General features: G+C 35.6%; 2 protein-coding genes across 2 annotated transcripts; one reads left to right on the forward strand and one right to left on the reverse strand.

Annotated features, from left to right (window-relative positions):
* The first annotated feature begins 600 nt into the window (after positions 1 to 600).
* On the forward strand, positions 601 to 73,988 carry LOC129238733 (uncharacterized). Its single transcript, XM_054873885.1, has 7 exons — positions 601 to 1,971; positions 24,552 to 24,673; positions 64,348 to 64,546; positions 64,608 to 64,693; positions 68,130 to 68,385; positions 68,456 to 70,458; positions 70,604 to 73,988. Exons 1-7 carry the CDS (start codon positions 601 to 603, stop codon positions 71,637 to 71,639), a joined length of 5,073 nt encoding a protein of 1,690 aa, XP_054729860.1. The 3' UTR covers positions 71,640 to 73,988.
* Positions 73,989 to 94,591: 20,603 nt separating this feature from the next.
* On the reverse strand, positions 94,592 to 99,803 carry LOC129241777 (mucin-2). Its single transcript, XM_054878287.1, has 2 exons — positions 97,512 to 99,803; positions 94,592 to 97,453 (listed from the first exon to the last, which is right to left on the reverse strand). Exons 1-2 carry the CDS (start codon positions 99,801 to 99,803, stop codon positions 95,276 to 95,278), a joined length of 4,470 nt encoding a protein of 1,489 aa, XP_054734262.1. The 3' UTR covers positions 94,592 to 95,275.
* Between the last annotated feature and the right edge of the window lie 44,376 nt (positions 99,804 to 144,179).

Here is a 144,179-nt window from a genome sequence, read left to right on the forward strand (position 1 = left end):
GAGCTTGCCAGGATGGGGCGGACTGAATTGCTTTCAGAGGTCTCTTACCCGGCCATCGGCATCCTCCTAATTATTGTTAAAGGAGAATCCAATAACTTATTTTTTAGGAAAGCGCTGAAAAGATGGAGCTTCATTTTTTTGTGTGGAATTTCGTAAATCCCATGGCCCTAATACAATAAAGGTAGGTCGCAGACACTCCTGGCGACTCCACGCCATTAAATTTACAAACTCGTAGCTATGTTTACCATTGGACGATCGATAATTTTTGGGGTTAAGTGCTTGTTCTCATATGTATGAGTCTTTCTTAGGACTGACTATGACTACTATGAGGACGACACAGGGCGTAGATATGCGCAATACAGAAGGTTATTCCAACCCCATAGCCTCTACTAAGCCAAGACCGTTAGTGCGTGATGAAGAATCATATCCTGCGCGAGGTAACCCTGCTACTTAACTCACTGAGATCCCTTGCTGTCGGATGATAAATAGAGTGATTACTGAGTTAAAACAGAACACTACGGATCTAGACTTGAACTGTCGATAACGGGTTCCTCTTCAACAGTGGCTCGCTCGAAGAGTATTAATAGGGCCGCCACATAAATGGAAATGAGTTCAAACCAGGACTACTCTGCACGGGGTACCCACACTTGTGGCAATCCTCCCGCTGGTCCTCCAGCGGCTTGGGCATCGGATGTGCAGGCCCAAAACTCATTCATCACCAAGACGACCAGGGCTGAAAATCAGGGCCCTGGAGGAAGCAAGCTACTGGTTGAGGATGGACACCTATTGGACGGTGTATCCTCGTCAGGCTCTATACGTAGCTCTATAGAGAGCCTGTTACTGGGCGAAAATGAGCTTGGCTCAGTGGAACCAGCGAAAGCAATGGAGATGCAGGCGACCCCTGCAAACCCTTTAGCTGATCCTGGGAGGAAGGCTGCGCCAACTCATTTACGTCTCAGTGCTCTGACGTTTCCCTCTGCGGACGGAAGTAATGTGGTTAATTTGGATGCAAATCCGAAAAGTACCACTGCACTAACGGCTACAAAGAATGCGTCTGATTCGGGAGTCAGTTTGGAGGACGCGCGCGTGGTTATGACGCAGGTAACCCCTGCCTGTCATGTGACCACGACTGACAAAACCAAATTGGTTCCTATCCTGGCACCAGTTTCGGCGACTGTTGGGGCTATGGTTAATCCGAGTTCACGCTCAGAAAGTACCAGCGCACCAATGGCCAAGGAACAGATGCCAGCTTCAGGAGAAAATCTGTCTAATAGGCAGAAGAAGCGGCAAAGGCAGAGGAACGCGAAGAAGGCAAGAGAAACAGTAGGTATGACTACGGCTAACGTAGCTATGCCAACTGCCACTCGAGCCGGAGTTGCGGCTCATCTGTCTTCGTCCACTCCTGTCGCCGAATCTGGCAAGAGGAACAGATCTGATGATGACCCATCTGATCTGGCCGCCTTGACAGATGAAGCGACGGTGAGCGCACCAGTTGGTACGAGGAAGAAGAAACGGAGGAAGGGTAATAAACCGGAATCCGAAGTAAGCAACCTTAGACCACAGGTTGTAGTGACTGCAGGAGGAGCCTCTTGCAGCAATCAAGTACCTGGTAGTAGTACCAACGAATCCGGTGGAACGAATGCCGCGGATAAGAGCGCAGTAGCGAGCGCGAAACCGGGTCCGCCTAGTGCAGCAGCCAGGGGCATGATGGTGGAGATCTATGGCGATGGGCATATCCAATTGTCCCAAAAACAATTGGATTTTGTCGACAGTCAAGTCTGGGAGGCGATAGGGAAATCGAAAGATGTACCTAGATTCGAGCGAATGAGAGTTGAGCAAGGTATCTTGAAGGTACAATGCTCAAACACTCAATCGCTCGAATGGCTGACCAAAACTGTGGCTGCGATGCCAGCGTTTGAAGGATGTAAGTTTGTCATTCGGCAAACGAACGAAATTCAAAAACTGGTTAGGGTGAGCATGCTGATCCCTGGGCCTCCAAGGGAGCCGCATGCGATCATCTCTAGGCTCCATGCCCAGAACGAGGGACTTGATACGAAGCACTGGATATCATACCACTATACCAAAGCGGGGACGGATCCTAACTATGGAAACTGTTCCCACTTGGATCTTGGTGTGGATCCAGAATCGTTGAAGGTCATACGGTCGAGGTATGGAATGCGCCTATATTTGAATCTGGGACGGATACTAGTTACCGTCCTCGACTCAGATATAGGAAAAGTGTAAGATTGGAATTATAGCTGTCCATATGACATCAAATATTTCATTTACGCAAATTAACTTGCAGCATAGCATATCGGCTACGGCTCTTTTATGCCGCAGTCAAGCGAAACTGCACACAAATCCTCACATAATATTAATTCAATAACTATGGGTGTCTAATGGAACAAATACAGGGCTTGGGAGATATAAAGTGGTCTATTCTTTATGAAGGGGAAGAGTGCTGACTGAATGCTTGGACTTGTCCAACCCCCACAAATCTAATCTAATCTAATCTTGCCATTGGGCGATCGACACTCACGTAGAACAGCTGGGTTTACCTTTTAATCCCCATTGCAGAAGCTGTGCGGACCTCTCAGAGAAGGAGACTATTGAGCACTTTTTCTGTAAATGTCCAGGCTTGCCAGGCAGACGATTGAGGTCACTGAGTGCTTCTTTCTTGGGCAGATCTGGGGCAGATATCGAACCTAAATCCCATCAACCTTCTGCATTGGCTGTAGATATTTGCCCGTTTGAGGTCTCATAATGATATCAAAACGGCGCCTTAGTGCTACTTGGGGATTGCCAGTATGGTACTTCAACTATTTCACCTACCTCTAGAAAACGCGGCTTTCACAATTAGTCTGAAATTTTAAGAATGCTCTAAATGTAGTCTATTTCCAAATAAGTCTAGCTTTATTTGGGTGAAAGAAGTTCCAATAGATGCGGTTTAGAAGTAGAGGAAACATCGTCTAGAATCTCTACAGCTCTTGCGCCCTCCAAAGACTGATTGGAGTGTAAGTTATTCTGCTGACGTGGAAGATGAAGTTACCCTCACAATTTTGCTTCGGATGGCCAAATCTTGTAATCTATAGTATGATCTTTATTTCTCTGTCATTTCACATAACCAAAGCTCTTCCCCTCTTTTGGTTATGTAAATTTTCTTAATAGGGTTTTACTTTTTTCTTTTCAGTTTGCTTTATATTTTGGTTTTACTTGAACTGCATTTCATTTATCTAAACAACTTTTATTTTGTATTTGTTATTCCCTGAAGCATTGAAAGCAATTTAAAATAAGTGTCACGACGCGCCTGAAAATGCAATAACCGTCACAATGAAGACGCCATCGCCACCGGGAAAAAGTGCATCGTCATTTCCAAAGCAAAGAAAAGAAACAAACAACACTTCTTCTTACTGACCAATATGAGAATTAAAAAGAAGCATGAAAAAAGCAACGTAGTAGCACGCGGTAAAAGTCTTTGCCCCGCCACTTCGTGCAGGCATTAAGTTCTGATACTAGGTTTTTTTCCAAGCTTAGACGCATTGAAATGCATTACCCGCTGAAAGGTAAGGTAATAAATGTTGGCATAATGCAATTCCAATTAATAGAATGGGTGCTAACACTAACGGAATTTAAAATGTCATTGTGTCTGCGGACAATCATAAAAGGTCTTGTTAATCGTTATTGTATTGTCGCCGATAAAGAATTTTTTTGCGCGTGCGCCCGCTCGCTCGCCCTTTATTATGTGACGATGTGCATTGAATCCGATGGTTGTGAAGTCTGTGTTATTTAATTATGAACTTATTGTTGAGCTTCGACTGGCTGTTGCATGTTGCATGCGTTTTGCGTGTTCATGCGTAGGTAATTAATGTTTTTTATGTTATTTTTATGTTTGTCACGTGAGCGTGATTAATGGGGTGCAGACTTCTGGTTTATGTTCTTTTATATTGCTGTTTGCTTTGTTTTTCTCTTTACTCGGATTGATTTCAATAGCTTTTTAAATTTGTATCTAAATTTATTCGAATTTGATTGATTTATTTTTATCAGAAGTTAGTTGTTAATTTTATAGGAATTGAATGAGGAATGCAGGGCTACCAATAGGAGGGAATGAAAGCATTCAAAGGTAATAGAAAGCAACATTAATGGTAAAATAATAAATTCAATATATTATTTTACTACTTTTTTATATAACAATGTATCTTTGTTACTTGGAGAAAATACGCAACATCGTCAAGGGGGGAAAATGATTAAAAATCAACGAAAATTTTGAGCAGTTTAGATTTGCTCTTTTTTAAAATAAAATTTAATGGGCTATAAAACTGTGTACCCAAAATTTTTGTTTTAATTAAGATAATTTTGTCTAGTTTTTATAAATTGTCTGAAATTTTAAAGTTTGCATCTTTGATTTATGTGATTGACATGTGTCGCAAAATGAGCTAAATTTTTATAAAAATTTATTAAAATTAAAAAAAAAAATTAGTCAAAACATCGCAATTCTATTATTTTGTCGATAAGTGTACTTAAATACCGAAAATGATGAGAGGAGTGGATTCAGCCATGTCTGCCTCACGGTCTATGTGCGCGATAACTTTAGCAAAAATGAATATATTTTAATGAACCTTGGTACTCGTTACTCTTTATCCAAGATATCAAAAGGAAAACAAAAGGAATATAAACATAATTTAAGAAAAAAAAAACAATTACGAACGTTTCTTAAAAATTTAACATATTAAAAAAAAAAACGAAAAAAAGAAGAAGAAAAAAAGAAAGAAAAAAAAGAAAAAAAGAAAGAAAAAAAAGAAAAAAAGAAAGAAAAAAAAGAAAAGAAGAAGAAAAAAACAATGGACTGTGCATCTCGCTAAAGACTTCATAAAACGTTGCCTGCCCCCTCATTTTAAATTCGACTCAGTCCGCACCAAATTTAGCCTTCCTTGTTGTTTGTATATGCAAATGGATTCAGCAGGTGAAGAGTTCTTCTTTGAGATACCGTTACGATATTACAAAAAAATAATAAACTCAATATTTTATATAACCAGGAAAGGCTTCTTAAGAAATGAAAATGTTGAGATGGGCAACATGGGTCACAAAGCTGGACAAAGTACAGTAGGTTCTGTTTTTATGCGGTAGATACGTTCCGCAAGAAACAGCATAAAAAAAACAGCATAGAAAAAGCTACTAGTTCTATAGTAAAACTATAGATACGTTTCAAAAGTGCTAAAACCGCATAAATCTGAAATAATGTAATAAAATCGCATATTATAGCTATAGATACGTTCCATAGACCGCATGAATCTGAAATAATTAAATAAAATCGCATAAACAAAATATTGTATTTTTGAAAATTATATATTTATTTAAGAAACGTCAGAATCGAAAAATAAACTTAAGTCAGAAATAAAATCAGACAATACCCACATGTTGCGCGTTCGATTAGGATTTGGCGTAAAATCTCTTTCGTCACTTGAGGAAATGTACACGTCTGATCTAGATAGTTATGCAGGCGGTTCCATACTTGTAGGGTTAGCATTTCTGATGTAATCTGTGATGAGTTTTTGCTTAGCTGGCTTAGAATCTTGTTTATATGTACAATTCCCGATAGGTCGACATGCATTTTGTAATTTAAAAAAAAAACCGCACTATTTCAAAACCGCATAAAAAAAGCCGCATAAAAACAGAACCTACTGTACTAAACTCATAGCCTTAAAATCGCGTCGATCGGCAAAAAATACAAGAGAGCCGTCTTGGTTGGTATGTTGATGTCCAGAGGAACCCTGAATCCGATTTGACAAAGAAAGTTCTAGACATCGTTACGGCGCCGAGGAAGCCAGGACGTTTCGAACATACTTGGAAGAAGTAGATCGAAAGCGACATGAAACGTGCGATATTAAACACCGAGGCGAGCCAAGATCGAAAAATCTGACGATTACGAACTAGGCGAGTTGACGCTAAGTGGAACGGAACAGATAACCTCAAATATAGCGAAAAAAGGACTTTAAACCTGACGAAAAGATGGTGTGCTGGGGTGGGTCTGAATATCAACCCGTCCAAAACGGTCGTCAATCCTTTCAACGGGAAAACAGTCTTACCAGGAATAAGGGAGATTGGGATGTATTGGATTTGTCAGCGAAGTGAAGTATCTTGGCCTTGTCCCAAGCACCAAAGTCTGTTATGATCTGCACACGTCTGCACTAGTACAAAGATGGCTCGTATACACCAGTAGGCATAGGCGCTGGAATATGACCCCAGAGTCAAGCATTCTGTGTCGATTGGTAGGTTTCCCAGCATCTTTCAAGCGGAGGTGTATGCCATCTATCTATATGCAGAGATACATTTATACAGGGGTCTCCGAAATAAGCGAATTGCCATTCGAGCGACAGTCAAGCGGCACTGTCATCCTGTCAGGTTAAGTCCTCACTGGTCCCTGAGTGTATCGAGAAACTGAATTTGTTGTGAACGCGCAATCGCATCCATCTCATTTGGGTACCACGACACAGGCTTATAACTGGGAACGAAGTAGCGGACGCATTGGCAAGGGAGGCTGCTGCCTCGTTATTAATAGGACCCGAGCCTTATCTTGCTGTGGTATAACACACCATCAAGGAAAAGCTAAAGAGTGAAGAGCTAAGCGTAAGGGAGGTTAGCTGGCTCCAAACTATGGGGCTAAGCCAGGCGAAATCCTTACGGGCTGCGAGTACAGATATTTAAAAATCTTATAACTTTCACCAAGGATAAACTGGAAATGCTCGTGGGCATTCTCACAGGTCATTGCAGATTGGGCAGCCATCTGCACAGGATTGAGATATGGTCCACCGACTCTTGTCGTTTCTTCGACTAATCCCCGGAGACTCCAATCCGCCTTCTCTTTGAATGGCGTGGAGAAGGCTGAGACATCTCGGCAAATTGCGGTCAGAAGGAAGGCAGATACTCCCAGTACAACCCGGCTCTATATTAATGAGAGATTTGAGTTTGGATGAGGTGCTGTGATGAGTAGAGGGCACAACAGATCATGACAACGAGGTGCAAACAATCAAATCTATCTTTCTATCTGTCTAACTTCAGATTTGGATTCAGTCAAATTCAGTTCAATTTCATATCCGACAGCGTATTTCAGCGAATCGGGCTAATCTGCACTTTACTGGATATTTTATTACTAAATATTATTACCGTTTTTAATAACTTTTAAAAAGGCGCATAAGCAGGCAGTACTGTAAGCAGCGTGAAATACACCCCAGGGTGTGGTGAAAATCCTTTGCCACATACCAATGCCTAATCTGAGCCCAAATGCTGATGTTGCATGTTTCAGGGAGCGCCGGTGCTTGGGTAAATTTTGGAATGTCTTTGCTTTTGCGAAACGAGCCACAAACAAAGCTTGAAGTTTTGTATTTGAAACTTGGCATTGATGCAGTAATAACTCTTTCGATTTAGGTAAAAACCAAGTATGCTTAATTTTTCAGAGACGGTCTTTAATTTTTATTTCCAAAAAATAATTAAACATCTATTTACTGCTTTATTATCACCTCAGATAGCGGCAATTAAATACCCGGTCGACAATGGCGACGCAGCTTATGAAAAGTGTGTACAAATAGCCAGATATTTTATTTGCTGGCAACAAATTATTTGGAAAATAGTTAACGAGCTTCTGTTATTGAAAAAAAAATGTCATTTAATATTTAAAATTCCGCAGCATTTCTAAGTGCGTTCAATGTCATATTTTTATAAACTCGCTTACGCCATTGTCCGCACTTGAAAAATCAAGCTTTGTTTTTAAAATTTTTTTCTTTTTTGGTTTTTGTTGTTCTTTTGTTTTTTTTTTGTTTTTATTTGCTTTGCATATTTTTGTTTTGCATTCAACGCACATTTTTGATTCATTAATCCAGAATAAGCAGATAAGTTTTGATGTTGTTTTCACAGTTCACGGCATTGCCCACTTTTGTTGGCGGTTAACCAAAATGAAGGCCACATTTGTTTACGTTTAAATTTAATTCAAATTCATATAAAGTATTATTATTTAATTCTGCACTGCTGAATGTGTGCGAAAATGAACTCATCAATGAGTAACTCAGCATTTGCGGTAAAATTTGTTTAATAAAGGCAATCGCATAAGTACATTTGTATGACTATGTGTGCACGTATGTGTGTGTGTGTGTATGTATAAATGTATGTATGTTTGTTTGTATGTATGAATGGGCATTCGTAGTTTCTCAATCGCGCGCTCATATAGTCGATGGCCCTGCAGGAAAAAATGCTAGTTGTCAACTTCAGTGCTACCAGTTCACTTTTCTGTTGTGTTCTATTTTTCATGATATGATAGCAAAAGGTATTTTTCACAAGGCGTTGTGCTACAAAATTTCAATTGTTCGATCATAATCCAGTAAAATATCAGTTAAAATTTCTGTTCATACTAGTCCAATATGTTCCTAAAATAAACAGCGTTAGACCAGTTAAGAAATTAAAAAACCTAAAATATGTGCAGTTGCCTACAAAATAATAGGAGTGCCGGTATTGAGAAATATTCAATTAACAAAGCGCGCCAGTCGTTTCTTTCTCGTGCTAACCGGCGCCAGTTGGACACACCAAGTAAAGCCAAGTCCTTCTCCACCTGATATTTCCAACGCAAAGGAGACCTTCCTCTTCCTCTGCTACCACCAGCTGATACAGCATCGAATACTTTCAAAGCCGGAGCGTTTGTATCCATTCGGACGACATGACCCAGCCAACGTAGCCGCTGGATCTTTATTTGCTGCACTATGTCTGTGTCGTCGTAAAGCCCATACAGCTCATCGTTCCATCGCCTACGATATTCGCCGTTGCCAACGTGCAAAGGTCCAAAAATCTTACGCAGAATCTTTCTCTCAAACACCCCAAGCGTCGCTTCATCGGATGTTGTCATCGTCCACGGTTCTGCGCCATACGTTAGGACGGGCATGATGAGAGCCTTGTAGAGTGTTAGTTTTGTTCGTCGAGAGAGAACTTTACTGCTCAGTTGCCTACTCAGTCTAATGTAGCACTTGTTGGCAAGAGAGATTCTACGTTGGATTTCCAGGCTGACATTGTTATCGGTGTTAATGCTGGTTCGAAGTCTTTTGCAAATCATAACTGTCAAAAGTGACGTGGGTGCCGATACGCGAGTGCGCCGACTGTTTGTTTGAAGACAGGCGGTACTTCGTTTTGTCCTCGTTCATCACCAAACCCATTCGCTTTGCCTCTTTATCCAGTTTGGAGATGGCAGAACTAACAGCGCGGTTGTTAAGGCCGATGATGTCAATATCATCGGCATACGCCAACAATTGTACGCTCTTATAAAAAATTGTGCCCGAGCGATTAAGTTCTGCGGCTCGTACGATCCTCTCCAACATCAGGGTAAAGAAGTCACATGGCAACGAGGCATCCTGTCTGAAACCTCGTTTGGTATCAAATGGCTCGGAGAGGTCCTTCCCAATTCTGACGGCACTGCTGGCGTTGAGCAACGTCATCTTGCAAAGAGTATTAGTTTTGTGGGGATACCAAATTGAGACATCGCGGCATACAGATAACTCCTTTTCGTACCCAGATCATGCCTCTTCTACTACCTTCTATAAATCTCTAGAATTAGTTGCTGTCCGTTCAACAACACTTTTTTTATGTCAATCCAAAAGTGTTTTAGGGGCCCTGAACCATTCTGTTGTTGTTTTTATTGTTGTAGCAGTATACTTTGCCTTGTCAGTGTAGTGTATATCCCCTGTCGTCTTCATCTAGCTCACAAAAAATAATAAAGAAAAGCCGCAAAAATTAATAAAGAAATGAAATTTAAGTATTCACTTCAGGAACATAAATAAATATATTTATATTTGTTAAACTTTTCCCTACAGGGAATGTACTCACACAAACAATCACACACGTATCCCTGCGAATGTATGATTCACACCGCTAAATTCTGTTTTATTCTTATCTTTTTTTGTTATTTCTATCTGATTTGATACATCATTTTCCATTGTTGCAGCTCTTGACACATTTTTTGCAATTACGGCTATTGTTAAATTTTATTTATTTTTTTATTTTTTTTTTATTTACTGATTTTGCGCTCATTCATCAGTTTCTGCAAGTACCTACATAAATGGCTGTTTCCTATTCGATGGCAGAAGTTGCTGAATTTGAATTTTTTAACCTTATTGTTTGATGGTAATTCTACAAAATTAAGAAGTATTGTTTGTTGTATGAATTTTTAAATTTGCACCAGAACTATTTATGTATGTATGTAGTTATGTGCCAAATGCAGTTGTTTGAGTGCTGACCTGGGAGATTCGTGCCTTGAGAATTTCTTTAAAAAATAGGCAAAAGTTGCTCATCGAACATTAAAAAAAAAACTTCAGAATCTCAGGTTGATGTTTACAGAAACAAATTTTTCCATTAATATTTTTCAACCTTTGCGAATAACCTCCTCAAATACGTTTCCGTCCAATCCATCAGCAAATTTACTCTAATCAAAAAAAGCGCTCTATTATAGATAGTGCATGAGAAACAATCGATAATAACGTAAAAAAAATCGCTACATCGATAGTTTGCCAGCTCTCATTTCATTTCGCTTTCCGTTTGAAATCTCGTTGATCGCAAAGTTACTCACTTATTTTGTGTGTAGTTCACTTTTGCTTTCTAGCGCTTAAATTTCTTTATGAATTGTGTGCCTTGTTTTTTTGCTTTTCGATTTGTCTTGACTCTTATTTTTATTGAATGTGCCGTCCATTTAAATTTTTTTGTGTAATTTTTTCTGGTGAGTTTTTTGAGCCGCCACGTAATTATTGAGTGTTTTGCCGAAATTTTCGCCTTACCAATGCCAATTGCGTAAAAGCGTGTAAAGAATTGCGGGTTGGGTCGCGATCGACATAAAATTTATTGACAGCGTCTGTTGACTGTAACTTCATGACAACATGGTTTTAAATTTAGCAATGAAGTGTTTGTGTTAATGAAAAAGGGTTGCATGAAGAAAATGGCAAGGAAAGGGATGGGTTAGTTTTGAATCTGCATAAATGTACATATTTAGATATGTATTGTATTGTATTTCTTACTTATTTATTTATTATTTTATTTTATTATTTGTTTTTTTTTTTATAAAATTACTAGCATTTCCCAGTGGGCTTCGCACCACCATACATAAAATGTTTTTTTTTTATATCGCAAGAAATTTTTCATATTAAGTTTCTTTATAGAACTCGTAAAATGTTTAAACAGTTGAATTAGTTGATTTTTTTTATTCAACATACTTTCTAAAGATGTCACAATAGCTTTTCCTGTACTTTTTTAAAATTTGATTGTGGTGGTCACCTATATACAGGTAAGGGGAAAGAGCCGATAAAAACTTGTAATTAAACTTTGATTCTTTAATTTCCATTTCAATTTTTTACGCTAAATAAATTATGCTAAAATAAATAAAGTTAAAAATGTTTTTCCAGTTCCTTGAATGCTCCAGTTTTTATTATATTTTCGTCCAAAATTAATATTAACATAGTACACTTACAACCACAACAGTACAACAAAAACGCTTTTTCCCATACAGGCATTTCGTATGAGAGGAAACCATTACTCACATAAAATGTCATAACTCAGGAACGGCTGCACCGATTTCAATCAAACTTCACACAAACCACCTCCTCAAAGATAGAAAAGAACTCTGAAATTTTTGTGTTAATCGGTTCGACGGTTCTTGAGTTATAAGATTACCAAGGAAATGTAACTTCTTTTTATATATATAGATTTTTATTTTTGTTTTTTTTTTGTAGAATTATTATTTTTTTTGTTATAAAATTATGTTTTTTTTTTTATAAAACTGTTTTTAATTTTTTTATAAAATTATTTTTATTTGTTTTTTTTGAACTATTGTTTTTATACATTTTGTTTTTAATTAATTGTTTGTATATTAATTTTTTAATTTTTTATTTATACCCTTTTTTACAATTTTTTTCTTATTTTTGTTGTACATTTTTTTTATAATATTTTATAATTTTATTTTTATTTTTTTTATTTTTTTTTATAATTTTTTCTTTTAAAATTTTTATTTATAAAACTTTTTTTTTTTGTTTATAAATTTTTTTTATAAATTTGTTTTTTTTTTATAAATTTTGTTTTTTTTTTATAAATTTTGTTTTTTTTTTTATAAAACTGTTTTTTATTTTTTTATAAAATTTTGTTCATTTTTTTTATTAGATTGTTTTAAAAAATTTATTGTATATTTTTTATAAATGTTTTTTTTTTTTAATTTTTTTTATTCAAAGTTTTTCTTTTTAAATTTCTGTAATTAATATTTTTTTTATTTAGATATTTTTCTTCCTCTTGTTTTTTATTTTTCCTCGTACCCGAAAAACTTTTGTGCTGCGTTTTTTTTCTTTTTTTTAAATTATTATTTATTTTTTAAATACTTAATATGCAATTTCTAAATCGAACTACACTTCCGTTTTCAACTAAGTGCCGATCACGAATATCCAGCGAAGCCACCAAACAACAATCCAACAACCACCAAACGCAACAACAAAGCCAATTAAGCAACAACACGCAGTGACTTGCAACCACAAACTGTCTGCCGTCAACTTGTTAATCATGGCACAGAGAAAAAACTCTAGCCACCAATTCAGGTGTGGGTATGTATTAATGGCTTTGGGTGGCGGAAGGTGGCGAGAAGTTTAAGTGGCAGCACGCAACTTCAGCTATAACTGCAACTGCAATAACATTGAGAACAACAACAAATACAAAAGCTCCACGCCAGTCAGGGCATTAGACGCAACAACAAGCGCTGAATAGGCGGCAAACTTCAATTTGACATGCCACCACACAGCCACACGTCCATGCATATATAAATACATACATATGCACACATGGGCATACATACGAATGACTTTGACTCTGCTTGTAACAATTGCAATGCGTCTCGACTGCCAATTTTTCAAGTGCAAGTTCAATACGAAACCGTTGAATGAGTCAATGAGGCGTGTGTGTGTGTGTTATTTTTTTATTTGAATAGGTGTGAGACCGCAGATGAAATCCTCTCGAAATGCAGTTTAATTTCCTGTTTGGCTGTGCTGCAAATTCAGTTGGGCAGGCTTGCTTTGGCTTGTTTTTGTGGCGAACTGCGTTAGAAGAGGCGAAATAAGTAGTGTGAATAGGTAGAGAAAATAGGAAGATAAAGACCAGTGTACAGACTGCTAGACGGGCACTTAGCACGGCAAAGAGCACTTATGTCTATGGCCATATATTAGGCAATTACAGCTTTGGCTGTTCAATTAAGGTGACGGCCTTTCAATAAGAACGCGGCTAATAAATTATAGACTTTAATAAAACAAATCAACTGCTTGTGCACTTTTAATAAAATAGATGGTGCAGTTTTGCTGTGATAAGATATATTTAAAATAGCTGATTCTAGCACATGAATTTAAAATATGTGATAATGGTAAGAAAGCCATGACAATGGAAGGCTTATTTTCGCCACTATAATAATCCATAAATTAAAATTCATGTGAATCAGAGCAATAAATCGAATAGAGTTTGCTTCAATATCGCTCTAAAATCTATATCCTGTGTATAGAGTTCGAAAACACGAGTTCAAATATTGGTTAGCGTTAGTGAGAGTGGAGGAACCGAGTTTTGAGTGAGTGTTACTTGAGCTTCTGGATGAGCTCCTTTACAAGTTTACTTATTGCGCTTGTTAGCTGACCAGGTTTGCTAGTGTACAATTGTTTTATACCTTACGATAACACAATGGAGCGAATAATAAGGTGGTTAACAAGTTCCAGATTTTGATAAAAATTTTGATTTTTTTTTTAATTTTGGGAAAAAGAAATTATATTATTTGATATTTTTTTTTAATGTTTTTTTATTTTTTGTTTGTTTTGTTTTTGGTTAAGTCGTATGAGTTATATTCATTAATCCATTGATTTAAACGGCTCTTGGTGGCTCTGTGTATGCAAATTAACGTCTCTACTTTAGTTTAATAAATTAATTTTTGTTTGATTTTATATAGTTTACTTTTCATTTTTTTTTAATTAAAACAAAATTTCCTTTTATTTGCTTCAATTAATTTTTTTTGTCAAAAATAATAAAAAATTAACGTCTCTGTTTTAGTTCAATAAATTAACTTTTAGTTTATTTTTATATTTATTTTATTTTCTTAAATTTATTTTATTTTGTTTCAATTTTAATTCTTTTGTTAATATTTTTCTGTTTTTTTTTATTTTTTTATTTTAATTTTTTTCTTTTATTATTTGTATTATTATTTATGTATTTTTTTTTTCAGAATAAGAAAAAATTAATTTTTTTTGTCAAAAATAATAAAAAATTAACGTCTCTGTTTTAGTTCAATAAATTAACTTTTAGTTTATTTTTATATTTATTTTATTTTCTTATATTTATTTTATTTTGTTTAAATTTTAATTCTTTTGTTAATATTTTTCTGTTATTTTTTATTTTTTTACTTTAATTTTTTTCTTTTATTATTTGTATTATTATTTATGTATTTTTTTTTTCAGAATAAGAAAAAATGGCGTCTATGTTTTAGTTTATTAAATAAATTATTTGTATTGCCACTTATTCTTTTTAACATTTTTTGATTTGTTCGATTTTATTTTCTTGATTTAATTTTTTTGTCCAAATAATAAAAAAGTAACTCCTCTGTTTTTAGTGCAATAAATTAATTTTTATTTTATTATAATATTTCTTTTTATATATTTTTTTTTAATGTTTTTTTCTTATTTTTTATGTTCGTTTATTTATTGTAATAAATTTATTTTTATTTTATTTTATTTCATTTTTTTAACTTTTAAATGTTTTTTATATATTTTTATATTTTTTATATTTTATTTTATTTATTTATTTTTTTTATTTTATTTATTTATTTTTTTTTATTTTTATTTATATTTTTTTTCTTTTTTTTCTTTTTTATTTGTGTTTTATTTTGTCCAAACTAATAAAATATTAACGTCTCTTTAGTTCAATAAACATTTTTTTATTTAATATTTACTTTTTTTATATATTTTCTTTCGATTATTTCGTTTATTTTCTTTATTATTTTGTATTTTTTGTTTGTTTTTTACCTCTATTTTTGTATTTCAAATATTGTTTATATTTTCGTTTCCATTATTTTTTAATTTTGTTTTAGTTCAATAAACACATTTTTTATTTATTTTTTTCATTTTTTTATTAGATTTTTGTTTGTTTACTTTTCTATTATTTTGTATTTCGTTTGTTTTTTATTTCTATTTTTGTATTTTTATTTGCCATTTCTAGTTTTCTACTGTTTTTTGTTTCTATTACTTTTAATTTTGTTTTTCTATTATTTCAACATTGTTTTCAGAATAAGATAGAATTAATTGTCCAACATAGTAAAAAAATTAATGTTTCTGTTTTACTTTAATAAATTAGTTTTTATGTTGTTTTTATTTTTTCTGTTGTTTTTAATCAGAAAAACCTAACTCCTCGAGTTTAGCCCAAAAAAAAGTACAACAGCTCACATAGCTATTTAACTTTGTAGAAATCCAATTTAACATGCAATAACACATTCCCATACATTCTAATTTGTACCACTAAGCTTCTTAATTCGTTACTAAAGCTTCAATGTCTAGTGTTAAAGGCGCTAGATTATTCCACTGAGGTCATCTGCTCTTGGCAGTCAAGGTCTAAGTGTACCGACGCTATTGCGATGAGTTTCGTAATTTGGATTTTAATTCACTTTTCCAAGAGAACAAAAGTAAAAGTAAAGCATTTACGAGATATTTAAATTCAAAAGTGGTTGAGAAATTACCTGCACGTTTCTACCAGACTACAATACAAACACACATATACACATGTGTGTGTTAACTAAATAAAGTCGTTTATGCAATTTTTTTTACTAAATTTTTTTTTCGTAATTCTTTGTATGCTGGCGCAAATACCGCACCTCTCAATGAGGGTATAAAAAGTAAGCAATTCAGTTGAAGAGTTGGTACGAAAATTTAAAGGCTCCATATCGATTAGGTATTGGTGTATGTAGTAGCCATTATATCAACACCCGATTGACCTTCGAATCCGCAGGTGGATTAAACTTATCAGCAGCCATATCTGAGACTTAGATAGCAGCAACCTTAGGAAACTTATCAAAATTCGCATACGTTTTAATTAAAAAATTATGCCTGCATTCTGTATATAACTGGGTTCAAAATGATAGGAGAATCTTTTGATATTTAATTTTGTATGTTTTTATAAAAGTATATTGTTAAACTAATTAAATATTAACACTATAATAAATATTATTAATATTATTAAATATTGATTTGAATGATTTTTGTAATAATTACAAGATTTTCAATGAAAAAATTAAACGTAAAAAATCGCTCGTATATTATTAATAAATTAAAAGAAAAAAAAATCGCCAGTGTTCAGAAGTTAAGTTTTAAATTTCAAGCTACTTCAACTACGGATTCTTGCTTCAATTTAAAGTTTTAAGTACTGAGTACAGATCAATAAAACGCACGAAAGTGACGCCTTACGTGTTTTTCCCATGCTTAAAACTTTGCCACGCAATTTTCAAGGTAATAAAATACTATTTAAAGTAAACAAAAAAAAAAAAAACAGTGCATGTAGCGTACACATAACAGAAGTGAAACTTTCAAGGCAGACAAAGAAAGAGGGAGAGACCCGAGAGAGAATGAGATAGAGAGAAAGAATATATATCTAAATAAATTCACAACATTTGCAGAGAATACAAATAGACAAAATTTACAGAGAACTGAGAAGGGTCGACCGGTGTAGGTAAACGCCGGACACAAACCGTTGCAACAACGCGCACTACTCTGAGTGTTTATCGCCCGCACAAACGCAGCGATTCCAGGGCCGCAGCAATGGCACAAAATACCGCAAGGCAATACCAATAAATCCGACGCCGGAATGGATAGCACTTTATAGTACGCACAAGCACCAGCCAGGAAACGGAAATAAGCGCCAAAAAGTAGGTACCCAAAAAAAAAACGCCAAAAAAATTGGGACCAAAAACGCCCCAAACAGTAGGCACCAAGGAAATATAACGCCAAAAAGTAGGCTCCAAAAATATATTTCCTACAAGTTTGCACCAAAAAACAAGCGCCAAAAAGTAGGCAGTGTTATTTCTAACTAGAAATTAGCAACCACAAAGAAAAACTCAGGAAAAATAGCCTAAAGTGAAATGTAGCCTAAGATACATATATATAAGGTATAGCTCTCTCTCTCCTTTTCTTCTACATTATATCTTTTTTCTCTCTCGCGGAACAAAAATGCCCAAGACGTTGCATGACCTTGAAATTTTACTCTATTCTCGCTCGTCCATCGACGCCTAAGGAGTTTCACTTCAAAAATTGATTTTCCTGAAATTTCTCCTCATTTACTTGCAAGGAAAGCACTTTGCATATATTTTTTGAAGTCTGAAATAAAACTAATTTATATGGCAATAAAAACCCACAAACATTTCCCATTTACTACTACTATTTAATATATTTAATATGTAAGTGGTTTCGCCTCATCAATAGAAAGAAAACCACCAAATGAAGTGCGCATAATTTTTTACATTTATAATAACTTCCGAAAATGCTACGACCATATTTGTTGCTATCATCATCGCGGTGATGCCTACTCTCGTACCTACATTGCAGTTACATACATACATACGCAGTACACAGTGAAAATGTTGTTGTGCAGAAACCGCTGTTAGGCAGCGCAGGATGGTCAACAGCGCTTTTCTTCGCACAACACTTCCGCGAATATGCGCATATTTGTTTCCTATGTCCAAACTTCAGCCGAAATTTTTAAATGCATACCATAGCAACAACAACAGCAAACGCAGAAATAATATCTACATGCAAGTAATATCTAATGACTGCCTGTAAATTGCTGCAGTTTTTGGTTTTATTGCCGTGGTTTTCAGGTTTGTAGTTATTGTAGTTATTTTTTGTTTTTGCTTTTGCCTTTTAGTTTTATTTGTAAATATTAAAATTCATTTGCGATGCAGCTGCGTCTACGCTTGAGGTGATAGTGTAATTGATGGTGCAAAGAAATGGTGGTCAGTAGTTGGCTGTAAATTGCCGTAAATTGTTGTGAATTTATTTAGCAGCAATGTCGAACAGAGTTCGCAACTACAAGTACACCGTGTACTTGTATGCATATAAAGTTACTGTTAACATTACACAGTTCGCTTACAAGCGTGTTTAAATGCTGTTAATTTGCAGTAGGGGAACATGAAAAGGCTTTCAATTGAATACCAATGTGGTATTCTCGTGTATTTTCATATTTGCTGTTCGAATATATTCCGGGTATTAAATTTATTTAAATATTCATGGCGATTCAATTCACTATGAAAAAAGAAATACTAAGCGAATAGTAAACAATAATTGAATTATTTCAACACACGAACGCATATTAATGTCTCTGTTTCTATTTTCGAATATTTTTAGTAAAAGTAACACTAACATTTCCACTAAGGGGCTTCCTCCTCCCATGCGACTTTATGTACGGCAGAATAAGTAATATTTCTCATTTTAAGCATACTGCAGTTTACAGAAAAACAACAAAAACTAACAACGATCTGTTGAAATATTTGAAATATTTGTTGAAATTCCACTTCTCATGCTATTAAAGTTTTATTTGTCTTAAAGAGATATAGAATGTAAAAATTTAGTTTTTTTATTTGAAAAAAAAAAAAAAATTAAAAAAAAAAAAATAAATAAATAAATAAAAAAAAAAAAAAAATAATAAAAACGTTAAAAATGTCGGCTTTATCATCACCATTGTCTATATTGTCTTTTGTCCAAAATAATAAAAAATTAACATCTCTGCTCAATAAACTAATTTTTATTTTATATTTACTTTTTTATTTAAATTTTATTTATTTATTATTGTTCTATTTTTTTATTTTTAGAAGAACAATAAATTAAAGTATCTTTTTTAATTTAATAATTGAATTTTTATTTTTATTTCTTGATGTCCAAAATAATAAAAAAATTAACTATTAAATAAATATAAAAATGTGGAAATCGTTTATTTCAGTATAAATGAGTTGGAGATGTTTTTAAAATCTATTGATGTAGCTTACCGTTATTGTTGTTGTAACATCATAAAACTTTCTTCACACATTTTTGGGGAATACTGTTGAGTTCACAGTGCTTGGCCTGATAAATCCGGATCGATCCGGTAACGAAGAACTGACTGTCGTCGAATAGAGCAGTGAAATGTAATGTAATGTAATCATCCTGATGACACAAAGTCACATGCCACTCGAGGTCAGCATGCAAATAGGCGACACCTCCCTAGTGGCCCAAAAAGTAGTGAAATACTTAGGTATTCAACCCGACTGCAGACCTCATGGTCCGGGAATGAATGGATGCGTGGGACTCCAAGAAGAAACACGTCATCACTAGCGTCGTTGAACGGAGATGCCAAATCATGCGGAGGTGCACAGATAGAGACATAAAAAGACGAGCATATAGCCTGAAAGCTGGCACAAATACGGTGGACCCAGACGTGGGTGAAAAGAATTCTTCCTTTATGGATGCCGTTCTGGGCCCTCCTGAAGTAAAGTAGAATGTTGTCCCGGGAAGAGAGTCTTCCCAGAGGAGAAAGAGGGATCCACTCGACGCAGTAGACGACGGCCGCTGTAAGCAAGGAATTTGAATAACGAATTATGGTACAAAAATATGCAATATTTCACCTGGCGTTTATCGAATTACTTGGCATTATTAGAAATCTTTAGTTTTGGTCAATTTATATATACATTTAATTTGCATTTTTTTTATGTATTTCCCCTCTGTATTTTTACTTGAAGATTAAAGAAAAAATCTTACAATCGCCACCAGATTTTCAATTTCTGCTTTAGTAATTGAAAGCATTAGTGAAGAGGTATCATTTAAAGCAACAGGTTTGAAAAATTTTAAAGCAAACATACACACATACACGCATACATACATATACACAAGCACACACTAACGAAATGCTGCAACAATTGTCGTTGCCATGCTTGGCGTTGCTTACAGATGAGGCTGTGATGCAGCAGCAGCAATGGAGCGTGCGCGCATGCGTTTTACAACTCTCATACCGACATATTTGCATCCTTGTGCACAAACACAAACACATACACGCGCGTGTACATTCATTTGAACTATCGAATATAAAAATTTAAACTTTTCCACTTTCGAGTTATTAAATTCATATTCGCTTGCTATTGAAAGCTAAGGTGCTGAGCTGTCACACAACAACTGCGTTTGTTGGTTCGTTAACATAAAAGTTTTCCTTCGTTTGTTGTGCTGAGAAATAGCAGCTGGCATAAGTTTGCAATCCTGCTCACCTCTGGTGAAGGTCGATGCTTGTAAGATCATAGCTGGGACGCGATGATGGCAGTGCAATTTTCATAGCATTTTGGATGCGTCATATAATTTTTATTATTTTCATATTATATTGGGCTGGTAAAATTTATTTTTAGGCATGCGAAGGTAAAAGTTGAAAGTGCTCTTAAATAATAAATTTTTATTGAAAAAGCAAAAGTTGATGGTTTCCAATGTAAGCAATAAAAACATAAAAATAAGGTTGCGTTGCAAATACTGGTTGCTTACTTTTTTACTGCTTGATTGTGGCCGATAAGAATAAATATAATTCTTATACTTTTAAATATGACTTTACTGTACAAATCTGAGTTTTGAAACCATATTTCAAATTTTCCAAATACCCCCAAAATCTTTATTTATACTAAAAAAAATACTTGTTTTCGGTCTATACTGCATTTAAAAGTTGATAACTGCGCTATTTTATCATCGTTTTAAGTTTTTGAGACAGCTTGGCTTTCAAAACATATACAAGGTGGCGCAAAATTAATCACCCTATAGGAAGATTTTATTTCGGTTATGGCGTCGTACCTCTTTTGTATGTGACGTTTGTGAACCAGAGAGCTGCAGTATGCAAACAGACAAGCAATGGATCGAGTTTTTGTTTTGCTATCTCGAGTTCTTTAGTTGGTTCCTAGTTACAATCGTAAAAACTTTACCTTCATAGTAATTTTTAAAGAAAATTTGTAATAAATAATCTTCAAAGTGCAAAAAATGTGGAAATGGCAACATTTCGAGTTTTTAATAAAGTGCGATTTAACAATCGAATCGCGGAAATTGATTTATAAAAGTCGCAGAACACTTCGGCCACATTTCTGTGCGTGCGATCACTTTATATTCATGTCGATTTATCTCTACGTTCAACTTTATGGGCAAAGCTCCAACAGTACGATTTCGCACTGTTCGATCCAACGACGTCACTGTCGTTCCAGGCCAGGTTGTGAATATAACCGTAGTCCAAACTTTTTCGCCAAACTTTTCAACTACATCTATTACGTAGAGGATCTTGAGAAAAGATCATAGCCTACACCAGGCGAGTAAGTAAAAACATCTCAAAAAAAAACAAAAAAATTAAAAAATTTGATTTGGGCTCAACGCCTGTTTTCAACAAAGTTTTCTGAAATTCTCTCCAATTCCGTCTTGATACATATAAAGTTTTGACGCCGCTCGTGTAATATCGTATTTCTCCCTCTCACATGATTTTGTCCAAAAATATTCATTTTGCGTTAGAGCCGTCAAAAACAAAAAAAAAAAAAAAAAAAATTGAAAAAATTTAGGGTTTCAATAATTTAATTATGCTCTAGGATATGCTTTTACCTGGGCAATAGATAATTTTTGATTCACTTGATTATGTCTACAGACCAAAATGTTAAAAATAAGAAATGTTTGGTTGTCAACTGTTATTTAATTTAATTAATAATGTGTCTGACCATCATTCCTCAGAGTCTTAGAGTTATTTAAGATAATTTAAAAACATCTTCTTATTGATTGGCGCGGCAACTACTTAAGCGATTTTGGTCGAGTTTAACAAAATCGTTTCTTTATCGTGCTAATCGGTGTCAGTTGGAAGTGAAGCCAAGTTCTTCTCCACCTGATCTTCCCACCGAAGAGGAGGCTTTCCCCCTTATCTGCTACCACCAGCTGGTGTCGCATCAAATACTTTCAGAGCCGGACTGTTTGTATCCATTCGGACGACATGACCCAGCCAACGTAGCCGCTGGATCTTTATTCGTTGCGCTATGGCTATGTTGTAGTAAAGCTCATACAGCTCATCGTTCCATCGTCTGCGATATTCGCCGTTGCCAACGTGCAAAGGTCCAAAAATCTTCCGCAAAATCTTGTTTTCAGACATTCCAAGGAACGTCTCATCGTCCAAAGTTCTGCGCCATACGTTAAGACGGGCATGATGAAAGCCTTGTAGAGTGTTAGTTTTGTTCGTCAAGAGAGGATTTTACTATTCAATTGTCCACTTAGTCCGAAGTAGTTGGTGTTAATGCTGATTTCTTAATAAACGAAATATCTTACAACTGCAAAATCATAATTGTCAACAGTGACATGTCTGTCGATACGCCATTGCGCCGACTGAACGAAGAAATGAAACTCCATCTCTTCTGCGCTTTACTGAGAAATAAGTTGTGCAATTCCGATTTAAAACAGTCAGGGGGGTACCGAGGACCGGGTAAGAGATCTCTGAGACCAAAATAGTCGACCCCTTTCTGGTAAGCTCATCAGAAATTTCATTTCCTTCAATCCTGGAACACAGATGAGAGAAAAGCTACATGACATCCAAGAGTTTCAGTTTGGATCTCCATCAAGGCGTCGCAGAGTCTTTACCGCAGCTTGGCTATGAAAAAAAATGTTAAAATCTCTCTCGCTCCCACATTCCCTAAGCATTTTGCAAAGACTTCTGCCTATATTCGGAAGTTTTAAGGAAATAGATAAATTGGCTGATTTAGAGAAAACTCCTGCTCCGACTTCCGATCCCATCTTGGAGCCGTCAGTGAAGGCAGAGGTACCATGTGATTGAAACTTATGTATCTTTTTTGATTTTTTACTAATAAAATTTTTGGATTTTTGAATTTTTAAAACAGTAATTGCTTGTTTGTTACTTGAGCCCTTGAACCTTAAAATAGTTCGACAATGAATATGAAAACTTGCCTTTTCTTCTCACTTCGAATTTCAATTTTATTTGAGTATAGAATTTGGTCAAAAATTGAAAAATACCCTAAAATTTTTGTAAAACAGTGTTCGCACAAAAATCTAAAATATTTTATTCGATTCAGTTTTACTTAAAATTAAACGTGCACATTTTGTACACAGCAAAAACACAAAATCTTTGCCTCTTGCGAGTGCACTAAATTTTTGAAAATACAATTTAGATATTATGAATCCATCGATACTCTTACGCACACATACATATTTACGAACGTAATAAATAAAAAATTGTTTACATGCGCATGCATCCAATATTACATTTCTCCGAGTATATGTGTATGTGTGTGTGTACATACGTATTTTACATGCACGCGACTTCATAATACGTAACTGTTGGTTGATGCTAATGTCGCGGAACCTGTCTGCCCGGTTCAAGCGCCGCATCGCAACATTCGCGCAACAACGCCTTTTACTGCATTTCCAACATTTTTTTGTTTTATCAATTCAATTTTACTTCCAGTTTTGTTTTTCCGTTTCGACATGGCTATTTAAATTTTTGGGAAAACCACATGCATACACACGCTTACACGCATATATGTATGTGTGTGCCTGTACATTTTTCTGTTACAGCAAACCTGCGATTGACACAAGCAAAAGAAAAAAGAAGAAAAAAGGAAAAAAATGTCAGAAGAACCGGTTGAATTATGTGGCACCTGTCACCTGCCGCCAAAACCGTTGCGCAGACGCCAGTTAGCTGCGCTGAGCTTTTATCTGTTTCTTTTTTTCTGTTTTGCTAAAAAATGCGACAATTCGTCAATGGCAATGCACTGCATTTCGATTATTTACAGTTGGCAGATGCCAATATTTCGCTGCCTTTTCCAGTTTGTAAGGCTGATGCCCAATGCTTTTATTCGACTTCTTGTTTCACAGTCCTATGCCTGCTTTAAATGGACTTTAGTTATTTCATTATTTCATTATTATTTATTATAAACTCTGATTGTACCTATGTACGTGTGTATAATTGGAACATTCACATTATGTTGAGTAGCCTACTTACTGCGCAACATGTTGCTGCAACTTTTTTTTATTTTCACTGCCTGTCACCCAGCCTATTTTTTGAGGTCGCGTCAACAAACACAACTGGGTTGGGAAGTGAATGTGTCCATGCCTGCTGTGCGATCGTTTCAAAGGCCATTGTCGAGTGAAATGTGGAGACAACAGTTGCTCTATGCTGTGCAACTTGAACTCGAAATGTGGTTTCTAGCTGGTAATACAGCTGTCGCATAGGGAGTACTTGCACTGTGGCGAAATTGCCACACAAAAATTAACCCAATTCAGCATTGTTGACTAACGCCAACACATGCCTGTTTTTTGTTGTTGTTTATACAAATACATACTCGTATATAAGACGTGACTGGTTAATTGCTTTGTAAGAAAATTTAACTTTTCTGGTTATTTGTTCTGTAAGCAAAAAAAAAAAAAACAAATACTAGAAATGTATGTAGTTTGGAAACTATTTGAGGGCATCGATATTAAAAATTTATTTTGCTTTTCTACTTTTAGGTCACTCATCGTACAACTGGTGAGGTTATGGTGCTGAAGATGAATCAGTTACGTGCAAATCGACCAAATATGCTCAGGGAGGTGCAGCTGCTAAACAAACTATCCCACCCGAATATATTAAGGTAAGTCTGAATTGGGTAGAAAAAATAAAGTAGATAATAAATAAAAAATAATAATAGAGAGGCAAGGAAGTTTTGAGCCTCTCAACGATTACGACTTTATACTTTTTGAAGTGAAAACTTCTTTAGAATCGTTGGGAGTGATTTGAGACTCGATGAAACGAAAAAGCGACACTACGAAGCGTTATATGTTGATATACGTATATGTGTGTGGCTGCGTACTGCTGAGCCACGCTAGTATAGTGAGTATTGCAGTATGTATACTACACTGCCTATTACTTGCTTTGGTGTTTAGTTCAAGCGTCATACGTATGTATGTTTGTATGTATGCTAGTACGTATGTGTGCGCGCCTGCGTATTACGGAGCCACGGTGAGCGAGAAGGCATTATGTATACCTATACTACACTAACTAATACTTGCTTAGACCAAGCGTCCTACGAATGTTTGTGTGTATGTTAGTACGTCTGTGTAATATACGCGTTACGGCGCTCATAATAGCAACCGCGTGTGCTGTATTGCGTCCGTATTTTTATATTCGTAAATATTTTCATTTTTAAATATTTACCGCAATTGCAGGCGGTGTTGCAATATACCACAATCAAAATGACGGTGCTCGTATTGTAACTCCACAGATAGATCTGAATGCACAGCAACTAGAATCACTGTCTGTTCAGCTCTCTAAAGTGGGAGAAATATGTGCATGCGAAACCAGAGTGAGCAATGTGGCAATTTATATTTGACCGAATCAATCAATAAATAGCATCACGGAATTCATTCACGAAAATTTAATAAAGTATGCACCAGAAGTATTGCGGATACTTAGAAAAGATTATGATAAAGTTCCAATGATTTTAAGTGTCGATTTTAACGTAAATTTTGCATTGGACACAGCGGTTCCTTTAATTGACTCTCTCAATACAACATTCAATTTAAAAATGTGTAACAATCGCACTGAATCGACAACACGATCAAAAACAACAATTGACGCGGTATTTCAAAGACATGTTGACAACATCGAAACCAAAGCATTTGTATCATATTTTAGCTATCATAAGCCACTCGTATCATTTGATGAAATTGAAAACATTGAGGATGAATAATAATAAAATGAAGAAAATAAAATATGAACTTTATAGCAATATTATACTGAACCTATAATTATCCCGCTCCTAATGCTGCTTTCGTCTCATTCTCTCTCATTTGTTTTACGGAAGGTTTCACTTCTATCGCGTTTAACCGTTAGACTGGTATTTTTTTCTTAAATGTCTTACTGACGAGTCTCACATGCGAGTACGCCGTAGTTTATGCAATGTTTTCAAAGTTTACTACTTTCGTTAATTTATTATGAAACTAAAACAAAATTTACGCGAAAATAAAAAACAGAAAAAATTTAAATAAAGGAAATAATAAATAAATAAAAATAAAATTAGAAAAAGTAAACTTAAAACAAAAAAATAAAATTAAAAAAAATTTACATTAAAAAAAAAAATCGAATTAAAAAACATTAAACAAAAAAAATGTAATTAAAAAAAATTAAAATTAACCAAAAAACCAAAACAAAATATTAAAATTCAAGTAAAAAAAAAGTTTTTAAAAATAAAAAAATTTAACTAATTTAAAATCAATTGATAAAATTAAAAAAAAAAAAAACTAATATATAAAAAAAATGAAATAAACTTAATATAAAAACAACAGAAAAAAATAAATAGAAAAAGGAAAGAAATAAAAAAAAAATTAAAATAAAAATAATTGAAATAAACTTAAAACAAAAATAAAAAAAAATTGAAATAAACTTACAACAAAAATAAAAAAAAATGAAATAAACTTAAAAAAAAAAGAAAAATAAAAAAAAGAAATTTAAAAAAGAATTAGAAAAAAAAAATTGAGTAAAACAAAGATACAAAAAACAGTAATCACATTTTTATGATATATTTTGGGGCACGCAATTTTATATATATTTTATTTTTCAATTATAGTGCAATATGGTAAAAGTGTGCATTAGTCCATAGACCGTTTTTAAACAATTCTTATTTCTGAGCTGGAAATGCACAGGTTGTTGGCAAAATACTAAACGGAGGTCCTTCACAGTTCAAGTTTTCTAAAGTATTAATACTGTTTTTTTTTTGTTTTTTTTTGGAAGGAGGTTAAAATCAAAATACCATAAGCATCATCACTGGCGCCATCGCCACAGCGGTATGTGGGGTGTGCTCTCACTGATACTATAACATCTCTCCCGCTTAGCTAGTCTTCACCGGTTGACCTCTACTAGGTTGGGATCGCCGTGAACTTTTTACTAAGGTGGAGCTGCGATTGTATCTATTAACACAACCGGGTCTCTCTCTTGTGGACGTATGAAGATTTTGCGCCAGCGATATTATCCATTGCACTGTTTAACTGGTTCTGGAGAAAATGGAACATCGGAAAATTTGCGATAGCGTAGTATTTACGAGCTCTCGTCTTGTCTTCTGTCCGATGTTATTGTGAGTTATTGACTAAAACGTCAGCGTTTGCCGTGATCCTGTTCAGAAACACTTCATCGCCATGTCGTACTTATATTATAATTGTAGCTATTGCTGCTGGGCATTGCGCTCCCATTCAATGTACCTGTATGTATACATACGAGGGTCGTTTGAAAAATCCGCGCAGAAATAAGAATTACTTATTTGTTTGGAGTAAACTTTTTCTTTTTTTCGCCCCCATTAGCAAAGTAGGGATTCTTTATTAAAGAATAATGCGATTAGTTTCAAATAGTTAAAAAAAATTGGTTTCGTGCGAAATAAAAAATGTGTCATTGGCCGGCCATGTCATGGCTCAAGAAAACTAATACAAAAAAAAAAAAAATAAAAAAAAAAAATATTTAAAAATAATTACCTTTTCAATGTAGATGGATTAGTTAAAAAATTAAGGTTTCCATATTTGTCGAAAACCAAAAATTAGCTAAAAATAGTTTGAAATGGGATTTTTGCCTTGCCTTTCTTGATATCCAAGGGATTAGAAAGTTATTTGACCTCCTTGTGATCTTTGAGTATAGTCGTTACACAGATCACAGTTGAGAAATATGTATAAATGATGCATGATGATGTTATTGGTATATGGTACAAACATACATACATATGTATGTAGTTGGGATCTCAAGTACAAATTTCCTAATTTTTAGAATTTTTTTTGTACCATTAAGTTGCTTTTCCTGTAATTCGATATTAACTTCTCAAACATTTACTTATTTTTGTTTTAATATCTTTGCGCTATTTTAAATTCTATCTCACTCAGATCAAATGGCATTCTGACATGGTAGAATTCACTAAGTAGTGGCTGAAATGAATTTGCCATATTTGCTGCAAAATCTGTGCTATGAGCAGCCTCTCTCAACTTGATTTCTTTTTGAATCAACATCTCACTTGGTATAAAAAATTCTCATCATTAACAAGTATACAGTCGGATAACCTAAAAAAAAAGTAAGTGATGAGCCAACAACAAAAAAGAGACGACTCATTAATTACTGCTTACATGCAATAGCAGGCAATGCAATGAAAACTAACTTAAACTCATTCAAACATACGCGTAGAATAAAAGCCGGTGTAAAGTAGACAGAAAATCGCTACTGTTGTGCTGGCAAGAGCGCCCGGTTCTTTTGCCGGTGCATTAATGGGGGAGAGGGAATTGTAAATTGAAAGCAGCACAATTTCTCGGTGGCTTGTTAGTGGTCGGGTACTCGTGCTTATGCTTTATGTATACACACATACATACAAACATACAACGTTCGCATGCTCGCCTGACGACAATCCAATCTCACCACTCACTTAGCCGCTTCTGCTTGAACAGTTAGAACTCATTGCACAAGTGTGTAAGCACACTAGTTGTTGTTGGTTTTTGATGTGGAAACGATACATTCCTGGCTGGCAGGTGAGTGCCACTGCTGCATTCCTTCAAATCTAATTGTAATAATTCCTCTTTGACAACTATTTTCTAATAGTCATTGTTGCTTCTCATGCACTATCAAATTCATTTTGATTTATTTGCATGTTTTAATTAATTGTTGGAATTGTAAAATATGCGAAGAAAAATTTACTAGAGTCAAAGAAATTGTTGGGTTGTTTATTTATTGTTTTCTTTTATGGTGTAACTTTTTATTTAATTAATTTTTTTATATATGTATTGATATTTATTTTGTTATATTTTTTTATTTTGTTTAATTTAATTTATTTTACTTTGTTTTATTTTTAAATTTATTCTATTTTGTTGCATTTTATTTATTTTATTGCTTATTACCTAATTAATTTGGAATGCAATTATAATTAACTTGTTTTTGTTACATTTAAGTTTTTGGTATTTTATATTGTAATAAAAAAACTAAATATTTCATTAATAAAAATATTATTTTATTAATTTTTCACATAAATTAAAAAATTCTAAATTAAATTGTATTTTTTTTGTTTTATTTAAATTTTTTAATTTAATTTTATTGTTACTTTATTTTAAACTAGCTTATACCCGTGGGTTTCCCCCCACATTTCTATCAAAAAGTATGCAATGTAAATAAAACAACTTTAACTTTTTTAAGTCAGTTTAGGTATTATTTAAAACGATCAGATATACGACATTTTTTTGTTATATTATTTTGAGTATAAATAAAAAGGTTTTTCGGTGCGCCAACTCTGGAGCAGGCTACATATAATTGGCCATGGGTAAAACATGAGTTGGTTAGATTGACTCCTGCTACAGCTAATGATTGTCCCTGAGCTATATTTATGGACATTGCGAAAGCCAGTCTAATAGGAAATTGGAGGCGTTTAAAATTGAAAGGTATATCCATCGGTTTTCAAAATTTCCTGATAAAACCATAGCTTCTATAACATTCGGTAAAAGTTTCGTGATGATTAGCCTTGTGCCATTGCATACACGTGGAGGATCCAAATTACGCAGCATAATTATCATGGCCCCCTTTCTAAAAGCTTTTTGCGAATATAGATATTACAATGGAATGCATCAGCTGTTTTTTGTTTACATATTTACAGTGATGGCGATTAAACGATGATTTTATAACTTGTGGTGTACACTGTCAATATTTTCCGCTAGTTAAATTTGCACTTCAATGTGATGTGTGTGGTTTGCTATTTTATTAATTTGGATTATTTCATATTTAATTTCAAAATAAAACTATTTTAGCTTACATACGTAATCATATAGCTTTGAGTGTAATATTTATGTAATATAGCTAAACCGGCATTATTATCTAGGCATGACGTAGTTTTTAAAGCTTTTTTTAAATAAAATTGATATTTCGCTTAGATTGCTGGACTGTTTACTTACCGATAAAGCTTTACCAATAAGAGAATGCATTCAATTCAGCAATACCTCTATCGTTGATAATATAAATTCGTTTCTATATCAAATGGTCTAACCCCCATTTTTCTCTAAGCTCATATTTTTTCTAGGGGTACTAAATACTAACTTCATTAAACTTTTTACCAATTTTTGGTATTCCACCATAAATTGCGTTCAGTGATATGCAGTATGAAAAATACCATTTGTATAGGAGGTGTCACGCCCCATTTCTAGCTATCACCAGTTGTCATGCAGGTGTTAGGTATTAACCTTATATAATCTCTTACCAAATTTCAGTTGTCTATCCCAAATACCTCCGGAGATATGGACAATGAAAAATTGCATTTATATGGGAGGTGCCAAGCCCCCTTTTTCGTTTTTCTCAGTTTTCTTGGAGGTGTTAGGGATTAACCTCATATAACCCCTTCCCAAATTTCATTGGTCTAGCCTAAATACTTCCAGATATATGGACTATAAAAAATTCCAGTTGTATGGGAGGTGCCATGCCCCCTTTTTCGTTATACGCAGTTTTTCTGGATGTGGTAAGGATTAATGTCATATAACCCCTTACCAAATTTCAGTAGTCTAACGTAAATACTTCCAGAAATACGGACTGTTAAAAATTCCAGTTGTATGGGAGGTGCCACGACCCCTTTTTCGTTATACGCAGTTTTTCTGGATGTGGTAAGGATTAATGTCATATAACCCCTTACCAAATTTCAGTAGTCTAACGTAAATACTTCCAGAAATACGAACTGTTAAAAACTCCATTTGTATGGGAGGTGCCACGCCCCCTATATATATCAAAATATTTATTAGCCTATGACCATCCCGGTAAGGTATCCAGTTCGTGTTTCAAATTTGGTTACGATCGGTTTATGCGTTTAGGACGCAAGTCGATCTATAGATACATACATAATTTGAATTTTATATATATAGATAATTTTTAATTATTTCACAATTTTTTTCATTTAATTATAATTTATTTTAGTTTGGTTTGTATCGCTTTATTTTGTAGTGGATTTTTGTTTTAATTTATTTTATTTTTACTTACTTTATTCAACATTGTTTTTTTTTTTAGTTTATTGTTGTATCATTTTATTTCAAATAATTATAATTAAATTTGTTTGTTATAATTAAATTTTTATTATTATTTCTTTATCATTTAATTAATTTTTTATATAATTTATTTAATTAATATTTTGTATATTTAATTTTATTTGTTTAAGTGCGATTAATTTAATTTTGTTTGGTTAATTTTACTATTTTACTTCGTTTTAATTATATTATTTTATATTTGTTTTGTGTTATTATTTTATTTTATTTCATTTTATTTATTTTAATTTTTTTAATTTAATTTTATTTTTTCATTTAAATTTTTTAAATTTTATTTTTTTATTTTAATTTTTTTTATTGAAACGTATTTTTTGTTCGTTTTTGTTTTATTTAATTTTTTTGTTTTATTAAAGTTTTTTGTTATATTGATTTTTGTATATTTATTTCGGTATTGTGTTCTGTTTCATAATCTTGGTTGGTTGGTTGGTTTAAGGGTGACCCCGCATCGGAGTACCACATAGACCGCAAGTTGGGTCCGTTGTGTTGCCCTAGAGCTCATTATTTTAAATGATTTCCCCACCTAACCGAGATTTTTATTGTGGATTTTGATCAAAGATATTAATTCGTTTCGAAAATTTGATGAGAGATTCGATTTTCAGGTCCGAGAGTACTGAAAGATTGTCAATTGTTGGAGAGCCTAGAAGAGCGAGTCGACTTCTGGCTAGACCCGGACAACTGCACAGCAAATGTCTGTTCGATACTTCCTCATCTTCGTCCTCGCAGTATCTGCACAGGTCGTTTTGAGGAACCCCGAGCCGACGTGCGTGAGTGCCCAAAAGGCAGTGGCCGGTGATAAGAGATGTTATATGCCTTAGCTCGTGTTTCGAAAGACTTATAAGGGTTTTTGTCTGTTTCAGATTGTAGGATGGCCAGATTTGTCTGGTCGTAACGCAAGTAGTTTCCACTCGCCACCTCCGATCAGCAATGATGTGAAATTCTCGATCGATGAGCATTTTACATGTTGCGAGCGGAATGTGGATTGTGGGTAAGTCACTAACATTTGATTGCGCAGCCCCAGCTCTTGCGAGCTCATCAGCTTTGCAGTTACCTTCGAATCCACTGTGACCCGGTATCCAGATAACTTGGACGGAATTCTGAACACTTATCTCGTTAAGAGATAAGAGACAGGATCGAACCACATCTGAGTGGGTATAAGAGGAGCTGAGTGCTCGAACGGCCGCTTGACTGTCGGTGAAAAAGCGGATATCCTCTAGTGATATTCTATTTTCTAAGAGAGTTTTCGCAGCATACCAGATAGCGCATACTTCCGCTTGGAATACGCTGCAGTAGTCGGGTAATCTAAATGATAGATTGATGTGAGGGGATTTGGAAAAGATTCCAAATCCCACTTTGCCGTTTTGTTTTGAACCATCTGTATATATAATCAGAGGGCCATCGATTTCGGTTAGATTTGTCTTCCATTCTTCCCTAGTTGGGAGTGAACAGCAGAATAGCAAGGGTGGTGATGGAATACTTATATTACATGATAGTCTATGTCGAAAGAGATAACAGTGTTGCTGTTCAGTATGGCCGAATGGCCAAGATACTTATTCCATTGAATGCTATCATGCGTGTCTCTGCTTTCGCTGCAATCGCTTTGCCAGCCAGATCGATAGGGAACAAGTGAAGCAACGTATTTAGAGCCTTAGTAGGTGTTGTACTTAAGCATCCTGTTATCAGGAGGCAGGCTGTTCTTTGGACTCGATCAATTGTGGCTACTCTACACCGTTTTTCGAGTGCTGTCCACCAAACAACCACACCGTAGAAGAGTATCGGTTTGATGATCGAGGTATATATCCAATAAATGATCCGAGGTGAAAAACCCCAGGTTTTGCCTATAGCTTTCTTACAAGTATAGAGAGCTATAAAAGCTTTTTTACATCTGTTTTCGATGTTCAATTTCCAACTCAACTTCCTATCTAGAATAACTCCTAGATATTTAGCTGAATCAGATAGGAGTAATGATTCCCCTTTTAAAGTTATTGTTTGCAGTGGAGGAGATTGTTGTTTCCTATTGAAGAGAACAAGATGTGTCTTTGCTGGATTCGCATTTAGTCCGCTTTCGGTGCACCATTTTGACAGAATATTGATTGAGCGTTGCATGAGCTCAGTGAGGGTATTCAGGTGTTTGCCTGACACGCAGAGTGCAATATCATCTGCATAGGCTACAACCTTGCAGCCTGCTTTTTCGAGATTTCGAAGCAAACTGTTTACAGCGAGATTCCAGAGAAGGGGTGAAAGTACTCCGCCTTGAGGAGTGCCTTTGACGGCGTACATTCTCATGCGGCGTAACCCAAGCTCTGAAGTGATTATTCTATTTTGGAGCATTTGTTCGATCATCTTTCGGATGGAGTAATTGATACCCAATTTGGCAATTTCAGACAAAATAGCGTTGGGTTCAATATTATTAAAAGCACCTTCTATGTCCATAAATGCGACAAGAGAGTACTCCTTATTGTGAAGGGAAGTTTCCACTGTTTGCACCGTTTCAGTCGATTTCCCTTTAGTGTAGGCATGTTGGGCCTCAGAGATCAACTTAGTATCAAGTTGGGTTTTGATTTGCTCATCTAAGACTTTTTCAAAAGCCTTTAAGCAAAAAGAGGTTAGGCTAATGGGCCTGAAGTCGTTTGGTTTGCAGTGTGAAGGCTTCCCCGTTTTCGGAATGAATACTACCTTCGATTTCTTCCAAATTGTCGGGAGGTAAGAGAGGTTTAAACACTTGTTAAAGATCCTTGTTAACCAAGGCAGTAGAACTTCCAGTCCTTCTTGAAGTTCTGCTGGAATGATGTTGTCAGGACCTGGTGATTTAAATTTTTTAAAGCTTAGTATTGCTGTAGAGATGCTATTAGAGCTGATTAGATCTGATCTATTCCCATAATTACTCTGAAGAGTACTGGGAAGTGCAGGTAAGTTGGCAACACAGCCTGGAAAGTGAGATTCTAGAAGTATTCTAAGAGTGTGGTCAGTTGAAGTAGTCCAAGTTTCATCTTGAGTCATGATAAAACTGGGAGAGACTGGGTTTGAAGCAAGAATCTTGCGTAGCCTGCTTACTTCTGAAGTGTTCTCTAATTCTTGAGTGTATGATCGCCAGGATGTGCGTTTTGCACTTCTGACGGCTTTCTTAAAGTCTTTGAGACATTGTCGATATTCTTCCCATTCGTCTGTTATTTTAGATTGGTTAAAGAGTTTTCGAGTTCGATTGCGAAGTTCTGAGATTTCTGGAGTCCACCAAAAAGGTTTATGCTTACCTCCTGTTTTCGTCAGGGGGCAAGATTGTCGTGCTGCGCTTTGACACGTCTTCGTTATCATGTTGACAGCGTTTTCGATATCGTTTTTATTTGCCATTTCAAACTGCCTGATATCAGGAAGTCCATTGGCAAGATGTTCTTTATATTTGATCCAATTCATACGTTTTTTGTTAAGGTACTTCACGGGTTTTGCCGTTTCGGCTTTTAAAGTGAATGTTATATATTGGTGGTCGGAAAAAGAGTGCTGTTTATCAACGCTCCAGTCCTGCACCAGTTGTGTACATGATTCGCTAGCAAGAGTAATATCGAGTACCTCTCTTCTAGACGAGTTAAGAAACGTAGGGACATCACCTCTATTACATATATCAAGCTTATTCGCTAGAATGTAGTCAAAGAGTTGCTCACCTCGTGTGTTGTTGTTTGTACTACCCCAAACAATATGATGGGCATTAGCGTCTGCTCCAATGATGATGCGTTTCTGCTTCAGATGCGCCGTATTGACGAGCCTTCTCACTGCTTCAGGAGGAGGCGCCTCCGCTGCGTCGTAAGGCATGTAAGCCGACACAATCCAGATCGGGCCGTGGACAGCTTCAACCTCTATGGCAGTGGTGTCAGCGTTGCTAAAGGGAAGAAGAAAAGCATTAATATGTTTTCGAATGAGAATACAAGAGCGCGATCTAACGTTAGCCTCACCTTGAAACAAGGTGTAGTGCCTATCTTTCAGGCCGCATATCTTGTTGCTTGATATCCAAGGTTCTTGGATGAGAATGATGTCTTCTCTGAGGTCAGAGAGACGAAGAATGAGGGCTGCCGAGGCAGCCTTAGAGTGGTGCAGATTAATCTGCAGCACTTTTAGACGCAAATTCAATGACTGTGTCGTTCGCGTCATCACTGCTATCTAGAAGTCTATCCTCGTCCCCGAGTTGAATGTTAAATAAGTGTCCCACAAGTTCGCTGTTCGATTCCGAGTCGGACTCAATCGTCGAAGCTTGTGAGAGAGGCTTATCGACATCCATCTTGGGGACCGCCGTACTCTCTTCGCTGGGTGCGAGGAGATTTTTCGGCTGATAGGTCCAAATGGTAGTGGTGATGAACCCGAACGCCACAATCCCCTTGCGGTCGTCCAGTGCTTTAACGCTTTCCTGGTCCAGGAGCAGCGTGATATGCCTGGAGTTTCCTGAAGGCTCTTCCACCTTAACTACCCTCCAGTTTTCGGTGGGTAGGTTCGGGTTTCCGATCTTCAGTAGCTCCAGAATAGTTTCCGGATCGGATGGCTCTAGAGGTACTCTTGCTCTGCCGCGTGGTTGGTTTGGTATTTCGCTCTTATTGACGAGCTTAAGATTCGCCCCGGGCCATACCTCGCCGAGTCGGTCGAGGGCCATGCCGTACAGGTTGACAGAACGTTGATCCGAGCACGCGATCAACTTGACCCTTGCCTGGAACCATCCCGCGTCAGAGCAGAAAGGAGGAGGCCCTGGGTTCTGTTTCAGAACGTCCAGGTATCCCAACTGAAGTTTTCTCTCCACAATCTTCCAGTTTGATGGAGAGATGAAACCGTCAGGGTGGCTCTTATCCACCACCGCCATGACCAGACTATCTCTGGCAACTTCGCAGAACTTGCGTATTTTGACCTCAGAGGAAGCTTTGTGCTTCTTGGGGTCGTTGGAGCTATGAGGATCCTCTGAAGACCGCTGCCGCTTAGCTGCACTCGGTTTTTCTTTGGACGCCTCATGCTTCCGAAGGAATTCCCGGGCCCAATCGAGAGTTGGTCGGACAGCTCCTCCTCAGGGGTTTTGCCGAGCTTTTCCATAAGGAAAGTGGCGCGTCTTTTGTCTCTGTATCGACGAAGATGAGGAGGGACAGGTTTTTTGGAGACTTCTGTCCGATTAGTTTTCCCAGTTTCTGGCAAAACAGTTTTGGTTGTTGTTTGTAATCTTACTATACTTTATTTTATTCATAATATTTTATTTTAGTGTTTTTTTATTAATTTGTTTTGCTTACTTTTTATTTTGTAAAATGTTTTTTTTTTCATGTTTTCATTATTTTGTTTTCATGTTTTATTATTTGGTTTTATGTTTATTATTATTATTATTTTTTTATTATTATTATTTTTTTTTTTATTATTTTGTTTTATGTTTTTTATTATTATTATTTTTTTATTATTTGGGTTTTTTGTTAGTATTATTATTATTTTCCATTATTATTTTTTAAAATTTCATTCGCAATTCTTTGTTTTATGTATTATAATTTTTTTTTATATTCTTTTTATTTCATTTTATTATTTTGTTTCTATGTTAGTGTTTTTTTATTGTTTTTTTTTATTTTATTTTTTTTTTTTTTTATTTTTTTATTTTTTTTTTTTTAAATTAGATTTGAGCTTTTTTATTTTATTTGAATTTTCTTTATAAAAATGATTTTCTTTTATTTCCATCTTCTCTAAGAGTTCCGCACATTAACTGGGCTTGTGTCTTTGGCGCATCATTGCTGTCAATCATGCCACTCTTGCGTTAGAAGGAAATTAAAGGAAAAAATATAAACAATTCGTTCTGGTACGGGCCAATTAGTTTTATATATCAAAGAAATGCAAAAAATAAATCACAACAAAAGTCCCATCACCAATCTAGCACTCGTAAAGCCGTTTAACTCAGCGAAACACAAAGGTTCATAGCCGCTCGAGAGGTATTTCGCTTTGTTTGACGCCTTCAGTGCCTAAAAGCTTTTTTTTTCGCTGAAGATACTTCCGTGAAGTGCGCGATTTACGTTGCCGCCTTACACCGTTGTCTGTCATCCTTTAGTCATTTTATTTATTGTATTTTTTTTATTTAAGCATGAATGTGTGATTGTGTCCGAATGTGTGCGTGTGCCAGAAGAATGTTTCTACCATAGGTAGGCGGATAGCTCAAGGCGAAGTGAAAAGAGGAAAAAATTATTGGATTCCTTGTGATAGTAACATCTACAGAGTTTGTATTGTGGGTGCAGGGAGTTTGTATTTCTCATTCAATATTTTATCTATACACAAACAAGTAAAATACTTTAGCTACCATCTCAGGCCTGTAAAGCCACTGCCACCAGCGCAGGGAGTTGTATCTAATCTTATTTTTTCAAGCCATAGTTCCCATTTTTGGACTCCTGTTTGCTGGTTTCTTATCAGGTGCATGTATGGAATTCCATTAAGTCTTTGGTTAAAATTTATGAATCTGTTTTCATTCGTAAGCTCTTTGTACTGTTTCGCGCCACGCGAAGAATTTTTCGCACTGCGAACTTAAAAAGGCGGTGCCTTGATTGATATCGCCAAGCACATGATTTCCAATGCTGAACTTTCATCAAACGCGTCATTGCTGGAGACGAGAAGTGAGTTTATGAGTATGACACGCAATCCAGACATGAGGCGAGTGAGTGGAGAGTTCCGAAGGAACCAAGACCAAATAAACCACGTCGTTTTGAGTCAAAAAAGAAAGTGATGCTCACAGTTTTTATGGATTATAACGCTATTGTACAGCGCGAATATTTGCCAGCAGGTCAGTCAGGACTATTAATTAGGCGTTATGAGACATTTACGTGAAGCAATGCATCAAAAAAACTGGAGTGCGCAAAAATGTTGGCGGTAATTTTTAATGTTCTCGAAACATTGCTATTTCGCCACCAAAAAATGCTTTGATTGGCATTGTTGTAACATTGCCAGATTATAAAAAAATTAAACAAATTGTTTTTTTTAGTGAAAAAAAAATATCGAAACTTACATGAATCCACTTATTTCTTTGCTATTTAAGAATTATGCGGAAATGCCATTGAACAAAGAAATTCCTATCCATGTGAAAATAAGAAATATACCGTTAATAAAAATATAAAAACCATAAATCCGCAGATTAACAAGAAAGCGATTTACATTCAAATTTATGAGCGCATAAATTTAATTTTCTACTGCAATTAAAATCCACATCTGAGAAGTAAGATTTTTGTACTTCGATAGGGCAATGGCATGAAAAAAATGAATAAAAATGATTTGCCTATTAAATTTAATTACTTTTACAAAGAACAAATACATAAATATCACTCAGACGTCCAAGGTGCACCCGGAAGACGGAGGTTAATGCAGTTATAAAAAACCGTAATTTATAAAATCTAGCATCAGTTATTGAGTGAAGATATAAATTATGATTCTTAGTAAGCATCTACATACTTTTCTTCGCAACTTGGAATACACCTCGTTGCATAATTATAAGCACACAGTAATTTTACTTATTCCATTCTATTTTTTATTGTGTTGTAGAGAGCATATTTTTACAGTATCTGGCCATTGAATACATAAACGTTAAAAATATTTATTTGAAAGTAAGATTTCGTTGCTCTTCCCCTCACTTTTAAGACGGCCGCAATTCGTTGAGGCATACTGGCTACGCACTGTGTTATCTTCATCTTAAGATTTTGGTCATTATTCCACACATCTTCGATGTTTTCCTTAAGCTCTTGTATTGTGGAACTATTCCGCTGGTATACTGCCGATTTGAGGTATGCCCAACAATTTTCGATGGGGTTAAAGTTCGGTGAAGTGCCAGGCAATGGCAAAACCAATATTTCCATTGAATTCAGACAATTCATGCTCATCTTGGATGTGTGACATGGAGCTCCATCTTGCATAAAGGTGTACTCGTCTCTCGGGCACTTCAGGGTTTCTAAATATGGCAGCAAAAAGTTTTCCAGCACGTCCCCGAACTGGACAGCGCGCAACAACAAAATATAGCGGACCTGGTCCCTCTGAGGTTATACAGCAACAAACCATAACACTGTGGGGATGTGTTTGATCCTTGGAAGCACACGAGCTTCAGAATATCCTTCTCCAGCTCTTCTGCGAACACAATTTGCTGGTTTTGTGACCGCTTCCAATCGGCATTCATCGTTGAAGATGATTTGTAAGAAGAAAAACAAAACCCCTAAAAAGTGTGAATATTCACATCTTCTTACTGCTATTTGACAAAGGGAAAAAATATTTTTTTTAAGCTTCCTTTTTTCCAATATTCCGCGTCGAAGTCTCTGTAAAGTTGTGCCCAAAGTTTCCGCCGATTTCGCATTCGATTTGCTGGTCGTCTGCAAAAAAGTCCATTTTCGTATAAGCGTCGTTGTGGCGTTCTTTCCGAAATATTTACTCCACCTCTCTTGAAATCATCCGACTTGAGCGTTTCTGTTCCAGAGAACTGTTTTTACGATTTTGCGATCCTGTCTGGTTGAGGTGATGCGTTCTCGGCGACAATTTTGGCGATTGTTTGAAGTTACCGCTAAAACATTTTTGGTATTTTTCTACTTTTTGGCAACATTTACCACAGATGCCTTGGATATTCCAAAGGTTCTTGCTATGTCTGCATAGCTCAGATTCTTGGCTTTTGAAAGCACTGCAATTTGTTGCTTTTGTCCCGATGTCAAATCCGTCTTTCGGTCCATTTTCCTAAAAAAACTGGTTAAATTGAAAAAAAAAAGAAAACAAAATGAAAATCCAAATAAACTAAACTCAAAAGATATGAATATTTTGTACTTACTGTTTTTTTATATTAGACATATGAATATTCACCATTCAACTCTTTAACTTTTCAGACGATCTCAATTAGTTTTTTTATGCTCTTCACACAAGATCGAATTAATTCGCACTGGCACTTGCATACTTAACTTTTCACTTATAAGCAAAAAAACTGATCCTTTTCTAATCAACGCAGGCCAATTGATGGAAAATTCTTAAAAACACCTAAGAACAGGTTAAAAACCCCGTAACACCCTTTTTCATTTGGAAAAGCCCAAATTAGATTGAAGATTTTACCTGATATTTGAAGTTTAATGTAATGCCATCGGTCATAATTCAATGGCCAGGTACTGTACATTACAAGCAAAATACAAAATCATTTCTATTAGGCAAGAAGACAACAGACAAATATGTATGTATGTATGTATGTATGTATGTATGTATGTATGAGTCATGCACATATGTGCCAATTATGATTCACGTTGTCTAATGAAGTCATTAAATTAAATGCAAAGTGATGCCTTAAATGTCTCTACTTCGACACTCCTCAAATATTATTAGCATTTATGTAACACCCAAATTGAGACATACTGGCACTACTCATACTGACATCTTATCGAACGCAACCAGCCTACATTCTTAAATATTCATATAAGTAATAATAAATTCTTTCCTTTTTTTGGCTCTTTAATGTAAGTCTAAAAATTCGTTTAAGCCATTAGTGACATTCACACCCTTAAAAAGTGTTTAGTGTATATTTTAACAATTACGAGCAAACATACATACATTTACTCATACATTCATAAATTCCAACCTGAAAAACTATGAACGTAATTTGAATCATGACCAACCGCAAGCAATCACCTGAGGAGGCGCACACAACCACAAAAAGGTAATAAAAAACAAGTAACGACAAATTCATTACTTCATCGGTTGATGTGGATGACAACTTCATAGTATTTGATAGCGGCGTGAATACAGGGCAGAGCCACAGGGGCCAAGTGAGCAATACCGCTGAATAGGAATAGAAATACTTAAGCGAGAAAAAAAAGCACAGCGGAGCTATCAAGCAACAGAAAGCAACAAAGTGTTGTCAGTGTCAGTGACGACCTCACCTTTTTTTCCTTAACAACGTCAATAGCAACCATTGCCACCTCTTGCCTCTGGTTGTTGTTGGGGTTTTTCTTGTCGGCAGTTTTCGGACCGCTGCAACATGTCAGTCAACATCAAAGCGTTCACTATTCTTTACAAACAACTCGCATCATTTTCTTTTTTGTTTATGTAGATAAATATGAAAGGTAGACAAAGTGGCGGTTGGGTGGGTGATGGGCTGATGGGCTGTGGAATGATGGTGAGGTGTAAGTGATAAATAAAAAGAACAAGGTAGAAGCATTCTATTTACAAGATTGTGGTGTAGGGTAGGATATTCAGTCGATTGATGGCTTAATAAATGCATTCTCACATACGAGTTTATATGCATATGGAAGTGTGGGTATGTAAATATGTATGTGAGTATGTAGACATGTACATGCTGTGTTCTAACATTCAATCCTTAATTCGAGGCCATAAGTTGAAATGATTTAATCAAATACACACAAAAAGTACGACACAATGAAGATATCGAAGCGAGAAAACCAGTTTAATAACAAAGTGTTTTCAAATAGGTTTATAACAAATTTATACAGGGTCCGGCACTCGAAGTGTAACCAATTAAAAAGGCCATGAATTTAATTTGGAAAATTACTTTTATTCAGTTCAATCTGATTAAAAATGTGTGAAAATAATACAAAATTAAGAATCAATTTACTTTTGCTCGATATGACCTCCTTTTGCCTTGATTATGGCCTTGAGACGGTGCAGAAACGAACGCAAGCTGCCCGAATGTGACTTGCAGGTATTTTGGCCTACTCGCGAACAATGGCCTTTTTCAGCACCTCGAGACTGGTGAGTCTTTTAGTTCGGATCTTGCTCTCCAAAATCGCCCAAAGAGAATAATCCATCGCATTCATGTCTGGTGAATTTGAGAGTCAATGTTTACACGTTATGAAGTTCTGAACGTTGTTTTTTAGCCATTTTTGGTTCACCCCAGCTTTGTGAGACGGTGCCGAGTCCTGTTGAAGCGTCCATGGTCTGCTACCGAAATGTTTGTCTGCCCACGGCTTCAAAGCAACCTCCAGAATACTTTCCCGATAATATTTCGCATTTACCTTGACGCCATGCTTGATGAAAACGACTGGAAAGCGCCAATTTGCGGTTACAGCGGGCCAAAACATTATATGTGGTGGGTGCTGCCTTCTGGTGGCCAATCAATGACTTAAATTCTCGTATGAACGGTCGGTCAAATAAACCCTATCGTTTTGGGAGTTTACGAATAGCTCAATTAGAAAAATTTTCTCGTCAGAAAATCGGCCAAGCGAAGCAACTCCTCAAATCTGACTTGTTGCTGCTTTGGTGTGAGATCAACCGCCTTTTGGATCTTCCAAGGTTTGACTTTGAGATCATCCTTCAGAATGCGGCGGATGCTACGGTCAGATACTTTCAGTTCTTTCGCCATTTGATTGGCAGTTTGTCGAGGATTTCTCTCAAGTCACTTCTTCACTTTTTGAACCATTTCATGTGGCATTGCAGTCTTTTGATGACCACCTCCATGACGTGTCACGATGCTACCAGTATCATTGTAATGAGTAATGGTACGATGAACAAAAACTTTATTTACTTTAAGATGCTCGAGCTCACGAACAATCGCTGGTTGTGATTTCCCAGCCAAATATAATGCAATCACACTAAAACGTTTAAAATCCATTACTGATTTTCTTTCTTCGCGTTTACTCTCGGTTTACTTTCGTGCGCTTGTAACCAAATCTCTGGACTGTCATTTAGTTAACTAACAGACAGTTGATGCCCGTGCATCAGCTGCGCGAACAGCCTGAAGTTGGTTACTCTTCGAGTGCCGGACCCTGTATTTATATAAAGCATTGAGTAATTGAGGTAAAGGATGTTTTTGAGCTTAAATGGAAATAAAGCATAGAAAATTATTCTTAATATTATATGTATGAAACTGGCTTTATTTGACTACAGGCAACTGCCACAACTGGGGCGTATATTACATAATATATAGGGCCAATTGTGGCTTAGTATTTAACATTTATCCCAAAAGCGGTTGCCTATCTTGTTACATAAAATATGTTTTTTTTCTGTTTTCCTAGGTAATACTATGGTATAAGTTTTCGACAACCTAAAAAAAACGGACGCTCTTCTTAATGCGTCATGATTACTGGAGCCGAGTGTCTGGCAATTTATTTTCCAACTGAAAAATGTGATTGGAGAATCAGATTTGGAAACAAAGTTTAAAAGGAAATATCAATTACGGAACCCATTTCTAACCGAAACTACTAATCGCAATGGCGAAATTGTCCGATTTTTCTACTTTTAAATCAGAAATTTGTCTCACTGTGCAAGATCCAAAAAGTATCCCCAATCCATCTAATATTTATTTCACACCTCAAAGCAAAGTTCATTAATTAAATTAAAACTTTAAACTTTGCACTTGGCTCTTGACAGTTTGGCATTAAAATAACAGCAAAGATAGTTGCACTCACTGAGTTACTTGCCAAGCCATTCTATTAGCAACAAATCGCGGGGTCAGTGGCGCATGCCATAAACTGATATCCTTTCAAATAAGGCGGCATGTTTATGGCTACTCTCTTGATGAGGATACCATCCTGGCATGTCAGAATATAAATTGTTTTTGGCATGCAATCAAGTAAGTAAAACATAAACTTCAAGTGCATGCAAAGTTATAACTTCGCAGGATAGTACAGAGTGAAACGCTCGCGTGTGAGTGTGTGTGGATGTGGGTGTGTGTGTGCGGGTGGGAGGACACGCCTCTGTCTGGGCACATATTGCGCACACTATTAGGTTTCCTTGAATGCTCTTTGTTGCACTTGTGGCACCCACTAATGCCATGCATTAAAGTTTCCTTCTAAGTATTTTATTAGTGGGTATTTGAGTGCGACGAAGGGAAGGGGGGGAAGGGTGTGATGGCGTTGAGTGAATAAATAAATATGTAAATGATATGAAATTAGGGAAGATGATGGTTTGATGGTTTGATAAGATGGTAAATTAACTCTCATTGTCAGGGTGTAAGTTCAGTGGAGCTATTTTGGGTGATTCATTGCAAAGGTCACAGAGAGTGATATTAGTTTTATACTCAGAAAAAAAACAATCATTTATTTGTTTGATGAAAGGTGCCCATACACTAAAGCATAGTACTAAGTTCGTGTTTCACGTGAATTGGCTGTCAAAATCCACAAAAGTTGCATAGACGTGAAATATCCGTAAAATTTCTTGCAGAATTAGGGAATAAGTAGAAGGAAAGAAGAAGAAGGAAAAAAAGAAGACGAATAAGAAGAAGAAGAAGAGAAAGAGGAAGAAGAAAAAGAGGAAAAGAAGAAGAAAAGGAGGAAGAAGAAGAAGAAAAAGAGGAAAAGAAGAAGAAAAAGAGGAAAAGAAGAAGAAAAAGAGGAAGAAGAGGAAGAAACGAGGAAGTAGAAGAGGAAGAGTAAGAAGAAAACGAGGAAGAAGAGGAAGAAGAAGAAAAAGAGGAAGAAGAAAGATAAAAGGAGGATTAAGAAGAAGTAGATGATGAAAAAGAAGAGGAAAAAGAATAAAAAGAAGAGGAAAAAGAAAAAAAAGAACAGGAAAAAGAAAAAAAGAAGAGAAAAAGGAACAAAGAAGAGTAAGAAGAAAAAAGAAGAGGAAGAAGATGGAGAGGAACAAGGAGAAAAGGAGGAGGAAGGAGAAGTAAATAATGAAAAAGAAGAAGAGGAAAAAGAAATAAGAAGAGGAAGAACATGAAAAGGAAGAAAAAGAGGAGAAGATGAAAAAGAAGAAAGGAAAATATAAGAAGAGCAAGAAGGTGAAAACGAAGAAAAAGAAGAAGAAGAATTTCCAATAAATTTTCAATTTCTTCTCGGTTTTAGAGAGAAGTAATTTGGACCTTCGAAAACCTAAGACTCATACATACATAGGTGTATTTTCGTTTTCATTTTTAGCAAAGTTTATACTACTTTTTATAAAAAAGCTATACTAACTAGTTCTGAATTGATACAAAAATTACTTACAAACGGAAAACGAATTTTTATTTTGAAAAATACTATTTTTTGATATACAACTCAAAACTGCGGGAAAAAATTGGTTGATAAATTACTAAGTTGCCGGCTTATAATTACGTACAGGTAAGTCAAGATTTTGAGAATGTTGGGTAAATTTATTTTTTTTTTTACTAGAGAAGAACAAAACAAAAATTGGCGCTTACACTTCTTTTAGGTGTTTGGCTGAGCTTCTCCTTCTATTTGTGGCGTGCATTTGGATGTTGTTCCACAAATGGAGAGATCTACAGTTTTAAACCGACTCCGAACGGTAGATGGATTATTATGAGGAGCTTTTTCATGGCAGAAATACACCCGGCAGTTTGCCATTGCTTGTCGAGGGGCGACCGTTATTAGAAAAAATTTTTTCAACCTACGTCTTCCAAATTGTAGTCACGCACCAATCCATTCGGGTACGGCGGTCCATTCGACAAGAAATACGAGAAAAATAGCATCACTTGTTCCAGGTATTTTCGAGTGCGGCGCCGTGTTATGAATGCTTTAGTCAACATTTGAAAATCGCATTCTGATTACAATTTCCATTTTTACCTTTTTTTAGCTTTTTAAATGCACAGCTTTTGTCATAAGAATCCACTTAAAAAGAAAGAACAAAACATTTCCTATCGACTGCCACTTCTTCCCACCAAAAGTTCATAAATCCAATTAACAATCACTGACATTTGCGCATAAATTGCTTTCTGTTCTTACTTTATCCACTTGGGAGCCGCTTAATTCTATGCATAAATATTTATGTGCGTATTAACTTGTTTATGAGTTTCCCATTTGTGTAAAATTCTGATTTAAATCTAACACCTCACGTCCGCCCCTAATTCCTCTATTTTGTTGTGGTTTACGAGCCATCGCTCCCACGCAGATTTATTTGTTTGTGCTGTTGTCAATATTTATTATTTTCAGTAAGTCGTTTATATCGTCCGTTGCCAACATATCATTTTTCACAACAACAATTGAACCTTTTAATCGCACACTCCTACGCAGTGTAGGCCAGACAAGAGGCAATAGCAGACACAAGGAGTGTGGCCGCAAAAAAAATAATAAATGAAATTGTCGCATTTGCTTTATGTTCTTTGAATGTCCTTTGCCATTTAAAATGCGCAATGTACAAAACAAGTAAGGAAGTGTCTGAAAGTGTTTGACAGGAACAACCGGAGAACATCCGGCGTATGTTTTTAGTGAAATTTGTAGTCAGACTGGGGATATCACCGACAGCTTTGCGCTGTGGATGAGCTGGCAAAAAAGGGTCCGAACTGCTGTTGTTGTTGTTTTAACAGTAATAGAAGCCCGGTCAGTGTAGGTTACATTACCGGTCGTCTTCGTCTGGCTCATCTAAAGGTAGGCCCAGGAAACATGCTGTTTCGACGGGTTGGGTCCAATGGGAGAGGGGTGTTAGATGAGTAGGTTTTAGAGGGCATGTGAAAAGTTGGTTAGTGTCGTGCGGGGTATCTTCACATGCCGGACATAGGTTTGATATGTCGGGGTCAATTCTGGATAAGTAGGAGGTTAACCTGCTACAGTATCCAGAACGTAGTTGTGCCAGTGTTACGCGGGTCTCACGGCCAAGCTGCAGCTCTTCATCTGCAATAGGTGGTGGTTGGTTTCCTATTACGACATTCTGTAGGCGGGAGCTTATGAAGGGGGTAACAGTCTCCCGGTGACTGTCGTTTATTGACTGTCTGGCCCAGTAGGTTTCTGTCAGTTTTGTCCTAGATCTCGTCGGCATAGTTTAAAAGGTGTCTCCTGACATGTCTAGGGGGTGTCTGCAAGGATGAAATCTACGGTAACACCCCAGCAGTTTCTGCTTGCTGAGCAGTTTATTGTGCTCTATTACAGGGAGCATTTGTGCCTCACTGTGAAGGTGTTGAATAGGGGACATCAGAAGGCAACCGGTCGCTGCCCGAATGGCAGTATTTTGGCATGTCTGTAGCTTTATCCACTGCGTGTCACTAGTTCCAGGCGACCAGACAAGCGCAGCATAGTTTATGTAGAACCGGCCGACCAATTGCCTTAAATGTCGATAGCAACAGTTCTTTGACTGAGCTGCTCTTGATGAACTCTGTTCATTATGCGGGCATTTCACATCCTTTTTGCAAAGCAGGCGCGCTTTCTGTGCAATAGCAAATCTGACTACAGATGTCGCTACCCGGAAATGAGTAGCGAAATGGCTCCCAATCGTATTAGTTCTGTGCCTGAAATTAGTTTCACTGGTTTAAATTTAGATAGAATATATTTCAATTTGACTTTTTTATGAAGAATGACGAATTAAAATCAATTTAGGCCACAAATCGAACGTTCATCGTCATTTTGGAAGTCAACAGTTCAACCATTTTCAGTCATTACACCTCTTAACCACCACCCTTTATTACTACCTTTTCTTTCATTGCAGCAAAAGACCTTTTTTCTCTTCTCCACATTGCAAATTACCTTTCAATTTCCTAAAATTATGATTTTGTGACTCGACTGTTTTGTACTGTCTGGATCGCTAACCAAACTGCCCCTATCATCATGACTTGCTTGGCTTTTTGCTCTGGTCTTCCGCGGCGTGGCCACCGTCAAGCGCGGCTATGACATGTTGCATGCTGGAAGTTGAGTGATGGCATTGACAGTTAAAGGAAGACACATGTGGCCAGCAACGAGCAGTTAGTCGGTCAGACTGAATTGATTTTTTTCCGCTTGTTAATATGCAGTTGCATTTAATTTGGAATTTCGCCTTTGTTTTTTCTGTCGCCAGCAGTCCGTATGTAAATATATTCAATAAGTGGGATGCCATTGGTGCATATTTACGGGAGACGCATCAACTACCGCTTCATTGCATTGTGGGGTGCCTGTGACATGGATGATGATAGAGGGCTTGCGGTTGTGTCAGAAAGTGAAAGCGACCATTCGTGCTTAAGTGCAATTGTTTCTGTTGCTTCCTTAAAATTGCTTGTGAGATATTTTCTTATGGTAATATTTAAGTCAAAAACTGAAATCAATTAACAGGAATATTGTTTAAGGTGGCATACACATGAATAAATACAGTTAATTGAGTGAATGTGAAAATCAAGGTGGTTAATATCAAAAAATTGCAATCACAGCGAGAAACAAACAAAAAAAAATATATAGGGAGATGTCATTATTGGCATGCGGTGCAAAAATTTTATACTAAAATATGCAGGAGCAGGAAAGCTCTTACATTACAGACCGCAAAGTTGCAATACAAAAATCGGATCAAACAACTTGTGCAGGGTCGCATTTGTACCTTAAAAATATACTTCGGGCTCACTGTTGTATACTTTGGAAAGTATAGAGATATTTTTTTGTTTGTATTATTCTTGTGCTATGTATGGTTGGCAAAATTCTGCAATTCGTGGCGTCCCTGCATCATTTTTCCGTTAAATTTTCCGTTAATAGAAAGAGGAAACCAGAATAAAGTTAGGTCAGTTTGGGTGATTGAATAAAAAATATGTGACTGATCTTGCGTAGACTGAGAAACAAAAAAGGGGGAAAACACAAAAAAGGACAAAAACGAAAAAAGTAACAAAAGGCACCAAAACCAGCGACAAAACACAAAAACAGAAAAGAGCAAACAAAAAGAAAAAAAAGAGAAAAAAAAAACAAATTAGAAAAAAATAAACAAAAAGAGAAAAAAGTAAAAAAAACCGCAAAAATACACGAAGAAACAAAAATAATAAAAAACAACAACAAAAATAATAAAAAGACAAAAACAAAAATAAATTACCTGAACAAATTCAAAATACGAGGTATGATAGTGAAGTTCCGGAAATTTGCTAATAAAATAGAAGCACATGAAGTAATGCTCCCATGACAGTCGGTTGTACATTACCGGAACGACCCATATTTATATCCAGCCAAGGACTGTCACTTAATGTAAATGTTTGATATACGCAACTATATTACAACAACAACATATAATTAACTTTTTTACACAACGGTTTCAATGGTGCTCCCAGGTTTGGTAGCGCCCTTAGCAATCCTCTGAACCTAAACCGTTGAGCTCTGCAGTAACAGCTTCGGTAACTTCCTGCATCCCACACTATGAGGAGTTCCATTGCGTTAGGATTCATCTTGATAAACAGGAACAAGACGAAAAGAAAGGGATTATATGGCTGGTGTGATAACTCTGTAACGCCTTTTTTTGCCAAAAAGTCTTTTATAATGAACGAGGACCGAGCCGGCACCTTGTTGTTATATTAGCTGTCGGTGAGTTTGAGGAGCATAAAGAAAATGCTTATCCGCAACGTTTCGCTCGGTAAAAACTTATTCAGGAGGAACAAGCCTCGAAAAAAATAACATCTTCAGTTGGCGGCCGCCGTAGCCGAATGGGTTGGTGCGTGACTACCATTTCAAAGTGCAAATGTTAGAAACCTCGTGCACGAAACTTCAATTGATAGCAAACATTTTTTCTAAAGCTGGTCACACAATTCGACAGACAGTGACAAACCTCCGAGTGTATTTTTCTTCATGAAAAAGTTTCTCATTAAAAACCATCTGCCGTTCCGAGGCGGTCCCTTAATTTGTGTTAAAAAGTAAGACGCACGCCACAAACAGGGGGAGGAGCTAGCTTAGCAAAATACCTAAAAAGGGACTACAGGGTTGCCCATATTCGACGGACCCGACGGATTTCGATGACTCTTTGGGCCCATTCCAATCGACGAGGCTTGCCCGCAGGCAACAATCTTTGCGTCAATTGAATCTTATAGGGGAATAAATGCAAATCAATGCGGATAATTCGTTGTAAAGTGGTCCGAGCAATGCCCAACTGCTGAGAACGGCGATTTTGGGATGTCCTTGGCGACGCCTTGGTCGGTTTTGATTTGGCCTCTTTGGATTAGAAAGAGCATCACCAGTCAAAAACCTTTCCTACAAACGTTTAATTCTGTTCTTAGAAGGCGCACTTTTCACATTATTTAATTTTTTATACGCACGTTGAGTTTTCACAATTGACTTTTGTTTTTGTTTTTGTTGAATGTAAATTTCAACAATTTGGGAGCGCTCGCGTGGCGTGTACTGTTCCATGGTAAAAATCTGCTTGGACTGACGCTTCCAACGCGGTATGTCATTAAGCGATCTGACGTCTCTGTCAAAAGATACAGGGTTGCCAGATGGATCCGTCGAATATTGGCAACCCTGTATATACATATGTATCACCTTCAGTTTCGACTTGAGCATCTTTGTTTTCCTTGGCCGCTCTTCTTCCACTCCTGACTTTGTTTGTGGCTCTCGGAGTCAAAGCTCATCTCCAGTGATTAGCCGACTCATAAAATCTGCGGCGATGACTCTGAATGCAGGACTAAAAATCTTTGCAGATCGATTTTCGCCCTAATTTTCAGATAGTATTAAGAGCGGTTCTTTCGAAAAACCCGAATAAAGTACAAACCAAAGGTGCTGCCAACTTCAAACTTAGACTGAAAGTAAAGAATGATTCTGTCTTTCAATTTACATATATGCTTAGAAATAATTATCTAAATTTCCAGAAGTTAACTGACACAGCTAGTATAAAAGATATAGGGGTGAAATCTTCCAAAAAAAATTAATTATTCTTCGATAAAGCGCAAAAAAAGATCGAATTAATCTTTCTTGCATAAAGTTAAGGGAATGTAAAATTTACAGTGACAATATATTTTGGTGCTTGAGAAATATGATATTTAAAAACACTACATTTTTAGGCAATTAACTTGCCGCCAAAAGAGCAGTCTTCCCAAGTAGAGTTTTTTTTTCAATCACGGCATTGCACCAGCTCACGCCTCAGTAATTGTAATCGCAAAGTTAAAAGAATTAGGGTTCCAACTCGTTTCAAATCTCCTCTCGACTCCAGACTTAGCTCTCTCGGATCCCTCGGTCTCCCATTTGTTCACCAATTTGATTAAATAGCTGACGGGGCGGAGTTTTCAAACTACCCTCGTACGCTCTTCTTTTAGAACAGCGTCAGTCAATTTCTAATTTAATAGCCACTCCTATTATTCTCAAGCGGACAAAATTTTTACGTCCTCTGATACAAATTTTCTGTGGGCTTACGCAAAGAAAAGATGCCGAAATATAATTTTTATAATTTCATTCCATCTTTTATCTTTTATTTAATTATCTTCTATATCGAAATAGTCGCATCTGAAGTGCAAAAATAATACGGAAGTCGCGTGCAAATTACCCACAAATCATTACCAACACATAAGCCCTTCGTTGACTGCCGCCTGAACTTAAACTTGCTTCTTGCATCATGCACCATGCATCTTGCTACTTGCAACTTGAAACACACGTCACATAACGGTTCGTTTTTGTTTATATGATATCCTTGTTGTTGTCACATGAAGTGAAATATTTGCACTCTGCTCTCATCGCGCCGCTGCCTGTCTGCGTGGAATGTTAATGCGTAAGGTTAATCTCGGCTGACTGTACTAAAAAAATGTTAAGTCACTGCATTAAAAAAAGTGGGCTAAGAAGCTACAGCTGCATGCTGTCAACTAATGCCACCAAACATTCAACCAGACAACTAGCACTGGGGTCTGCAGTTGTTGTAGACTTTTTACTCAGTTTCATAATTCAAATATCTAAATTATGTATGTGCATTGCCCTTTTCGCTGGAACAACAGAAGCGCGAGCAGAAGGGAAACAATAACAGAATTGTGTTGTTTACATTCTCTTAGTCTTGCAGATTTCTATCGCAACAACAGACTGGTACAGATTACATATGTAACTGAGCGTGTGTGTATGCTGCATGTGTATTAGTTAGTTCATTTGTTATACCTGAGTGTCAATTCGCGCCAACAGCAAAGGCACTAACCTTTGCAGTTTGAGCAGCGGCGTCGCTCACGTCTTGAGTGTGGTTATGTGAGATTTTGCACTCGACTGCTTCTTGTTGATGGTGGTTGGCTGTGTGTTCTATAGTATGTGTCCACTCTTGTTTTACATATCATTTGGTTGAAGTGTTTGTGCTGTTTGTTATTGCTTTTGTTAGTTCATTTTGCCACACACACAGAGATCTCTTGTCTATTCTATTTGTGCAAGTATCTTTGCTTAGATGCGCTCTGATTTCAATTGTGGCATTTGCATTTTGTTATCTTTTAATTTCTCCAGTGTTCGCTGACTGCCTGCTGCCTGGCTATTGTTTTGTGAATGTGGTTGTTGTTGCCAATGGATCTAATGCACAATGGAGTTGTTGTCAATATCGCATTTCCAATTCTGTTTACAGAATATCTCCCCGCTTTTTTTGCTTCAAGCGCAATGATGGGCATTACAGTTCTTAGAAAAGTTAATTAGAATTCAACGCTTTATTCTTCGTGATGAGTGGGGGTACAAAGCGTGTGGGGCTTTACTGTTAAAAGTTCATTGAGTTATCGAATATATAGAATTCCTTCAATAGAAACGCTATTTACATATTTATGTCTGTGGATATAATCAATAATATTTATATTGTCCGCTTGAATGATACGTAAATATGTGTAGAGCTGACACAATTCTTATTAAATCTCTTTTGACGTTGGCTCTTTTGTTGTGTTGTGTTAAAGCATTTCTTTTCAAGTGCTTTCGACTGCCACAATAGTTTGAGTGGACCGTCGACCACTTACAATAACGCCACGATACGTTTAGAGTGAAACACTCGCACGTACCGGAAGGGGTAGAGAGGAAAATATTCTATTACCAATTAATTCATTCATTCTTATGCACTGAATTTTGAACATAATTTCTTTACATATTTGGTCATCTTTAATCATACAAATCGTATCGTTTCAATAATATTTAATTAGGGGCCTGCTCCGCGTTTGGTGTTTCCATTCACGCGCGTTTACACAAACAAATACGCTTACCGCAAGCTCGTCATGTGATAGAATGAAATGTTCTAAAGGGTGTTCTCCTTGAAAGGAAAACAATGTTTTTTTTTTTTAAGGAAAAACTACGTTTCTATATGCATACCTGTGTAAATATGTGACCTGCCTTCTCATAGGCCTATCTTTTCAAGTCAGAGAAAGGAAAGCACAAACCTAATACAAGTATAATGGCCGGCCACTGGGTATGGTAAGAATAAATCCAAAAATAGAGTAAAAAAAAGAAAAAAAAAATTAAAAAAAGAAGTTAAAAGAGAGAAAAAAAAATTAAAAGAAAGAAAAAAAATTAAAAGAAAGAAAAAAATTAAAAGAAAGAAAAAAAAAATTAAAAGAAAAAAAAAATTAAAAGAAAAAAAATTAAAAGAAAGAAAAAATAAAAAATATAAAAAAAGAATTAAACACAATAAATAAAAAAAATATAAAAAAAAATAAAAAATAAAAATAAAAATAAAAAAAAATAAAAAAATAAAATTAAAAAAAAAAAATTTTTTTTAAATTAAAAAAAATAAATAAAATATAAATTAAAAAAAAAAAAATTACAAAAATTAAAAAAAAATTTAAAAAAAAAATTAAAAAAATGAATTTTATTTAATTTCTTTAATTTATTTAATTAAACTCTTTTTGTTAAGCCAAACTTGTCAACGTGTGCTGCACCTTTCTTTTTTCGCTGCAGCCTGTGTGAGGTGTACGTCGTTTGTTGTTTGTTTGGCTGAGGTTCTCCTCCAATTTGTGGTGTCCAGCTTCACGTTGCTCCGGAGTGACTTATAATTTTATGACGCCTCCAAAAGGCTAACGGTATTTTATGACAAGTTTTTTCATGGCAGAAATACACTCAGACCTTTGCCGTGGTCTGCCGAGGATCGATCGCTGTTAGAAAGAACTTTTTCTACCATTTGGTGTTTCATGCAGGAAGATTCGAATCTGTGCACTTTCGAATGATAGTCACGCACCAATCATTCAGCTACGGCTAATATAAAATAGAAATATTGAAAAGCAACGAGATTTTTCATTCATTATAATACTTTTATAAAAAAAAAATGCGCATTCGAGCAAAAAATAAAAGTAGTCAAACTGATAAAAATGTAGGTACATTAGAACATGCCGAAAAATAGTTCGCCGTACCGTACCTCCCAGTCTGAAGTAGTTAAGCAAGGTAATTTCGAAATTTGTTTTTTTTTTCTATTATATAAAGTCTTCATTTACAGTCCGTTCTTAAGGTATAACGTATCGATGTTTTTGTGTCAAGGATACCAGTTTTTAGTTCCAATTTTCCGTGGCCTCAAGTATCCCGTACTAGTACTTGCCCTCTAGATCTCAGTATTACACTAATACTAGTAATGTTTTAGCTTTTGCCAAGAAAATTTCCGATTGGAAAACAATTTAGATTTATTTTTGGTTGAACGTAGGGATCGTCATTTTACATTTTTATGGTGGGTAAGTACTTGACGGCATTCACAGAGAGAACGTAGGTTCGAATCTCCGAGAAACACCAAAATTAAGAACACGTTTTACTAATAGCGTTCGCCCCTCGGCAGGCAAAGGCAAACCTCCGAGTGTATTTCGGCCATGAAAAAGCTCCTCATAAAAATATCTGCCGTTCGGAGTCGGGTTAAAACTTTAGGTCCCTATCATACTACAAATGCCGACGATATGACGGCAAATGCAAAAAGGCAAATTCTTTTTTAATCTCTCTTTAAATATTTGGCCAAAAATTAAATTTTGTTTTTGAAGTTTCTTTGCAAAAACTCGAACATGTACGAAATAAATAAACTAAATAAAAAATATTTTGAAAAAGTATTAATTTTATTCATAAAAAAATTCTCGATTTTTTTAAAGTATTTTCAAATCGGTACAGCTCTTAATCTTAGTATTTTTTCGAAATATTTGGCGGAAATCTTATAAAATTTTATAAATCTTTTGATTCTGGTAGAAAAATAGCAACTTTTTTGCAACTTTAATGAGGCACCCTACTCTACACATATCATGTGAATTTTGCTTAATTGTACTTCCGTTTGAATTTTTAACTTGAGAACCGAGGAAAATACTGTTAGGCACTTAATTCAATATTCCATAGCAAAAGCTTCACTGATTGCCGATCCAGATGATATCGCTAATTTCCTTCAATAATTTCATAACTCAAAAAACCCAAAAATTCTAGGAAAACAGCCAAATAAAAGTAAAGACTATTCCTCGTTATTGGCTTTCGCTCTCCCAAAAATTTCCGCTTCAACTTCAACGATGTGGTTCAGTTTATATTTGAATGATTGCCTTTTCGATAAATAGTCCCAAGTGGCACAAACTGATAGTTTTTATCATAAAAGTGCCAATAAATCGCAAGTCTTGAAAAAGCAATAGCATGGAAATATTTGCTGTGATTTGTTGCTGTAATGACTAGCATAACACAATCTTGCATCTATTTAAATAAAAAGTACCACTTAGAAAATACTCGCTTTGCAAGAATACTTCTAAGACTCTCTGTATGTAGACTGTGGGGTTTGCAGATTTTGGATATTGGTAAATATTTTGTCGTTGCTTTTTTCAATTTTTATCGCTTACGATTGCGTACGAGTACCAATATCGGTGGTCATTGATATTTGTCAGTATTATTATTTTTAAAACTTGACAATTTTGACAATTTTTGGCGAGTTTCCGCTCTCTGCTGAATGAGCATACATACACATTAACACAAAACGACTGTCAATTAAAAGTTTGAGTACCTTAAATAATTTAAATTTGCGCATGACATCCATGTGACAGAACGTGGCATGTGCCGGGATAGGGTGAAGAGCCACGGAGTGGGCAGTTGTGTTTGGCGCAAAAGTGTCTTCGCATGAATATTTAATATGTGTAGGTACATATGGACCGGTGTATGCGTGTATGTGTGCATGTGTGTATGAGTGGCTGTATATACAGGGCCTTGCTTTGTGTTGCAACTCACGTACAGGTTGAACACATTAAAATTAAATTAACGTTTAATTGCTTTTGTGTGGCGAAGTGTGTATGTGTGTGTGTGCATGGGTTTGTTTGTGCCGGTAGCAGCGGCGGCGGCAAAGGTTAAGGACGCTCGCATGTCAACATTTTGTTTACTGATCATAAACATGAGTTGACTTTGACTTGTAAACTTACACCAGTGAACTTAAAGTTAAAAGCGAACGCTAAAAATATTTATAAATTACTTTGTGCGTCGCTTCATAGACTTCCTTTTTGCTTTTGAGTACTTTGCGCATATTGAATAATTTTTTGTTTTTGTCAAAAATATCAAAAAATTCCTAGCTGCTACTTTTTTCCGCCTCTGCTTGGTGAAAGCGATCAGCCAAAACATATTCAAAAGCTCTTAATTTTAGATTTGTTTGCGTATAAATACGAAATATTAAAGCATTGGCCGATTGCACAGCAGATATTCGCAAATTCACCACTGCAGCAGGTCGGCCAACTCGGCCTAGTTTATGGATGGTAATAAAATTTATTGCAAGCCATTGAGCCAAAAATGTAAAATTTTTTATTTCTCCTGTGCAAGTGCGTTTTGAAAAAAGCAATGAGTGAATTTTTAATTGCGCATAAATATTATGGAAATAGTTTACACGCATGTGTGTGTGTGTGTGTGCATGGCATTCAAATTTAAACTATAAGACACAAAAAGCGTAACTCAAGACTAGGTAAAAATTATTAAGAAAAATCACACACACACACATGCTTGTAAATATTTCACGCATGCGAAATCTTCCAATTTGCGCACTGATGCTCGTAAACGCCACAGTGCCACTGCTTAAGTGCTACTTTTTCCGACTTTAAATATTTTATATATATATTTTTATTTTTTTTGTTTTTGCATTTTTTAATGCCTGTCAATGATTGCTTTTGTTTTTATTGCTGTTGTAACGCCAAGTAAAGGTTCATTGTCCAACTTGGCCAATATTGCTGTTTCACCTCAGAGCAATACTCTCTTATTAATTGCTTTTATTTCGCATCCTCAAATTCGTTTTGAAACGCCTCGTGATTGCACAATTAATTTTCCAAGCATTCATGTCGAAATCGTCTACTTGATTATCAGTTGTTTTATTGTATGCCATCGCAATTTAAGTGTTTCATAAAGATAATTTATGAGGCCGAAAATATTGCGTGAGCCGAACCATGTATCACGACCGGTCGGTCTTTGGATGTGAGGAGGAAATGCCATAACTTGAGAATAATCCCCAGATAATATTTAATTTTTTAATAAAATATAAAACCCACTCATATCTTTTGCTTTAGGATTTTCCAATAAAGGCGTTTCGATTGTTGAAGTGGAATAAAAAGAGCTAAATAATTTTTTTGTAAATATAAAATACAAACAAAATTTTAAAATAAAAAAAAGGAAAAGAAAAAGAAAAACATAAAAGAAATTTAATGAAAAAGGTTTTAATCATTTAACAAACTAAAATAAAAAAATAGACAAAATAAAAAATCGGACCTTTAGGCTTTAACTCTTTAATAAAAAAAAAATTAAAAAATATAAAATTATAATTAAATTTAAAAAAACATAAACATAAAAAAATTGTATAAACAAAATGGTTTTTGCCATTTTACAAAATAAAAAAAAAAAACAAAAAATGAAAAAATAGAAAAAATAAGAGACAATTTTTTGGAACAAATAATTTTGTCTAAAACAAATTGTGTTTTTTTGAGGTACTGTCAAATTAAAAAACAAAAAATAAATTAAATTAAATTAAAAAAATATTAAATTAAATAAAAATAAAATAAAAAATGAACAAATAATTTTGTACAAAAAAAGAAAATTGTGGTTTTTGGAGGTACTGTCAAACAACAAAAAAATTAAAAAAAAAAAATTTATAAAAATAAAATGAAAAAATTAAGGAATAATTTTGTACAAAAAAAAGAAAATTGCGATTTTTGGAGGTACTGTCAAATAAAAAAACAACAAAAATAAAAAATAAAAAATATTAAATTAAATAAAAATAAAATGAAAAAGTGTACAAATAATTTTGTCCAAAAAAAAGTTGTGTTTTCAATTGTCAAATAAAAAAACAACAAACAATAAATAAAATTAAATTAAAAAAATATTAAATTAAATAAAAATAAAATAAAAAATGTAAAATGACAAAAAAAACAAATATTTTTGCCAAAACAAAAATTTTTTTAGAGCTACTTTCAAATTGGTCGGTAAAATATTAATATTTTTCCGAAATATAAATTATAAAATATATTATTTTGTTTTTAATTCCCGTAAAAAAACTTTTTGGAGGCATCCTACTACTGTACACAAATCATGTGAATTTAGCTTAATGTTATGAATTATTTAATGGTTTCAAACGGGTTCCGTTTGCTGACTTATCCTCAGGATTTCCGCGATTTTATCAACATTTTCAACATTTCAAAGGTCTATTTTCGATGTCTGGACCACCAGAATATAGTTAAAAGTATTAGCACTTTGCTGTTGCACTCGATACCACCTATATTGGTTCCTTAAAAATTACACAAAATTTGAATTTGAATTGAATTTCCGTTTTCTTGCTGCCATTTTAAAACGTAACAATAGAAACCGGCTTTACCAAACACTAAACTGTAAAGAACTTTTTCTGAAGAATAGAGTCATATTTAAATGCCGTACAGTATGAGCCGAAGCAATGTATGTACACATCGTGAGATATGGCTAACTAAAGGCGCAAAATATTCCGAAAATTTTACTTCATCTAATATTTATTAGAAATTTTTTTATTTATTTTTATTAATTTTTTCTTAATTTGTTTTTTATTTTTATTTAATTTTTTTCTGTTTTTTTATTTAATTTTTTTTTATTTAATTTTTTTTCTCTTTTTTTATTTAATTTTTTTTTTCATTGATTTTTAATTTTATTCTTATGTTTCTTTTTATTAAACAAAATTTTTTTGTTCAAATTTATTTTTTAAATTTTTATTTTGTTTTTAATTTATTTTTTTTATTTATTTTTTATTTTATTTTTTCTATTTTAATTTTTTGTTATATTTTTATTTTTTTGTATTCTTGTTTTTTTTCTTAATTATTATTATTTTATTACTTCATCTTATATTAGAAATGTTGTTTTATTTTTATTAATTTTTTCTTAATTTGGTTTTAATTTTTTGTAATTTTTTTTTAATTTAATTTTTTTTTCTTTCTTTTTTTATTTTTTTATTAAAATTTTTTTATTTAATTTTTATTTTGTTTTTAATTTTTTTTTTAATTTATTTCTTTATTTTATTTCTTCATTTTATTTTTTTGTTATTTTATTTGTTTTGTCTATTTTTATTTTTCTTCTATTTTTTTTTTTTTTCTATTTTAATTTTTTTTATGTTTTTTTTATTTTATTTTTAAATTTGTTTTTTTAATCTTAAATTTGTTTTTAAAACGACCATACATACCGTTGTGTAAGATTCAGACATTCTTGTGACTCTACTGCATATATTCGGGTGCATTTGAGTAAAATGACCTGTATTATTTTGACTTTGAGGGCAACATCGGCCAATTGCGGCCAATTGTCATGTACGCCACGCATATCTATCTTTTATCTATGTGTAGTACTTCATGCCGCCCAACGATGTCTGTATTTTTTATTTGTTTATTACCTACTATTCAATTTATTATTTTATTATCCACCAATTTTTTGTTATTGCTTATCACCTCAGTGAGAGATAACCGTACCTTCAAAAGGTTCATTACAAAGTATTATCATTTGCTGCACGTGCTGCTGAATCGCATAACTTCCAATGCTGATTTGCTGATTTGGTATCAGTGACTGAAAGATAACAGAAGACGACTGAACCACATGGACTTCATAGTCTGTCAGCAACGACCGCTTACCGGATTCCATTAGAGAGATTTTTTATAGCTGGACATAAATCTAAATTCATATTTTAGTATTTTTTGTGGGTAGAAATGTTTTTCTATTATTCAGAAGTGAACGAACCATTTTGATGGTTTTTTCTGTCTGCGAAAAGACTTTTTGAAATGTTCTCAATAAATTTTCAAGAAGTGTTTGTTATGTACGCATATATTTTACACCTTAAATTTTTAAGTTAAAATTTGACATTTTATTTTGCTAAAACCAGTACTTTAAAAGAACATTTCTAAAATTGCTTCAAATAGAAAATTTAAAGTAGGAGGTTGAATTAGTTTTAAAGGTGACACACAGATGGCGCTATTTATCACTTTATCGCATTGGCAATACTGAATATATATTCATGACAAAGCCTCATCCCTAGGCTTTGTTTATCAGTATCTGTCATTTCGCTGAAGTATAAACAACGCAGTGTTTTCGTGCTCCGAGTATGTCAACTTTCGTGCCGTCGAAACGCAATTTGCGGGAAGCTTTGCTTTTCTGCTTCAATTTGAAAAAAAAATACAGCCCAAGCCCGTGAATTGCTGCAGGAGGCCTACCCAGACCATACTCCGTCGATTTCAACATGTGAGTACTGGTTTCGACGATTCAAAAGTGGTCATTTTCACACCGAAGACAAGGAGCGTCTTGGCCAGCCCAAAAAGTTCGAGGACGCGGAATTGGGGGAATTGGTAAACGAGGACTCGTGCTAAACCCAAGAAGAGCTTGCTGAATCATTGGGCGTTGATAAATCAACCGTTTGCAAGCGTCTAAAAGTGATGGGAATGATCCAAAAGCAAGGACATTGGGTCCCGTACGAGTTGAAGCTGCGCGACGTCGAACGGCGATTTTTTACGTGCGAATTGCTGATCGAGCGACAAAATCGGAAGGGTTTTTTGCATCGGGTGGTGACTGGCGACGAAAAATGGATCCACTACGATAACCCAAAACGCAAAAAAGCATGGGGTTTGCCCGGCCACGCATCAACGTCGACGGCCAAGCAGAATATTCACGGCAAGAAAATCATGCTCTGCATTTGGTGGGATCAGGTCGGCGTCGTATATTTTGAGCTGCTCCAACCGGGCGAAACAATCACGGGGGATCGTTACCGACTGCAATTGATGCGTTTAAGCCGGGCATTTAAAGAAAAACGGCCGGAAACGGTAAAAAGGCACGACAAGGTTATTTTGCAACACGACAACGCTCGGCCGCATGTTGCTCAACCTGTCAAAAAATACCTTGGAACGCTTGGCTGGGAAGTATTACCCCACCCGCCGTATAGTCCAGACATAGCTCCCTCCGATTCTGCTTATTCCGGTCCTCAATCCCTTATGGGACCTAAGGCATTAAAATAAATACTTGTTGATACTTCTCTGAAAAAATTGTGATCAACCTTTTTTCTTCTTTGCTTTTTGCTTATTTGATAATATCTCCAAATTTACGAGAGAGGAAAAAATGATCTGGATTGTCGTTCTCAGCGACTGATTTATTTAGAAATTGGATGAAATGGATCTCGGGCGTGTTTGGCTGTATACTAGTCTTATTTATTAAATTTATTCAAGAGGTTGGCCTTAAGAAAACAGGTTTTTTGTTGTTTTCATCTAAATTTCTAAAAAAAATGAGAAGCCTATTTTATTTAATATTTATCAAAGCTGAACTTTTGTAACTTCACAAACATTAAAATTATTAAATCAAATTAATTTAATTAAAACATACAATACAAACAAAAAAAATTAAAAAAAAATGAACAAAACAAAAAAAAATTAAAAAAAAAAAATTAACAAAACAAAAAAAATTAAAAAAAAAATTAAAAAAATAAAAAAAAAATAAAAAAATAAAAAAAAATTAAAAAAATAAAAAAAAAAAAAAAACCAAAATAAAAAAAAATAAAAAAAATATAAAAAAAATTTAAAAAAATATAAAAAAAAATTAAGAAAATATATATATAAATTTAAAGAAATAATATAAAAAAAAATAATTTTAAAAAATTAAAAAAAAAAAAACAAAAAAAAAAAATTAAAAAGAACATTAAAAAAATATAGAAAAGTTAAAAAAAAATAAATAAATAAATTTAATGAAATTATCTTGTTTTCATTTTTTTTGTGAATTGCAGGATGTGACCAGATGTACGAAAAAAGCAGAACTTCTAGCTAAAATCAATTCAATTCATTGCGAATTAATTTGGTAGACTGAGTATATACATGTGTATATATGTACTTTATATAAATCTAAGATGTGCAAACTATTTATGCATCTATACGAAAGCACGTACACAAATACTTAAAATTTTTTACGGACTTTGCACTATACATACATATGTACATACTATACTTTATTTATCTTATCTACTGACAATACTTTATTTCATTAACTAATCAGCTCATGGGCCATTGAAATCTTATCGTAAAATTTATTTTGTGCCTATATCGGCCATTCCATTGACGCCATTTATGAGAAGACATTCTTTTGATAGAAATTTATTTAATCAAACCTGGGCTGCTTACCGTTAATCTGATAATAAATTTTAATATTGTACGCTGTTTAAGCTTTGTCTGCAACCCAAAAGCTTATCGCCCTACTAACACACTTTGTTAGATTAATGGCTAAAGCTAGCTATAGCTGTCATTAAATTTAAAATAGTATTGAAGCAAAAACGAAAAAAAAATGTGCACAGCCCTAAAAACACAGCATATAAATTTAAGTTTTCATATTTAAATAATAATAAATATAATAATATTAAAAAAAAAATTAAATAATATAAAAAAAAATTAGTACCATAAAAATTAAATACTATGGAAAAATTAAGTAGTATTAAAAAAATTAAATAATATAAGCAATTAAAAAAAAAAAATAAATAACATAAAAAAATTAAATATTATAAAAAAAGTAAAAAACAAACAAAGTTAAGTAATAAAAAAAATTAAATAATAAAAAAATTAAGTAGTATAAAAAAATTAAATAATATAAGATATAAAAAAAAAATAAATAGCATAAAAAAAATTAAATATTATAAAAAAATCAAATAATAAATAATATAAAAAAAGTAAAAAACAAACATAATTAAGTAATAAAAAAAATTAAATAAAAAATTTAATAATATAAAAAAACCTTACTAACATAAAAAAATAATAGCATAAAAAAATTTAAATAAAATAAAAAAATCAAAGAATATAAAAAAATCAAATTATATAAAAAAATTAAATAATATAGACAACTAAATAACATAAAAAAAATAAATAATATAAAAAAATCAAATAATATACAGAAACAGTAAGTAGTATAAAAAAATTAAATAATATAAGATATAAAAAAAAAATAAATAGCATAAAAAAAATTAAATATTATAAAAAAATCAAATAATAAATAATATAAAAAAAGTAAAAAACAAACATAATTAAGTAATAAAAAAAATTAAATAAAAAATTTAATAATATAAAAAAACCTTACTAACATAAAAAAATAATAGCATAAAAAAATTTAAATAAAATAAAAAATCAAAGAATATAAAAAAATCAAATTATATAAAAAAATTAAATAATATAAACAACTAAATAACATAAAAAAAATAAATAATATAAAAAAATCAAATAATATACAGAAACAGAAATTAAATAATATAAAATTTTTAAATAACTGAAAACAATTAAATAAAGAGTTTGATAATATTCCCAAAAATTAAATAATTAAAAACAATAAAGAAAAGAAATAAAATAACATTAAAAAAAGATAATATACAAAAGAAATAAAATAATATTAAAAATTTAATGATACAAAAATAAGTAAAAAAAAAAAACAATTTAATATATAAAAAATTAAATAATAATAAAAAAATTTAATAAAATGAAAAAAAATGTAATAGTTTTAGGGCAAGAATATAAATATTTTTGCTCGAGCAAGAAATGAAAATTTTAAAATGCTTCACAAATTTAAGAAAGGTAAACCTCTTGGAACTACGTTGCAAGCTAACTTCGTAAATTTGTGACTCCTCACTTTTATATCTGATAAAAAAAAAGTATCTCTTTTAAAATTCCAAGTATAAAGTATTAGGATAGGTTAGGTTATAATGGCTGGCCGAAGGCACGCTGAAACCATTTTGGTGGATACCGTAAAGTACAAAATCTTATTTTACATCTCTTTTTTAATTATTTAGTTCAAAAATGTTCATAAAATTTCGAAATTCTTAGTGCAGTTACTGCAAGTCCAGCACGATATTCAGAGCAATAAAGGTTTAACTTTCTAAGGTTAAATAACTTTTTTTCTGAGAACATTTCATTATCTCTGATAGCTGCATAAGATTTTCGAGCAATAGTTACTTGTACCACCTGTATGCCAGCGCTTCATTAGTTGTAAATGCACCTTACAACAGGGATAGGCAAACTGTGCGCATGTGCCATTGTAACACCTAAGTAAATGTGCGTTATGCAAATGCAATGAAATATTTTTACGCAATTAAATATTTTTAAAGAAGGATAAATATAATTTCAGTAAAAATTATTTTAAAAAATGTTGGGATAAATTTACCGAAGAATACATTTTTTTTCTTAAAATATTATTAATTAGTTTATCCACTAAAAGTTGTATTTATTTCAAAATTCTTTAATTTTCCTTAATTGCTTTTTAAATTAAAATTTCGATTTTTTTCTCATTAATTTTTACAGTTTTATGGGTGTGTGCGTACAAGAAGGCCAGCTGCATGCGCTGACTGAGTACATCGAAGGCGGTTCGCTGGAGCAGCTGCTGGCTAACCAAGAGGCCGTGCTGACTGCTGGAATGAAATTAAGACTGGCGCTGGGTATAGCCAACGGTATGGCGTATGTACATGATGCGGGCATTTTCCATCGCGATTTAACAAGCAAAGTGCGTGAAAAATTTTAAAACTAATAAAATGCAATTTTCAAGTAATTTCCATTATTTTTAGAATGTGTTAATTCGCAATATGCCTGATGGGCAGTTTGATGCAGTGGTAGGCGACTTTGGTTTGGCTGCAAAAATACCAGATAAACAGTAAGTTTACTTTATACTTATTAACTAAATATTATCTGAAATTGAAAATTTGATTTAAAAATGTTGTAGGTGCGTAACTGAGTTTATTAATAAACAAAAAAAAAATAAAAATAATAAATAAAACAAAAAAAAAAAAAAAAAAAAAAAATTAAAAAAAAAAAATAAAAACAAATAAATAAAAAAAATAAATAACAAAAAAAAAAATAAATAAAATAAATAGGATCCTCCTAGTTCCAACGACCCCAAGAAGCATAAAACTTCCTCTGAGGTCAAATTACGCAAGTTCTGCGAAGTTGGCGGTGGTGGATAAGAGCCACCCTGACGGTTTCATCTCTCCATCAAACTGGAAGATTGTGGAGAGAAAACTTCAGTTGGGCTACCTGGACGTTCTGAAGCAGAACCCAGGACCCCCTCCTTTCTGCTCTGACGCGGGTTGGTTCCAAGCAAGGGTCAAGTTGATCGCGTGCTCAGATCAACGCTCTGTCAGCCTGTACGGCAAGGCCCTCGACCGACTCGGCGAGGTATGGCCCGGAGCGAATCTCCAACTAATCAAAAGGAGCGAAATTCCCAACAAACCTCGCGGCAGAGCAAGAATACCTGTAGAGCCATCCGATCCGGAAACCATCCTGGAGCTACTGAAGATCGGAAACCCGAACCTACCCACCGAAAACTGGAGGGTAGTTAAGGTGGAAGAGCCTTCAGGAAACTCCAGACATGTCACGCTGCTCCTGGACCAGGAAAGCGTTCAAGCACTGGACGACCGCAAGGGGATAGTGGCATTCCACATCAAACACTTGAATACCCTCACTGAGCTCATGCAACGCTCAATCAATATTCTGTCAAAATGGTGCACCGAATGCGGACTAAATGCAAATCCAGCCAAGACAGATCTTGTTCTCTTCAATAGGAAACAACAATCTCCTCCACTGCAAACAATAACTTTAAAAGGGGAATCATTACTCCTATCTGATTCAGCTAAATATCTAGGAGTTATTCTAGATAGGAAGTTGAGTTGGAAATTGAACATCAAAAACAGATGTAAAAAAGCTTTCATAGCTCTCAATACTTGTAAGAAAGCTATAGGCAAAACCTGGGGTTTTTCACCTCGGATCATTTATTGGATATATACCTCGATCATCAAACCGATACTCTTCTACGGTGTGGTTGTTCGGTGGACAGCACTCGAAAAACTTTGTAGAGTAGCCACAATTGATCGAGTTCAAAGAACAGCCTGCCTCCTGATAACAGGATGCTTATGTACAACACCTACTAAGGCTCTAAATACGTTGCTTCACTTGTTCCCTATCGATCTGGCTGGCAAAGCGATTGCAGCGAAAGCAGAGACACGCATGAATGCTATATCGAAATGGAATGAGTATCTTGGCCATTCGGCCATACTGAACAGGAACACTGTTATCTCTTTCGACATAGACTATCATGTAAGTCTTCCATCACCACCCTTGCTATTCTCCTGTTCACTCCCAACTAGGGAAGAATGGAAGACAAATCTAACCGAAATCGAAGGCCCTCTGATTATATATACAGATGGTTCAAAACAAGACGGCAAAGTGGGATTTGGAATCTTTTCCAATTCCCCTCACATCAATCTATCATTTAGATTACCCGACTACTATAGCGTATTCCAAGCGGAAGTATGCGCTATCTGGTATGCTGCGAAAACTCTCTTGAAAAATAGAATATCACTAGAGGATATCCGCTTTTTCACCGACAGTCAAGCGGCCGTTCGAGCACTCAGCTCCTCTTATACCCACTCAGATGTGGTTCGATCCTGTCTCTTATCTCTTAACGAGATAAGTGTTCAGAATTCTGTCCAAGTTATCTGGATACCGGGTCACAGTGGATTCGAAGGTAACTGCAAAGCTGATGAGCTCGCAAGAGCTGGAGCTGCGCAATCAAATGTTAGTAACTTACCCACAATCCACATTCCGCTCTCAACATGTAAATTGCTTATTGATCGAGAATTTCACAGCATTGCTGATCGGAGGTGGCGAGTGGAAACTACTTGCGTTACGACCAGACAAATCTGGCCATCCTACAATCTGAAACAGACAAAAACCCTTATAAGTCTTTCGAAACACGAACTAAGGCATATAATATCTCTTATCATCGGCCACTGCCTTTTGGGCACTCACGCACGTCGGCTCGGGGTTCCTCAAAACGACCTGTGCAGATACTGCGAGGACGAAGATGAGGAAGTATCGAGCAGACATTTGCTGTGCAGTTGTCCCGGTCTAGCCAGAAGTCGATTCGCTCTTCTAGGCTCTCCAACAATTGACAATCTTTCAGTACTCTCGGACCTGAAGATCGAATCTCTCATCAAATTTTCGAAACGAATTAATATCTTTGACCAAAATCTACAATAAAAATCTCGGTTAGGTGGGGAAATCATTTAAAATAATGAGCTCTAGGGCAACACAACGTACCCAACTTGCGGTCTATGTGGCACTCCGATGCGGGGTCACCCTTAAACCAACAAACCAACCAAGTTTATTAATAAAAAATATATACAAAATAAATAAAAACAAAAAAAAAATAAACGAAAAAAATAATAAATAAAAAAAAATTATAAAAAAAATAAATAAACAAATACTAAAAAATAAATAAATAAAAACAATAAATACTAAAAAAAAAATAAAAAAAAAATAAATAAATAAACTAAGTAAATAATAAAAAAAATAAGTAAAAAAATACTATATTAAAAAGAATTAATGAAAAAAAGTAGAAAAAAAAACACAAAAAAATTAAATAAGAGAAATGAAATACAATAAAAACTAAAATAAAAAAATTAACAAATATATTTTAATTAAAAACAAAGAAAAAAAAAGAATAAAGATATTAAAAATGTTGTAGGTGCGTAATTAAGTTTATAAAAAAAAAACTTAATGAAGAAAATTAAAAAAAAGATACAAAAAAAAAAAAATTAAAAATAAACAAAAAAAAACAAGATTAAAAAAAAAAACAAGATTACAAACTAAAAAAAAAACCGATAGTAGTACATTCCGCGGAAATGTAGTAGTAGCGCTTAATAAATTCAAAAGCTGTTTCATTTGCCTTGCTAAAGCTTTTCATCAAAACTACTTAATTCGACCTAGCGCTTTTTACCTACCAATCGCTAAACTGTTAAGCAAAAACTTCTAATGTCGAAAAAATTGATTTATCAAATGTGTAACAGATAAATACAGTGACTAAATCGCGTAATCGGACAAACAGCACTGCGTTTGATCTCAAACTCTCTCAAGGAAGCCTTGCTTGCTTGCAGACTGAATGGAGAAAAAAAGAGGCTACTTTTTTTTAAAAATTGGTAGTGCTTTTTGTCCGATTATGCGATTTAGCCACTGTATTTAAAGCTAAAAGTTAGAATATATTCTGTTGGTCAATATTTTCTTGTCAAACTGATTTGAACGCATTTTTCCAGCGGCAAAACACGCCTAGACACGGTTGGTTCACCATATTGGGTAAGCCCCGAGTGCCTGAAGGGTCAGTGGTACGACCAGACGAGTGATGTCTTCTCGTTTGGTATTATACAATGCGAGATAATAGCGCGCATTGTCGCCGATCCGGATGTGATGCCACGCACCGACGCATTCGGCCTAGATTATTTAGCCTTCGCCGAGCTGTGCCCCATGGATACACCTGCTGTATTTTTGAGATTGGCATTCTACTGTTGCATCGTAAGTTTATTCACTTTGAAAATTATGTAAAATATACTGACATTTTTTCTTCATTTTCCTATACTCTTAGTATGAAGCCAAAAGCCGACCGACTTTCCATGATGCTATTAAAAAGCTGAAGCAAATATTGCAGGAATATGAAAATGGCTGCAATGGCGACTGCAGTGCAGCGTTGAATTCATCGAGCCCGCCGAATTCACTTGAATTAAATGGATCACTTAGCGGCAGTAGCATGACAGCCATGGAAGCTGGAAACCAAAATCAAGCGGCGAGTCACAAGAACGGCTGCATGCAACAATGCTACTCCAGCAATTCACTTCAAGAAGCTGGCTGCTGTAGCTGTCGCAAGAGCACTTCGTCGAAAGTGGCGCCGGTTGTTCAAACCGCACCTGCTGGGTCGTTGTCACCACGGCATTACAACGAATTAGATGAGAGCGGCTTTCGTTTTCCTAATGGCAAAGGCGGCGATGGCACTGGCTGCAGCACAACGCCCTATCAGACACCAAATGGCTCGTCAGCGGAATACAACGAATTTGAGTATCGTGTACTGGAGACACGCGTGCGTCGTGTCACTAAAAAGCTCGAGGCCGATCTGCAATTACAGCAGCATCGTCGCTCGTTTAGCGAAAACATCATTCACTTCCCCCTGCACACTACGCCCAGCGACAAGGCGCGCTGCCATCAAATGCAACGGCAACGCTCATCCACACACTCACCAACACCACCCGCACAGGCGCGCATAAATGGCGGAAGTGAGAAGGCAGCATCGGGGCAACCTAGTATTGCCGCCGTCGCGGCCGACATCACACAAACAGCGGCGGCTACGAAACAACTGCCGACGCCGCAAACTGCTGCACTGACTTTGCGCAAAGTGGCGGAGACAATGTGTTTGAAGGACCCACACTACAAGCCCATCCGTTCCGATCACAATGGTGTGAAAAGCAATCCATTCACTACGCTGGCGCAATTGCGTGGCGTCAAGAAGATACTTGGCGCAAATCCGAAAACTTACGCCGCCGGTGTTGGAGATCTTTTCAGTTCATGTTTTGAGATGTCAGCACCGTTCTTCAAAGAGTTGGCGGCTGAGTTGGCTAAAAGCACAAACAAAACAGCGACGACAAGTGAAGTTGGCTGCGCTGTGGCTGCACGCTTGAGTGCTGGTGGCGTTGGTGGTGGTGGGCGTGGTTTGCCATCGACACCTAACGAACCAAAGAGCTTACCCACATCGCCGCAGATGACACGCAAATTGAGCGTTATCGAGTTGAAAGCAGCACATTGCAATGGCGCAGCAGTGCCAACAGCAGACTCGCCCGTCGCAGAGGAGGACGACGATTGTGACGATTGCGCGTCCGATGGTGAGCCTGATGGCGATGGCGGTGGGAACTGCGCCGATGCTGAGTCGAGCAGCGATGATTCCGCCGAACCACGCGCTCTGCACCTGTCCACACCAGCTGCGCGAAAATATCGTGCCAACTCGCTTTTCACACATCCACTCTTTTTGAGTAGTAGCGTCACCGGCAGCAGCAATGGCAATGCTAATCTGGAAAAGTCTACGTCCACTGCTATTAATGCAACGGTGTCAACAGCAACAACCACCACGTGTACGATGGCGTCATCGACTGTTACTGCTGATGTGCCTGCAAACGCAATGGACTCCACTTCTGAGGATGGCTGTGAGCAACGCGATTCACCAAAAATAAAAGTCACAGCAAATAGTGTTGCATCTGCAAGCGCGTCGTCAACGCCACCGCCACCGCCGCCAATCACATCGTCAGTAGCCACACCGGCATCCATTTCGTCGTGTACAGACTTTGAGCTGCATGAAATAAAACCCAGTGATTTGCTGCCAATTAAAGGTACACTCACGCGGCGCGATTCCATCGAGAGTGGATTCTACTCATGTTTCAACGAGGAATCTGATCCGGCAATCACCAACTCGACCACATATCGGCAACTGAACTGCAGTGGCGGGGGCGGCAGTGGTGCCATGCCCTTCGTGTGCGGCAGCAATTGTTGCATTGAGCAACTGAAATCACAGCTTATGCTCGAGGCGGGTTCCAACAACGAAATCAAGTGAGTCACCATCCATATCAGCTTGCACGAAAATTTACTCGTAGGCTTTCGACACAAAAACGACTCTTCTTGCAAGCTGGTGCATGCACTTTAGAAAATAGAAAATATAATTTTATTTTAATCAATATTCTGATTTTTCATATAGTGATAAATTGGCCAATCTGTGTCGTTGCTGCTACTACGCCTGCACGGGCTCGACAGCAGGCCTACAAGCACAACAAAACAATAGCGGCCAACTCTTCACTGACTCTTCGTCTAACTCTTCCTCGGTATTGCTGTTTGACCCTGAAATGAACACGGTGAATACCTCTTCATCGGCAGCATCCCTCTCGCACGAAGCGGCAGCGTTACGTTCCCTCGACGATCTGGAACTGCCCGACACCGGACGCCCGCACCACCGACGCTACACCTGTCATCATCATCTCTTGGGGGCAACAAATCTGCACGACCCTAATGCCACAGCCACGGCAGCGTCGACCACCTCCATCGATATGGGTCTCATGAATCGTTTGGCACTGGACTCGGGCATACATTCGGTGCTGCAACGCAATAATTTTGCCGTCAACCAATTGCTCTATTGCAAAAATCGCACCTCTTCCATTTACACCGACAGTTCGGATGACATCAGCAGCTTGGCCGGCTCCGATTCGTTGCTGTGGGATGATCGCTCCTTCACTGCTATACCCAGCAAGCGATCAGAGCAAATCGCCACAATTGTTGAGTATTTCGAACGGAAGCGACAAGTACCTGAGATGGCGCCGCCCAGCCGAAATGCGTTTCTACGCAGCAGCAGCGGTACAACTACTAGTGCAGGCAGCACACACACAAGCACATCGAACAGTTCCGCCTCGACGGCTGCCGCCGCCGCAATGGCCGCTACCACATATGGTCTAAGCAATTTGGGATCGTACGACATGCGGCGCTATACAGACTTCAAGCGACATGCGACAATAAATACCGATTACGAAGCATTCTGCTTCGATTTAGATAAGAAACCGACACAGCAACGTTTGACAGTGTGCGAGGGAGCTGTCAAATCAAAGCTGCAAATATTCGACAAACTAAAGCAACAACAACAGCAACAGCAGCAGCAGCGTATGCAGCAACAGCAAACAACGACGTCAGCCTCAGCTCCAACGCAAGTCGCCAGCGGGGCGACGAATGCAGCTTCGTCGAAGTAAGGGCACAAGGCAGCAGATAGCAGGCAGCAGGAACAAGTTATAAGCAAGCATACTGTAAATTGAGTTTGAGAGCAGCAATCAATGATTGTTGCGTTTTGTTTGTTTATCTGCAATTTCATAACGCATTTTTACAGTGATTTCATAGTTGTTATTAATTTGCGCACTGATTTAAAGAGTTGTAAACGGCGGGGGTTAATGTTTGAAGCGTAAATGAAAGGTTGCAGCTGCGTTTAGGTGGGAAACGGATTTGCGGCAAGTCAGCTTTGGCTATAGGAACTTAGTAGTAGTGATTAGTGATTTACTTAGATAGCAAGGCAGGCGGGAAAGTGAAGGCTTGAGAATTAGATTATAAAAACAAAAAAAGAAAATAATGAAAATCAAATAAGAAAAAATGGGTAGAAAGAGATGGAAAAAATGCACTTTGAGCAGTTGAAATAATACCCTATGTATACTACATATCTGATTTGTTGTTGCTGATGTAGCAAAAAATTTCGCATACAAAACAATTTTGGGAAATGCCTGCGAAATGGCGGATATCAATTCGTGCCGTTCCGTTTAAAACGAGCCGCCAAACTGTAAATGAACTTTTTATGCTTAATATTTTTTTTTTTTTCAAATTATACAGTGATTGCAAAAAATCATTTTAATCATGCAACTTTCTCAGCTAAATGAAAAGTTTTTGTGCGAAATAATTACTAACGATCTACAATGCAATTTCAGAGTATTTGCAGAAAAGTTTATGTTGATCGCTTCCAAAACGAACTAAAATTTCTGATAAATTTCAATAAAACCTGAAGTATATTTTTCCATGTCAGTGTCAAATCTTAAAAGAATGACTATAAATTCGCATTCTTTTTCGGTTCTAGAACTTAGTTTACAGTAAAAATTTCACAAATTATGTCGTTCATATTTTCTCTAAATTTACAAGCAGCTGTAACTTTCTATAGCCAGTAACTAACTCAAAGAAAGTTGAAAGAAAAAACAAAACGAACAAAAATGCCTTTTTGGCGTCAACCCTTCACAACTCTGTCACTTTTCATTATGTTTTATAAACCCATTTCCATTTCATATCTTCATTGCCGTATCAAACTCTTTTTTGTTGTTGTCAGCTTTTGTTCAGTTATGTCATAAAATTATTTGTTAGTTTGTAAAAGTGCGTCAACCCTGCGAGCAAAACAAGAAAAAAATAAGAATAATAAAAAAACAAAAAGAAAACCACTTAACACTTACCACTTAAGTTCCCGCGCTATACAAATATAAAATATCAGTAATTTAAATTGAATAACTATATCTTCCTGTTCACAATACATATATCCATATATATATATACACATATATATGTATATACATACATACCCAAACATATATATACCCAATTATAAATATTGAAATATAAAAAATAAAGTTTTATACTCGTTAAGTGGAAACACACAAATCAATGATTTAATAAGGATTGATGGTGTATGTAAAGAAGTAAAGAAAAAGGAGAAAAACAAGAGAAAAAAAACAAACAAAAAAAAAACAATTGAAAGCCAAAATATTCTACTAACGTTTTAAGAAGCGAAGCTAAATGAAAAGCTGGAGTAAACAATTGTTAAGCAACTATGTTTTATTGAAAATGAATTAATAAAGTAATGAAGTAATCAATTATTGAAGGAATGCAGTATTAACAAAAAAAGAAAACAAAAAAAAAATTATAAAAATTAAATAAAATATATAAAAAGAGAGTGCATTCTGAAAAAATGGCAATTTTAAGACAAACAAGTAAATAAGCTTAGTAACTAAAATATTTTATTTATTACTACGCTGATGTGCGCTAAAAAAGCTGGTTGCTAAAAATAAGCTGTTCTTTTTTGTTAAGTGTTTCAAGTGTTTGAAAAAGGGAGGTGTGTTTTAAACTAAACTTGCAAATTAAAAATTATGTACTGTAAAATTTACGCTAGTTGCTCCCAGTAATTAAAAAAAAAATTCTATTTGTGCAACTAACGTGCAAATGACTACCTGTCGAACGAACTGTTGTGCATAGAAGAACTAAACAAACAAAAAAAAGTTAAGGCACGTAAAATTGTATTTCTTAAACTGGAGTAACACATCGCCCTTTCCATGCTGCAAAAACCAGCAACGATGTACGATGTTCATGTTTCCTAGTCCTTTACACTATTTAGATTTTGTTTCACATTTCTTTGTTTAGTTTTTATGCTGCTAAGCGCATATTTTCTTTATTATTGTTAGTGAATATGTTGTGTGGGTTCTAATGAAATTAAAACGAAAAACGAAAATAACAATCTTGTATACTCCAATGGCAAAGCTATGAAAAAAAAAACAAATAAAATTGCAATTTAATTTTTATATTTTTTAAGTATTTATTTACATGCCACCCTAAGCAACAAATGGGATTGCTAAAACTAATTTCCTTTACACAAAGACTTAAGTCATTTAAATAATTATTTTTATATTTTTTATTTGAAATAAAATATTTATGCGCAATTTGTAACAAAAAAAAATATAATTTTTTCCAAGCAGCCATGCAGCAAAACGCATTCTTTAATAAAAATCGTTTTCAAAACGCTGAAGGCGTAAACTCGTAAATCGTAAAAAAAAGTTAAAAAATTAAAAAATTTTTTACTTTGAAATGAAGTGAAATGAAGGATTGTCAATACACGTTTTTATGGTGAATCCAGCAACAAATAAGGTGTAACCAAGGCATATTGAGCGGGCAGTGGCACTAATGCAAAGAGAGATCAACTGTAGCTATTTTGTTGAAAACTTTTGCTCGATTGAATGTCAAAAATTGTCTATTGTTGAGGAAACTATGAACAAAGTTTGAGCATTTAGAGACGAAATTGATAAAAAAAAAATAAATAAATAAACATGAAAAACAAAACTTTAAAGAAAATATTAAAACAAATAGAGAACAAAAAAAGTTAATAAAAACATACAACAAAAAATGATAGATTTACAAGGTACTTAAAACAAGATAAAAAAGCATCAACCTCAAAAATTAAAAACACAAAAATTTAAACGAAAACATCAACGTAAAACAAAAAATAAAATTAAAATTAAAAAAATTAAGAAAGTGTTTAAAACTCAAACAAAATTAAAATTAAAAAAGTTAAGAAAGTGTTTAAAAACAAACCAAATCAAAATTCAAAAAATTGAGAAAGTGTTAAAAAAAACACGAAACTAAAATTAAAAAAGTATTTTTTCTTTTAATTTCGCAGATGTTGTTTTTTTAATTTTTTCTTTATAATTTTGTAGATAGATTTTGATAGGTGATTGATGTTTTTTTAATATTTTTTTTTATTTAATTTTAATTAAAAAAAAGTTAAAAACAAACATCAACCTCATCTATATGCAAAATTGAAATCAAAAAAAAAAAATTAAGTATTTAAAAAAGTTGAAAAAAATAAAAAAAAAAACAAAAACGTCATTTATCTGCAAAATTAAAAAAAACAAAAACTAATTTTTTTTATTTAAACCCCATTTATTAGCGAAATTAAAATAATTAGGGGAGATCGGGGGGTCGTGAGACACGGGGGGTCATGAGACACGCTCACAGCCCTGAACTGAAGAGCGCGGCATCTGTCTGGTATCTGCGTAACTTCTTGCTAGCTTTCAATCATAATATTTACATGACAAATATTTTGTTCATGCAGGTTATTTGTGTGTCCTCATACCGCGACTCCACTTGTGTGATTGAAAGTTTTGCTGATAATCGTTTTTGTTGTTTCTTACACTTTGTTGAACAAGCTAATTATAAAAGTGCATGCATCAAAACCTTCCTTGGTGAGTAGCCTTTTGACCCACAACAAGAGTTTTGCGTAAATATTAAATGCATCCATAAAACAGTGGCCACATTGAAAATAAAGCAATTGGGGGGTCGTGAGACAGCGTATTCGGGGGGTCATGAGACATGCTATTTCCGTAATCTAGGAACATTTAATAGTATTCTACAGCCGTATCTCGCATTTCTGTGTTACGTTTAGTGTTATTTACACTGTATTGGATAAATACAGGGTTTTTGATAATTAATTATTTATTTTTCAGACATTATGGTGCGTCATAAGTATAGTCAGACTGTTAAACCTGCGATTGATGCCAATGTTTTTGTGGCTGCTATTAAGGAGGTTACAATCGCGAAAAAGTCTCTACGATCCGTTGGTAGCGCATATTGTTCATATCAATTATATTGTAGAAGCCAATATATGCCTTTTTAACGATTGAAATAAAAAATTTTTATAAAATCAGGCCGTTTTCTTTCTGATGAAATTTGTGTCTCACAACCCCCCGAACATGCGAAAATCCGAAAAAAATGATTTTTGAGCAGGCAGGCAAAACTTAGAGATTTTTCTATAATTTTAAGAAATTAATCTTTTGTCAAAGTGTTGTTATACTTAATCACAATTAAAAAATTTTAATGTGCAGAAAAATGGATAGGTTATATTATGTTTATGGTCAAAAAACAAAACCCGTCTCATAACCCCCCGATCTCCCCTATTTGCCATTTAAAAGAATTAAAACAAAAACAGCAACGTCAAGCTATCTGTAATATTAAAATTAAAAAAGGTTTTTTTTTGTTAAGCAAAATTAAAAGTAAAATAAATTTTAAAATAAAAAAATTATAATTTTGCTGATAGATTGACGTTGATGTTTTCGTTTAAATTTTTTTGTTTTAAATTTTTTTTAATTAAGAACATAACAAATTAAAAAAAAAGTTTTCTTACACAAAAATTTTTTTTTTTAATTTTGCAGATGTTTTTTTTTTTTAATATTGTATTTTCTGGTTTTTTTGCAGATAGATGATGATAGGTGACTGATGTTTTTTTTTTTAATTTTTTTATGTTCTTAATATTTTTTTTTTCAATTTGTTTTTGGTATCAATTTGGACGAACTTTGTAATATTATTTTCTAAAAAAAAAAACATTTTTTTTTTCAATTTAAAAACAAAAAACAAAAAAAAAAAAACATCCTAATCTATCTTCACGCCACCTTCCGTTCAGAAATGCCTTGGTTGCAATTTAAGCAAACAAATTTTTGTAAATCAAAAAAACATTTATTTAAATTAATTGTCGATTAAATTGAATGCTGAAAACGAAATGTCAAATTGTGCGCATAAAAAGTTGCGATGCGTAGAAAAAAGTATGCCAGTGTGAGTTCTACTGGTTAGCTCACAAGTTAAGCATTAATTACTTTTGCTTTGAAACAACAAAAACACTATGATTTCATCACCAGCGTTGATTTCGTTAGACTCTTCTTAATTTCGTTCGATCACAAAGTGAATATAATTGCATATTTATATTTTATTGCTTAATTAAGTTATTTTGTGTGTATTTAATTAGTTTTTAGCGTTGAATAATACGATGTATTGCTGTAGTAATGGTAATTGAGTTTAAGTAAAAAATAAATGAAAAACACATTTTGAGTTAAACTTTATTTTTCGTTGTGAGGTCCAGTGCTTCCGTGTTTTGTCTTTTTTTGGTTTGTTTTTGCTTTGTAATTTTTACTTTTATTAAATATTTTTTTCTTTTATTTAATTTCTTATTTTACTTTTATTTAATTTATTTTCACTTTTATATTTTTTTTTATGTGGGTTTGTTTTATTTTTATTCAAGTTTTTTTTTATTTTTTTATATTTTTATGAATATATTTTATATATTATATATATATATATTTTTGACTTTTATTTAATTAGTTTTTTAATTTTATTACATTTTTTTTATCTCTCATTATTATTTTTTTACTTTTATTTTTTTACTGTTATTTATTTATTTATTTTTTACTTTTATTTCACTTTTTTACTTTTATTTAATTTTTTGTTTTACTTTTATAAAACATTTTTGTTTTATTACTTTTACTTTTACTTAATTTGTAATTTTGTTTTGTTTCTTACTTGTTATTGTTGCTGTTGCTGTAACAACGTATGACATTCATCATAAATTAGTGGGAAAACGGCTGAAGTGACAATTCCTAGTCGTATTAAAACGGATTCCATCTGCTAATATAAACTCAAATGCCATATGCAGTGAGTTTCAGCGCACTAGACAGGGCTAGTTTACTGGGACGGCAGCCCTTGGTCGGGAAAAACACGAATCGTTCTGGTACGTAGGAGTACATAGAATCGGTTGGCATGAGAATGAATCATAGTCAAAAAAGAATTCAGAAGGTGCGGTCACGATCAAACCGTTAACCGGTTCGCAGCAAATTAAAAAAAAATCAGCTGATTGGCTGACATAAGAGGGGTCGTGACAGTGCTTTATTTACGTAAAACCTGTGATTGTGTTGGTGATATACGAAAACAATTACCACAGTCTTCGCTCATGTCCCTTCGTTGCCGTTTAAACAACGACCGATTGGGCGAGTGTGAAATGAGCAGAAAGAATTCGGTTGCCGAATCTCCCAAGTCACGTGGCAGCCCAAGCTCCCCACACAATTTTCTTCCATGGTAATTTGGGAATGAATTTACCACTCACCTAACACCCCTCTCCCTTGGGACCCAACCTGTCGAAGCATGTTTACTGGGCCGGCTATTTGATGACATAGGAAATGACGACCGAACTGCTACAACAACATCAATCCGACTGCCGTAGTTTTTCAATATTTTCTAATTATTATTTCTGCTGATGTTTTATTTCATTTTGTTGCTTTTAATTGTGTTTTGTTGTTTATTGTTTCCCAAACCTTTTCAAATAAAATTGAGTGGTTTTTTACTTATTATAATTTATTTAAGTTTCTCTCAATTTTTATGTTAGATATTTCTTCAATTTTTAATGAATTCCTTTATTAATTTTTATTTCGTGTATTTTAAGGTTTTACTTAATGTCTGTAAATTTTGATTTTTATATATTGTATGTGGCTTTAAATTTCGGATAGTTCGTCATTCGATTACTTCGTCTGCTTTCCAATTCTCTAAAGCTCAGAAATCTTGAGCTGCACCTTTCTCTCGCATATTCCAGGGGCAGTCTCTTCGAATATTTTAATCGTTCACGCTTCTGTAAGCTGTAATACCAGGTGGCGCAAAATTAATCATCTTTTTTTTTTTTTTTTTTGTTTTTGAGTGATGGAAATATTTATTTATTTTGACATTTACGCGTTCTATTGTTTGTCTGTTGGGCAACTGTAGCTACCTAATTCACAAGTGTGAAAATATGATTGCCGTACAACGCCATTTGCCAAAAGTATATATTCTCCAATAGGGGATTAAATTTGTGCCACCTTCTAAATCGATCGCGATAATGTTTTTTTATTCATCAATAGGGCACTTAACTGTTCAATTACCAATCTGATCAGGAGAGATTCTCATCGGTGTCTGAAGATAAAAAAGTCATTTGTGAATCAACCTGATTGAAGCTTGAGTGGATTAGAGTGCGTCAGGTGATACAAGTGAATACTGAACCACACCTATTGTAGTTGAGATCTATAAGAAAGGTTGAATGTATATTGAACACGCATGGGAGATGGATATTACACGGTTAACACTTCTTCAAACTTCCCTGACTTCTTGGTAAATCGGAGAAGCTTGTGGAGTGATCCATTTTCAGCACATCCCCTCTCTAAAGTATGCCTTGGTCTAGCGGAAGCAGGGCAAAACCATTAAAAGCGCTTTCAGTTATCATCATCCTCTTGGTAGGAGTTATACTTATGGGTATAGGCTGCCGATGATGGCTCTGGTAGTCAAATGTTGACACGAAATGTGCCCCGAGATGAACCCAACTACAATTCCGTTACTGCCCTGCTGTACTTTTACAAGAACTACTTAATTGTTACTCAGGTGTTGAGGTTGTACCAGGAGGCCTTCTGTGACTTGCATATGAGGTCCCGAACTCAACTAATGGTGCCTGTAAAATATTGGTTTTGGTTATCTTAAGTGAGCCCGTCAGCTTGCCAATTCATCACGCAGAACACAAAATAAGTTTGGTACCCACATAAGTTCCAACTTAGGCTCAAATTTAATAGTTATTGAAATATTACATCATTTTTGAGCAGGCTCGAGTGTTTTCCAGTGCTTTTATGAAAATTTTAGAGGTTCTTATAATTCAAAAGCGAGATGCTAGATAAAAAGTGAGAGTATATTCGAATTTCTTTCTGTGGGTTCAAAAAGAGAAAGTCAATCGAAAATCGTATGAAATCGAGAAAAGTGTGACTTTGGTTTTTACTTGTGTTATTTTTTTTAAATGCGAACTCGAATCTGTTGTGCAGATTTTTGAGTCTTTTTAATTTCTTGTTTCTCTGTATTTAGCCTTTTCAGCTTGGTTTTAATTATTTATTTATTTATTTTTTTAAATATTTTTTAATGTTTTAATTAATACACAGACATATTCAGCAATGTTGCATATCCTGAGTATTGAAAGCTTGCGAAATATTACAAAAAATATTTATGTATTTGAACTGAGTAAAGACTGAAGATAAAGTAAATATTGTATTGTCTTATGGGCAAAGAGAAATGGTCCGAGAAAGATATCGGAAAGCAATTTGCAATTATGGAGCAGTAAAGGCCTTATAAAATGCATTTTATTCCACCAAACCAAAATATTGAAAGTTAATTAAAATATGCTAAGGATTTTGAGAATTTCGATTGAAACATAAAGGAGCAGTAAGTTTGTAGAAACTTTCCTCAAAATAATTTTTGGAAATGAGACAAAAAAAAAATGAAAATTAATAAAAACAAAAATAAAATTAAATAAAAATTAAATTTACTTAAAAACTCCTTTACAAATTTGAATGAAGTACCAGTTTTAAGGAAAATCTAATAAGTAAAATTTGATTCAACAGTTGTGCACACATACCTGTACATATGTACGCATGAATATGCGTATGTATATGTGTGTAAAGAATTGCATATATATAATTGTAAGTGTCGTAGTGTGCATTCTTGTACATAAATGCAATATCAATTTAGTGTTTAAGATTTAACCATTTGCATACATACATACACATGTAGATACATACATACATGTAGATAAGTAGTTGAATTGAGCAGGTCCACTTTAGAACACGTCTCTAGTATTATACATATTTACATACATAGATACAATAGTATAAACCATTGTCGTCCATTTTTTCAAAGCGCCCACAAGCGCGAAAGTTTATTATTGAAGTATTCCAGAAATTAGAAAGTGAAAGAATTAATTTTAGTCCTAAGTATTTATGTATGTATTGAAATCCATTGCCAAATAAAAGTAGAGAGGAACGAGGAAGAAGGAAACGAAAGTATGTCGGCGAATACTTAACAAATGCAAGGTGGCGCAAAATTAATCATCCTAATTTGTTTTCGAATAACTTGCTAAATAAAAAAAAACTGATATTGAGTGCTGGACATCTTTATTTTGTTTTCATACTGCAGCTGCCTAGCTCACAGGAGTGTGCCAGAATTATAAATCTTCCGATAGGGTGATTAATTTTGCGCCACTTTGCATTTGTTCAAGTATATGTAGGTATGAAAGTTGTACTTTATGGCGCATAGTCGTAGTCGCAAATAAGAAGGTTTTATATTTGTTAAACAGAAACCATTTATTTAAGAAAAAACATAGTTTGATTTAAACGTAGTCGAATTAGTATTTGGTTTTCAGCTTAGAACTGGACTTAAATTTAAATCTACCACATAATCTGATGGTACGCTGCCATTAACCTGGTATTTACGAAAATTTACATTTTGATCTCCAGTGCTTGAGTTAATGTTCAATTAAAAATCAGTAATGCATCGCTGCTCAAATTGGGTGAATCTCGGGGTAATTATGAACAGAGAATTTCACATGTTACATCGCCATGAATTACTTGTTCTTGGTAATCGTAGTGTGTAACTAGTCTTGGTCTTCAAGTATCTCATTTCAAGACCAACATCAATGTTGACATTTACCCAATATACACTGGGGGTTTTTTCTTTGTTTTTGTAGAAGTGACTCAAAGCATTGAAAGTCGAACCCCCTCGCCTTTCGGCTCACCGTACTAAAAACTTACCCCATTTCCCTTTGTCCGCGGCACTACCGTTAGGTATTACTCCGCGGAGGGGGAACGGAGACCCGCAACAAACGGCGGACCAATTTTCCTTTGACTAATGCATAATATGAACCAGGTTGTTGTTAACCTTAATTCGGTTTCAAACTGCGAACATCCAGTTTAACTAAGCCTGGGCTTAACTCCGAACTATGATTATGCGCCTATATATATTTGTTATTGCATCTCGTGCATACACACACCAAATTATGTACATATAAACACACATACGCACCTAAATTTATACATGAACTCATAAAACTTTGTAGATATAAACATTAACCCTGCAGTGCGTCGTTTGCTGTTTTGTTGAAAGTCGTGATTTGTGAAATATTTTCTTTGAGTCAAGAAACATTAGTGTCATTTCAAAATCATTTCTGTTAAAAACTTTACTTTACATATGTACATACACTCAAGGTTGATAGATTACCGACGCAGAATTGGTAGAGTAATATCGGAGATTAGATAGCAGAATTGTGCCCGTTCGTTTCACTCACTTTCACACACTCGTCCAATCGCCAACACAATCTCAGTTTTTTCATAAGCAAACCGTTTCATGACCTCGGTTACGTTAGCCAATCAGCTATTTCTTCAAATTCGCTGAGAGCCGGTTAAAGGTCTGATTTTTGCCACATCTCTATAAATCTCTTAACCAGGCATATATTTATTTCAAAAAAAAACGAACTATAATAAATAAAATTTCCTATTATTAATTTTTTATTCATTCTTTCATCAATTAAAGTACAACTCAAATAGATTACTAATACTAAAGCTTAAATATAATATATGGTAAACCATACTGTGAGATACATTAGTCACAATTCAAAAAGTGTATCTCCAGATTAAGTTTTGATTTAAAATTCTCTCGTGAGTTAGAGAATATATCCAAATTTTTGCATAATTGGTTAGACTGCCTTATACAACGTGCTAGCGGTTCATTTCGACTAAAATTGGTCTTGTGATAAGGTAAGTGGAACATATTCCTTAGTCTAAGGTTACGAGTGGGACAATTAAAAAGTATTAGCTCCAGCTAGAAGTACCATTTGATATGGTTCGTAATTAAGTCCCTTATAAACATTGCCGGTGAAATTTTTCTCCGCATTTCTAAAGTTGGCAATGCTAACAAAAGACATCTACTTTTATATGCAGGCAAACTGTAAAGCCAACGAAGTGAATGAGTAGCAAATCTTGTGAAACGTTTTTAAACCTTCTCAATTCATAAAGATGAACCCATATAAAATGGATCCCAAATAATGCTGCAATATTCGAGGTTTGATCTCACAAGAGAAAAATACAAATTCCTCAGCGTAGAAATATCCTGGAACTCCCTTGAATTCCTTATTAGAAAGTCAAGCATAGATCTTGAGTATGTAAATATGACCTCCAAGTCTTTCTTTTCATAAATTTTTTTGAGGGTGGTAATGCCCAACTTGTAATCGAAAGCAATCGTAACTTTGCGTCTACTGAATGACATGTGCTGGCATTTACCAGCATTAAAGAGAACTTATGGCGCTAGCTTTTGGAAAATATTTGAACTCGGTATACTTGTCCAACATTGCCATACTGAATTTAAAACAAAAAGCTGTATTTCTGATTTATTTTCTTGTTGAGCTCAATAGATTTTTCACCGAAAGTCGCCAAATGTTGAAATTGCCTTTTGATGATCAGTACTTATGTTTCACAGTAGGCAAATTTTCTAGCGGCACAAGCGATTTCAAGCAGGTAGAGAAATATTGAGTGATATTGGAAGATCAGTTCCAGGTTCAGGTCCTGTGACAATCATTGAATCAAACAACTTTGTATTGCATTTTGAATGAGTCTGAAGCTCAATTCATGCTTCGTGTCGCTCAAGCTGACACATCCGACCAATAAATCGGAGTTTTGAATGAATTTTGAAAGGAGGGCGCTTAAATTGATGCAGGCCATTAAAGCCGCTGTGAGCAACAACTTAAACAATACTCCTAAAAAGGACTATGTATGTATGTCCTACTCGTTTCTTAACGGTGAAAAGCATGCAAATTATATTGAAATAGAAGGTGAACTTATTATATATTTAATAAAAATTATTTGTCATGTCCTCTGAAATCGAAATATCGACAGTCAATAACTAAAACACGACAAAAAGTAGTGAGTTTGATTTAAATTCCGGCTTTCAGATCAAATTATCGAAAATGCTATTTACAAGTCGACGGCTATGTTTCTATGTTTTCCGATGTTCTCTATTTGGGAAAACAAGATTTTTTGTTCCTTTTTTTAATTTTTTGTTTTTGGTTTCTAATATGGGTTGTATGTACTTATGCAGGTTCCAGATCGTTCTGCAAGAAATGACACTGATGTTATATTCTGAGTTTGAAAATTTGGATACATATTTTTTCTCAAATTCTCTAACCAAATTCTTAAAGGAGCAACCAACTGCGCAGGGTACATTGAAATGAAATTTGAATCAGGCATATCACAATCCATATAGCAATCATTTTCATAACATTCTATTAATTATATCCACATTAAAAAATCACTTAACACAAAAATCATAATAATATTAATTTTCTTAAACCTTTAATTATGCAAATTCATATGACGGTCATTAGAAAAAAAACTGTTTTATTCAGTCAACATTTTAAGATTTCATTATCTTCATGATATGTCACTAATTTTTGTTTGGGCTTACATTGTCGCTATTGTCCGACCAGTGAAATGTGGAAATAATCTCATTATAATTATAACATTATGACAAAATAAAGAAATAATAATAATTTTTAGTGTACAAGGTGGCGCAAAATTAATTATCACTTTTTGGTTCTGAATAAAAATTTTTCCCACTGAAATGTGGAAATAGTCGTATTATAAGAGAACACCACGAAAAAAAATAAGTTCTAATATACAAGGTGGCGCAAAATTCACTTTTTATTTTTGAATAAATCTTTTGCCCACTAAAATGAGGAAGTAGTTGTATTTCAAGTATAACACTATGAAAAAAACAAACAATTTTTACTATACAAGGTAACGCCAAAATTAATCATCCAATGTTTGTTTTCGATAAACTTTTTTACAAAATAAAATAATTGTTTTTGAGCAAAGGAGATCTTTGTTTTGATCTTTACGCAAATACCTATACAAGGTGGCACCAAAATTAATCATCCACTGTTTGCTTTCGATTAACTTTTTTACTAAATAAAATTAATTTGGAGAGGCCACAGATTCCGGCTTGATTTTCACGCATAATATTTATACAAGGTGGCGCAAAATTAGGCATCCACTTTTTGTTTCTGAATACATTGTTTACCCAGTGAAATAGGAAAATAGTCGTATTATAATTGTAACACTACGAAAAAAAACCATTTGTGTAATAACAAGGTGGCGTAAAATTAATCATTCTTTTTAGAAAATAAAAAAATAATTTTGGGTGACGGAAATCTTTGGTTTGACGGATAAATAGTTGTACAAGGGGCCGCTAAAATTAGTCATCCACTGTTTTCGATTAATTTTTTTACTAAATAAAAAATTATTTTGAGAAATGGAAATCTTAGTTTTGACCTTTCCGCATAAATACTTATACAAGGTGGCTTCAAAATTAATCATCCCCTTTTTATTTTTGAATAACTGTTTTACTAAGTAAACAAAATGATTTTGAGTGATGGACCTGACGCGCTCCTTTGCTTGTCTGTTTGTATACTGCAATTGTCTAGTTCACAAGTGTCAAATACGATCGACTTACGACGCCATTTACAAAAATTATAAATCTTCTTATAAAGTGATTAATTTTGCGCCACCTTGTACATGCATACTTTTTTCCAGGCTTGTGCGTATAGTAGGCTCAATCAAATAGAAAAAAACTCCACACTCAGAATCTTGAATTGACCCTCAAAATCTGGGCTTTGAGCCGAAAAACCAATTTTTCATAGATTGAAGCATGGCGGAATAATAAAGGTGAAGTACGAGGGGGTGCAACAAGTACCCGTGCTAGAAATGAAGACACCATTTTTTCAAATTTTTTTTCTAGTTTTCAACGTAGTCCCCTTTTAGAAAGATATATTTCTCCCAATGCTCCGGTAATTTTTTTAATTCCTCAAAAAAATAGGATTTGTTGAACTCTCCGAAATACGCCTCTGTCTCGGTGATGACTTTCTCGTTTGAACTAAATTTTTTTTCCCGCGAGCCGTTGCTTCATGTTAGGGAGCAAGAAAAAGTCGCAGATAGCCACATCGGGTGAATACTGGGGTGAGCCAGCAATTCCTAACGAATGTGGTGGTGCGTTATCGTGGTGAAACATCACCTTCTTTTTCGCCAAATACGGCTTTTTCTAAAAAGTCAATGAGGATAACGTCGTTTGCATCCCAAAAGTCGTCGCCATGACCTTTCCGGCCGAAGGGACTGTATTCGCCTTCTTTGGAGTAGATTCACTGGGAGAAATCCATTGCTTTGATTGTTGCTTAGTTTCTAGTGTGTAATGATGAATCCAGGTTTCATCAGCGGTGAAAACTCGACGCAAACATTCCTCGCTTAAATGGCTCCAAACAGTTCAAAGCACTGTTAACAGCCGCATCCGCTTGTTGGCCACCGTGAGCAATCGCGGCAGCCCTTGGGCCGACAATTTTTTGATCGCCAACTTATCATGTAAAATATTAATTGGCATTCCGCTCGATACACCTTTGGGCTCTGTTACTTCGCGCACTTTCGTTCGTCGATCAGCGAGAATCATGTCGTGGACTTTTTGAATGATTTCCTCCGTGGCCACGTCTATCGGGCGTTCTAGTCGCTCCTCATAAAAAACGGATGTTCGCCCACGTGTAAATTCGTTGAAGCAATATCTAACTGCGGTCTTAGCTGGCGAAGCGTCCCCATAGATAGCATCCAAATTTGCTTTTATCTCCTCGCATTTTGTACCATTCAAAAACAAAAAATGAGTTACCGAACGATGCTGCTCTTTTTCCATCTTAGTGCAAATCACGAGACTAAACTAACCTATCAATCAGTCTGAAATTTGTTTTGCCATCGTTTGATAGAAGGCAGCACACGATGCTAACCCGAACTTTCCTCAGGAATTCCCACTGTTATCAAATACGGGTACTTATTGAACCGCCTTCGTAAGAAACCAGTTTTCTCTGTTAATTTTCTGACATTCGGCTGTATTCGGTGGATGTTTCACGCCTTCTTTGGAGGCATGCACATATAAAGGGTCTTTGAAAGGATGCGGCAAGTTGTTGTTTTAAAATAAAATATGCAAAAATTTTAATTCTTTCAGGTTTCAATATGTTTTATTCAAAATATAGTACGGCTCTTAACAATTCTATGTGAAAAATGACACAAGTAAAATTCATCAAACTGTCGATTCATGAATTAGCGATCTTCCGCGGTGTACATTTTTTTGAATGTAGGAATAAATATACGAAAACTGTATATATCCATAAATATGTATACGTATATGTATGTACATAAACTTGTTTACTACTTTCAAAAGTAGCCACAAAGTATTCGAAGTGAAAACTGAAATCTTCATCCTGACACATGAGCTTCAATGTAAAATAATTTTTAACATCAGGTATGAAAATTTTAGACATACATTAATAAAAAAAAAAATAATAATAATAATAATTTTGTTGAAAATGGGAGGTATCGCTTGAATACTTCCATTTGTAAAGAATTAATAACAAAAAATATATTTGACCAACACTCTCATCTCATCGCTGCCAAGTCAGAGACATTTCATACAAACCAACCTTATCGTGCAATCATCAATTATATGTACATAAAACGCATACCATAAGAGATTTTTTATTAAAATTACTCAAAAAAAGCAAAAAACAAAAATTAAAAAAAAATAAAAATAAAAAAAAAAAATAAAAAAATTTAAAAAATATAAAAAAAATTAAAAAAACAATCAAACATCATCCCGCTTATCTGCATGCTTAAAGCATGCATTCATAGGGACCTACATATGTACGTAGCGCGTGCACATGCAGGATAATCATATACATACATACACACACATCGATTGTTGTTTTTACCAGCAACTAATTTGTGCTATTTTTAATAGTTTAATGGTTTTGGTTTAGTAATTTTCAATAAGGTTATTATTCAGATTAATTCCTTGTCAAATTAATTGTTTTCAGAATGGCCAAAAACACACGCGGAGATGTTGTAGAAAAGCAATGGTATATACATATTTACTTTAAATTAATATTAGTAAGATAAGCTAAAAAATTATATAAATATATGAGAACAAGTAAAATTAATACAAAACATCAATAAAATGTGGAATGTTAATTAAAACGTCGTATTTATTGCTGAATGGAATGGGGAGAGGATTTCTGGGTTAATTCGGTGGTTTCCTCATGTCTAAGCAGAACGATCATGAGTGGCGACGAATTTTATTGCATAATTTTAGGCATACACGTTTGGGTATTTGGGATTGTTTGTGAGAAAACTCACCACTAACTGGCAAATGTCGATTAAATGCTATCGATGAGAAGATCGCTATCAGCAGGTTTGTTGCTATGGAGGAAATTAAATCAGAAGCTTAAATCTTCATAGAAAAATATTAACCCTTTAGTGCATGAATTAATAAAGCGTTGAAAAAAATTTGTTCACGGTGGAAATAGCTTTTTTTTAAGTTATCAATGAGACATAATAAAGAAAAAGTTGTATATTTTGGATTTTTTTACGGAATCATATATAAAAAACTAATTGTAAAGTATAGAAAACAGTTAAAAATAGCATAAATTACTATCTATCGAGTAAGATGAATATATAAACTCCATGAAAATATTTTTTTTTTGCCAAAAGTACCTTCGTTTTATTTTGTTATCCTTTTGTGAAAATGAAGCACTCGCACTTCAATTCTGCTTTTTCACCCACTTGCACAAAAGTTAGGTTATTTCGAAATGTCCTCAAATGAAGGACAATTTTTTTGCGTTTTATTTCTAAAAAATGAATTAAAATAGTTTGAATAACTTTGTAATACTTAATTTGAAAATAAAATTGAATCAAAACTGCAATACCACGTATGGGCTCATATGCGGTAAAAGGTAAATATACTAGGCATCGCATCTGATGTAGATATTTCAGTTGTTATAAAGAACTGTGTCTCAATTTAATTGATCGTCACTGCATTGTAGGTAGAATAGGAATATAAAGATTAATAATAATAATAATTGGCCCTTACCCCCTTTGTTGGCTGTTTGCCCGAGCCCCTTCTCCTATTTGTGGTATGCGTCTTGATGATTTTCCACAAATGTAATGACCTGAAGTTTTATGCCGCCTAGATGGTTTTTTTTATGAGGAGTTTTTTTATGGCAGAAGTACGCTCGGTGGTGTGAGATTGCTGCCGAGGAGCGACCGCTATTAGAAACAACTTTTTCTATAATTTTGTGTTTGTTGTCCACAGGGTATTTCAAACACACGTACTATTGAATGGTAGTCATGCACCAGCACATTAGACTACCACGAGAGTCGGTTCTACGTTACCGAAACGACCCGGATTTATATCCGGCCAAGGACTGTCACTCCAGCAGCATTGACAACAACAACTACCACGGCCGCCGTAGAAAGGTTAACTAGGCAAATATCTGAATAGGCGAGCTGTGATATAGGGTTTTCCAATAACAGGAGTTATTGGTGAATGGATTGCGCTATTGAAAGATGATTAACAATTTTTTACGGCCGGAATTGGATGGTATTGATCTGGACAATGTTTATTTTCAACAAGACGGCGCTACATGCCACAAAAAGAACGAAACCATTGATCTTTTACGGGAAAAGTTTCCGGACCATATTTTCTCTCGAAGTGATGATCACAATTGGCCACCAAGATCTTGTAATTTAACACCTCGTGAATTTTTTCCTTTGGGCTACGTCAAAGCAGTGGCGTAGATAGGGGGGGGATCAAGGGGATCAATCCCCCCCCATGAGAAATTGAAACTAAAATTTTTGAAAAATTGTACTTATACATGCAGGTATATGCGTCCATTTCTCGAAATGTCTTCAACCTTTTTGCAGTATGACATCATTTAAACCACTTTAAAAGAAAGAAAGAAGAGAAAGAAAAAATCTTTTTATAATATTATAGTTTTGAATTTGAACACAATAGAATTTCCGCGCCTAAACGGGCTTACCAATTGAAAGGCATTAAATGGCGCTGTCATCGATAAGGACGTATTGAAGTTCGATAATCGAACATAGAGTCAATATTGCGGATTTATAACCTATTCCATAATCACGTTTGCATTGTTATTTGTTTATCATCTTATGATGAAAAGATTTTTAGTGGCAAAAACACCCTTTGCTAAGAATAGCGAAAATGAAGAAAATGCAGAATTATCTGCTGAAACGACTGCGAAGAAACTTCGTTGTGAAGCGTCAGGCAGTGAAAATACAGTCGAAGAAAATTCTCTCGATGAGAGTGGAGAGAGTGTTGAACAATGCATCCCTCAAGAAGTTATAAATAAAAATGACATCGGAAATTTTGTCGACACACGTTTCAATGATTCCCAAAGGTTCGATTTATTAAAAAATATTTGGGTCCCATCTAAAAATTATGTGCTTCTGTTGCTGCAAAAGTTTGAAGCTCGAGGATTAAAGTTTTGTTATAAATGGCTGGAAGAATTTTCCTGGCTTGCCTACTCAGAATTACACCAAGGAGCATCTTGTATTTCGTGTGTAGCATTTGCTAAATGTGGTGGCAAGGGATCGCAAAATTTGGATCAGTTAGTGAAAACGAAATTCGATAATTGGAAAAAAGCAAAGGAAGCAGGTTTCGAGCATAAAATACATAATGTCTTTTCAATCATAAATTATTGATAAGTTTATCCATGACTTTTCAATATTCTTTGAACTCAGCCAGTCAAATAATTCGTATCGATTTCATTTTATTTGTATGATATTATCACCTTTTAAAAATACTTTTAGAAGCACCACCCAGAATTTTAGAAACGAGTGAGAATTACATAAAAGATTCTTTTACGAGATGTTCACATGTAATTTTGGTCCTTTATTCTCATATGTGAAATTTTCATTTGAGATTTTTTCATGAGAATTCCACGAAATTCTTATATGAGAACGACATACCAGAATCACATGTGAAAATCTTACATCAAAAACTCATATGAGATTCTCATCTCTTCTTCAACATCAGGGTGAATTAGGTGGATCGACAGGTGGAATCTGATCGCTTGAACGGATTGACTGCTCCAGCTGTTCATCATGATATTCCAATCACAGCTGATGAAGTCATAGATGAGTTATCGAAAAAATCCCGAAAACTTGATTTTCTTCTTTAATTGATGCAAGCATTTTTTGCCTATTGAGGGCATCCAAGTGAAAAAATTTATTCGTAATTTTTTGTTTGTTTATATAGAGTATGGTAAGTGATTCCCATGATTATGGAAAAAGAAAACCGATAAAAATATATTGAATCTAAAAAAAAGATATTGTCAAATTATATCCCCCCCCATCACAAAAAGCTATCTACGCCACTGCGTCAAAGAGAAGGTCTACGCCAACAGCCCAGGGTCGATTCAAGACCTCAAAGATGGAATTCGTGAGACTATTGCGGACATAGGCACCCACTTTGCAATTCGGTTATGGAAAATTCCATGAAAAGGATATTGTCCAGTAAGCGTGGTCGTGGTGGTCATTTGCCTGATGTTATTTTCCACTATTAACGGCATACCTTCCTCTTTATAATGAAATAAACATCCGATCATTTATATTAAAAAATAGAATTTTACTTTGAATATCAAAATAACAACTCTTATTTGAAAACCCTTATAAACATCGAGGCAAACTATGTAAGTTTACTTTAGATTTTCAGTAGAATTCCACAACACTTTTGTGAATTTAGTAGCAAAACTTCTTTTATTATTTCAAAAATATTTCTTTAAATTTTCATGTCAATTTTAAATGAATAGTTTTTAAGATATCCAACAATTAGTTAGAGATTAAGGAAGAGAACAAAGTAGATTTCAAACAACGAATAAAGTTTCTTTATTGCACATTGCCAATTGTCATTCCTCCTTCGTTTTAAGGTTATACCGCCTGTGATCGGACGTCAGGGCTTCGTTCGTTGTAAACAGCAGATACCACGGTAAGGTTAGATTAACACTTGGGAGGGATGGGCTATGAATTGGCGTCACCGATCCCATTTTCCCATTCTACGTGCGAATTGCATGAACGATCTTTTATCAGATCGAAAAAGAAGAGCGCCCGTAAGAAATTTGCCACAGAATTATATCTAGAGATATACGCTTCTGGACATGACTCCTTTTGTGCTTATTTTATTGGTTTAAAGTTTTAGGCACTGATGAAGCAGATATAATTTAAATGGGTCACATGGAAAGTGTTATGTCTGGAGAAAGCCCAGTATTGAATTTGAGTCGAAGAATACGAAGTCTAATATAAACATGGAGTTGGTTCTTTGGGGGAGATGGGATTATAAATAAAATGGATGGATGGGAAATTATGGATAAATTTCAATATCTGAACATCCTAAAGTTAATGTTAGGCAAAGTGCCGAACGGTTGGATATATATCAAAATTTTGTTTTTTATCAGGACAACGACCTGAAGTATACCTCCATAGTCCTTAAGATGTGACACTTCCACAACTGCCCTAAGCTACCCCAAACATCCGCTCATTCATTCGATCTCAATATAGTCCAGTTCGCTTGGGAGGGATCGGCCAGTAAACAAAAAAATTAAGTTTTTCTGAACATAAACGAACCGAAGAAAGCTCTAAAAACCGAATGACAAAATAAGTATGTAAAAAGTTGGTAGAATCTATGTCAAGATGCTTAAATGCAGTAAGAAAGACCAAAGGATTAACCACTAAATACTGATGAAAGAGATTTGTACAATATTTGAAGAACATGCAATTGTGTAGGACCTCTTTTGAATGGCCTCTCCGAGCCAAATGGGATCTCAGACAGGCTAATTCGCTGTTGTGTGATCTCCTTAACGCGTATGCTAGAAAACATTGTGCATACAATTGCTGGCGCATGCCTATGACGTATGTATAGTATTGTAATAAATCGTTGAGATCGTCCAGACGTGTTTTGCGCTCCTTGTTACAAGCTCAGTTATAGCATCATCATTATTGACATCATCGGCCTTAGCAGCAGCGTTGTTAGTTCTGTCTTTTTTAAGCTGCATAAAGAAGCAAAGTGAATGAGTCTGGTGGTGAACGAGGACAAAACGAAGAACCTCAAGATCCGAAGATCCAACAATCAGTTGACGCATTCGCGTATCAACACCCACGTTACTGTTGACAGTTAGGAAGAGACTTAGATTATTTAAGAACCAGTATTAACAACGATAATAATGGCAGGCTTGAACTCCAACGGAGAGTCTCTTGTCAACAAGTGCTACTTTGGACTCAATATGACACAGCGGCTTAAACAATGACAACATCTGATGAAGCGTTCCTTAGAGTGTTCGAGAAAAATATTTCGGCATTTTGGCGACGACAGTATCGCAGTGAAAGGGTGATGCCAATTGGTCTCTAAAAAGCTGCTTTTTGACTCTATTAGGCTATTGCTTGGATAGTGATATCAAGGGTAAATGCTGCGCTAACCTTCCACCGACGTTTCAAGAGTGACAAACATAAAATCAAGTTTCCATTGGTGAGATAAGTATCGAAACACGTGAAAAGGTTCCGTTGAATTGGGTTGACATAATGAACTACTTTTACTCGCTTTACACACTTTTTCACACTTTATAAACCTCTTATCATACCTGCCCTATCAACCAACAGAGAAGCTTGAACGATGACAATATCAGCAAGCAATTTTTGCTAGGGTCCTACCGTAAGTATCCCTCTTCGACTATTCTAGGGCCAAACACAACTGCAATTACTGGACCGGACAGAATATATACACAGACATTAAACGATATCCATCTTCCTAAACTCCCCACCACCACCCGTTGCATACCAAGAGCTTCTGCTGCCTCGTGAGATCCGCTTAACTTAGGCTCAACTACGATCTGGATATTGTGCCAGTTTAAACCCCTACCTAACCAGAATCGATCCCTATATTCTCAATATATGTCGGGCATGTCGAGGGACACCGTACAAAACTAACCACCTATTCACATATCCTCTTAAATCCACTCACAAATCACCCCTTTTGAACCCAACCTGACAAAACAACACGTTTCCTGGGCCTACTGTTAGATGAGTTAGACGATGGCGATCGGTGACTACTCCGCAACAACATGACAACATACGATGAGGCGACCATTGGGATGTTCGAGAGAAAGATTCTGCGGAGAATTTTTTGACTTTTGCACTTTGTCGGTGGCGAATATCGCAGACGATGGAACGATAAGCTGCATGAGCTGTACGATAAAGATATATATATATACTATATGCAGCGAATCAAGCTATAGCGGCATCGCTGGCTAGGTCATGTCGCCCGATTGGATACAACTGCTATGGCTGTGAGTATTTGCTGGTGCTACTCATGGCGGAGAAAGAGCAAGGCCTACTTTGCGTTAGGGAGTTCAGATGGAAAAGGACTTGGTTTCACTTTCACTTGATGTGGTTCGCTTTGTTAAGCTCCGCCAATATCGCGCCTATCAAGAAGAAGAATATTTAATCTTTATGAATAAAAAAAAAGAATTGAAAAATATTAATACGTTTTTTATTTAAAGCTGAATTAATTTAAATTCGAAACGCTGGAAAGCCTATCCTATATTCTGATATTACCATTTTGGATGCTGAAAACCTTTCAAATCACAGAAACCTGCGCTTTAATTTTTAAATTTTATTTGTTCATAAAAATAAATACAATACATTACATATTAAATACATCTTTTTTATCATAAATATTTCTTTTAATTTAAAATATTTTTTTTTAATTAAAATATTTTTTTATTTAAAATATGTTTTATTATAAATATCTGTGCTTATTTAATTAACTCATTTCGCTACTTTATTAACATTACTTAATAATTACTTTAAATGTCATTGAGCATTACTTCGTTTAATTATTAATTAATTAGTATTCTTTATGGTAATTTAATTTTTATTTCTCGATTTTTCTGAACTATAAAAAAAATATATAAATGTGAAGTAGTTGCTGCCTCGACGATTCGGGAGTCTAATAAGAAACAATCACACACACATACACGGATGAAATGCATTCTTATGTGCGCACATGTTTTGTGTGTATGTATGTGTGTAAGCTTTGTAAGCAGACTAAAATCTCTGCTCGCTATGATTTTCGAATCAGACTCGCAAAAGCCCTTCTAAATGCTATTGTCTGACCCACTAATTGAGCGTTTATGTTTGAATGTATGTGTATGTAGTTTTGCAAGTGGGTGAAATGCGTATTTGTATGGTTGTAAGAGTTATTTGTATGCGAAAATCTCTGTTAAAGTGAATTGAAACTCTTAATTAAACCACTGAATTCAAATAAGATTTGCTCAATCCAATTATTACAAGAAGCAATAAACTAAACTAGATATCCACGTCACTCCAATTGGAGTAAATAAATAAGGAAAATACTATACTAAGTTTTGATTTCGTACTTTTACTGTTTCTCCACTTTCCGCAGGTTCCACAGGGATGAGGACTAAATTTGCCTACTCTTTCGAAGGTTATGTGAATTTGATCGCTGCTTTAATTCTTCCACTTTCCGCTACCCATTCGATCTATCTGAGCTTGAGGCTCCGTGGTCCCATGCGCGGCGCACCCTCACGCGGTCCAGCTGCACTAATTGCTTTGGTTTCTACAGTCGCTTGTAATGGTTGCTGCTTTCTTGCCTCGCTATCGTTCTCGAACTCCTCATCATCACCGAAAAGCAATGCGGCCAAGCTTGTCTCGAAAGAAGATTTCTTCTTTGTAGGGGTGGGTGTGGCAGCAGGCGCTTTGGTGGTATCCGTGTTTGTGGAGGAGTTGGAATTTGGCGCAGCGTTGGCGCTGTTGCTGGTGCTGTTTGCGGCAGTGTTAGGTGGTATCGTAATTTGGGGCTTAACAGTGCTGTCTGACTTGGGTTTGGGTGTAGTGCTGGTTGTTGTTGAAGTGGTTGTCGTGGTGCTGGTGGTTGCACTAGCCTGCGCGACAGCGTGTTCCTGACTACCCTCTGGACGCATGTAGCTAGCCAGTGCTAATGGTTTATCATTTTCATTAGCGAATATCTCTTTAGTCTCATGCTCTTCTTCTTCCAGTGTATAACCAGGTGGATAGATGGGTTTGAATCCACCTTGTAACTCTGGTTGGAACATATCAATTTCCAGATTTTTCGGTGTTGTCGTTTCAGTCAAATCGGCAGCGGCGTTGGCAGACTCTTCCACATCGGCGCGATTGATATTATTTTTTTCGTAAATTGCCTTGTCTGTAGTCGAGGGCAAAATATTCCAACCATTCGATGGCGCATTGGTAGCCGTGCCAAGACTTACGCTCGGATAGAATGGTGCCATGAAATTCTTTTCTAAATTCTGTCCGCGCACATCAAAGTCATTGCTAAGTCCCTCTTCGGTTTGTGTGTCCGGGCGTATCTCGCTGATGACGGATGAGGCGAGATTGACATTCGAGAAGCGTTGCGCGTTGTTGACTCCTGCACGCCTGTAGGGACTGGGTTCTGTGGGGCTATATGCGATGGCGATTGGTGTGTCGGGCGAGCCCATGCCATAAGTGCCACTAATAATGCGTGGTCCGATCACAGCACTATGTGCCAGCGTACTAAGTTCTGTATAGCTCAAATCGGGGTTCTCAATGGGATACGGGAATTTGTCTTTTGTCAATTGCGCTTTTGTTTGCTGTTGCAGGGATTGTGGCTTTTTGTTTTTTAGTATAGGTTCTTGTGGTTGATCTCGCACCACCGAAAACGGTGTGTTTTGGTAGTCGCTACCCGAGGGAGCTTCCACATGCGCAATGGCTGGTAGCTGTTCCTTGAGGTCACCTACTTCCTGTGCATTCGATTTATCGCCGCTCGATGGATACACCAAATAAAGTCCATTTTGAGTTGCTGCGCTCTCGATTTGTGGGCTAGTTTGCTCTGAAGCAGCAGTCACTTGAATTTCACCCGAACCAGTGTCATCATTGGGCAGGGACAACGGTTTCTTTTGTGATTGCAACATTTGTAATGTTACTACCGGTTCGAGTTTTGTTTTTTCAGCGCTCTGTTCTTCTTGGCCAGGCGAAACTGGTTGAGGTGGATCGTTGATTACTAAATCTTCCTCTTCAAAAGCAGCCAAACGTTCAGGCGCCATAATTGTCTTGTAGACTTCAGAGTTTGAAGCGGCTGCATGCCTTTCATAGTTATCTGTCACACGCTGTGTTGAAGGGTGTGGGCGACGTGGGTACATACGGTCGAGGTACTGTACGCCCTGACCGCCGTAAGGAGGCAAACGATAAACGCGCCGATTGGCATCAGATGAGAGTGGGGCTCCGGGTCCGAAGTCAGCGGCACGGTTGAGTGGATAGCGATGCTGTTGTTGTTGTAAAAGCGGTTGGCGACGATGGGCGAACTGAGGCGAGCTATTTGGTCGTTTCAATGATTGTCCAGAAATACGTATGTTGCCTGGTTCTTGGTTGAAATTTTGTGTGGGTGTGTGACCAGAAGAAATCTTGGCATTGGGGCGGAATTGTGGTAATATGTTGGGTAGGTGCCGCTCTGGGTTGGGACGTGCGATGCCAGGTATCGGCTTGCGTGTATATTCATTATATGAAAACGAAGAGGAGGGACCGCCCGGTCGGCTCGGTGGTTGTGGACGCTTGTGAATCTCGCTGTGCTCCGGTATAGCATTGGAAAGTGTCGGCGGGAAGCGTGGTGGCGGCTTCATATGTAGCGACGGTGTATTCTGATCTGGCTGAGATGGTGGGGAACTCTGAAAAAATAACATAGGATTATTTGTTATTCAATTTGAATCAATTTGAATAACTCACCAATTTCTGTTTATGCTGGTTCATAGTGAGCACCTCATGTTTTTGAATCTGTATGTCGTTGCTGCCGACATTGCTGACACTCTCTTCACCACCCTTCGGGAATACAACATTATTGGCATTCTGTAGTTGTTGAAGACTCAAGGGCTGTGCATGGCCGTTGACTTGTGGAGCAGCTGGTGGGCTGGCACCCACTGGTACCGAGTGCTCTTCGGCGGACTGCTCTTCGTTTGTGGGGAAGCGTATGTTGGTGGAGACGAGCAATTCTTTGGTATCTTGTGCGCTGCTGTTTTCTGTAGATATTGGCAGTTGGCCCACTGGTGTTTGTGTTGGTCCAGTCGGTTGATAGCTCTGCGGGGCAGTTTGCGGCAATGCAAGTGGCTTGGGCGGTTTGCGTTGACGTATATTTGAGCCGATCAGCGGCAATTGCTGATATGGCGACGGTGCTGCTGGTGGCTCTTCTGGATAGTTGGTGCCGGGTGCGTTAGTGCCCAATGGGCGTTGTATATATGGGGGTGTAGGGCCAGCAGCACTGGCGCCAAAGTTACCATTTTGATGGAAATTTGAGACGCCCTGCGTGGGTGCGAATGTGCCGCTCTGTGCGAGAGCCACTTGACCTGGACGTTGTAGTGCGCTAATGTCCTCACTGATCACCGTGCCGTATTGTACTGGTGGTTCTTTGGAGAACAATGGCTCCTTCTCTACCGAACCAAAGGCAGCTGTGCCCACTTGTTGTTGACTGCCCAACACAAACGAAGCGGAATGTTGACCGGGTGAGATGACGACATTATTGATGGCACCTGGCACTGGGCGGTATTGCATAACATTCGGTTGCTGCACTTGATATGACACATACTCGCCGCTGTAGTTCTCCTGGCTGCCGGATATCACTTTTTGGTCACTGCTGCTGCCTGGAAGTGGCGTAGAGCCATATGCGGGATGTGTTGGATGTGTAGCGAGCTGTGGTGGCCGCTGTTGTTGCATTGCGAATGGCGCTGGTTTTGACAACGAAATCGGTTGCATGTAGTTGCCTTGCGAGTCGAAACCGGGATTGCCTTGATTTTGTGAAGCTACCGCTGATTCTTCCTCGGCGAGGCTGTTAAATATATCGGCCAGCGACATTGCTGGTTTCTGTTCCGTCTTCTCCACATTATGTTTTTGACCAAGTGTCTGATAGACATCGGCGATGTTGAGGTCTGGCACGCGTGTGCTGATCGGTGTGGGCAGAACTGAAGTCAACTGTCCATTGGGGTCTTCAGTGAAGAGAACGGGCTGTTTAGTGCTTGGTACAAAGAGTGTAGAGGCGGAAGAAGGACCTGTGGGTGGGCGCGTAGTGTATGTGATGGAACCGGCGGTCGTGGGGTTTGGTGCCAAGGTGGTGTTCACAGGTGCCTGATCGGGGAAGCGCATAGGCGTAGCGGCTGTGGCACTCGTAGTCGAAGTTGATGTGGTATACTTTTTGGTGGGTATGAACTTTTTGCGTGTGCTACTCTCGGTCACCAGAGGAATTCTAGACGCAGTTGGAGTTGGTGACGGCTTACGTGTCGAGGTGGTATACTTGGGTGAACTGGATGCAAAAGTAGTTGTGGTGGAGGTTGTCGTGGTTTTGGTTGGGTTTGAGGGTAAAGCAGATGTGCTGCTCGGCGTCGGTGAGTTGGTAGTGGGTTTCTTCGATGTGGTTGTGGTAGTTGTAGTCGTGGAAGTCGGATTCGTGGAAGGCACATTGCTACTATGCAAGCCAGGTGCTGTGGGTGGCACCGCCATTAACTTGGTTGTCGGTATGGTATAATAATTTTGGCTAGGTGCCGGCGTAACTGGTGAAGCCACAACCGACGTTGGTTTCTTATTCGTTATGTAATTCTTATTGCTACCCTGATACTTCAGATTTGCATAAGAGCTGGAAACTAGAGGATAGACGAACTTGGAGGAAGAGTACTTCACGGGCAGATTGAGGTAATCGTGTATGTTCGGCGCATTGCTGCTAAGCACTATCTTCTCCTTGGGGTCTATCACCTCATTGACAGCGGTCTCAATACCTGCCGGCTTCTTAGCGCTAAAATCCAGTTGACCCGAAATGGGATCTTTGCTCGCATAGTACGGCTTGCCATCGTTAAAGATCTGATTGGGCAAAACGTAGCTGGTGGAAATGACTGCATCGTCTTCAGCTGAGTCACCACCGCCATTTCTCGCCTCCACTGGTAAATCGGCTGAAGCAATTTCCGGTGCCGCTTCGATGTGGCCAACAATTATGACCAGCGCTACGAGTAGCACCAGCCATAGACGATGATTAGACATGATTGAGTGAAACCAGTAACTGGTTGTGCTGCGAAATAAAGAGAAAGAGCAGAAAAAACTTATGTTTAGTGGGTAAGTAATAAATAATTTCAAAGTGGTTAATAAATACTGATAATTGACATGCAGCATTAATTTTGACGAATAAAAACAAAAAAAAAATGTGAATATTGATTGTAGCTGTTAAAAGCAGCATTAAATAAAGAAAGTCGGTAACTAATGAAGGCATTAAATTATGCAAATAAATATTTTCACCAACAATCAAATGAACGCGCCGCCACTATTACATAATTTGATGCATTAACGATGGGCACAAACGACCCACTTGCGCAATCGGAAAAGCAACGGTGCGCGTTGGTCGAAACTAGGTAACGGTAAGCTGGTGGAGGGTGGGAAAACGCCAGAAGCGCACGCTAGCGGTGATTAGATTTAATTGTCTGCTGAGATGCAATGGCTGTAACGCGATTTTTAAGTTTCTTTATTCATTTACCAACGCTGGCTGGCGAGTGTTGTAAGATTTTCTGTATTCAAAGTGAAAAAGTGTTTAACTCTAAAAGGCAAAAAAAAAAAATTACCAAAAAAAGAAAACAAATATATTGGAACAATTCGTAATATTATGCAAAAGCGCGATTTTTTATAATATTTTGGATTTTTTTCTGTTATTAAGGAACTGCGTTGCATTGGTCGCACCAAACTTTTTCAGAGTACGAGCACTATAATTTAGTAGTAATACCATAATTTAGAATTCGGAGTAAATATAATTTAGTATGAACGACTTTAACCAGCTCGTTGGCACCATCTGCAGATTTTGCAGACCCATCCATGCGCAAATGGTTTAAAACTGTTTTATGGTCGACCTTTAGCTCCTGGGCGATGCTACGACTACTATCTTTGATTACTTCTGTGACTTTGTCTACATTTTGGATATTATCGGCCATTTTTTCAAAATCAAAAACTCCTGAACAGAATCGCCGAAGCCAAAATTGCAACTATTAACACCATTCACAATTCTAGCGTTCTGCCTTGAATTTTTGCCTCTATCAAAGAAAAACTGTGAAATGTATCGAATTTTCTCTTTGTTGGAGGCTTAAATTTTTAACACCCTGTAAGTCGCAACCGAATGGAACAAACCAAAAACAGCAAAAGAATTTTTTTAGTGTGAAATGTCACCTTGACAATGAGCATAAACTTTAAATTGTTTGATCGATACTTTACGAGATATAGATACCTACAGTCGTCTACCGAGAAAATAATGGATTTCAAACTTTTGCATTCCATGAGTATGGCTACGGTGACTGAATGCCGGATATGCTTGGAGGATTATGACATGTCCCAATACAATGTTTGTTAATGTCTGGCTGCTCTTTTAAGAAAACAATTAACTCAGTTTTTGTTTTTATTTATTTCTTTGTTGTTATTTCAATCTGGTTGACCAGCCACAGCTAAGAGTTCGTAAATATGACTTCTATAGAAAAATAAATACAAGCCATACAGGCCACAAATTTTAAAAAATTCTCATAACTACGACAAATCTACAACCACAAGCAAACGTCAACATTTATAAACATGAAGCGAAGAGATGCCTCCAGACTCACGGCTGTGATAACTGGCTTCTGACCCATAGCTAAGCAAGCAGCCAAAATGGGTATACCTTACAATTTATACTGTCACAGTTGTAATGAACTGGAGAAAAAGGCAACGATTTTCCATTTCCTCTGTGAATGCCTTGGCCTATGCAAGGAGAGAACGTCAACCCTGTGCAAAGCACTGTTCTAGAGCCTCGAACAACTTGCACATCAACAACCTAATAAACTTCTTAAACTGCACATACTGGATATGGTCATACTGTAAATAACCGTTAAACAAGTTAGTAGCAAGGATGTGGCAAGAAAGTGGTGGAAGCGCTAGTTGGGTGCAAAACCACTTTAACCAGTCAACCTACGGCATTTTAAACAACAATCTTATGTAAAATAATCTTCCGCAAATGATAGTATTATATTATAAAAGTGGATCGACTTTCGAGATATTTTAAGATTTCGATTTTATGAGCTTGAACAAAAATAAGGCTGCTAAATTGTCAATATCTTCGCTCAGAAATTTTAAATTATATGTACCGCTGGTTGAATAGTTTGGTGAATAAGAAAAATTGCTGTATTTAGGAACTTAATTAGTTCCTGAAGTTGCCCCTGTCGGTACTGTGTGCAAGCCGGAGGCATTATTAGGCGACAATCAGTCAAAAGCTGCAGTTCGGGTCAGCGCTACCGTTAATGGGGAATGCTACTGGAATATAATTCACAATATTTTAATTCTCAGTATTAATACCAATCGTTTAAGATGTAAATGCTTCTAGGAACAGCCCATAAGATTGCCGCATTGATCGGCAAGAATATTAGATTTTACTGCGTTGTACAACTTTTTTTATGAGTATCTCTTATGTTGCCGATTTATGGTATGCTGGTAAGCCATCTATGATCGAAGCTCGATCGAAAAGTTAGACCAAACGAATGGTATTTAAAAGATGCAATCGGGGTACTTCCGTGATACAAGTCCAAAATTATTTATGAGTACAAAATCTCATAAAATTTATAAAGCTAAAAATTGGTGATTTCACAAATTTTTGATGAGTTTACTTACGCGAAAAACATTATTAAGCGCCCGTACTAATTTTGTCTATTTGATTTACTCATTTTCATGTCTAAAAAAGCCCTGCACTTGTTTTGTCTTTAATTAAACAAAAATATGTCTGTGCCTAAAAAATACCCGATACCATTCATTATTGCTTTATTTACACAAAAACCTTCGACGTCTAAAGAACACCCTTTGCTTTTATTTACTAAAAAAAATTCTATACGTCTAAAAAAGCACCCGTTGCAATTTATTTTTATTTCATTTACTCAAACAAAAAAAAGCCGTCCACGTTTAAAAATACACCCGATATCATTTATAGTAAATATATATTTTGTTAACACAAAGAAAAATTTTACTCGTCTGAAAAAACACCCTGCACTTTTTTCTGTGTTTTATTTTCTGAAAAATAAAACTTTTGTGCGCCGAAAAAATCCCCGATGCCATTTATATATATTTTATTTACAAATTATACACGTTAAAATAACGCCCTGTACTTTTTTCTTTTTTCTTTTCTTAGAAAAAAAAATTCCGTGTGCCTAAAAACACCCGATACAATTTATTTTTATTTTATTTACATCAAAAAAGGCTGACGTGTCTAAAAAAACACCCTCAATTTTTTGTGTCTTTTATTTTCTTAAAAAAAAATTCTATGTGCCTAAAAAATACCCGATACCATTTATTTTTTATTTTTATTTTATTTACGTCAACGTGTGTTAAAAACACCCTGTACCTCTTTTGGGTATTTTATTTTCTTAAAAAAAAAAATTCCATATGTTTAAAAAACACCCGGTACCTGTGTGTGCGTTCGCGCATTATTACTGCAAGCGACTGCCTCGAACTACTGCTATGCGCGCACACACACATACAAAATGGATCATTTGTAACAGTAAGCGATACAATCTTTCAATTTCATTTTCTACTCGTCAATTGTGCACTGATTAAATCATCAATACAAAAGTAGCAATCAACAATGAAATCTTGTAGCGCCTTTCTGATTTGTTATTGCCGCTCAACTTGTCCATAGCGTTTTTGCCTTATGTGCTTTTCCGTGCCGTGCGTTGTCAGGTATTGCAAGTTTTTCTTCATTTGTGCCTCTATTGCGAAAAAAACTCGTATTGCAATTCGTGCAATAAAATAAGAAGAAGAAAAAAACAAATCGGAAACAATGTTTATGGTGAAAATATAATAATAAAATTTTCAAACAACTTCCACTTGCTGATGCGAGAAATGGTCGTTGCACAAATGATATACACACACACACATGCATATGTGGCTGCAATAGGGTGCATCACTCTCCATGCGTCAAAAAAAAAAAATTATTATATTTTAAGACTTCGGCCAAAATATCTCCGAAAAATATTAGGATTTACGCGAGCTGGCCGATTTGAAAGTAGGCCCAAAAATCGAGTTCTGTTATAAATCAAATTAATTTCAAAAATATTGTTTCCAAAAAACAATTTCTGATGACAGACGAAGTTAAGTATAAAATGCCTTCACAAAAATGTTAAAAAATGTGCTGCCAGTAATACTTGCGAGGTAAAGATAATTGTGATTGTTGAGAAAATACGTTTCCAATGAAAGCTTAAAGGTCTAAATCAGTTGAGATTTGGCTGAGTTATTCAAGTTTTCCTTAAAGTTGTCTTTCGAAAAAAAGTTCAAAAAAGCTTCAAATATCTCAGTATTTTGATTATCTTGATTTTGAATGATTTTTAACGCCGGCCTTTTAAGTTTAACTCTTCTAAAGTATGATCAGATTGAAGGCACTTTTTCCAATAGGGTTTCTTTGACAGATCACGCGTGACTACTGTCGAACTAAATACATTATTTTTTCAGTATTCATTGAAATTTCATCATGGAAACACTTAGGCCTCGACAAGTTTTACAAATCGTCCAATTGTATTACGAAAATCGACGATCTGTGAAAAGTGTTCATTAGGCGCTCAGGCCAACTTATGGTGTACATAACAGCGAAGCGATGATACCCATTTTTGACTTAACGGCTACGTCAATAAGCAAAATTGCCACATTTGAGCTGAAGAGCCACCCGAAGCTATTAAAAACAGCCATTACATCCATTGAAAACAACAGTTTAGTGCAGTCTATGGGCTGGCGGAATTATCGGCACATATTTCTTCAAAAACGAGTCTGGCACAAATGTAATAGTGAATGGCGAACGCTATCGCGCCATGATAAATAACTTTTTGATGCCGGATATCGGAAATTGAAGCCCGTGATTTCCACAACATTTGGTTCCAACAAGATGACCCAACTTGCTATGCAGTATGTGAAACAATGGATTTATCTCCCTTCTTGCACCAGTGGGTTGGCCACCAAGATCTTGTGATATCACACCTTTGGACATTTATTTGTGGAGGTATGTAAAGTATAAATGCTTTGTGGGTAAACCAGCTTCAATTGAGGCATTGGAAGCCACCATTACTAAGAGATTCCGACCAAAGTCCTCCAGCGAGTCATTCAAAATTTGTGCTTACTCCTGGCCGAATTACGGCGCAGTTGCGACCAACAGCTGAAAGCGATTATCTTTAAACAATAAATGTCATGAATGGTTCTACACAAAAATAAAAAAAGTGCGTGTAGCGTATCATACATAACAGAAGTGAAACTTTCAAGGCAGACAAGAAATCAGATACAAATATGGACTAGTGAACGAGTTTCTTCCCAACAAGTGCAAAAACAATTCTGCTCTTAAGTCTATGCAGGTGTGTATATATACCAATATACCTACCATGTATCTATATGTACATAAATATATACCTACTTGCCTTCTCAACTTCATACAAAATAATTGTATTCATATGTAACTACATCCATGCACGTTCAAACATATGTAAATGCATACATGTGTGCGAGCACAGTGCTCCCTTCTTGCTTCCGTGTACTTTTGACTTCCACCAGTCGATATTCTGAATATTACACTTACAAAAACAAAATATCTTGATTGACGCAAGAGCAGCAGCAAGCGCAACGCGAAGGCCGCTTTGGCACCACGCATTCCAAAATGTTATAGAGTACAACAAAAACACAGTGCATTCACTTCATGCCTCAATATGCGTATGTCGTCCAAGCCCAAAATCTAAGCCTAGCGACTACAAAAACAAAATACATTCGTAGACGCAGTCGCAGCGGCCATGATTCTTTTAGTCGTGACGACGCTGAACAATTTAGAATATTATATGGTACAAAAACAAAAAAAAAGGGAGACGTGAATAGCTTAAAGTGTATCTAAGATATATGTAAGGTATAGCTCTCTCTCTCCTTTTCCTCTACGTTATATCTTTTTTCTCACTCACGGAACGAAAATACCCAAAACGTTGCATGGCCTTGAAATTTTACTCTCCATTCTCGCTCGTCCGTCGACGCCTAAGAAGTGTCACTTCAAAAAAATTTGCAGTCAATTAGAATTGTTTGTTTGATTTCAATTTCAAATCCGATGCCTCTAAATTTATCACCTTTTACAAAAATAAATTTGATCAAAGCAAATATCCGAATTGTTGAAAATTAGTATTGACCGATTATGGAATTAGCTTCTGGCAGTTAGCAGAAGGACAATAGTGTAATAAAGAATAAATCGGAGATATTTCACATAAATATATGAAAAAAAATTAGTGTGTGTTGGGCAGCGCCAATTGGAGAGTTGTGAATATTTTTTAGAATTGTATCATATTCCATATCATATTTGGAATTTATAATATATTACTGCTGGAAGTTACAAGCTTAAAACTAACAATTTTAGAAACAGTAAATATATGCTAGTGCATTTGAGCTCAAATTGTACTATTCAAATAAATTACGCGCCACCTGTAACTTCGTAATTAACAAATCTTCTCTAATGACAAGATTAGAAAATGGCCCTAAGTACCTTAAAAATAAGCACTTTAAACGAAAATATAACTCCATTGAGAGCTCTGTGCGCACGAGCGAAAACGTATGCGCTCTTTGCTCTCATCGATACAGCAAAAATATCTATTTGATTTCAGCCTTTATGCTCTCATTTCAAGGAAATTTTTGGTGAGTTGTTTTTTTTTTATTTGCTTTTGTACTCTTTATATTCTTGCACTTTATATTGCTAAAAATCTCCACGCTTACCTTTACATTTCTATTAAAATTAATATTTTCCATTAATTACACATAAGTTTCGCTCTGCGAGTTCGTTGCTTAAGTCTTTTGTTTATTTTCTTAATTACTTATGGTGCTGTGGTGCTGACAACAATTGCAGTCGTGTCACTTTCAATTAATTCACCAGTCGATTAAACATTTTTATTAACTCATGTTTTGTCCACATTGGCAGCGACACGCCCCTACTTACAAACATATCATACATACATTCACACACACACACACACACCTGCGCGCACATATGTACATCTTTATTTAGTCATCTGCAAGTACACTACATTAAACTACATTACACTGTAATTTTTCTGCTCTAAATTTGGTACTCCTTGGAAATACTCGCATTAAATACTTTGCCATCGCAACTGGTTGTTACATTTTTCTCAACTGTATGGAGCGAGTTGCTTTTACCTTAAGTGGCGTAATTGCAATTTTGCAGTTGTGGAAGTATTGACATTTTGCTAAGTCAGAAATACAATGTTTCTGTTGGTTTGGCAAGAAAAAGAAGAAAAAGAAATGTTATGTAGACATCATAAGTAATACGGGCTGGTTATCTAAGTATAAGAATTTAAAGTTTTTTTCTTGAAGCAAAGAAAAAAACCATTATTTTCTCGGTAAATGGCTGTAATTATCGATATCTCCTAAAGTAGCGATCAAAAAATTTAAGGTTTATGGTCGTTGTAAAGATGACATTTAACACTAAGAAAATTATTTTGATGTTTTTTCTTTGTTCCATTCAGTTGTGAGTTACAGGGTGTTAACAATACATTTTACAGTTTTTCTTTGATAAACTCGAAAATGCAAGCCAGACCGCTAAAATTGTGAATGGTGTTTATGGTGCCGCTATGGTGCAATTTCGGTTTCGTCTAGCCCGTTCAATCATTTTTGATGTTAAAGATAATGTCGATAAAATCAAGGTTGACGGGCACGTTAGTAGTACCCCAGGAGCTAAAGATTGACTATAAAACAATTTTAAATCATTTGCGAAACAATTTTACGCAAAAATAATCCATTTATTTTTCCTCAAACAAATGTGTTGCATGGAGTTTTAGAAATTATGTTCAAAACACTTGGATGTTGAAGTATTGGGGATTGTGGGGGTTATTGAAAAAGTCAAAGAGTATTTTGGACTTTTTCTATAAATTTTTATTCTATTTGAAAAATTGTCTCAACTTTCCGAGAGTTCAATCAAATTTACTCGTTTATAAAAGAATTTGCCTTTATCGGAGAAAAGCTGCTCTATGTGAATTGGATGCCAAGCCGAGTAGGGAGTTTTCGATGGAATAAAAAAATTGGAAATGTGAGCTGAATAGCAAGGCTGAGTGAAGCGTTAATTTGTAAGCCACTTCGAATTTACACTTTTATATACAAAAAAATCTATATGCTATAAAACTGCAAACTAGAATTTTTTCTAAAGGTTTAGAAAAATTAATTTGAAATGTTGATGAAAATTGTGGAATTTTTTCAAACTTTATATAAAGTCTAGTCTGAGACTTTAAGTTACATGGTTAGTTTTATTGCATTCACCTATTTTTCTGTACCTACTAACCTTAAAGAGGCAGCTGTTAAAATTTCATGATATTCGATTCAATAGTTTACGAGTTATTGTGCTAAGAGTGACGTTACTTTTGTGACTATTTCGTGTTTTAATTTCACACTGCTTCTTCATGAGAAAAAAGCAATGGCTTTAAATGTGTAACAGGAACTCCACTCTATCAGAAAAAACAATAAAACGATGGTTTGCTGACTTCAAACGTGATCGCAGAGACCGCGATGTTGCACAACGCAGTGAACGTCCAAATGAGGCGGAAAAACCAGAAAACATCAATAAAATCCACAAAATCGTTTTGATTGATCGAAAATCGAAGTTGCGTGTGTTAGCTGATATCGTAAATATATCAAAAGAACGAGTTGGTTTAATATTGCATGAGCTTTTGACTCTGTTCAAAGTCGGTCCCGCTTTTGACCACTGTTGCCCAAAATCAAGAAGGTGTTGATGATGGCAAAACTGTATGAATTGAACTTTGAGTTGCTTCCACAACCACCGTATTCATAAGATTAGGCTTCCAGCGACTACTGGCTGTTCGCAGAACTACAAAAAAAGTGCTCGTCGTTAAGAAATTTCGCTCGAATGAAGAGGTTATCGCTGAAACTAAGGTCTAACATATTTTTTAAGCAAAAGATAAATCTTTCTACAAAAGTGGTGTTAAAATGTTAGAGCGGCGCTGGAATAATTGCATTGTTATTGATGGAAATTACGTTGATGAATAAAACTAATTTTGAACAAAAAAAGTGTTTTCTTTGTTAGGACGCGGGCTTTGCAGCCCATGTGTTATGATGTGTTCAGCAGTTCAGTATAGAAAAAAAATCGGAGAACGTTTTTGTGGAACATTTAACTGTCCAACTTCTAATTAGGTTGGCCGTTTTTGGGGTTGACTTCATATTCAACATATTCATAAAGAGGGATGCAGTAGGTTCAAATATACCAGAAAAATATTCGTAATAAAATTCTACATAAGCCTCTGAATACGATAAAGCTCAAAATTCAACTTAAATGCCTGAAATTAGTCAAAAACGAAAATTACATTTATTCAGTGTAGGTTAGGGTAGATAAAGTGGCTGCCTTACACGCACCTAGGCCAAATAGAGACCCCTTGTGATACCACCGGAACTATCCAATCCTTACTCCCCTTGACCATCCTTAAACCAATCTTATTTAATCAGTAAATCAAGTATATTTTAAATATCTAATTGTTTTGTTTCCTTAGTCTTGCGTTCGTTTCGTTAATTTATTTGATTTCTGACAGGTGATTAGCCTGCTGCTACCAGTCCTAAATGGTGGAAATGCCCACCTGTCGTTGCTTAGGAACTACGCCTTCTACTGCTTGGAGCGCCATCTGTGTGTCACATATTTCTAGCAGGAGGATCGCATAGATGGTTGAGAACTTCGCTAAAGTGGTGTGTCCGCAGTATTACCGCAGCTGCCCGTTTCCTCATGGTGGCAATGTGTAACTGAGAGCTTTTCTTTGTTTTTGCTTATTTTACCAGCCACAATGCAAATAATGCGCTGACTATTGTGCGGGAGTAAGGATGGAAAGGATAAGTTCTGGGTTTGAGGAATGAGATTGTTTATTGTGTTTGTTTTTTTGTTGTTTTTTGGAAATCTGTGTGAAAACTTGTGCCAGTACAAAAGTGGAAAAGTTTCTTTAGTAGATAGTACTTTTTTATGTATTATTGTACTCTTTTTTTGTCACAGCTGCATGTAATTTTACCCACACAACTCGCAGTTGGTTAAATATATAAAGGAAATATCGCCATTTTCAGTGCATGTCAATAAGAGCAGCTACTGAAAAATTTTATCAGATAAGTTTTCTGTTAGCGAATGCTTCGCCATGTATCAGGTTGCTTGCTAATATGTAAGATGAATACGTAAATTTGATTGCTGTGCGTCCATTGCGCGTGTATGTCTGCATACATATATCCCAAGCATTGTTAGCAAGTAACATAATAAGCTGACGGTTTATATTTCATTTAAGATTAAAGTGTTGATTTTTTGTGTTTAGCGTTTTTGACCACTTAAATACGCGCGCTTTAGCTACTCGTATTTTCACTTTGGTTATTTTCAATCGTATACAGGGTATCCGGTGGTAGAAATAGGAATTGAAAGCTAAATCAAAACAGAAACACTAATGACAAAAGTTTATTTCAATAAGTATTACAAAGAAATCGATTGCAGATTTTTTTTTTAATTAATTCCTCTAAATGTTGACAGGTACGTTTCATAAACTTTGGGAATCTGGTCTCAGTACTCCATGCCACTCGTTGAAGAAGTGATGCCGGGATTTCATTAACCTCGCAAAATATATTTTCTTTTAATGCTGAGATGCTGGCTGGATGGGTTTGTTTCATAGACTTTACCTTTGAGGTACCACCGAACTATAAAACTAATGGTGAATTACGACCCTATAAAAGCACCAAATCTTAACATTTTGGAGCATCATATAAACGTCGAATATTCTAATTTTAACAAAATCTATGACGAGTGGTTGCACACGAACCGTTGGCCTTGGAATATGCTTCGCGTGCAAGTGCACGTTGCTCACCCGTCCACTGCAACATCGCGACCAAATAAACCGCATAAATAATGAAGCTACGGGGCTACTACGAAAAACTGAGCCAATCAAATGGCGAAAGAACTGAAAATATCTGACCGTAGCATCTGCCGCATATGATCAAGCCCTACAAGATCCAAAAGGCGCATGATCTCACACCAAAGCAGCAATAAGTCAGACTTGAGAGAGCGAAGGAGTTCCTTCACTTGGCCGAATGTGGTCAATTTCCGAATATTGTGTTTTCTGACGAGAAAGTTTTAAATTGGGCAATTCGTAAACTCCTACTTTGGACCGACCGTTCATACGAGAATTTGAAGAGGGTTGCTTTGAAGCCGTGGGCAGACAAACATTTCGGCGGCATACCATGAACATTTCAACAGGACTCGACACCGTCTCAACAGCTCGAGTGAACCAAGAATGGCTAAAAAACAAAGTTCCGAACTTCGTAACGTCCACACAATGGCTCTCAAATTCACCAGACGCGAATCCGATAGATTGTTTCCTTTAGACCATTTTGGAGGGCAAGGTCCGAACTAAAAGATTCACCAGTCTCGAGGCGCTGAAAAAAGCCATTGTTTGCGAGTGGGCTAAAATACCTGCAAGTCACATTCGAACAGCTTACGATTTGTTTCTGAACTGTCTCAAGGCCATAGTCAAGACAAAGGGTGGTCATATCGAGCAAAAGTAAATTGATTCTTAATTTTTAATTGAATAAAAGTGATGTTCTAAGCTAAATTCATGGCTTTTTCAATTGGCTACACTTCGAGTACCGGGCCCTGCAAGATGAAAGGTTGCTCAGGAATGCCTGCCTTAAATGAGCACTGTCTTCAAGGTCAGTCTTATATGGGTTCTGGGACATAGAGATATTGAAGGAAATTGCAAGGCCGATGAGCTAACCAGAAAGGGTACTAATCTTCCAAATCTTAATCTTAATCCAAATAGCGGCAATATTGGAATTATTAGGGCAACTTGCAAATTAAGGATAAAAAATATTCTGCAAGAGGCCAATAAGCCATGGAGACAAGAAAATACTTGTGTCCCAAACAGGCTAATTTGGCCGCAAATAGATAAGAAAATATCATGAGAATTGCTCAACCTCTAAAGGGAGAACATCTCGAACATCTGGCTGTCACCAGTCATTGGCAATTAAGTAGGCACTCTTCTAGGCTAGGAGTTATTTCTTATTAATACTGCAGAAGTTGTAGAGACAAAGAATAAGAAGAAACAGTAGAACACCTCCTTAGTAATTGTCCAGCCTCAGCTAGGAGTGGAGCAATTAGTTAGGAAAATACTGTTTTCACTCTCTTACAGAACTATCCGTTATGATAAAACCAATAGTACGAATACTGAAGTTTCCATGTTATACAGTGGAGCCACAATGAACTTACATGGTCTTAATGAGTTGGGTACTATAAGCCGACTACCACGTAAATATTTATAGTTAAAGCTCATAGTCTCAATTTTTTGCTCATCTCTTCTAGCCGAAGTTACCCTAGAACTAATTTTGAAGTATCAATGCATCTAAAGCCTCTTTTTTGTTACTCGTGGAAAACAAATTAGAACCCTCATGCACTTTTTTAGTCCTTATGACAAGATTTTATTTCTCATTCCTTTTGATACTTTGGGCTCATCTTTATTGTCAATGAATGATTGACTACCTTTTTACGCAGCTGCACAGTTTTTCCTGTAAATTCTGACATGTTTTGATTATTCATTTATTTATTTTTTAGTTTTAATTAATTTCACACAAACATATAGTTCATATTACTACAAAAAAGCATATTATGCAAAGTTTCAAACTTTGTATACAATTTTTGGCAAATTCTTACCAAATTTTAAATTTTTTATTCTTGTGCATTTTCTCCATTTAACGTCTACTACAGACTACAAAGGCTTGCGTGCCTAAGCATAACAGGGGCTATGAGAACTACCTCAACAGCTGGGATGAATGGATGGAAGGGCTTTTAAATCTACCACCGTTACATTTAACTGTATACAAAATGATCCAGGGGTAGAAAAGCAGGAATAGTGGGGCCTAGAGCACACAAATCCTTAGCACTGAGCACAGATACCGCAATTTTCCAAGCAGAACTTTTCGCCATAGTGGAAACAGTGGAAATTGTATCCAAAAGAGGGTTCGAAAAAGTAAAAACTAAAATACTTTCGGACAGTCAATCAGTTCTTTAAGCTTTAAATAACTTTACGTCCATTTCAAAAGTCTTTATAGAGTGTAACAATTCACTAAACAAACTGGCGAGTCTTAATCAAGTCTACCTGATTTGGGCAAGCAGGATATGAGGGCCACAAAAGAAACGAGAAGGCAGGTTTTTATGCCAAAAAGGAGCTGAACGGCCATTTATTGAACCAACCACATTTTACAGCTGTAACTGAACTTTAATACAAACAGAGCAAAATCTGTTCTAACACTAGATAAAAAGGGCCTCAGACTACTCTGTGGAGCACTTACAGGTCACTTTGTCTGCTCTAAACATTAAAATGCAAGAGAACTATCTAGCACTAATTTATGCAGGTACTGCTGTGATGAGGAGGAGCCCATGGATCACTTAATCACCAATTGTGAAGCATTAGGTTACAGGAGAAACAGAATCCTGGACTCGGCAGATGAAGACTTACAAATATTCCCTCCCGTCAAGCACTTAGGGGCGCACAATAGATCAATCTGGTCGCAGTGCATTAAGGCATTAGCCTAACCCGTACAACCATTACCTTTACCAACGTCTACTTCAATTTTTTTTTATATGGGAGAAAACACTTAACACCCGCAGCAAAAAAAATTGTCAAAAATCAACGCGGTTTTTGAACCAATTGAAACTTACACTTTATTATACCAAATTTCAATGGTCTACAAAATTGCATTCCCACTTTTTTTTTAATTTTGAGTAAAAAGTTTGAAATTTCTCTTTATGTGGCTTTTGTTGTAGTATAAACTATATTTTATAAAAAATTACTGATATTATGAAATGAACAAAAAAAAAGCAGTCAAATCTCGTCAATATGTGGTGTACTCTTTCTTTTCAAGCTGCCAGTATGTCCATTTCGAAATTGCATATTCGCTTGTATGCCATTCAAAATAATTAAAATACATGCATTTTGAAAAATTTTAAATTAAAAAATATACAAACTTTCGTTTCTGCTTTTCAGTGGAATTAAAAACGAATAACGAATATATTTTAGCATTTACTCTCTTACTGGATAAGCCTTATGCTGCAGACACTTTCATGCTTTGAAGAAAATCTTATACTTATACGTAGATTGATAAAGTAATTGGAACGATTGCAGCGATTGAAGTGATTGAAAACTGAGCACGCGCTGCTAATATCGAATTGAAGCATTTGCTATCAGCGAATACGAAATTGACGTTAGGCAGCTTAATAGCTGGCATCAAAGTGCCGTTGTTGTTAATCATGTCTCATAGAAATGCATCAGGTGTTATGTGTTTGCAGCTGCTGCTGCTGTTGCTCTTTAACGCCGGTGAGTTGCTGCTGGTCGCTAAGCTTAACGCAAAATAAAATGAAAGTTCCAACATTCCAACTTGAAAATGAAATAAAATGATGAAATGTGACAAGGCGAGGTGTGGTGAAGTGGAGTGACTGGAGGAAAAGTGGGGAAGTGAGGCAGAAGAAGCAGCAGCAGAAGCAGAGGCAGAAATGTGGAAAAATTAAAATTAAAATTGAAATCGAAATGAAATGAGGCGCAACGACGCAAGTGGCAGTGCTTTTTGTTGTATTTAACACCAAACAGCATTTCTATGTTTATTTTTCCTCCATTTTCTGCTACATCAATCACCAATAACGACAATCATTCCAAGCGACGATGGACAACAACTAAATACAAGAGAGAGACAAATAGTACAAAAAACAAAAAAAATACAAAACAAAAACGCAACCAGCGTTAAAAGTGACAATTGCTATTTGCGGACATTGTTGCTTTTGTTGTCTTGCACACATACACATGCACAAGCGCATGCACATATCGAATACGTCTCGCACAAATGCAGAAATTATGTAGCAATACTTTAGTTGTGTGGCATCTGTGTAAATTGCGGCAAATGTCACAAGGAAAACAACAACAACAAGCAGCAGTTAAAACCACAGCAACAACAGCAACAATAAGAGATATTGAAAAAAAGGCTGCAGCAATGTGGTATTGCTGGTTGATAGCAACAAAACGCACTTTCGTTTGAAATTCTTTTTCACGCACTTCAACGCAATGTCGACAGCCGACAGCCGACAATCAGCAACAAAGCAAACGAAATGCAGGGCTTTGAAGACACCGTAGATTGTAGATCGCTAGCAGCGATGCTAGCAGTAAGTGCAAGTTTTCGATTGGACAGCCCCAATGCGTCCATTGTCTGCAGGTGGCTGTAGTCAAGCAATCAATAAAAATCAATCAATCGCCAATTGGACTCATGCATACATACATATGTATGTACATATGTATCTGAAAGCATTTATTTCGCCAGCGTCGGGAATCAACAATGAGAAATATATCGGCATGAACTGATTCTGGTTGCAACATTGGTGCTGCACATGCTGACGTTAGCCTTTGTGGCGCCACAAATGGTATATGGTAAGAAAATCGGTGTTTCTCTTACGCATGCGTGTATGTGTATGTGTGTGAGTGCAGCTAATTTGCTTTCAAATGGCTTCGCCTGTGCTTCAGTTTTTAGCCGTTATTTATTGCAATAGAAAAAAATTAAGTCTTGAATTGTTAGTGTGTGTGAAATTCAGTGAAATATATTTACTAAAGGAAATGTAAAACTTCGAAAAACTAATCAAATACATCCTGCATCAAATTTTATATTCCTTTTTAAGAGTTTAAGCCGGAGTGGCAGCAGAGAAAATAAGCATAGCTGAGTAATTATTTTATGCGGGATAAATGAAAATGATGAAATAAATTAAAATTACAAATAATATTCCTGTAACGTGCATGCCATAAACTGTATAAACAATTAGTGTTATTTTTTTTTTTGTTTTCAAAGTAATAGAAAATAAAATGGCGGTCGCACTGCTTTTATTCGACGAAGCCTTTAAAAGTGCGCGGTCGATCTAACTGCACCTGCACTTTAATTTATAGTGAATAAATTGTTTTTTCTTGCAAAAGCTGCTTCTGCTATATCGATTTTTGTAAAAATGGTGCATTTAGAAAAAAAAGCGAAAAGTTTTGAAAAAATGTGTATGTATTATATTGATAAAATTCATCCATTTATTTGTAATTCTATATTTGTTTTCCTAAAAACTGTTTATTTGTTTCAAACGTCTAAAAAAGATTTTAGTATCCGACTTTTTCTTTTGGATCCTTTTTATATTTTGCAGAGAATATGAAAATTCGAAATTTAAAATTTTTCCATATTTTGACAAGAAGTATCAATCTGCCCACCCTATTTATATTGGATTTAAGTGAGGCCATGGTTACAACTGGAGTACTGTATAACAATGTTTGCCAAAATAGCGTGTTTAAATAATAAAACGTGTAAAAATTAAAAAAAATATTAAACTTTTAAGAATTATATTGATAAAATATTTAAATAAATAAATTGTAATTCTTGAGTTGGACGGCCGCCGCACACTGGGGATTTTGCGGAAAAAAGTCAAATTTGCAACATACCACCTACGCAATGTTTAATGGTATTTCTAAATTCCAGAATAGAACCAACAATAAAATCAAAAAGAATTACTAAACTCCGACTTACAGTTTTTTTTTTATAGATATGTCAAAAGTATAATTTTTTTATAGTATTGAACTGACCAAGAAAAAACTTGAAAGCCCAAGGTGGTTTTTTTTCTTTTTGCCTGAGCCGACTTCCAATTTTTTATTTTTCATTTAGGGTACGATATTTTTATATATTTTAGCCGGAAGAACAAAGGCTGTAAAGCATTTGATTATCTATTTATAATTAATTTTACGAAAAAAAAAAAATCATATTCCTTCATATTCTTGGATCTGCAAGTTGAGCTACATTTACCTACGGTCAGAAACTAGTATCAACGTGTTGCTTAATAACGTCTCTTTCAGTTTTAATCAATTGCAGGTGCCACCAGGCGCCACTGATTATTTTTTGGCAATGATAATAACTAAACGCTTTCTAGTGTGTGCATAATGATAACGAAACACTTTTAATTTTGTTTTGATATTTTGAGGGTAATTCAGAATTATGAACTTACATGTATCCTGTGCGTAAATATTTGCTGGCTTATATTAATAAAAAAAAAAAATTAAAATTTATGAATTTAAAAAAAAAAAATTTTTTTAATTTTTTTAAAAAATAGTTTTTAGACATGTTCTTTTCATATACAAATATATACAACTTCGTTAATACTAAAAATGTAAATATTTTTTGGGATGTATACTTTTTTCCGCATCTCTGTACAAAAATCCCCAGTGTGCGCCGTAGCCGAATGGGTTGGAGTGTGACTGTCATTCTGAGTACGTTGGCTCGACTCTCCGTGAAACACCAAAATGAAGAAAAAGTTTTTTCCAATAGCGGTCGCCCCTCGGCAGGCAATGGCAAGCTTCCGAGTGTATTTCAGCCCTGAAAAAGCTCCTCATAAAAAATATTTGCCATTTGGATGTAAGCTCCAATTATATATACCTATATATATAATTCTTGAGTTGAAATTTTTAGTTAATCTGCCCAGATCAGTCCGATCGATTATAAAATTTTACTTTCGTGAAAAAACACGTATGAAATGTACGGTGAAAAATAAATCGGTCAGAGAGGATCTACTTTTCAAAACGTAACTATTTAGATGTTTTTCGACTTTTACTCTTTGAGTATGTAATTTTTTGGGTATAAGAGTATCTTCAAAGCAAAGAATAAAATGTTTTTTTGAAATTTCTGCAATGAAATAAATTCTTTTTATTAGTACTATACCTATCCAGCTATTTAGCTGAGTGTAATAAATTGGTGTTGTTGTAGCAGCAAAAACATTTCCCATGCATTTACGGGGAATGTTGCTGGAGTGACAGGTCTTGGTCGGATATAAATCCGTTCCGGTTACATACTCGTAGAAGCGACTATTGGGGAACGTAAATCGTTTGGTTCTTTTTCGCGGTGTTAACGATGGTTTCGATAAATATGTAATATATACATATAATTTCATTTTATTTCATAATATCCCTGATCATCAATCCCCCAAACTACCTCAGGCACTCCAATGCAGGTAAATAGGTATTCGCATTCTCAGCAACTATACGATCAGCTTAAGCTTGGGTACAACATTTTTGTTACCATATTTTGCATTTAAATTCTGTATTCAAAATCTTGGCTATTAAAATGCTGGATTATAAAAAATGCTTGACAAAATTTATTATTGTGAAATAATGATGACTTATGATCGGGAAAGAGGATTTAAAGAAAATCGAGGTACAGGTGTAGCGGATCTTGTGCGATTCTTTATTTCGCTCCAGCTCTTCCCGATGTTTCCCTTTCGACTGTTCGCCTCCAATTTTCCTTAGGCCTGCCAAGATCAGCATTCGCAAGAGGATCCCACTTCAGTCCCTTTCGGGAAGTGCAATTTTCTTCTTTGCCATCCATCCATTTTTGGTGTTTTATGAGCACTTTCTTGGCCTGTTTTAGCAAATCAGAATTTTCTATCGTGTTAGATCGAGGAACACGGCAAATGCCCCTCAGGCAGCAATTTAAGAAAACATGAGGGCTTGAAGTTCTGTTTCTTCTCACTTTCTATGTGCAGCAACCGTAAAGCAAAACCGGTGCACTACTCCTTTTTAAACCTTCCAGATTTTTTTATGAATTTTAGCATTTTGTTTAGGGAAAGAAAATAAAAAAGTTCGTCCATTTTTAATGCATTCAACTAAAAATATGTTCCATATAAATAAATTATAACGCCAACGAAATATATCAACGTTTTATAGTTCATTTCGAATTGTTGTTAATAATAAATAAAAAAAATATGTTTCATAGAAAACAATATTAAGAAACATTTTCTAAAAGAATTTATACAGCAAGTGAGAGTAATATTTTTTTTATAAAAACTAATTTCTTGTTTCTTCGATTTTTTATTCTATTTTCTCTATAATATTATATGAATAATTGAAATACAATTTTTTCTTGAAATTTCTGATTTAGGAAAAGAAATATGACCTTGTATTATGTTTTTGGTTAACATTTGAGTGTATATGTGAAAATATTTCACTAAACTTATTTATTTCTTACTTTTTAAAAAATTCTTAAGAATTACTATTTTGAGGTCTCTCCCATGAACGCCAAGAGTACAATTCCTTATCTTGTTTTTTTTTTCGTAACAGCATAAAGCACAAAGTAACAGTTCTTGGCCGGACATAAATCCAAGTCGTTCCGGTAGCGTAGAACGGCCTAGGGTGGATAAGCTTTTACTTCCAATTCTATACTCCACCGATATGACGATGTGTCAAAGTAAAAGCCGCCACAGCGACCCATTTACTTTCCCCGTGACATGAACATATAAGTACACACACAAACACACCCTCTTGCCCAAATCTACTGAGCAAGCGAAACGAAGCAAGTCAAAAGCCAATGTAAACCAATAATGAGCATCGCATACAGATTTATAAATATTCAAATTTCGCTTATAAAGGGAGATGGTAGGAAGGAGAAAAAGAACAACAAAAACTTCAATTAATTTACATACAAATTACAAGATTTCAATTTCATTATGTAGGCCCATATATAAGCATATGAGCATGTCTCTGTTGATAAGTGTGTAGCCTTCTGATATGAATTAAATCTTAGTGCTTTCGATATGAATGTGAGAGCAGCCGCTACGTACACAAACACACACACCGGGTGTATTTATGGACGTGTGCTGGCCCTCGACTATGTGGGTGAATCTTTTAATTGCCTTGCCTTGCGGTTGTGTCTCACTCGATTCGTCACCACAGTTCGCTTACGATTGGCTGAGGGAAACACTTTCACTCTCAAAAATATTCTTTCATAATTTTATTGTATTGAAAACGCCATAAAGGCAGGCGTTTGTATGTAAAATTGTTTCCTATTCACATGTGGCTGCACATGTCTGCGCTTTGTGCTTTATTGTGTTTGTTTTTGTATTTTATGGCAGCAGCAATTCAATGGTAATTGGTACGTGAGTTAAATGAAACTTTTTCACTCATCTTTATATTTACTTTATTTTAATTTTATATCTATTCGATTTGTGTGGAGTCTGTTCACACATACATATGTACGTAGGTATGTATGTATGTTTGAGTTGCGCGACTACACTTTCTCGCGTTCTCACATTAAGTGTGGCATGAAAGTAGTAATAAAAGCAATCATTTTACTTTCAACGATTTTATTGTTTTTGCGATAAAGGAGCAAATAAAAAACATTGGCTTTGCTATTTGTTGGCTGTTTGATCTCGATAGCTGTTTAATGGTGATCTTTTGAGGAAATGATGTGCGTACTTGTGTGCATATGTGTTTATGTGCATGTTTGTGTGTCTTAAGTCTTATTATGCAATGTGTTTAATTATTTAGCAAACTGAAAATTTTATTTAATTGCGGATACTTAAATGATATGATTATATTTTAATGCGGTATGAAGCTGACTTCAAGCATTGAGGCATTGAGAGAAAATAAAATTTTTATTTATTTAAAGCGAATCGAATAGTGCTTATATAAGTTATCATAACATGCCTGCCCTAATATTTGACCCAGCAGTTAGCATTGCTTTGATCTTGTTTTTCACAAACAAGTGCGCCGTCTATAATCATCACGCCGTAATATGTCCAGTTATGGGATCCTAACGTGATCATCAGTAACAATGAAAAACAGCAAATCCCTTTACGGTACCCAGGCTAAGAGCATTGCTTAACAGCAACTTAACAGTGGCGTTCGCTAACAATGCATCCCAATAACAGTGTCACCGGGCATGCGGGATCAAAGCATATGACAACAACAACAACATAGACAGACAAAGGGTATTTAAGGTGGCAGCGTAGAATAAGAAGTTAGTTATTTGATTTATGGATTGACGACGATAAGTCGTGGTCGGGACTAAATAAAGATATGTAAAAAAAATAAAAAAGTGTTTTAATACAAAAACTTAACTGGACTAAATAAAGATATGTAAAAAAAAATAAAAAAGTGTTTTAATATAAAAACTTAACTGGACTAAATAAAGATATGTAAAAAAAATAAAAAAGTGTTTTAATATAAAAGCTTAACTGGACTAAATAAAGATATGTAAAAAAATAAAAAAGTGTTTTAATATAAAAACTTAACTGGACTAAATAAAGATATGTAAAAAAAATAAAAAAGTGTTTTAATATAAAAACTTAACTTATATGTTACAATGGCGAGTATAATTGATGGTTAGGTTAGGATAAATCGCTGCCCTTGCGAGGGGCCCACTTTATCCGTTGTGATACCATACATTGGAGTGGAGATGAAAATGAGGAGGGAAGGGACCTTATATAGGAAGAAAAGGAAGAAAGGGCTTTGGATTAGAGAGTGACAACCAATAATAGCTAATTTAGTTTGGATTAACCGCTTGAAGCTACTGGTGAATTTCACCTGATGTGTGATATTTAAACCCACAATATCCGCAGGTGTAGCGAAAAAGTGAGAGCTTAGATGAAGATGAATTCGCCTCGTCCACCAGACAGCTTCTGCAGAAAAGACTTGAAGCAATACCAAGCCTTATCATATGGATACCTAACGGACAATGTCCGCTAAGATTACCTACCAAATTCGAGAGCTGGGGCTTTGTTAGCCTTAGAAGTTCCCCCCGAACGCCCACGATCTATCCGTGGCCAGAAGAATCTCGCGGCTGTGCACGTTTGCGCACTAGGCTAGCGCGAGTATAATTGAACGCATGATAACGTTTTTTTAATATTTACAAGATTTTTCGAGTAAGAACCTTTCTTTATTTTTTTAATATTCTAATTTTTTAAATACCGGATGCTTTTTGTTTCACGGGCTGTATGGCATGTAGCGCCGCCTTGTTGCAACCAAATGTTTTGGAGATCACGAGCTTCAATTTCTGGCATCCGGCATCAAGAAGTCGTTTATAATGGCGCTATAGCGTTCGCCATTCACTGTTACATTGACGCCACCCTCGTCTTTGAAGAAATATATGCTGATGATCCCTCCAGCCTATAGGTTGCACTAAGCGGTTGTTTTCAATAGATTTAAAGGCTGTTTAACCTAAATATGTGGCCGTTCAGCCTAAATATGGCAATTTTGCTTATTGACGTGGCCGATAAGTAAATAATTGGCCTCAGCGCTGACGGTTATGTGCACCATAACTTAGCCTGAGCGCCCGATGAACACTTTTCACAGAACATCGATTTCGTAATAGAAGTTTGCGATTTGTAAACGTTGTTGAGGCCCATAAGTCTTTTCATGATGAAATTTCAATGAATACTGAACAAAATTATGTACATAGTTTGACAGTAGTCACGCAAAACTCTATTGGAAAAAGTACTTCCAATCTGATTACCCTTTACAAATATGCTGATATCTTAGAGCAACACGCGGGTTGGTACGTGTACTCTATATGCCCCCCGCCGACGAGCGCTGTTCTTTCAAAATCATTAAGCGGTTAAAAAAATCTAAAATTTGTATAATCTTTTTGTTAATTTGTAATAGTTTGAAACTTTGATTTATATAATTTTTTTAGGAGAATGAATTATCTATACTATAAAGGTGAATGTCTGTACGTTGTCCGCGCATCATTACGAAACGACAAAACCAAATTACGTAAAAATTTTTATATATTCATATTTTCACCCAATGACGGTTATAGGCATGTTTTTATGATGGAACTCCCTTCCCACAGCCCCCAGGGGCTTTTCCTATTTTCCACTATTTATAGCACACTCTAGACTTCATAATCCGCATAAGCTGTTCAACTATGACCCAAATGCAAAGTTCAAAAACGGTTTGAGAAAGAAAATTAATAAAAATTAATTAATAAAAAAGTTTTAAGATTAAATAAAAATCAATAAAATTGTGAAAAATTCTGAAAAAGTTCCTATGCTGTCGATATTAAGCGCATTGTGTATCTGTTCCTGTTCCTACTCCTCATCGGTAATTTATCAAAATGCCAATAAGCACAGTTTTTACAACAACGTAAAGTGCGTATTCATATTTTTTACCATTTTGTGTTAATAATATTTTCATCATCAAACTTTTACCTGCGAGAAAAACCTTATAAATATTCTACTTGGCATACTGACAAACGTCAAAAGCTTCAACAAGTAATAATCTTGTGGCTGTGTGCGCGAGTGCGCTTACAAATTGGTCAATTTCATGCGGCTTAGTTAAATTCCCCACTCTCTTGTTTTCCCCTGCCAATTGCCATTGCCTAGTTCGGTGATATCTTTCATGCATTCTTCCCCATTTTGATGTGTCTATTTTCGCTAAGCTACATTGGCATAGAACAAATCGAAATGCAAGAGCATTTTGTCAGTCACCGTATGAAGTGCGGTTAGGCGCGTGTGTGTGTGCGCACATGTACAAGTACAAGCAAGCGCGCATGCTAAGGAAATTGTTTTCAAACATGCAATAACAGCAACAAACAAAAAACAAAAAGCACAAAAATAATAGCTCTAAAAAACTACAAGTATAACAGTGAGCAACATGCCAATAGGACAATAACAACTGTCGAAGAATAACTGCAGCGGCATCAAACAAGTTTTATTAAATTGTGACCCAATTACCTACATATTTACGAGTAAGTGCGTTGCTTCAATCTTTCGTTTCGTTTTACATATGCGAAGCCGTGTTTTTTGTTAGTGTTTCGTTTTTGTTACTTTTATGTGACGACAGAAAATACGCGAAGCACATGCTAACAACAAAAACAACTAATAACGAAAATATTAATAATAGTGAGTACAAGAACTGTTGCAAGCACAACGACAACGACAACAACAGCAACAACAACGAGCCTACAACTGCACGAAGTGAATGCAAAACGTCAACTTAACGAATACAAAAACTCTGCTACTTTGCATTGGGCTGTCCTCGGCTGGTATCAGGTAGCTGGCAGCTGCTTACTGTTATTGCTGTTGTTATTGTGCTTTACGATCATGTTGGCAACAGTTCAACATAACTTCACCTCATGCACCGTTAAAAATTGTTAATGAAATTTCCATGCCGCTGGTTGTGCGGGGCTGTTACCGCTGTTAGGTATTTGTAGCACGCAGACAAAGTGAGTTGCTTTAATTTGAGCAGGCGCATGTGGAGTGATGTTAGTTGCTTCATTGTTGTTGGCTGCAGTGCAAAGCACATGTGATTTGAATTTGTTGCAGACATGCAAACATTTGTACAATTGTCCGGTTCGATGTTATTGCAATTATCTACAGGTAGCAGATAAAATGTTGGCATTGCAGGTGGCCACAAATTCTCTTTGGCTGTTTCGGGCCCTGCTGTCAATGACATGAAGGTTGTGGTGCTAACGCTTTTTTTAATCTATTTTTGTCTATTAATATTATGTCTCAATTTGAAGCATACAGCTATTTTCTTACTATTTTATTGCCTCTTCCGGTGTCACTCAGGTGTTTGGGCATTTTTTCTTTGTAATTTTTGAAATTTAGTGACTGAATGTTTCGAAGGAATGAGCACACTTGGTCGAAGATAAACGGATTCGTCCTTTGCGATACCATTATGAAGGCGGTGAGGTGAAAGAGAGAACCGATGAGATGAAAGAAGAGGGCGGGGGGAAGTGGTGGTGGGATGGTTAGGAGGGTGGGTGTAGTGTGTGTGGATTATGAATCATTACTGTGCTGCATTTGAGTCAACCGCTTTGTGCTGCTGATGAAATTCATTTGATTTTGTTTCCCCTGTTCTGGCGGGGTTAAGATCCAGGCATATTGGCTCTTACTTCTTTGCTACGCCTGCTCATATAGAGGGATGAACTCAAAGCTTCTAAGGATGCTTGAGTGCCCATAAGTGAGACTGAGCCTATCGTTCGAACCCTTCAGTCTGATTGCGATACGTACAGTGACAATTCTGCCTCCGATGTATACGGGTACCACAATTAACATTGCGTTGAGCGCCAGAGTAGGAGTCGTTCGAAGCGCCGCACTGATTTCAGCGAGTGCCGACCTCTGAACTCTCTCCAGCTTCTTCACCAATGTCGTCTTCTCTAGTGAGTTCCACCAGACTATCACTCCATATAACAAGATAGGCTTTACAATAGTATTATATAGTCAAAAAGCAACTCTAGGCGAAAGGCCCCATCTTTTGCCAATTGCGCCTTTGTACCCATGCAAGGCTAATATTGCCTTCGACACTCTTAAGCTTTCTGTCAAGAATAATACCATTTATCTTAGTTTCTTTTAAATGCAGACGACTTAAAATTTTTTAAAACTACATAGAAACTGTCTCACTCATACAATCTTCAATCAGACCTCAACAACGTCATGCCAAGTTGTTAGAGAAATCGAACTAAATATTAAAAATGTCCGCATGTGTCTCATTCTAAGTCTAAGCATAAAATCAATTTCTAATTTCTACCTCATACCTGGTACTTAAGTGATAGACACTTTTACGTGCAACAACAAAACGAAGTGTCCTCAATAAAATCTATTGATGCTGTAGTACCACAAGGAAGTGTTATCGGTCCGATGCTTCATACTATATTTACAGGCGACATCCCTGTGTCAAATGATATTAATTATGTTGATGATACGGTTATTACTGCAAGCAGTAGTTCCTGGCAGAAACTTCTCAACATCTTCAATTAAAGCTTGGAATCGGAACGTGGTTATTGCAGTGCAAAATTCGAGTGAATTTTCAAAAATCAGTTCAAGCTACTTTTGCATTGAGAAAGGCTTACTGCCCAAAAGTTTCACTTAATGGTTCCGATATTGCTAAATATCTAGGAGTTCGCCTTGATGGAAGACTAACATGGATGGTCCATATCAAGGAAAAGCAGAAGCAAATTAAAAGTAAAACCAAAAAAAATATATATATTGACTTTTGGATCGAATTTACCGAGTCAGTTTTGAAAACAAAGTGCGTCTATATAGGACTATTTAAAAGCCTGCCTGGACTTATGCTATTAAACTTTAGGGTAAGGCGAGTCACTAAAAAGTAGAAATTTTACAAGCGCGCCTTGGTTCATTACCTATGCCAAAATTTATAAAGGTCTTAGAGTACGTTTTATAAAAGATTAAATACGAAAAATAAGTAATAGGCACATCCACAGCCTACGTTAGGATCCTAATAGCTCAGCTTGAAATTTGCTAGATAATAGTTTAACTAATAGAAGACTGAAAAGATAATAAATTTTAGATCTCCCAGATAGAGTTTAAATCTGATAATTGTAAACAACATAGCTTAAGAAAAAAAAATGTTAATTTCAAGTGCTTTATATATTTTTAAAAAGAACTCGCTTCTTAATACTCTCAATGGCATTTTTTGGACTCCACTTTTCAATTTCTTCGTCATTTCAATTTGTCATTCTACTAGCTTTCATTCATCGTTTTGCTTCTGATTTTACTCATCCATACACTTTAAAGTCAATTATTAACTCGTTCGTAGGGTCTTAGCCAAAGAATGTCGTATTTATTTGGAGGCCCTATCATCAGTTCCACATCAGTAGACTTGGACACATTTAAAAGAAATTTCTTCGTTTGAACCATGCCTACTTTCTCGAAGATAAATGGAACCCGTTGTATATCAAATTTGAGGTGGAAAATAAGAAGGTTTGGGATATCACAAATACTTTATAGTATTCAGTACTACTATGAACAAGATCAGAGTAGGATGCTAAAAAATGTCTGCTATTTATTGACCCAATACTTTAACGAATGCCACGGGAAAATGTGGTTCCAAGGATTACATTCTAGTAGACCAATCGCCGAAAATGATGGTAAAATCGAGCAAGTCGTCGAATAAGATCGATATGTGAGAACTTATTCCATTGCTCATGAAGTGAAGATGAGCCGGTATAAAATTTAAATCGGACTATATTGACTTTGAAGTGAAATCAAAGCGAAAGCAAGTTCACAATTTTTTGCATGAACTATTCTTATGCGAAGTTGAAGATTTAAAAAATTGAATTATATAAAAGTGATAATCAAAAAAACTTTTCGTATAGATATTCTATGTACAGGAAGGCGTACCCCATCGGAAAATTTATAATTGTTGCAAATGGCATCGTACGTCAAACGACACAGTTGCTGAAGCGCGTAAAGGTAAAAACAAAAAAAATTCCATTACTTAAAATATTTTTTTTTTATTTTTATACAAAAACAAACTTTGATGATAAATTTATTATATATATAGTACGCGAAAAAAATGTAGCATCTCAGCATTTTGACGAACTTTGACGATTCGTTTATTTATTTTTTAATTTAAATTGTTTTTTTTTTTTTTTTTGTTTTTTTTTTTTTTTTAATTTAGTGCATTCTATAGTAAAGACCGTATTACTCCAAGTTTTAAACCTTATTTATTTTTCCCTCAATTAACATTTTTTCAATATAATATAATACATATTTTAACACAAAGTGGGTGTCGCGTTTGTTCACTGTGGATCAAAAACAAGATAACGCACCGTATCACAAGTCAATCAAAATTATAGCAAAACATTGAATTAAAGTCAACAAACTACAAACTTCAAGTAGCTCGAAATTCTCCTTGATTTTTGGTAATTTTTTCCCCTCTCCATATGAAACAAAAAAATCGTGCATTTTTTATACGAAGAAAAGGCGCAACCCCGCCAAAGAAACAAATTATAAAAAATCAACTTAAATTTCTAGCAGCTTCAAACTTGCACTCTATTATACCAAAATTTAATCGGCTGTAGAGCTGCGTATCCAATTCTCTTCTATTTTTGATTCTACTTAAAAATTCTGAAACTTTGATGAAAATTTCTCCAAGTTTTCTAGTTTTTGCATAAAGTTTGAAATTTGGATCAATACAGTTGTTTGTTAGACAATGAACTATATTTTTATAAAAGATATAAAAAAAGAAAAAATTGTCAAAACTGATGAAAATATTGATGTACTACATACTTTTTCTCCGGCTGTTTGTATATTTACTCAATAACCATGTGTCTTAAATATTTCTGTGCTATGTTATGTAGCTATGCACACAACAAAATTGTGTTAATTGATGTTATTGACTTTGTGATGGGGAAAAGGCGTTGCCGAGTCACAAATTTTAAACGAAATTCAGTTGACCTAAATTTTTTCGAACATTCATCAAAAGTAAAAGCAAATGAAGCATTTATAAGTATGTACATACATATATTTATCAGCAACAAAAAGAGAAAATGGGTGGGAGAAAAGAACTTCCAAATTGGAATTTTAAGTTAAGTGATGCATTGCTTCAAAACACAATAACTTTTTTATTGATTCGATAAAAAATATCTTAAGAGCTGTCTTATATCACTTTTTTAACGAAAATTTTGAGACTACATACTTGGTATTTTCTTTTTAACTTGAGATCTTTTAGAATCTCAATATATGTTTCAACATTTGTTTTCCTTTAACTCCTAGTAGAGCAAACGTCGTCGAACTTCAATGCGAAGCAACAATATATAAGTAAATTATTTTATTCATACACTTTTACTTTATCTAACGGGCACAAAAGATCATGAGGTCGGAGCTCAAACCTCCTTTTCATTCATTTTATAATCCAAATGTTGATATAGTTTCTTTAGATTCCTTTCCAAGCCACATATTTAGTATAATTTTTATTAGCTCCATCTTGATTTCGCCCTTCCTTCATCTCTATTTTCATCTAAGTTGGGATTAATTACTTTTGTCTCTTATCTCCAAGTCATTTTGTACTTCAGCCATTTTGTGAGTCTATGGCTGGTAATGGTAATGGTTGTACGGGTTAGGCAAAGGCCTTTATGACTGCGATTAGATTGATCTATTGTGCGCCCCTAATTACTTAATTATAATTATTTAGTATACAGAGGAATCGAACCAGCTCCTTAGGAGGGAGCAATTGTAAGTTTTCCTCCTCTGGTAGGTACGAGCTCAGGATTCTGTGTCCTCTGTAGCGTAATGCCTCACAGTTGGTGATTAAGTGTTTCATAGACTCCTCTTCATCAGAGCACAACCTGCATAATCATGTACCAGATAACCCTATTGTGTTAAAGTGCTTATTAGCAAAGTGACCTGTAAGTGCTTCACAGGGTAATCTGAGGACCTTTTTATCTAGGGTTAGAGCAGATTTTGCTCTGTTGGCATTGGAGTTCAAAAACTTTTGGAGTGATTAAGGCGCTTAAGCCGTTCCAGTGTTTCCTGATTTTAGTTTGGATCCATTTTTTGGTTTCCTGTTTTATATTAGTTTTGTTAAAGCCGAAAAATGGGTTTGGTCCAATAAATAGCCCTTCTGCCCCTTTTTTGTCGTAAAAGTCTGCCTTCTCGTTTCCTTCGTGTCCTTTATGTCCTAGTACCCAAATCAGTGAGACCTGATTATGAGTGGCTAGTTTTTTGAGTGCATTGTTACACTCTATTAGGACTTTTGACTTGAATGTGAAGCTATTCAAGGCTTTGAGAACCGATTGGCTGTCCGAAAGTATTTTAAGCTTTACTTCCTCGAACTCTCTTTTGGTTTTGATTTCTATTATTTCCATTATGGCATGGAAAATCGTGGTATCTGTACTTAGTATTAGGAATTTGTGTCATCATTTATCCATGTTGGGTTAGTGTTCCACTCTTCGCTAGACGGGAAGATATCCTTGTATCTATTTGTAAAATTGAGTATGGGTTCCGAGTGGTCACATCTGCCTGGGTTATGCATACTGCATGTTGAACCCTGTTCAAGATATTGAGGTGCCCAGTAAGATCTTCTGGTTTAAGTTTTTATTTCAAATGATAAGAGAGTGCTTGCATAGTGGCTTCCTCTTGTATTGCTAAATGTAGCGTGGTAAATTTAAAAGCGCTTCCATGCCAGCAATTAGGGCAGTTCTCATGACCCCTGTTAGCTCAGGCACACCAGCCTTTGTAGTTTACACAGTTTTGATATAGCAGTAGATTTGTTTTAACCCACCATATCAAAGCCCCACATAGTACAATAGGTCTTACTATTTGGGTGTAGATCCAGAAGGTCAATTTAAGGTTCAGACCCCAGGATTTACCCAAGAGTTGTTTTGTTGTCTGAAGGTTTTTCGTTGCCTTTTTTATTAATGAGTAGAGGTGGGCCTCCCGTGAGTTTTTTATCCAAGATAATTCCTAGATATTTAACCTCTTCCTTTAACGGTACGCCTATTCCATTTACTCCCAGGGTGGGTATATTTAGAACCCTTTTCCTGGCGAATGGAATAATAGTGGCTTTGGAGGGGTTGATTGATATTCCCTCGTTTCTACACCACTCCCAGATTATATTTATATGGTTACAAGACTTATTGAATACAGCGAAATGACATGTAACTGGTATCTTCTCTACCATTTTCTCAGTGTTGAGTTTGCAGGAAAGCAAATCAATTATGAAATAAAAACTAGGTGATTTATTTAATCAAAATGTAAGAGTTGAGCAGTACTACTTAAAAACAGTTGTACGTTATGGAACTATCCCATCTCTTGAAAGGATTGCCTGTAAATAAATTGACCCGTTTAAAAAGATGGCCAAAATCGAAAAAAAGCTTAATAAAAGCTCACACTGCAACTGAAAACTATTAAGCTCTAGACATTATGAGACGTTTGAAAAAACTTCGAAACTTGAGGAAAAGTTACAGCTTTTGGAAAAAATTATGGATTTTGGCCTCTCCTTTTTGCATATTCTATGAAATTTCTCTTTACCTTAGCTGTTGAAGGAAAATACAAAGAGAATACAAAAAGTAAATGTAAGTATACCATAAAATTATCTGTTGTAAATTTTCCAATGAATTTGAAATTTATAAAGTATTTTTGCGCTGTTAGTTCTGCCTTTCCAAACTGGATAAAGAATCAAAGCGAATAGGTTTGGTGATGAACGAGGACAAAACGAAGTACTTCCTGTCTTCCAACAAACAGTCGGCGTACTCGCATATTGGCACCCACGTCATTGTTAACAGTTATGATTTCGAGGTTGTAAGAGACTTTGTTTATCTAGGAACCAGCTTTAACACCAATAACAATAACGGCCTTGAAATTCAACGGAGAGACTCTCTTGCTTTGGACTCAATAGGCAAATTCGTTCTCTCTCGACGAACAAAACATAAAAACAAACACTTTATAGGCTCTCGTCATGCTCGTCCTATCGTATGGCGCAGAGGCGATTCCAACTGGCGCCGGTTAATATGAAAAAGAAACGACTGGCGCTTTTGTTGAACTCGGCCAAAATCGCTTAAGCGATTGTCGCGTCAATCAAAAAGAAGAAATTATTTTTAGCACGAAATTTAATAAAAGCTTGAAAAAGTGCAAGCTTACCGCCGTCAATCATATGCATTATCTTTTAAGGCCACTATTGGGAAGGATTTCCGGCCAAGAACATCATCGCATAACCACTTCATTAATAACCGGATATGATTCTGGCTGACTTTTTACTATTTTCAGAAAACACATTACTAGTTCAAGGCAGCTGATAGAAGGAATAAAGATAATCCGCTATAGAGCTGCAGTTAATTTCGACAAATTCCTTGGAAAAAAGCGGTGTATTATTTCTGAAGCGATCAACTTTGAAGGCGATACAATAAATTTTAAGGGATAATAAATGTTTTGTGTTTTATTGGCTACAAGGAATTTAGGCTTGAGTATATTTTATTACAGATTTGTTATAAAACTACAAAAACGAAAAGTCTTACATATGCTCTCATATATCTTAGTTGAGTAAAATAAATAAAAAAAAAAACATTAAAAGATATTCAATAACCAGCAAACCATTCAATAACCAAGTTCAGGCAACCCTACATCATTTCATCTGGGGTAAACACAAACTTGCTTCTGACCGTAAGTGTGAAATTATCTGCGTAAGCAATTACGAGGCAGCTTCCTTTTCCACAGTTCTTCTACTGGATTGTGAGCAACAAACAAATCGAATTATACCAGTTCACTGTCATAGAATGGCTTTGAATGACTATGAATGTTACTCATACGCACCGGCACTCTTCATAAGAGATATTACTAATTTCAAAATTTCGCGCCAACAAAACTTATTTATATAATGAGAAGTGTGTTTTTCAATGATAAAATGCGTCATAGTAAAAGTAAAAAAAAGTACTGTTATTTATAGGAATTATTATAGTGCTCAGGATGAGTCTTACATTCCACTTGATGACTCAACTGCACAAGGCAGCTGAATGAAATCAGCCAGCACAAAAACTTGGGTGCAAAACTTTTACTTTCTTAAATTTTGGGCATAATATGAATCATTCTGCATTCAACCGAAAACTATTACCAATTATGCATGCAAAATGTGACTACGAAAATTAACCAAAAATGTAAGTGAAAAATAAACGAAATAAATTTAAAAACAATTTGCATCGTCAAATCTTCCAATATAGTCCTCAGAAACGAATTCAATTTCTTTCGTTATGATCTGCGGCTAAAAAGTGAAATTTTTTCAACGGCCAATGCCAACCAAATTGACAATATTCGCGCGTCAGCTTTGCCATAGCTAATAAGATGACAGCATCAAAATGTAATGGAAATAATGTAAATATGAATGTACGAGTAAGTAAGCTGCTAATTCAGATTTCTTCCGATTATTCACTCTTTTCTTCAATTCATTTCTATGCTTACTCATTCAAATAGCGTTTCAGCATTTAAACCTTTACTGACCACTTGAACCCGGCACGTGCGTGGTGTTTAACAAATAACGGTGTTGTGCTGCGGTGACAGATTCGGTGCATTTTGCCTCCGCTGGTGGATTTTTAGAAAATATGCAAATTCATAAATTACGCGCACTTTCTTGCATTTTTATTTAATTTTTTGTTTTTGGTATTCCAGTAAGAGAAGTCACACAATTCAGCGCGCAAGCGCAATCAACCGCATCCATGACGCGTGTCAGTCACCTCGCCGGTTGAGGTTGTGCATTGGGGATTATGTAGCGAAAATCCAGCAAGATGCTTCAACTGACTTGATGTAATGTAGGCATGACGCCTGCTTTCGACAATGAACTCTGAAAAAACGGCGATTAGGCTGTGACATGACCAGCATTTTTGTGTTATGTGTGAAATTCAAAGTAAATAAAATTTAAAGTTTATACCTGCAATGCTAGATTAGCAACTGCAATGGTCAAGTTAAGCATTTATTTCCTTTTTAGTAATTGTTATTAGTTGCCAAGTAGGTTTTCGAATTTATTTTGATTTTAAAGAAGTTTTAAAGGTAGAAAGCAAATTTTAATTCAAAAATTTTTTCATCAAACTTACGCCTTTCATGGAAATTAAAATTAAAAAATTAAAAATATCGCCTTTGGAACCTTGAAATCTCTGTTGTATTAGCCAATTAGGATAGCATTTGGACATATACAGAGCGAATATAAAACTTGAAGATGAGAAAAAACAAGTATTTTTTTGGGTTTCATGAAAAATCTTCTCAAGAAAAGCATCTTATGCTACATTTTGTAAAAAAAAATATGTATAACAAGTGAAAAGTGTTTTCCAGACTTACAGCGCTGTTCAAAATGAAATTTGCGTGACATATTGAAAACTTTTAAATATTTCTTCATTTCTTATTTAATTTTTTCTTATTTTTTCATCAATTTATAGTTTATAAAAAAAAAAAAAAAAATAATTGGCGCGTACACTTCTGTTAGGTGTTTGGCCGAGCTCCTCCTCCTATTTGTGGTGTGCGCCTTGATGTTGTTCCACAAATGGAGGGAACTACAGCTTCAATCCGACTCCGAACGGCAGATATTTTTATGAGGAGCTTTTTCATTTTCCATGGCAGAAATACACTCGGAAGTTTGCCATTGCCTGCCGAGGGGCGACTTGAGCATAGGGACTCGACAAGACTCAGTCTTGCATTGGTTTCGTTAATCTGTTTTGATTTATGACAGGGTAGGTGATTAGCCTGCCTCTACCAGTGCTAAGTAGTGGAAATGCCCACCTGTCGTTGCTTAGGAACAACGCCTTCTTCCTGCTTGGAGCGCCATTTGTGTTTCCCATTTTTCTGCCAGAAGGATCGCACAAATGGTTTAGTACTTCGCTAAATTTCGTGTGTCTGCACTCGCCCGCTTCCTCTTGCTAGCGCCACTGATGCAATGTGTAACTGTGTGGTTTTCTTAGTTTCTTGCTTGTTTTAGCAGCCACAATGCAAATAATGCGCAGACTGTTGTGTGGGAGGAAGGACGAAAAGGATAAGTTTTTGGGGTTGAGGACGGAATTGGAGGAATTTTTTTTGTTTGTGTTTTTGTTTATAGAAACACGGAAATTAGGTAAATTTGGAAAATGTGAGGGCCGTGCATTACGTGGGATTCGAAGCCACAACCTCTGGGATGGCAAGCTAGTGCACTTACTACGTGCTAGACTACCGAGGCCGCTATGAGTCCATATATGGTACTGCAGTTTTGATTCAATTTTATTTCCAAATTAAGTTTTATCAAATAATACAAATTATTTTAATTTTAGCAATAATAAAATGCAAAGAAAATTGTCAATGATTTTACAACTTATCGAAATAACTTCATTTTTGTGATGACGTAAATCTTTTTGGCAAAAAAAAAAAATACTTTCAGGGAGTCGATATATTTAACATTTCCCTCAGATAATAATTTTTCCGCTTTTCAACTGTTTTCTATACTTTATAACTAATTTTGATATGTTTTCGTAAAAAAAAACGGATATAAAACTTTTTCATTATTTTTCTTATAATATGTCGTACTGATAATTAAATAAATCAATTACCTCCTCGAAAACATTTTTTTTTTTCAACCTTAATAATTTTTATTAATTCATGCAGGGTTTACATTTGCTTAGCAATTTTGATTCATATTAACAATGAATTTCTACAAACTTTTGTATTAGGAAAATGGTTACTATTACATTACAAATTTGGTATTATTAACTTTTTTACACGATTCTCATAAGCGGACACCTCCCAAAAGCGGACGAATTTTCAGTCCTTCGAGTGTCCATTTCAGAGAGGGTACAGTGTAGATGGATTCTTTTAGATTTCACCATTTTTATTCAAAATATGGCTCTTAACAATTATATGTGAAATGTTCACCATGTCTACAGGTGAAATCTGCCAAACAGTCAATTCATGAATGCCTAATTGTTGCGAACGTCAGGAGAGATCGATCAGTTACATTTTGCGCATCGATTTTCTCAACAGAACGGCCAGTTTTTGACCCACCAGTTTTTCTCTATCCTCGACAGGACTAGTTTCTTTTTCATTAAACTTTGAATTTATCCTAGACTACACTCGATTATTATTGCGGCCTCGGTAGTCTAGCGTAAGTACACTAGCCTTCCATCCCAGAGGATGTGGGTTCGAATACCACGTAAACGGTCCTCATACTTTTCCAAATTCACCTACTTTCCCTGTTTCTAAAAAAAACAAAAATTCCTCCAATTTCATTCCTCAACCCCAAACACTTATCCTTCCCATCCTCACTCCCGCACAATAGTCTGCGAATTTCTTGCACTGTGCCTGCTAAAACAAGCAAAAAACAAAGGAAATCACACAGTCTCAATCACACAGTCTCTGCGATCCTTCTGCCAGAAAAATATGAAACACAGATGGCGCTCCAAACAGTAAGAAGGCAACGACAGGTGGGCATTTCCACTACTTAGAACTAGTAGCGGCAGGCTAATCACCTACGCTGTTAGAAATCAAAATAGATTAACGAAACCAATGCAAGCCGAGTCTTGTCGCGGTCCTTTGCTCTCGAGACGAGCGAACAAGACGAAAAAACAATACTCGAGACAGCCCAGCCAACGTACTCACCGCTTTGGATATCCTTCGATGAATGTCAGACCTTCTTACCCCGTCGGGGGTCAAGATGCTGCCGAGATACTCAAATTCACTTACCGATTACTTGAACGATTTGTACCACTGGAAAACACGTGCACGCGATAGAGCAGAGTCCCCATAGGTTGTCTGCAACATTTTTAAGGCCTCTGAAGCCGAAATTTTGTTGGAATTAAAAAATTTCAAACAAATTCTTTGTTCAACTTGAATTTCCATCGTTAAATTCGAAAAACACACTCGAGCTTGACTTGTTTACAGTAGCACAGAAAACAAACTATGTGACATATCACGCTGAAATTTTCCATGTAAGCTTATAACAGTCCTACCAAAAAACAAAAAATTTATTTTTGCCATATGTCATCCGCGGACCGTTTTATTGATAACGGCTCGTTCATATTTGAGCAGAAGTTATTTCCTCCACTATTTCAAACTATATTTTATCGGTTGCTTTTATATCCTTTTTGCAATAGGGGGTTTTTGACAGATCACGCTTGATTACATCCATAATTTTTTCACTATGCATTGACATTTCATCAAGTGAAAAGCGTTCAGCCCGTGAAACAATGGATTTACTGCGTGAATTGGGTACTAAGATCGTGTGATTTTTCTACTTTGGCCATTTATTTGTGGGGCTTGTAAGGTCTAAGATAAATTAGCTTCGATTGAGGTATTGGAAGCCAACATTACTAAAGTTATTCACGAGATACCAGATACCGACCGAAGTCCTCCACCGAATCATTCAAAATTAGTGCGTACGGATAACAGAATTACGGCGCAGTTGCGGCCAATAATTGGAAGGGATTATCTTAAAAAAAAAAAAATGTCATGAATAGTTCTACACAAAAATAATAAAGATTTCCCAATCAATTTGATCTTTCGTTGTTTTAGTTCAATTTCAAATCCGATACCTCTAAATTGATTACTTTGTGTTGACTTTTAAGCCAAGCACTAAGCAGGCGACCACCGTAGCTGAATGGGTTTGGTGCGTGACTACCATTCCGAATTCACAGAGAGGTCGTTGGTTCGAATCTCGGTGAAAGCAAAATTAATAAAAACATTTTTCTAATAGCGGTCGCCCCTCGGCAGGCAATGGCAAACCTCCGAGTGTATTTCTGCCATGAAAAAGCTACTCATAAATATCCGCCGTTCGGAGTCGGTTTGAAACTGTAAGTCACTCCATTTGTGGAACAACACCAAGAGGCACACCACAAATAGGAGCAGTCGCTTGTCACATTTGACAACCTTTCTTGCATTTCGATGAAAGTATTACTAACAAAAACAACGAACAACAAAATAGCAGGTCATTTAGTTTTTGAGTCGTCCCTTCCAATGGATGCCATAACTCCTGTAAGCTCCCAAAATTATGTCTAAAGATGTTATGAAAAGTAAGGAGGAGATGGCACAACCCTGCTTCAGGCTCGATACTGCCGTGCATAACTCGGACGCACAGCCCATCGTACATGTGTTTGTTAATGCTAATTATTTTGCTGAGAGCCCATCTAGCGTACAGAGCAAACCCGATTACCTGATGGCATGAATGCATCAAATGCTTTTGCAAAGCCGATGAACGCCACATAAAGGGGTGCCTAATACACAGCAGACTGTTCTATGGAAATTCTAGCGATATGGATATTGTCAATACACGAGTGCCCAGTCTAAAACCGGTTTAATTCTCGTTTCATTCTAATATGAGCAGGCCCAATAGTGGCACATGACAGCTGGTAAACATTAATCTGTAGGAGCTGTAAAAAATTAATTAAAAAAGATGGCGCTAGGCAGTCTTGAGAAGTACCCATTAAAATTTAATTGTTCCATAAACATTTCCCATCCGCTATCAACTCACACTCAATCTTAATTATGAAAAAGAAAGAGAAAATGTTGCTTTAGTGTCGGAGGACAGGAAGTATATCAATGCAAGAATGTTGTGTTTGCAACTCAATTACGTTTTTATGGCCAGTTGCTCTTTTCTTCATTTTAACATAAATACTGCAGATTCTTTTACTTTCGAATGTCACAAATGAAATTATAAAACAGATCTAATTCTAATGGGTAGCTATAATTCACGCGCGCATGGCTCAACGTGCTATTAATTCCGCTTATGTTTGTTCACATGCATATGTAGATATGTATGTATGTAAGTATGTATATATGTATGAATGTATGTATGCATCTGCGTGCTTGTGTTTGTCTTAATTCAAAACAAATTTCACTGATTTTAATTATGGACTCGAAGTCAACAAAGCGAAAAGTCGGCAACGACAGACGGAAATAAAACGACAATCAACTCAATACGGCGGGTATGAAATCAAACTATGAAGACAACAACAAAGACATTGTAGTAAATTGCTATTACAACAACTAGTGATGATATTAAGCGCAACATTCCAAGTGGTCGGAAGCGGCACAAAAATGCTAACAAAAAACAAAAAAAAAAAAAACAAAAAAATAAGAAATAATTAGTAAGCAGCGATTAAAGCTACTGAGAAGCTGACTATGCCTGATTTTCGGCTGCTTGCAACGTTGGCTTGTCTATGTTATATCCGTATGTGTGTGCTTGTTGTTTACATATAAATATTTGGAGATTCTCGTTTGACCACTTTTCCTTGCTGCCCAAAAGCTGCTGAGCGTATAGAGATGTAAAAAGATGTTATTGATACGGCAAGTTCCCTATCCACATGCTTACTTATGTATGTATATGTGTGCAAGTATGCATTTGAATGCGTGTGTGTGTATGTGTGTGCACCAGCCAAATAGTTGAAACATAAATAATTCTTTTATGAACAACAAGAAAGTCACATACAACGCCACAAGCTCAAAATTCAGCAAGCAACGCTATTCATATTCACATACACACACATACATACATGCATACATGCATACATATATTATAGATATACAACAAAATTAACAGACGACAGACGCATGCTTGCGCTTACATACGTGTGCTTTGTCACTCGCTCGCTCACTCGTCTGTGCGGTGCGGAGGAACGTCTGATATTTGTGACCGACCGGCAAAAGTGAAAGTCGCAAATATTGCTGGTTGCTTACCTGACAAGCTCGCCTGTGCAACTGTGTCGCTGCTTTACAAGCTAACTGATTTCAACGCTTGCTGCTTACCCGCCCCTGCCCTCTTACATCCCGCCTGTGACTGAGTTTGTGCAGAGCAACAGGAAGGTTGGCAGCAGGCAGGCGATGCTGACAGCCAGCTCGCTTTGGTTATTTTGGTATTTTGTTTTGATTTCAATTTTGGTTTCATTTTCTGTGTTGCTCTTTTCTCGTTATGTTGCCACATACCAAGCCCACACTCGATAGCTGCATCGCCTCGCTGTGAAATCTGATTAACTTGCCGCGAGAATCAATTTGTGCACAGTTGGTGCAGTTGGACTTGACTTGACTAACAACTGCAGCTGTCTGTCTATCAGTTGGCAATTCCTCCATTGACCTGTGGTCTAAATCTGTTCGCATTCACTTCTTCCGATGTCTGGTGCTAGTCACTTATGCGCATTTGCTGCTGATTTCGTGTTGAGTTACTGTGTGACCCAAAGCAACAGGTGGCCGCGGTAGTGCACATGCACATGTACATAAACACATACATACATACATATAAGTAGCTTAATTAAAACGATTTATTTAAGTGTGAATATCGGCAAACAGTTTCAGTTTCTCACACCGCTTGAGGCTCAACATTTAGACACTCAACGATTTGAGGCGTTTCTTGCATTTGTTTCACACTTCTGGGTCCGAGTGAATTACTGCCACACCACAATTTGACTGATTATTGTAATTTGTGTGCAATAAAAGCAATTTCGTCACAGTTCGCTGGCAAGTGACTGACCAACGTGTGAACTCTATTTGGACAACTACAACTACCAACAAATGTAGTTTTTAAGTCTCGTGTGAATTGAAGAAAATTGGATTTCTTTTTTTCGAAACCTTCTTTGTATTTTTGTTAAAACCTGCATTATTATTATTTTTGTTTTTATTTTTGATATTTTCGTTGATATTCTGTTGGGTTTGCGAGTATTGGCCCCTTTTTTGGCCATCAACAAATAGTCATGCAAGAAATGGCCAAATGCTTTGAAAAGTAAAAGTTGTGCACCTTTGAACTATGGCGCATGAAAATAGTTGTGAAAATTCAGCCAAAAAAGCGTTAACTGTATTTTGTATGCACTCGCAGGCTGAAAGTTGTCACATTAGTGTTGTTAATAGCGTGTGGATAATTTTAATGGCAAAACGTACTCAATTTAAACTGCAGTCAATTGGGCGTGGTTTGAGTCTTGTAATGCCTGAGCTTGTAATGCTAGCGTTACCAGCTGGTAGGAACTATTGCTTACAGGTTTTCTCAAGTTTTCTAAATTTCATTTTTTTTCTCTTTGCTTGGAATTCCGATTACGGCAAAACTACTTTTTTATTTCGTTTCCCTTTTGCATTTCACTCAACTTAATGCCGTCAAATTTACAAAAACATAAATATTTGTACATAATTGCCGTCTTCCCTTTAGGCATTTATGGGCGCATTAAGTTAATTGAACCTGAATGGTAATTTATATGTTTATTCATATAGGTTTAAAGTGCCTACTCGATAATCGCGGCTATCAATTACGGCAAAAACTCGTTTTTTGCGCCATCTCATATAATTTACGTATGTATGTATGTATTTATGTATTATATTTATAGCATAAAAGCAATTCGATGAACTTTTTAATCCAATCAATGTGACAATAATAATAATTTACATCTATTATCCGATTTTCAATGCTGGTTGCTATAATGAATTCACACACACACACTTATATACCTTTGCAATAAACTTTATAATTAATTAATTATTTTAAATTGTACAAATATTTTCCTGATAATAAGGAAAATGTTAATCAAAATATCAATTAATTTTTACAGGAAGTTTTTAGTAGCACTAAGTGCATATGGATGAAAATGGAATGCTTGCATAACTGACGATGGCTACATTCATTTAATCAGGATTTGTTTTAACCGCTAACAACAGCCTTGCTAAGCCAAATTACTTCGGCAAAAGGACAAAGCTCTGAGTTTTTAAAATGTTATACACTTCTCTTTCCACGGAATATACTTATATACATACATATAACGCCGCTACAACAGACAACGGAAAATGTATCGCCACTCAGAGACGGCATAGAACTATAAATTACATAATTTACTTATCAGAAAAAATCAAATCAGACATGACCAGTTGGCTTAAATCTGTCAATGCTATGCATTTATTTCATATTTATTTCATTTCGATTCAGAATATGATATGAAATTCTTATCGACTGGGTTACAGAAATACGTGCATTCCCCACTACCCAAAACATCGCGTTTTATAGCCTACAAGGGGAAGTACAAAATAAGCAAAACTTGCCTCATATAATTCTTTTATAATTATAATATATAAGGAATTAGACCATAACAACGCCAGAAGCTATTTAAACGATAATACTGGAATCTATAAAATTATGTGGATTATGAAAGCCAGATGTGATTTAATATACTTGGGAAGCCAAAGGGATTTAAATTGCACTTTATGTAACTTAAATGAATTAGAAGACATCACACATTTCTTAGGAAAATGCCCGATACTTAAAAGAATTCGTCAAAGATTTTTTGGAAAATATAGTTTAAACCGAGATGAAATCATAGACATTTTAAATGGTGTTGGCCCTTCTGGATATAATAACTTATTTAAGTTCATCACTGGTGCTATAGAATATAGAAAATTAATTTTAAGCGAATTCAATACATAGTACCATAGTAACATATGTAAAATGTAAGATTTTGTTTTTTCTTTTTTCTTCCGACAAACGACCTAGTGTCACTGTCGTACGTTCTAATGTTAATGATTAAAAATGAAATGTAATGTTTATTTTAAGAAAGTCGAACAATAAATAATAATAATAATAATAAATAATAATTCTTTTTGCTGGCGCAATCTTTTTAATGAGTTATTGCGTTGGAAGCTATATCCCTAGTTGACTTCCAGTGAAACCTTGGTGACATTCAGTTCAGCGGAAGTGAAGTTATTGCGTCTAAAGTGTCAGTATGTTTGTGTCATCGGGACAAAAATGAGTTTCGAACAAAGTTTATGGCGATGACTGTCTATCTCGTGCCAGAGTTCATGAGTGGTTTACACGTTCCAGAGATGGTTGCGAGGATTTAAATGACAATGAACATTCGGGCCGCCCAGCATCAGTAATCACCGAAAACTCCATCGAAATTCTTCGTAAATTTATCAAAAATCAACCGAAATCATTGAAACCGTTGAAATTCGTGGAATTGGAGTTGAATATTTCCAAAACATCGATTTTCGCATTTTAACTGATTATTTGGCCCTACGAAAGGTCTTCAACCGTTTCATTCCGTACAAGTTAACTGAGGACCAAAAATTGCTCAGAATTCAACATTCGAAAGACTTCATTAAAGAGGCGAGAAAAGATAAAAACTTCCTTTACCGCATGGTAACTGGTGATGAAACGTGGTGTTGAACATGAACTTCAAACTAAGCGTTAAAGTGCCGAATGGAAGGCCCCCACTACGCAAAACATCGTGTTTGGAGAAGCCAGAAATCAATTCGACGCTCATTTGTTTTTACGATTTCAAGGGAATTGTTCACAAGGAGTTCATTCCAACAGGCCAAACCGTCAATGCAATTTTCTATCTTGGCGTCTTGAAGCATTTGTTGCATCGCATTCGTCGAATTCGCTCTGAATACCGCGTAGGAGGTAGCTGGGGCTTATTGCATGATAATGCACCATCTCATCAATCCACTCTTGTGATTGATTTTTTGACTAGAAATCACATTTTAACCATAAATCACTCACCATATTCGCCATAGGGGCCATCCCTGTGATTTCTACCTATTCGGAAAATTGCATTTGGTCATGAAAAGAAAACGTTTTGCGTACGTAGAGGTCATCCAAAAGGCTTGTACCGACATCCTGAAGGACATTCCGGTCAATGACCTCAAACACTCTTTCGAAAGGCTTTTAGATCACGCAAAACAGGGTGTTGAAGCCAGAGGGGACAATTTTGAAAAAACAAACTCGAAGTTACCAGAACAAAGCTCCTGTCGTTTCTATTTAAGCTTGGTCTTGTTTATTTTGGACTTCACTTTGTATTAAATTTTGGTATAATAAAATGCCAGCTCCATGTAGCTCGAAAATCGCGGTTATTTTTTAACAATTTTTCTTTGCTGGTGGTCTTGTGTACTTCCTTCACATAAGGAATACAGAAAAAAAAATTTCAAAAATCGACGAAATTATATAGCTACTTCAAACTAGCACTTTACTGTAACGAAATGCTTTTGGCTATAAAACTGCATACTCGAAATATTTCTTTTATTATTATTTTTAATTTACCCGCAGTTTGGAAAAAAAAAAAAAATAAATAATTGGCGCGTACACTTCTGTTAGGTGTTTGGCCGAGCTCCTCCTCCTATTTGTGGTGTGCGTCTTGGTGTTGTTCCACAAATGGAGGGACCTACAGTTTCAAGCCGACTCCGAACGGCAGATATTTTTATGAGGAGCTTTTTCATGGCAGAAATACACTCGGAGGTTTGCCATTGCCTGCCGAGGGGCGACCGCTATTAGAAAAATGTTTTTTTTTTTTTTTATTAATTTTGCTTTCACCGAGATTCGAACCAACGACCTCTCAGTGAATTCCGAATGGTGATCACACACCAACCCATTCGGCTACGGCGGCCGCCCGCAGTATGGAAACTTCCATTTATATGGTATTTATAGGAGATCGAACTGTATTTTCATGAAAAAATTATCAAAACTAATTTATAAACAAACAAATTGTCCAAATTTGCCAATAAGTCGCTGTGCTATAGTTATTTAACGCAGTGACAAGTACAAGGTGGTGCAAAATTAATCATCTAATGCATGGACAAACGAATATAGTTGCAACCAACTCACCGACCAATCCACTAAACAAGCTCATCAAAGTCCAGTAACTCGCACAGTCAACTTCAACTTACTTGGTTCAAAATCATATTAAACACAACTTCTACAACAAACAGCGCCTCGAATGGAACCTAACCAACGACTGGCACAAAAAACATTAACTAAACAAAGACCCATATAACAGACATTCTACAAAAAACTAAAAAAACACCTACACGACAAGACATTATAAAATTCGAACACCTTTGGTTAGACCACACGAACATAGCACACGGCCATCTTAGGAATAACACAAACCCAATCACTGTACTTGCAACGCAGCTATCATAGTCACAGTTACTCATCACTGACCTCTGCATGCCACCTGTACAGAACATATAATCACTAACACAAACGCAATTTCATTTCAATTTCTCAGACTCTGCCGAATCAATATCCCTAATAACTAAATTCCTTAAAAGAAAAGTAATCTTTCTAATAAATATCTAAAATAAAATTTACATCAATATTTAAAAATGAAAATATCCAGCTTAAGGCCAAGCTGCAATAGCTCCTATGTTCTAAGCTATCTTATTATAAATAAATTATTATAAGTAAAATTATCCAAATGTGGTTTTACATAGCTTTTTTACGAGAAAAAAAAATTACTTTGAGTAATAGAGATCTTTTCTTTTGATCTTTGCGTGCTTCATTGCTTGTCTGTTTATGTACTGCGGCAGCTGTCTAGTTCACAAGCGTCAAATATGATTGATGTCCGACG

The sequence above is a fragment of the Anastrepha obliqua genome, chromosome 1 (assembly GCF_027943255.1).
Source record: "Anastrepha obliqua isolate idAnaObli1 chromosome 1, idAnaObli1_1.0, whole genome shotgun sequence".
Classification (NCBI taxonomy): Eukaryota; Metazoa; Arthropoda; class Insecta; order Diptera; family Tephritidae; genus Anastrepha; species Anastrepha obliqua.

Coding starts and splice junctions, on each gene's coding strand:
- LOC129238733 (XM_054873885.1), top strand. CDS start 601: ATGGAAATGAGTTCAAACCAGGACTACTCTGCACGGGGTACCCACACT. Junction 64,694..68,129: donor GCAAAAATACCAGATAAACA/GTAAGTTTACTT, acceptor GCATTTTTCCAG/CGGCAAAACACGCCTAGACA. Junction 70,459..70,603: donor GGTTCCAACAACGAAATCAA/GTGAGTCACCAT, acceptor TTTTTCATATAG/TGATAAATTGGCCAATCTGT.
- LOC129241777 (XM_054878287.1), bottom strand. CDS start 99,803: ATGTCTAATCATCGTCTATGGCTGGTGCTACTCGTAGCGCTGGTCATA. Junction 97,454..97,511: donor ACCAGCATAAACAGAAATTG/GTGAGTTATTCA, acceptor TTATTTTTTCAG/AGTTCCCCACCATCTCAGCC.